This window comes from Mesoplodon bidens (assembly GCF_964165515.1).
Source record: "Mesoplodon bidens genome assembly, chromosome: 1".
In the NCBI taxonomy this organism is placed as follows: Eukaryota; Metazoa; Chordata; class Mammalia; order Artiodactyla; family Ziphiidae; genus Mesoplodon; species Mesoplodon bidens.
This window is the reverse complement of record NC_138176.1, coordinates 2,746,942-2,889,941: the sequence shown is the minus strand read 5'-3', so window position 1 is coordinate 2,889,941 and position 143,000 is coordinate 2,746,942. Positions and strand designations below refer to the sequence as shown.

General features: G+C 48.0%; 2 protein-coding genes and 1 pseudogene across 5 annotated transcripts in view; 2 read left to right on the top strand and 1 right to left on the bottom strand.

Annotated features, from left to right (window-relative positions):
- LOC308621144 (uncharacterized protein C10orf143) overlaps window positions 1-41,683 on the bottom strand; it is a 42,415-nt gene extending 732 nt beyond the window's left edge. The window contains exons 1-4 of one of the 2 annotated variants that reach the window (XM_081241348.1): window positions 41,551-41,683; window positions 12,690-12,863; window positions 12,529-12,591; window positions 132-434 (exon numbers count right to left, since the gene is read on the bottom strand). In XM_081241348.1, the coding sequence (XP_081097474.1) occupies window positions 150-434; window positions 12,529-12,591; window positions 12,690-12,863; window positions 41,551-41,619 (591 nt within the window). In that variant the 5' untranslated portion in view covers window positions 41,620-41,683 and the 3' untranslated portion in view covers window positions 132-149. The remainder of the gene's footprint in view (window positions 1-131; window positions 435-12,528; window positions 12,592-12,689; window positions 12,864-41,550) is intronic. The other variant, XM_081241349.1, reaches the window with a different exon arrangement.
- An 18,294-nt stretch (window positions 41,684-59,977) lies between these two features.
- Window positions 59,978-91,591, top strand: GLRX3 (glutaredoxin 3). Of its 2 annotated transcripts, XM_081231255.1 has the most exons (12): window positions 61,075-61,176; window positions 61,561-61,661; window positions 65,919-66,027; window positions 74,308-74,382; window positions 75,096-75,297; window positions 80,441-80,613; window positions 80,852-80,913; window positions 83,081-83,138; window positions 84,120-84,172; window positions 87,470-87,509; window positions 87,618-87,710; window positions 91,331-91,591. In XM_081231255.1, the coding sequence occupies exons 2-12, from the start codon at window positions 61,603-61,605 to the stop codon at window positions 91,379-91,381; spliced, it is 975 nt and encodes a 324-aa protein (XP_081087381.1). In that variant the 5' UTR covers window positions 61,075-61,176; window positions 61,561-61,602; the 3' UTR covers window positions 91,382-91,591. The 2 variants fall into 2 exon arrangements, with proteins under 2 accessions (XP_081087380.1, XP_081087381.1); XM_081231254.1 differs by lacking the exons at window positions 61,075-61,176; window positions 61,561-61,661 and adding an exon at window positions 59,978-60,397.
- A 12,478-nt stretch (window positions 91,592-104,069) lies between these two features.
- Window positions 104,070-105,975, top strand: LOC308615364 (small ribosomal subunit protein uS5-like; annotated as a pseudogene). The gene is made up of 2 exons: window positions 104,070-104,152; window positions 104,987-105,975. The product of its transcript is annotated as a small ribosomal subunit protein uS5-like (transcript).
- The last annotated feature ends 37,025 nt before the right edge of the window (window positions 105,976-143,000 follow it).

Here is a 143,000-nt window from a genome sequence, read left to right as displayed (position 1 = left end):
AAATATGGAATATGATTCAACACAAAAGCACTGCAGCAGGGGCCAGGGTCTGGAAGTAACCCAGCGTCGGGAGGATCCCCACCCGGGCCCCCGCCCTCCCCGCCCCTGGAGCAGACCTCCTGTCTCCTCACCTTCGCCCGCAGAAGTAACTAGGAGCACCGGATGGCTGGGGGCAGACCCGTGGCCAGACACTGTGCCACCATGAAATGAGAGGCCTTGTCCAGCATCCAGAAACCTTTATCACACTGGCCACTGTCCCGGCAAAGAGCAGTGTGGCTCCGTGGCCCCTGGGCAGAGGCTGGCAGGGCACCCCTGCTCTCCAAGGCTGCACCGTGGTGGCAGAAGGCTCGCTGGGCTGGCTGAGGCCAGGAAGGGGATGGTGGGCCAGGCGGTGGGGGGACAGAGCAGTCCGGTCCACGATGGCATCCTGTTTCCTGGAAGGCGGTGCTGCCCTGAGCCACGGGGACCCAACAAGAGAGACTGAGGACTTGCGGTCGGCAAGGGAAGCAGCACCCAAGCTCGTGAACACCCGTTTCACACGGATGGCTCACTGGGGTGACTGGAACGGGATGCTGTGGCTGATGAACCTGATGAGGGGTGGGGAAGGCTTCACACACGTGGACCATGGAGGCACAGCAGAACCTTACAAGATGAGAGATGGCACCCCAGGCAGTGAGAACAGCAGGTCAGAGTGTTCCAGAACCAGAGCAGCTGCCTGTGTGACGGAAGCCAGGGTTCATGGTGCACAGAGACAGGGATGGGAGATCTGCCTGGAAGGTCAGGGGAGGTCAGGCTGGGCCAGGCTGCAAAAGGTCCTGAAGACCACGATGAATACAGGGGCTGGATTTGTTCAATGGGCCTGTGTTTTCCAAAACAGTCTCAGAAGCACACGTATAACAGGCATCCCTTGACAAAAGGTTGTTCTAGAAATACTAGGCTGAGCAAAATCAAACTCATCTCTTCACTTGATTCTCGGGACCAACAGTCTAATGTACATCACACCTCCAAAGGTGGGGAAAGGATGCAGCATTTCCTGAACTTCTCTGGCCGGAAACTCTTGTCAGGAGCCCCTGAGCAGTGGGGCCCCCAGTGGGGAGGCGGGGAAGAGGCCAGACAGAGCGTGGAGGCTCTGTGGAGGGGCTGCGGGAGAGGGAGAGGAGGGAACAGGTCAGCAGGCAAGGCTGCAGAGAAGACGGGCCTCTCGGGAGAGAGACTGGGACTGGGGGAGGGGCGGGGAGAAGACGGGCGACGCTTTTTAATTAATTTCATCATCATCGTCGTCAACACCACCACGTGGCTCAAAAAATTTTTTTTGTTGAAAAGGTCTTCACCGAGATGTCTCATTCCTGCCCCCATCCCCACCCTCCTGGTTGGATGGGGTGTATATGAAGCCACGCTGAAGGCAGAACAGATAGGACTTAGGACAATCGGACGCGCGAGACATAGCAACAAGAGGGCCGAGATCTAGAATCTCCCACACAAAGGAACCTGTAGGAACCACTCATTTAAACCTTCCACCCAATCTCTGTTCCCTGACCCGACTTCAAGTTCCCACATCACCATGTTCCTCTCCCCACAGTCCAGTTTGTCAGTGTCCCTCTCAAAGCCCCTCTCAAAGCTCAGACCCCCAGGGGCACCCACAGAGGACCTGTCCTGTCCCTGATACAGATGTGAGGTCTGACGTCCTCAGACTCCGACACGCCTGGTGGCAGGGACCAGCCACTGGAGGCACGTCTGATGGGGGATGTCTGGGCACTGAGCCCCTGATTTGGGTTCATGCTTTAGAGGGACCCCTCTGGCCGTACCTCTCCATGGATGTTCCCACCCAAAGGCCCTGTCCCCTTCTAGAGCCTATCCCCTGTCTAGGCCAGCCTCTCCGGCAGGTGCATTCTCCTGAGATCACAGCACATCACTAGTGTGATTGCTGCAAGCCTGAAAGATGCCCACGGGGCGGGTGCTTGTTGGAGAGGGGTGTGATGTGGGAGCAGGAACGTGGACGGGGTAGACGTCTCCACGTGCACGTGCTCAAGGCCCCTTGTCATGCAGGACAGGGCCTGAGCTGAGGAGGGGGGTGGACCAGGGGCCAGCTTTCCCTCGTTCCTCCATGTCCCAGCGTGGCACTCTGAGAAATTCAAGAATTCTGTATTTGAACCTGGCCTTCCACCTTGTTAGGAGGGATTATTTGTCTGTGTAAGTCTGAAGCAGTGCTGGAGAGCAGGGCACAAACCAAGGAAAAGAAGACTTGATTCCTGCGGCCACGTTTTGCCTCTGTTCCGGATTGTTCCACAGCTCCCGTGTGCTGGAACGTGTCCTAGCCTAATCCGCTAGGGCCCTTCTAGGAGGCGGGCATGGCCGATGCGAACAAAGCTTAGTACTTATCAGCACCCAACGACAGCATCTAGTGAGCAGTTCAGAACAACAATGTGCACACGATGTCTATAATCATCTCCTACTGAATGTCTTTAAGGGGGTCAAGTTTGGGAAGCAATCCATTTAGACCAGGGAAAGGATAAGTGGGTAGCACTGAAGTCGGGGGAGGTGGACTAGCGTGAGATGACACCCCATAACCTTCTCCACTCCTCTGAGGCTGAGTCAGGCGCTCACGCTGGGAAGGAAGAGACAGGCCTGAACCCAGGCCCAGGGTTCTGCAGGGCGCAGCTCCACCAGCCATAGCAGTGCGACGGGCAGCGCTCTCACCCCAGATGTACAAGGATCAAGAGCTTTGCAGAGGAGCTGTTGTTGAGCTTGCGAGACAAACAGGCAACTTTAAAAATAGGGTATAGGGGTCCGCATGCCACAACTCCTGAGCCCACGCCCTGGAACCCACGCGCCACAACTCCTGAGCCCGCGCTCTAGAGACTACGAGCCACAACTCCTGAGCCCGCGCTCTAGAGACCATGAGCCACAACTCCTGAGCCTGCACCCTAGAGCCTACAAGCCACAACTCCTGAGCCTGTGCTCTAGAGACCGCGAGCCACTACTGAGCCTGCGCTCTAGAGCCTGCAAGCCACAACTACTGAGCCCGCGCTCTAGAGACCACGAGCCACAACTCTTGAGCCTGCGCCCTAGAGCCCACAAGCCACAACTCCTGAGCCTGCGCTCTAGAGACCACAAGCCAAAACTACTGAGCCTGCGCTCTAGAGCCCGCGAGCCACAACTACTGAGCCTGCGCTCTAGAGACTGCGAGCCACAACTGCTGAGCCTGCGCTCTAGAGACTGCGAGCCACAACTCCTGAGCCCGCGCCCTGGAGCCCACGTGCCACAACTCCTGCGCCCATGCCCTAGAGCCCGCGTGCCACAACTACTGAGCCCACGCTCTAGAGACCATGAGTCACAACTACTGAGCCTGTGCTCTAGAGCCCGCGAGCCACAACTACTGAGCCCACGTGCCACAACTACTGAGCCTGCGAGCCACAACTACTGAGCCTGCACTCTAGAGCCCATGAGCCACAACTACTGAGCCCGTGTGCCACAACTACTGAAGCCCATGCACCTGGAGCCTGTACTCCGCAACAAGAGAAGCCACTGCAATGAGAAGCCCACGCACCTCAACAAAGAGTAGCCCCACTCGCCACAACTAGAGAAACCCCGCACACAGCAACAAAGACCCAACGCAGCCAAAAATAAAGAAATAGGGTATAAGGATGAATGTATATATTCTAGGAAAAGTCTTGAGTTTAAGACAAAAAAAAATTGTAGGCACAGCTTTCCTGGACTTCAAAAGCAGGCATTAAGGACAGACTCTCCAAAATACATACAGGCTGTTCTCTTACATAAGTTTGCTTTATCTCAAATTCACTGACATGGGCTCAGGAAGGGACATCCTGGCACCCTGGAGGGGATGCTGACGTCTTAAGAGGCTGCCCTGGAAGGAGCCTCAGGAGCTTAAAGAGCCCACTTACCCAGTCCTGCTGCTGCTGCTTTTAAAAAAGATTTTTGTTGCTGTTTTCTTTTTATCTTTTGACCCCCTTCACCAATTTCTCACCCCACCACTTCTGGCAACCACCAATCTGTTCTCTGTATCTATGAGCTTGTTTTTTTTTTTTTTAAGATTCCACATCTAAGAGAGATCATACAATATTTGTCTTTTTCTGTTTGACTTATTTCACTTAGCATAATGCCCCAAAGTCCATCCATGTTGTTGTAAATGGCAGGATTTCCTTCTTTTCATGGGTGAATAATATTCCATTGTATGTACAGCACAATTTCTTTAACCACTCATCCATCCTATTTTTGCATGTTTTTCTTATATTCAACAATCTTGTTGAATATTAGTTCTGGTAGTTGATCTGTAGATTTTCCTGGATTTTCTATATAGACAATAATATCATCAGGAAATAACCATTTAGCTTTTTTCCTTCCCAATTCTTGTTGCCATTGCTTCTTTTTCCTTGTTTAATTGCCTGAGTTAGAAACCCTGGTAAGCAGAAGTGGAGACAGCAAACAAACTTGTGTTTTTCTCTTCGTCAGCAGAAATGCCCACTAAGTGTGAGGATCCTTAAACCTTACCAGGATAAACCTTCTATTTCTGGTTTTATCATGAGTGTGATTTGGAGGAACTGAACACTGTTTCTGTCTCTATTAAGATGAAAATTTGGGTTTTTTTCCTCCTCCTTTGACCAAACAATGTAGTCATTTTTCTAATGCAAGTCATCCATGTGTTCCTTCAGGTAGGATTTCTTTAAACCTAGAAAGCCATCTGGGATGGTAGCTTTTGAGAACATTCCCAAATTATTCCATTGTGATTGGTCTACATTCTCTCTTCCAGAGTCAGTTTTGGCAAGTGAATTACTACGGGGGGAAGAGAATTCCCACTGCACTGGTCATTCTAGCTCTGAGCCTAGCACAGCCACGTGTTCACACAGGACAGTCCCCTTAGCATTTCAGAGCATTATTCCAAGGTCTTTGGTATCTGTTACTAATGTGGGGGTCTGTTGTCACTCAAATCACTGTTTCCTCATGGATACCAGTCCTTTCTCTCTAGCAGCTCTCCAGAATTCTGTCTTTAATGTTCTTCAGTTTCACCATGAGGGACGTGCACATACATCACATCCAAGACTCACCAGGACTTCTCAGAAACACAAAAAAGTATAGACAGCAATATAACAAATGCCCATGATCCATGACATAGCTTAAGAGATAAAATATTACAGATATAACTGAAACACGTGCCGTATCTGAGCCCTCACTCCCTAGGTAGGAATAACCTCCTCATGCTGAACTCAGTCTATCGTTCTCAGGAATGTTTTTATTCTTTTAGTTAATATGTATCGACGTTTTTACTTGTTGAAAATTATATCTATATGGTGTCATTTTCTTCTGTAATTTCCTTTTTTGAGTTCATCCATTCTCACTGCAGTTTATTTCACTGAATAAATATGGCCAATTCATTTATCCATTCTCCTATTGGTGGACGTCTCTGTGGTTTCTGGCTTTCTGCTAAGCAAACAATGCTACAATTATTTTGTACACATTTCCCTGGGCACCTCTGAAGATGTACCTAGTACTGAAACTTCCAGGCCACAGGGACACCCACCATCACCTTTACTAGACATCTGCTCGCCAAGTCACTGTGCCAGGTTATACTGGCTCCAATAAAGTGGACAGACCCTTCAGGTCCACATCCTCATCCACATTTACATCAGCAGACATTTTTATTTTTGCCACTTTGGTGCTTTAATTGCATGCCTTTAATTATTAGAGAGGTTGAACCTCCACTTAATATTTATTGGCTGACTGGGTTTCCTCTTCTCCAAACTGCCAATTCATATACTTCACCCATTTATCTGCTACTCTCTGTTTTGTGTGTTGCAAATGTCTTCCCTGCTTTATGGTATCTTCTTAAACAGTGAAGGAGGAATTTTGATATGCAACGTCTTATGTGCGTAGTCAAATGTGTTAGTCCTTTCCCTTTTTGGTTTATTAGTTTTTATAAATCTTCCCAATGTCATAAATATATTCTCTTATATTTTCTACTGAAAGTTTTAAAGTTTTGGGTTTTTTCCCCCACATTTAGGTTCTTTACCTTTCCCCCACTTCCCAGAATTGATTTTTGTGTGGGGTAGAGATCTAATTTTATTCTTCCGCATATGTGGATAGCCAACTGTCCTAGCACAATTTATAGAGTAACTTGGTCATTCCCAGCTGACTTGTAACACATTGTCTGCAATATATCCAGCTGCCATATATGCATTGGAGCTACACTGTTTGGTTAATTGAAGCTCTCAATTTTATTCACTTGTCTATCTGTCTACCCCTAGGCCAATGACACTGTCTTAATTACTACAGCTTTGTAACATATCTTGACATCTGATTGGTGATCTCCCTCACCTTGTGCTTCTTCAAAACTACTTGGCTACAAATGCCTTTCTTCAATTTGGGGAACTTCTCAGCCATTATTCTTTTCAAATCAGATCTCTTCATTATCCTTTTCTCTCCCATATTCTAAATTCCTTCCTTCTGGATTTCCTAATGAACCTTCTCATTCTTTCCTTTGACTGCTAATCACACTTTTTATCTCTTTATCTCTCTTGCTGTATTTTGGATGATTTCTCCAGATAAATTTCCTAGTTCACTAATTCTGTCTTCAACTGTGTCTAACCTGAGAATTGTTTTTCACTTCAATGACTGTATCATTCATTTTTAGAAGTTCTTTCTTTTTTTATTTTTTAACCTCCCAATTCCTTTTTCATACCATCCTTTTCTGCATCATGGCTCTATTTCTTTTTAAGTCATTTTTTAAATTCTTAAAATATTTACCTTCATAGTGAACTTCAGGTTCTTCTATTAATTCAGATTCTTACAGGTTTGTATTCTCCTGTTTGTTAAGAGTTCCTGATGCCACTCCCCTACTCCACCCGCCAGCCCCACTGCGGTAGATTTGTTTACATAGTTTATATCATTCTATTGTGATCTCATGTACAGTGCCAGCTGTTTTACCTCTGAATCCTGTACACTCTGGATGGTGGAAGCATCCCTACAGGCGGATTCTGACTTTGCCACTAACCGAGGCTTTAAGGACTTTAATAGTCGGTGTCTATTTTTATGTTCATGGCATAACTTTTGATTTTTGTAGCACTGAGACAGAATAAACTTGGAGCCCACACCCATGTACGGCCCGGTACTTTAACTTCCAATCCCCTTTTACGGTATAGGCAGATCTTCAAGGCAGAGAACTTTAGGCAAGGGTCCAAATTCTAGCTCCCACACCTCCACTGGCCAAAGTCTCATCTATCTCTGGACATCAGCATTCTAGCCCCCATGCCCTGGGCCCATTCTAGGACCAAACCCAACAAAGGCCAAGACCTAACAACAGCCACAAAGGAATATATTTGTTTCCACTGTTCTGCTTCTCTCTTTACTTATTATATAATGAACTACGTATCTAACGTTTTTATCTGTAGCAGGAAGGGATACATTTGCATTAGCTTAGTCTAATGTGCTTGTAGGAGATCTAAACTACATTTTTCTTAAAACACTATCTTTTCTGCAAAAATCCATTTCACCGTCTCCTCATAGTATAACATTTTATTCCTAGAGAAAGAAGGTTTAGTTTTGTTCTTCTAGTCACCTGAAGGCTATCTGTTCCTTCAGAGGCTGGAAATGATCTCAACAACACAGTTAAAATTTTTTAAACTATTTTTCTGGCATCCATATTCAGAGAAAGCATTTACTATCAGAAGTTACATCCAAAGATTCTGTCAGCAGGTCTATTCAAACTCGTCTATTTTGGGATTCACGTCTGGCTACACTGACACAGCCAAGCTCCTCTCTCGACCGGCTTGTTCTTCCACCGTTTGAAGAATTCAGCCCTATGTCTCAGCCAGGAAGCTCTCACTGCGTCTGGGAACGACAGCCGCGAAGACCCACCACCTCACGCTGTGCTCCTCAGAGGGGTCAGAGCAGGTCGTCACTGTGCACAGTCCGGGAATGCTGCTGCTACACAGGCTATGAGCACAGGACCAGCCAGGAGAGCGGGAAGAGGAGAGGGCTGCGGTGTGGGTCCTGGGGCCGCCACCTCCCCATCAGCCACGGTGCATATGGTGGGCCAGTCACTTAACCCCTGTGGACCTCGTTTTCCTTATCTGCAAGGTGACAGGGTTAGACCGGTGACCTCTGGGGTCCCTGACAGACCTCGGGGAAAATGCACAGAGTGCAATTTGATTCCTACAGAATGATCAATGAAATTCCCGTTGATCCCTCTATGACTGTGTTTCCTTCTCTCAGGACGTTAAGAGTAAAGGACTCACGAGGAGTGACTGTTGCTGAAACAGGACACAAAGAGCAACCCACTGCACACAGATGTGTCTTCACCTACAGCACAGTGTTACCTTCTCATCCCCGGCCCTTGCTCCTGCCTGACACCTGGGCCCAGGAGAAAGAGAGAATCCTGTTTACACCAGCTTCCAGGTCCATTCCGTTTCAGTGCAGTATTTACAGATGCTACAGATGTAGGAAGCAGTGGCTAACAAGACAGATAGGTAAATAAAATAAGGCAAATATTTTAAAGGTCACCCATTTGGAGATAAGAAGTAGTACAAGGAAAAAAATGTATCCATTCAGAATCAGAATCATCATCCCTGGGCTCCTCCTGCCATCCTTACAGGGAAAACGGAGCCCAGACAACAGCTGGGACGTGCCGCCCCCGCCCCCCCACGTCTACTCTCACGTCCCCGCCTCTCCTCTTCCCCTCCCCAACACCACTGTCCGGCAAAGGATTTTCATGTCAAAAAGTGAGTAACACTGAAGCTTATTAAGGCTGCTCCCTTAGTATTTGCCCTCAACACTAACGAACAGGCTGTTATCCAAAATCATTCTGTTGGGGATTGGGAGAGGGGGGTGGGGGGGTTGGGGTGGTCCACAATACCCAAAACATCATATTTTGCATGTTGGCTTTTATGTGGCAATTCACTACCAGCTTGGGTTAAAAACCCAATAACCCGAGATAAATGGAAGCAAAGGAATACCAGTGATGTGCAATACAAAAGGCCTATCTTTTTCAACTTAACATCCAGGGTCGTCACTCCGTGGGCACTCCTAAATGCTGAGCCTGCTGGGCAACAAAGACCCACAGGCCTACATTTAAGCAAGGCTTTTGTTTTCAGGAGGATTTATCCACTCCTTAGATGATTAGCCCAGGTGGGGTCCAGTCAGAAAAGGGAAATCAATCTAGGTATTTCATACAGAGGGATGTGGGATTCAACTTCACAAGTGATGGAGGAGAAGAGAAGCCACACAGGGGAAGGGAGGCAAATATTCCCCCAGTAGAAGGAAGCCCCACCCTCCTGCAGGCTGAGAGGACAAAGGGAGGAGATGGTGTGACTGCAGAGCCCCGGAGCTGGCTCCACCCAGCAGGAGCTGGGACCGTGGAGGGAGGGGCTGAGAGGCTGCCTTGGGCGGGGCAGGAGGAGGGAGCCATGCCCTGGGAGATGCAGGGGAGACGAGAGCGTGGTGAACGGAGCTGAGAGAAAACAGACAAGTGACCGTCACACGGACCCAATAAAGTCTGAAGGTGGCCCCTTCCCTGAGGAGCTGTACAGCATCAGTGGCCACGTACCATTCAGAAAACGGGGTGCTGAGGACACAGCACCTCCCCCCAGCAAACATCTTAACTCTGTTCTTCCTGTAGTTTCCTGCCTGATAATGCCCACTCCCTTTCACGCATCTTCGTTTCGTTATCGTGGAGACTTCTCACAGCCTCACTAGATTTCATTTAATGGGTAGAATGTCCAAGAAGAGCGTGATTTTCATGGCACACTTGGCTGCCATGGACCCCTGTGCCAGGCGGACTAAGCTGACCGAGGAAGGAAGCTGGCTGCAAGGCGCAGCCTGGCCTTGGGACCACTCGTGGAAGGAAAGGAGCCTGCTAGAGACGGCGACCATCACCCTGCTCCCGGCCTTGCAGCCTGGATGGTGCACAGCAGCGAGGGCAGCCCGCCCCGGGGTGGGGGGTGGGCACCCCAAGTGACATAACACCACGTCCCACCACCACAATTGGGGATGGCTTCACCCCAGTTGTCCGTAACATGAGCAGGGGGACTCAGGGTGAAGAGGAGCTGTTTCTAAATAAGCACTTGTACTAGGAGTTGAACCTGAACAGTGATCACCCTAAGAAGCTGTCAGCAACGACTGAAACAGTCATCCCCGCCACAGTGAGCTGGGACAGACCAAACAGGAGACTCATGTGCCAGCCTGGAAAATGAGTTTGAGAAGGTCTACAGAAAAAGTCCTTGCATACGTGAGCAACGACTCTTGATAACAATAAGGAAAAGCTTCGCGGGAGAAAGACAACAGGAACTCAGGCAGCGGGCTTAGACAGCCACATGAGAATTCAGAGCAGAACCCATTGGATCAGCTGATACCCCGCTGAGGTCAGAAATGCACCAGAGAACTGGGATGCAAAGGAGGTTTTCAGGGATAAGCAGCAAACAGGCTGAGAAACACAGGTCTACGTTTCCCGTTAGGGATTCCACACAAACTCCCCAACATAACCTCTGCTTCTCTCTGAGCCAAGGTTGCCATCCCGGGTCAGCTATGGGAACTGTGGGCCAGGACGGGGCGGGCTTGTGTGTGAGGTGGGGGGCACACTTGTGAATGGAGCTGTGTGTTTAATAAAGTCTTCTGAAATTTGGAATTGCTGCCCGTCAGTGATTTACCGTTAAGCACTTCTCCCTGGGATCTTGCACTTCTAAAAATACTATTTGCTTTTTATTTAACACTGAGCCTTTTGATGTTCTAGAATACGAAAATAGTGTCTTATTATTTTAAAAGCTTAAGAGAGAAACTAGCCATATTATTAGAAAAAGAAGATATATGCAGCTATAGTCTGTTCAAATATCAAGAGGTGTGACTTTTCAAATTCACATTTCAATCTTTATTTACATAAGACTTCTAGAAGTAGTGGGTGTAAATATTAAATCACCCAAGCTTGGGTGAAATTTTATTGAGAATAACTACAAATAAAGGGAAACTGATTTTTTAAAGTCACTTTCTGAAATTTAGATGAAAAGAATATCGAGCATTAACGAAAAAATGATATATTTACATATCAATATAGGTTTTCTGTGTGCAGATTCATCTCCTAGGAAACATACAGAGGCAAGCTTGGGGAATTACAAAGGAAGGAAAACCCTAATCAAATAGGTACTGTTGTTCAAACAGAACATTAGCTTAAATGATCCAATCAGGTGCTTGGGCCAAATTTTTTTTTTCTTTAAGCCCTGCGTGCCAGAAGACGACCTCTCAGAGCATGAAGAATCCACATTACATTCCAACTGTTTGCCCAACAGATGGGGGATTTGAAAGATACATTCCATGGAAATGGGATAAGAACAAGGAAGGTCCTGGTTAGTCACCAGCATTAACACAATCTACCCATAATGGGGTCGTATTATTTACTCGAAAGCCAGGGCATGTTTGGCAGTTAGAGTGAATCACCCGAAATACAGTAAGTTCGAGTTGCTGGATCTTTGATGTCAGGATTACACCACAAAACGCGATATACCCTGCAGAAAGTTCCCGGAAGATAGAGGACAAAAAGTAGAGACGCACACTGGGGCAGGTCTGCCACCAACCTTTGTCTTCATATTTGTCTGATGACGTCACAGAGTCAGAGGTTCGCGTGGGCGATAACTGACACAGTTCTAGGCCTCAGTTTAAAACAGTCATTGCCTCTCACTATAAAACAAGTCGCCTGCAATGCAGCACGTGAAGACTATAGTTTACTGACTCAGTCTTCTGCTTATCAAAAACAGCAATGTGTTTCTCTAAAGATCTTTAGGGGGCAATCCTGAAAATACTCACACAGACACACACACACACAGACACTCCTGCTTTCTATGTGGAAATTAAACACAATTCTATCTTACTGCAATATGAAGACTGCAAATTTAAAATTAAAAAAAAAACAAAAAACAAAAACCAAGAATTACAGTGGTTTCAAACCTATTAGCTTGTTTTTAGGACAAGTTCAGAATTAGTAACAAGGGTATCATGATGCTAACACACACTTTACGATTTTCTGCCCAGCACAGGAGACTGAGAATCTGACCCTGGTCACGTTAAGACCGCCCTTTACTTTGAATTAATGGTGTGAATACTGTGTTTCTCCTTCTGAAATCTGTGGTTTGTGTGAAGTTTATGCAAACATGAAAGAAAAGCTTAAAGAGGGAAAAGAGAAAAAACAACGTTGATTCCTATTTGGATAAGTAAATGAGGTTAGGACTTTTCTCTAAGATGTACTCAAATAACCTCTATTTTAACCATATCCAGAGACCTGTTCCCTTCCCTGAACCCTGTGTTTTAGAAAGAATTTAAAATGTATATTCAATTTCTATTTCCAGTCTGAAGCTGGAAACAAATTAGTTTGCAGCCGGGTAGAATGCTAAGAAAAGCTTATCTGCACCTTTTTATTCACATCCCTCATTCCTTAGAAACGTAACCGCTGTTTTTATGAACTTTGTTTTATGGATCTAATATTTAAGGCCAAGTCTATCTTTTATGTCACAGCAAGAAGGTTAATGCACTTACAGACTCCCCCGCAATGCATCTTGGGCAAGGCTGGGCCCAGCTCTTTCCACCATCCTGAGGAACCTATTTAACAAATCACAGCCGCAGGTGAATCAGAACGGTGGTGATTTACACTTTTCATTAGACATTTAAAGGCTGGTTTGGTGGGAGCGGAAACCTACCCCCACGCTTGGTCGCCCCTGGCCGCCGTCTGGCCTCGGTGCAGGGAGGTAGCCTCTGGGCTGGGCATCTGGTGACACGGACTCCTTGCTGCCCCAGCACGCAGGCACGCGCACCTTCGCCTGGGGGCAGCCCCGCTCCGGCGACGCTGCTTCTAATCTCCTGCATGCCCGTTTCTGCAACAAACAAAATCTCACTTGAGATGGCCTCGTAAAGCACACAACACTCTAATTGAATTTGCTTTCTGAGAACCTCAGCTCAAAGACAGACCCCTGTGGAGCTGGGCAAGTTTATAGGACATTTGAGGAGATGACTTTAAACTTTATCTTTCGGGAATAAACACCATCAATTACACTTAACCTCATTATTTCTAGCATTGTCTGATATTTACTTAGCTTTATGGATTTAAAATAGTCATTTTAAACAATTTTTGCCTAAACTCTTGTAATAAACTACTGTGACTGGTTTATTGATATTGAAAATGTAAAAAACCTATAAATTTTGTTCAAGAAACTAGTTATACGCTTCAATACATTTTGCCTGGTATCAAGGCAAATACTTTCTTAATACAATATGAATAATTCACATGTGGATAATTCTTTGTCTTCCTGACACTGAAGAGTAAACTAATTTTATTTATTTCAAAAGTTGCACACACAGCCCATAACTGATAACCTTTGGGAAAGTCAGCATGTGGCTTTTGCTTCCCCATGAACTAAAGGTGAATTACAAAAGCAACCCTCCAATGCTAAAGGAAAGCGGTTCACTCTCTAAGTGCGAAGACTGTGTACTTTGCGGGGTAACGATGTTTTCAGTGACACAGAGCTGAGGGTCAGGAGGTCCACCCCTTGCCAGCGCCAGCATTCCGTCCTGGGTCCCTGGGCCAGCGGGCAGCCCCGCTGGTGGACAGCTCCCACCTGAGTCAGGAAACACCCTAGTACACGGGCGGCCTGCACACCCACTTCGGTCACTGGCAAACCATCGTCATGACTGGTGCCAAATCTGTTCATTATCTGTCCTATTATTTATTTATGGTTTTCTAAATTGACTTTTTTTACTTAATGGATTTATCTACTATATTGATGGAAACCTCCTAGCATGGGTTTAGAGTGCTAGTGTTAGTCTTCCCTGACATGCCTTAAAACAGATACCTGAGGATGAAAATGGAAAACGTTGACATCTGAGCCCCTTAAACCATTGAGAATAATGTCCTGGGGTAAATAAAGTGTGGAATCCAGGTGGCTGAGACAAGGGCAGAGGCAGTCACCCCCCTCCCTACAGTTCCTCCTGAACACCGGGCAATACAGAAAGGTCACAGTCACTTCCGCATTGAGCCACACCCTGGGCACAACCTGAAATCAGAGAACACTGACATCTGAGAATACGGCCAGTGAGAAAGAAAAGCCACCAAACCCCAGTGCGGTGTCCCCGCTACTCCAGCCCACACCCCCAGCGTGGCTCCATGCTGAGCAAGGGCAGAAGCAGAAGCTGTGAGCTGGACGGAGCGGGGACGCCAGTGTGGGTGTGAGTCATCGGCCTCCGGAAAGCCCACCCAGACACGGCAGCCCGGGGGGAGCCTGAGCCCCGGAGCACAGACTCCAGGCAGGACCTCCAAAGTCCACACCGTGGAAACAGATGCCATTTAAAGAGGCTCTCCTCCAAACTCACAGCTCCTGAGAGGGAAACAGGCAAATGAGTTGGGGGAGTGCCCCTTGGGTGCTGGGTGGTGAAAATGAGAAGGAGAAAGAGGGGAAGTTAGGGTCCTGCAAGCAAGGAGGACCATAATACCAGGAGCCTCACACCCTCCCCTGTCCATCACCAAAACAGACAGACAGACAGACACCTGCTACACCTGGACTCAGCCAAATTAACAGAACTGCCATTAGACCAGCAATCTTTACAAAACACCCATTAACATAAAAATCCCTCCTGAAAAACAAGCAGGAATCAAAAGAAGATTGTAATTCAAACAGTCTAAAAACATACTTAAACGCTCAAACAAGCATTTGAAGATACGAAAAACCACCTTGAATTAGAAATGTAAAATGTAAAAACAGAAAGGGACAAAAGCAGGGAGAAACCAAAAGAGACCTGAATGAGTTCAGGAAAGTAATGGAAGGAAAAAGCACAGTTATCTCAGAAATGAGGAATAAATTATAAAATGCACTAAGGAGAATAAATTCAAGTGAAAATTAATAAAAGGCACTAAAGAAGGACAGGAGCACAACCAAGAGAAGGAAAAGAACATAAAGAAAAAGAGGGTAGGAAAGGAAGCAGTGGAAATGGAAGACAAAGAAGGAACAGTGTTCATAAATCAGAGTTCCAAAAAGAGGAAAACAAAATAATGGAGCAAAGCTAATGTTTAAAACTGTAACCTAAGAAAACTTCCCCAAAACAAAAAAAATGACTGAATCTTAAAATGAAAAGGCTCACAGGGCACCTGGGAAAATTAACCCAGAATGATCAACACTGAGATATATATCCTAATAAAACTAGGAGATTTCAAAGATAAAGATAAAATCCTCAAGGCCCCTGGGCATGCAGATCAATGAAAGTGCAAAGGAACTGGACTGGCATCAGGTTTTTCAAAACCAACATACAAGTTAGACGACAATGGAGAAACATTCTTTTCAATCTCAATGAAAGAAAATATGAAATAAGAATTTTAAATCCAGCAAGCTGTCCTTCAAATATCAAGATTACAGAAAAAGAGTTTCAACATACATGAATTTAGAGAATACTACACCTATCAGCCCTTCCTGAGGATTCTACGTGAAGGTGAGCTTTATCTCACCAAGTGATGACTGGGAAAATTCCAGCATAAGGATTTTTTGTAAGCATTTGAAAGTATTTAGATGTACATCTAAGACTAAATTTAAAATAAAGGTGGGATTAGGTCGAAAGACTAATGTGCAAATATTAAATATTCTGACAATCAGAAATAATTCAACTAAAATATGAGAGGGCTTCCCTGGTGGCGCAGTGGTTGAGGGTCCACCTGCCGATGCAGGGGACACGGGTTAGCGCCCCAGTCCAGGAAGATCCCACATGCTGCGGAGTGGCTAGGCCCGTGAGCCATGGCCGCTGAGCCTGCGTGTCCGGAGCCTGTGCTCCGCAACAGGAGAGGCCACAACAGTGAGAGGCCCGCGTACTGCAAAAAAAAAAAAGAGAGAGATGAAGGGGGAGGGAAAGAGGAAAAATTCTGACTGTGTATAGGCCAATACTGTATAAGTGACAGGAGCATATTAAACGATACTGGGAAAAACTTGATAAGTCAGACAGTAAAGAGTTAAATGATAAAACCGATTACTAAGGACATTAAAATAGGGTTAAATACAAAACTAATCACTAGAAAATACAAATCCTCCTAAATCCAAAATAAAAAATCTCAATAAAAAAGCAAAGAATACAGATTGCATAAAGGAATAGCAAATATAAGAAAACATACATAATTATGGAATATTATGATAGAGTTGCATGCAAATAAATCAGTCACGTCAAATATTAATGAGCTTAACTCACCTATTTTTAAAGAAAGGTTTTAAATTTGGTTCACAAAACAAGACCCAATTATATGCTGTATACAAGAGGCACACCTAAAATAAAATGATTTTGAAAGGCTAAAAATAAAAAGAATGGACAAACATATACCGGCAAATGAAAACAGAAAGAAGGAATAGACCAAGTAGATTTCAAGCCACAAAGCATTAAATACAACAGAGGACATATTTAATGCTAAAAGCCATAGCTCACAGTGAAGACTTAATGCTCATGAACATCTATGCACCAAACAATATAACCACCACCTTTACAAAGCAAAGACTATACAGAGATACAAGGAGACAAAATCATGCTAATCATAGGAGACTTAATACACCATCCTCAGTACAAGGCAGAGCAAGGGTTCCAAAAAGTAAGAAGAAGACAGATGATCTAAGTGGTGTTCTCAATCAAGGTAGATCTTACGGATATTTACTGAACTTCATACCCTGATAACACAGAATCACATCCTTCTCAAGAACCTACAGCACATTCACAACAACTGATCATATATTAGGTCACAAAGGAAGCATCAATAATTTCCATGAGGTAGAAATATTGAAAATAACACTTTCTGATCGCAATGCAATAAATCTATACATTATTAACAGAAACAAAAAACAGAAAGGCACATCCACCTGGATATTTTAAAACCTGATTATTGACTCCCAGATGAAAGAGGAAATATAACCTGAAAGCACAGAATTAAAAAAATAATCACAAGGAAAACACTACGTATCAGAATCTATGCAATGGATTTAAAGCAGTTATCAGAGAAAAATTCATTATACTAACATGTTACCAATAAAAATGAAAGCATAAAATTAATGAATTAATAAAATCTCAGCTCATAAAAACTAGAAAAAGAACAACACAGTAACCCAAAGGAAAACACAAGGAAGGAAATAATGGAGGGAAAAGCTGATTAATGAAGTAGAGGTTTTTCCATCGAAAGATAGTAGATGTAAATCCTGGGGATTTGGGGGTGGGGAGAGAGGAATTAACAAAACAGACAATCCACTGGCTAACTTAACCAAGAAAAAAAGGGGAGAAAGCACAAATACAGAAAATAAGAAATGACACAAGGGAACTAAAATGAAACACAAGAAATTTTAAAAATCGTAAGAGACTATTTTGCAGATTTGTATGCAAATGAATTTGAAAAGGTAGACAAAATGGATAACTTCCTAAGAAAATTCAGATGACAAAACCTGACCCCATCAGAGATAGGAAACTTAAACAGATGCCTGTGGTAGAAAAAAAACCAGAAAGGGTTATGAGCAAGTACCCCACAAGAAGCACCAGGACCAGCCGGTTCCACAGGGGAATTCCACTAAACTTTCAAAGATCAGATCATTCCAGTGCACTACACAGAAATTATTCCAGAGCACCAAGAAGGGAGGAAACTTTCCAACTCCTTTTATGAAGCCTGTATAACTCTGATAAATCAGATAAACAGAACAAAGAGAGAAAACTGCAGACCAGTATCACTCATGAATTTCAATGCAAAAATATTACATAAAATATTAACAAATAGAATTAAATATCACATTAAGCAATCACATATCATGACCAAGTAGGATATTTTTCTAGAAATGAAAGTTGGGTTCAGTATTAGGAAATCCATTAATATCATTCACTGTATTAATAAAGCTAAGGAAAAATCAATATTATCTCCATAGATGCTGAAAAATCCTTTGACAAAATTAAAACCCATTTATAAAAACTAAAGAAAATAGGAATTGAGTGTTATATTCTTAACATGAAAAAATATACATAGCTTAATCCTAAAGCCAGTATCTTATTTATTGGAAAAAGACTAGCGGCATTTCCACTAAGATCAGGAACAAAGCAAGAATGCCCAGTCTCCACTTCGGTTCACCATTGTCCTCGAGGTATTATGTACCCAATAGTTACAGAATGGCCATCATCAAAAAGTCTACAAATAACAAATGCTGGAGGGGGTGTAGAGAAAAGGAAACCCTTGTACACTGTTGGTGGGAATGTAAATTGGCACAGCCGCTATGGAAAACATTATGAAGGTACCTTAAAAAAATAAAAAGAGAACTACCTATGACCCAGCAATTCCACTCATGGGTATATATCTGGAAAAAATGAAAACTCAAATTCAAAAAGATACACACACCTCAATGTTCACAGCACCACATTTACGATAGCCAAGACACGGAAAGCAACCCAAGTTCCCATCAACAGACGACTGACGTAAGAAGATGTGGTGTATATGCACAATGGAATATTACTCAGCCATAAAAAATATCGAAATATTGCCATTTGTAGGAGCACGGATAGACCTAGAGAATATTACGCTTAGTAAAGTAAGTCAGACAGAGAAAGACAGATACTGTATGACCTCACTTATATGTGGAATCTAAAAAAATATTACAAATGAATCTATATACAAAACGGAAACAGACCCATCAGATATAGAAAACAAATTACCAAGGCGGGGGGGGAGTAGGAGTACTGGACTAACAGACACACACTACTGTGCTTAACAACAAGGATTTACTGTAGAGTACAAGATATTATACCCAATATCCTGTAATAACCTACAAAAGAATACAATCTGAAAAAAAAATTTCACAAGTACACCTGAAATTAACACCTTATTGTAAATCAACTATACTTCAACGAGCAAAAGGAGGGGTAGTACTGGTGATAAACAGATACACAGACCAATGGGACAGAAGTTCAGAAAGAAACCTGAATGTGTGTGAAAATCTGGCATCTCGAGCCAGTGGGATAAAGATGGACTCTTTAATACATGGTGCTGGGACAACCGGGCAGCCATGTGGAAAAAGATGAAATACAATCTGTATCTCATACCACATACAAAAATAAACCTCAAATGGATTAGGGAGCTAAATGTAAAAAAGAAAAGAAACTATAATTCCTAGAAGAAAATGCGAATAGATGCTTCTCAGTGTAGGGAAAGACCTTCTAACTATGACTCAAAATCCAGAGCAACAAAACAAAAATTGATAAATTTGACTATATAAAAATAAAAATGTCTGCAGGGCAAAACAAAACAAAACCCTAAACAAAATAAAGAGATAACTCCAAGTTAGAGGGAAAGATTAGCAGCATACACCACAAGAGAAGAGCTAATAACCCTAATACATGAAACTCTCATAAAAATTGAGGGACAAAGCAGCAGAAACCCAAGAGGAAAATAGGAAAAAACGACGTGAACAGACAACTGATGAACAAAGTTATAAACATGGCCTCCAAACACGGGAAAAGCTCAAACTCACGTATATTCACAGAAGTGAAGGTTCAGACAGTATCAAGATCCGCTGTCATCTGTCAGGCTGGCAGAACGTTGAAGGCGCGATGCAGCCTCTGTTGGTGAGGCTGCGGGAAACAGGCGCATTGCTGATGGGAATGCAAACTCTGCAGGGAAATTCGGCGGTATGTAACAAAGCCACACGGTTTAACTCAGAAACGACACCTCTAGGAATCTGCCCTCCAGGCACAGCAACAACGGTGTGAAAAGTAAAAACTGCACAGCGTTATTCATGGCAGCACTGGTTAAAGCGCAAGGTATTGGAAACAACCTAGATGGAGAGTGGCTGGACAAACATGGTACTCTCCAGGCAGTGGAGCGCCATGCAGCGGTAAAAAGGAGGAGGGTCCCTGGCTTGCAGTGATTTCCATGATATACGGTGAAGTAAACAGACAAACTGCAAAAGAATATCTATAATCTGCTATCCTGCATGTAAGAAAGAAGGGGATATAAGACATTATACACCTCTCTGCTCATCTGTGCAAGAGAAATACTGGGAGGATATATCAGAAGCTGAAGAGAGTGGGTGGGAAAGGGCTGGCCAGAAGGGGGCTGGCACCAGGGATGAGGTGGGAGCCCCACCCTGCTGAGCTTGTTCTTGGGTAGCTCTGAGTCTTAGAACCGTAGTAACACTTCATGTGCCCAAACAATAAATTTGAAATTTAAATCAAAAAGCATGTCAGGGAGAGGGGACCCAAATGGAACACACACAATAACAAATGAACAGAACTGTATTACAAAAGAATAACATAGCCACTGAAGGACAGAATCATCCTCAGTGAGCCTTGAAAATACTATTCTGACTAGAAACTTAAAAGGCTAATGACAGACAAAAAGAGCCCATTAGAAATTATGGAAATGAAAAGTATAGTTATGGAAAAACTCAGTAGATCACTAAACAGTGAGTCACTGATGAAAAATAACTAATCAACTATGAGACAGAACGAAAAAAATTCCCTGGACCGCAGCACAGAGTCAGAGATACAAAAAACTATGAAAACCAGTGAAGGAGAATGAAGGTAGATTGAGAAGATCCAACACACATACATCCTCCAGATTTGGAGGGTTAAAATAAATAAATGATAGTGAGGCAATATTTGAACTAATGACAGAATTTTTCAGAACCAAGGCATGAAATGAACTAGATTTGAAAATCCAACCAAACGTCACACAGGATTGACAGAAAAAGAACCCATATCCAGATATATCACAATGTAACTGCAGAACTTCAAGGATAAAGAGAAAAGCAAAGAGGCCGCCTCTTTAAAAGTACCTCTTTTAAAGTAAAGAGGCTGTATGCAATTACTGACTCTAGTTAGTAAATCTGTTTCTCGCAGGGTTACCAGTTTTGAAGCTTTATTGGCATACTAGGATTGAATAAATAGGTAAATATATTGTCAATAATGAGAGCCAGCTTTCTATTAATGAAGAAAAACTACAAATAAAGAAAGGGAGAAGGCTACAATGAACCCAGGGGTGCTGGATTAGAAATGGAATTATTAGTATGAATGCACAGTTTTTAATACATATCCAGATAGAGATACAGAGATATATATACATATGTATATATATATGTAAATACAAATATATATACATTTACACACATATAAAATATGTATTTTATAATGTATACATTATAAATATGTATATAATAAATACATTTCCTAGCTATGTCTGCTGAGGACAATAGCATCCTAGCAGCAAGACTACACGTAAGCCCCTAGATACTGGTTTCTAAATATCATTCTCCCATTAAAGGAATCTGGGCTCCGTGGAAAGTGGTTTATTCAGGGATGGAGCAAGGAAAATATAAGCTGAGCCTTAAACATTTTCTGGCACCCAAAATAAGAAAATTGTTTTTTTTTTAAAGGACAAGGGCACATCAAAAAGAATTAGCACCAACCTGAAGGAGTTCCTAATGGCCAAAGCTGAAACAGCTCAAGCAATAAAATAAATAACAATAGCAGTGGATTGTAATCCACAGAATAAATACCTGTGAGGCTAACCAAAACAAAAATAATTGAATAATTGGGGGAGAAAGAATAGTTCTTCCTTGCAGATGAATTCTAATTAATAAGTATAAAACGAATAAGGGAAAGACAAAATCATCATTAAGTATATACCACAGTGAAAAATATTTCAGGCAAGATTTACTAACAGATGCTAAATCAGTAGGCAAAGGTTTAAGGAGAAGTAGGATATGGCACAGTCTCAAAGTATCTCCCCCAAGGTATGTATTAATTACAAAGAGAAAACCAGTAACTTTACAGGGGTTGAAACCACCTTCATCCAGAGATAGAATGAAGGTTAATATCACCAGTAATGAGACATCCTGACATCATGGACCCCCGATGGGATGCACTAAAAAAGTGTAACATCACCTCTGTGATATTTGTGTCCGAAAATGCACGGCCTCAACCTCGTGACAGAAAATGCTGGACAACCCAAATTGAGTGACGTTCTTCTGCAAAATAACTGACCAGTGCTCCTTAAAAGTGCCAAGGTCGGGACTTCCCTGGTGGCACAGTGGTTAAGAATCCACCTGCCAATGCAGGGGACACGGGTTCAAGCCCTGGTCCGGGAAGATCCCACATGCCGTGGTGCAACTAAGCCTGTGCACCACAACTGCTGAGGCTGAGCTCTAGAGCCCACGAGCCACAACTACTGAGCCCGCGTGCCACAACTACTGAGCCCGCGTGCCACAACCACTGAAGCCCACATGCCTAGAGCCCATGTCCCACAACAAGAGAAGCCACCGCAATGAGAAGCCCACGCACCACAAGGAAGAGTAGCCCCACTCACCGCAAGTAGAGAAAGTCCGCGCGCAGCAACGAAGACCCAACACAGCCAAAAATAAATAAATTTACTAAAAAAAAAAAAAGAAAAAAGTGCCAAGGTCAGGAAAGACTGAGGAAGCCTCATAGACTTGAAGAGTCTAAGCAAACACCAGGACTAAGTGCAATGTGGGGTCCTGGATTAGATCCAGGAACAGAAAAAGGATGTTAGTGGGAAAACAGGTGAAACTGGAATAAGGTCTGTAGTTTGGTTAATTGTCCTGCACCAATGTGAACTTCATGGTTTGCTAATTGTACTACGATTATGTACGCTGTTTAGGTGAAGGGTGTTCATGAATTCTCTATATGTGGGTTTCTGTTTTTGTTTTTTTTCCCAACCTTTCTGTAAGTCTAAAACTATCTGGAAATACAATTTTAAAAATGAAGGTAAGAAAGTCTCTCGTACCCACTGTGGCATGTATGCCACACTTCTAGAAATACGGATGCAAGCCAAATTGCCTTCCCACAGCCCGCTAATTCTAATTTTTCCCTCTTGAGCAACATAAAATAATCAGTGACAGGTGTATAAGATAAAAATCCTTTCCGATGTGTGAAGACAGCTCTCAGGTACTTTGAGGCTATTCTCTCCAGCCAAACTTACCTACTGCCTTTCACTATCCCGTTCTGAGGTTTTCCACAGTCTTCCCATCCTAGACACGCTGCCCTGGAATTCCTAAATCGTCAAGATCCCTCTTAAAACGAACCGTGCAAAACACTTGCAATGCCCTGTCGCCACCCACAGAGGAGAGCCGCGTCCCCACCTCCCCGGCTCGACCCTGAGTCTGCTGGGAAGAAACCCCTGCCAGCCGCGCGGTCCCGGCAACCACGGCATCGGGTCCACGCGAGGCCGGCGCCCCCAGCTCCGCGTCTCCTCCACAGGAAGCGCCGTCCCGTTGCTGGTGCCCACTGACCGTCCTTGTTCGTCTTTAAATTCAACTGCAGGCTCTGCTACGTCCCCTTGTTAAGTGTAACTTGATTTCCATGTTGTTTCCTAGTGTATCAAAGTACTGACAAATACTGCCGTAATCATGCGGATTGCCTTCATGATTGGAAATGACGCCGCCTTCTGTGTCCCACCTGAGCCGACCAAAGTGTTGAAGAAGAAAAGACCAAGGACCTAGATCTCCGCTTACTCAGGATCTGCTCAGTCTTTACACTGCAAAAAAAGGCATGACGTGTAAAAGGGGTTTACTGTCAAGCTCCAGTAATCTGGGCAGGGCTTCCCTGGCGGTCCGGTTGTTAAGATGCCGCGCTTGCGCTGCAGAGGCGTGGGTTCCATCCCTGGTCAGGCAACCAGGACACCGCGTGCTTTGCGGGACGGAGGAGAAAACATCGGGGCAAAGGGACGAAGTGGAGATACTAAACGCGCCCGTGCCACGTTACACACAGGCTGTGACTTTCCCGTCAGTAGCGTCACAGGCTGGTAACTGCGGTATTATTGTCTCCCTCGCTCCTTCCCAACACTGCTTGCCAAGAAGGAAAGCAAAGGGCATGGGTGGGCGACTGCGGCCGCAAGCCACACTTTCTGGATGAAGTCTACACACGTTGGAGCTACACTCTAAACTCTTCCTCTCTGGTGTCTAATAACGTCTGGCACAGTAAGGTCATCAGACCTGGGACCACAGCCGGCGACAAGCTGACACTCCTCGCGGCGCTCAGGTGGCCGGGGCTGGGTCCCCAAATCCCGGGGCAGGGGAAAGGGGGAGCCACCCTGACACTGGGGTGCTTGGCGAGGGCTGTGCTCCTCTAGGGAATGTGGGGATCACCTGCTTGGTGGCCCTCAGCCAGCTGAGTGGATTAAATTATTCATGTTTTCTGCCATTTACTGTGGATTGTTGAAAGCTGGCTGCATAAGATACTGATCCGTATCATTTACTCAGGAAATATTCCAGTTATCGTGGATTGGCCTGGACCAGAGGAAGACGAAGGCTGCAGAGGCATTTAACTCCGGGATGTTTGTGCTGCATGGCTTGCTCTCTTCCACTCCTTACTGGAGAGGCTCTGTCAGCCTTCATAAAGGCAGATGAAGATTTACCACCCAAATAAAAGACTCTTGCTCTGTATAAAGAAAATTAAAATCCTGAGTATACACAAAGACCCCATTACTTAATAATTGAAGATCTACCGAACAGCAACCTCGCCAGAGAGGAGTTGAAACAGGAACATGGTTGAGTAAGAGAAGACACTTGATAAGATGCATAAATTAAAACATAAAAGAGGTATCATGTTCCCACAATGATGGGACACACAGCTGGCAGGTCTGGGAAAGACAAGCTTCCCTCCGTGGAGAAGGCAGGTCATGCCTTTGCTGCCGGGAATCTTTCCTTTACTGGAAGCGATGGGGCCCCGGCCAGCTTGGTGAGTGGGGTGAACGGGAGGTGGGGTAAAGGTTTCACGAGCTGGCAGAAACGGAGTGCACAGCCCTGGCTCGTAGAAACCAGACAGGAGCTGTTCTCCTGATGCGCCTGGGCACACACAGGTGAGCCAGAAACAGGGAGCACACAGAGCACTGTCCAGCCCGGCTCTGTCGAGGGCCAGCTCTGCCCTGGACTGAACCCAGACATGCGGCCACCTCTGGAAACCCGTTTCTCGACTCTGTGCTCCAGAAGGATGTGGAGGATAAAGACGCCAACTTCCTGAACCCTGACAGAAACACAGAGTGTACCCTCTTCAGTCAGCACAGCAAGAAAGTGGCACGCTCTTAAAAACCTTAAGTTAAGCATATATAACACATATGCTAATATATGTCAAGCATATTTAAGTTAGAACGCCAGTGTAAATCATTAGAAGTTGGTAATGCAATTAAAGGTAATTCTCTACACACACACACACACAATAATCTCAGCTTTCATTTCAAAGGTATTTTAAGGATTTTTATTGACTAATGGAGATTATTCTAAAGATCATTTGTATTATAACTGTGTGATGCTGGTTAACTGAGTTCTAGTTATCAGAAAATTTGCTGAGTGAGTTTTTTATAGGTTACTTTTAACTCTATCATAGTAAAGAAAGTTTACTTTCTTTGGAATAGCTGACGCAGACGTCCATCAGCTCTGATACAGAACCGTTAGTGCTTATGAACAGGATTAGTAAGGCCAACAGACTGTCGTTGAGAAAGAAAGCGTGTTTCCATCAAGCAGAGATTCCCTCTCACTGACACCTGGAAACGACCTTGTGCTCTTGGGGAGGGGTTGCTTTCTGCGGCACAGAGCAAACTATAGAAAACACCAGAAGCTAGGGTCCCTACTCTCAACCCCATGTTGTCAGGGCATCCCAGGACTTCAGCCACGTGGACCATAACATCGAGATGCTGCGCTTCCCTCAGCTGCCCTTTCCAGAAGACTCCTCACCTTATCGAGCACGGGCTTGCATCCACGCCCTGGATCAAGTCTAGCTCAGCAAAGAGAATGCATCACCTCCTGATGAGGAGATGAACGAGGTTAAGCCTCGGGCAGGAGCGAGAGCTGGTTCCCTAGAGGAAGGTAGCGGAGGAGAGTGAAGAAAAACCACTCTTTACTTCCAATTAAAAGACAAATGCACACTCTAGCCTGAGGATTAATTCTGCTTGCATGGTTTACCAAGGACACTATAACACTAAATTGTAAAAATCTGCTCTCCATGGGTGGAGCCTAGAAACCATCCCTGCAATGATAAAAAACTACAGCTTGGGGGCTTCCCTGGTGGCGCAGTGGTTGAGAGTCCGCCTGCCAAGGCAGGGGACACGGGTTCGTGCCCCGGTCTGGGAAGATCCCACATGCCGCGGAGCGGCTGGGTCCGTGCGCCATGGCTGCTGAGCCTGCGCATCCGGAGGCTGTGCTCCGCAACGGGAGAGGCCACAGCAGTGAGAAGCCCGCGTACCGCAAAAAAACCCAAAAAAACTACAGCTTGGAGTGTTTCTGCATGTGTCCTTTTTGGGGGTTTTTTGGTTTTTTTGGCTGCATTTGGGTCTTTGTTGCTGCGTGTGTGCTTTCTCTAGTTGCGGCGAGTGGGTCATTGTGGTGCGCGGGCTTCTCATTGTTGTGGCTTCTCTTGTTGCGGAGCACGGGCTCTAGGCGCATGGGCTTCAGTAGTTGTGGCACACGGGCTTAGTTGCTCCACGGCAAGTGGGATAGAACCCTGGTCCGGGAAGGGTTCTATCTGCATTGGCAGGCGGATTCTTAACCACTGCGCCACCAGGGAAGTCTGTGCATTTGTTATTTCAATAACAAACGAAAATTCTGCGACGTAGGAATGATAGGGAATTTTATTTCTATGACGTCCACAAACCTCAGGTAACTTGCCTGGTGATTTGAGATGGCAGAGCTGGGGCTCAGTGTGCATTCATTCTAACTGGGGAGACAAGACTGAAACATACACTAAAGCAGCACTAAAAACTTTACAATAATGTACGAAAAATATTTCAAAACTTAATATAAAGCCATAGTAATCAAGATAGTGTGGTAATGGCACAGGGATACACATAACAGATCAATGGGATGGAATTGAGAGTCCAGAATAAACCCTTCCATTTCTGGTCAACTAACTTTTTTTTTTTTCTCGGTATGCGGGCCTCTCACTGTTGTGGCCTCTCCCGTGGCGGAGCACAGGCTCTGGACGCGCAGGCCTAGCGGCCATGGCTCACGGGCCCAGCTGCTCCGCGGCATGTGGGATCCTCCCGGACCGGGGCACGAACCCGTGTCCCCTGCATCGGCAGGCGGACTCCCAACCACTGCGCCACCAGGGAAGCCCTCAACTAACTTTTGACAAGAGTGCCGAGACAATTCAATAGAGAAAGAAGAGTCTTTATAAGAAATGGTGCTGGTGTAATTCTATATCCATATGCACAAAGAGAAACACAGGGCCCTGTCATTTACTGCACACAAAGATGAACTCACAATGGATCAGAGAGCTAAACGTCAGAACTAGAAGTACTAAATTGTTAGAGGCGAACACAGGAGAATACCTCTGTGATCTCTGCTTAGGCAAAGGTGTTCTTAGATAAGACAGCAGAAGCATGACTCGTAAGAGACACAAATTGATAAATCGGATTTGATCAGTATCGAAAGCTCTGGGGCTCCAAAAGACACCATTAAGAAAGTAAAACGACAAGCCACGCTCTTGGAGAAACTGTTTACATACCATACACACCTTAAAGGACTTGTCTCCAGAATATATAAAGAAGTCTTTCAACGCCACAAGAAGACGACACAATTTCTTAAACGGGCAAAGGATCTGAACAGTAATTCTGCCAACAAAGATATACATATGGTCAATAAGTACATGAAAAGATGTTCAACATCATTAGTCATTAGAAAAAGGCAAATCAGGGGCTTCTCTGGTGGTGCAGTGGTTGAGAGTCCGCCTGCCGATGCAGGGGACGCGGGTTCGTGCCCTGGTCCGGGAAGATCCCACATGCTGCAGAGCGGCTGGGCCCGTGAGCCATGGCCGCTGAGCCTGCGCGTCTGGAGCCTGTGCTCCGCAACAGGAGAGGCCACAGCAGTAAGAGGCCCGCGTACCACACACACACAAAAAAAAAAAAAAGAAAAAGGCAAATCAAAACCGCAATGGGATACCACTTCCCACCCACTTAGAATGGTTATAATCCAAACAAGTGTTGGCAAGGATGTGGAGAAAATGGGACACTCATTTGTTGCTAGTGGGAATTCAAATGGTGCAGCTGCTTTACAAAGCAGTTTGGTGATTCCTCAAAATGTTAAGCGCAGAGTTAGCTGACAACCCAGCAATTCCACAGCTAGGTACCCACCCAAGAGAGATGAAAACATATGTCCACACAAAAACTCGGTCATGAATGTTCACAGCATCATTACTTATAAAATCCCAAAAGTGCAAACAACCTGAATGTCCATCAACTGAGAAATGGTTAAATAAAATGTGGTATTATCTATACAATGCAATATTATTTAGAAACAAGATGGAATAAAATACTGATATATGCTTCAATATGGATGAACCTTAAAAACATTATTACGCTAAGTGAAAGAAGCCAGTCACAAGAGATCAAATATTGTGTGATTCCATGTATATGAATTGGCCGGAGCGGGCAAATCAAGAGACAGAGATGGGGGAGGGGTAGCTGCTAATGGGTACCAGGTTTCTTTGGGGGTGATGAAAACGTTCTGAAATTAGATTATGATGATGTCTACACAACCCTGTACGTACACTAAAACCACGGATCCGTGCACTTTAACAGAGTGGACTTAACGGCATATAAATTTGCAAAATTGTGATTTATAAGAAATATATATATGGTCATTCAGGTGACCAAAATGTATTTTTCAGATATATGTGGTCTTTGTCCATGGTTCCTGGATCACAGCTCCCCAAACCCTTGGAATTTGCCAAGCGATTAGAGCAATGTGAGTGTTCTCTGTCATAATATGTGGTCTCTAGTCCTCAGTTCCTGAAACCACTTCACAGCCATAAAGGTGAAGTGGGTGTCTCCTTATTCATAACAAGCCCCTTTCCACCTCGACTGGGTTTATGCTAATGAAGTGACTTTTGAAAAGCACCTGGGGGGTGGGGGGACTTGCTGCCTGAGGAACAAGGTAGAAAACTAGATGGATGGAACTTTCAGTCCCGCCCCCGGATTTCCGGGGAGGGGAGAGGGCACAGAGGCAGTGTTCAATCATGCGTACATAACAAAGCCGCCACAAAACCCAGGAGGAGGGGGTTCGGAGAGCTTCCAGGACGGGGAACCAGACGCTTCCACAACCAGTGCGCCAGGGCCCAAGCTCCAGGAAGACAGAACCTCCTTTGCTCAGGAACTCATCCTATGTGTCTCTCCATCTGGCCGTTGATTCGTATCCTTCAATGTCCTTTTACAATAAACTGGTAATCTAGTGAGTAAACGGGCTTCCTGAGTTCCGTGAGCTGTTTTAGGAAGTTAATTGAATCTAAGGAGGGGGCTGTGGGAACCTCTGATTTATAGCCAGTTGGGAACAACCTGAGCTTTCGACGGGCATCTGAAGTGCAGGGCAGCCTTGGGGGACTGAGCCCTTTACCTGTGGGATCTGATGCTGTCCCTGGGTAGTTGTCAGGATTGAGCTGAATCCTTGGACATACTACTGGTATCCAAGAACTGCTGTGGGCAAGCCTCTCCCCCAACACACACATATTGGAACTGGGTCCAGGAACCCATTTAAAATTATACATAAATAAAGCTATTTTTTTAATGGGCAAAAAACCTGAATAGACAGTCCACCAAGAAAGATATAAATGATTAATAAACACATAAAAAGATCTTCAACGTCGTTCATCGTTAGGGAAATGCAAATTTATATTGCTGTGAATACCTAACTTCACACCTACGAGGATAACTATAATCAAAACGACAGACACCATGAGGATGTGGACAAACCAGAACACTCACAGGATGCCAGTGGAGGTGCAAACAGTTTGGCAGTTTCTAGGAAGTTAAACATAAATTTACCATTGGAACCAGCCATTCCAGTGAGGGACATCTATCTAGCAGAAATGAAAAGTTATGTCCACACAATGATCTCTATGTGACCCTTCTGAGTTCTCAACACGATGCATAATAGCCAAAAAGGAAAAACAGCCCCAATGTCCATCTGCTGATGAATAAATAAACAAAATGTGGTATATCTATACAATGGAATATTATTTAGCAATAAAAAACCAATATACTAATATATGCTTCATCATGGATGAACCTCAAAAAACGAGAGTGAAAGAAGTCAGCTGCAAAACCACACACTGTATTATTCTGTTTACATGAAATGTCCAGAAAAAGCAAATCTAGAGAAACAGAAAGTAGATCAGCACTTGACTGGAACTGGGGGTGGGAACGGGAGTGACTGCAAACGGGCACAAGAGTTCTTTCTGAGGTGAAGCCGTCTAAAACTGGGTGGTGATGGTTGCACAACTAAAGTGACGAAAAGTCACTTCATTGTACACTTAATATTTTAAAAACCCTAATCAACGTGGTCTTGATGATAAGTGCAAAAGGGAAATCCAGGAAGTCATGGGCCACGGCATGGTCCTGAAGGGGAACACTGCACTCAGCTGATTTATAATTTTCCCTAAATAAATGATACTTTGAAAATATCAACAATTTTATGCATCAATGTAATCCTCCCTTCATTTCTTTTCATTTAAACATACACATACACATGCTCTTCCAGGTTAAGCAGTCACAAAGTAGGTGCTGAACACCTACTGGGTGCCTCGCTTGGTTCTGGGCACCTGGTAATTAGAGAAGCAGACGCCAGGTCACGGTCCTCCATGGGCCACTGCTGAACACAACAGACACCTAAAAGGGCCCAAACCATGGAAAACTACCTCTTGACTGACCTAACCTCATTTTGACTTTTCTGTGTCATGTACAAAGAAATCTGCTGAAAACTAGAAATGACTGAGGCTATGTGTAGATGGCAGTATGAGTATTTGTATTAGAGTTATAACTGAAGGTGAATTATGATTGATAAATTTCCTTTTTCAAGATGGGAGGATGGCTGAATACAATTAAACTGAGTAGACCAGACAATACGAAGTAGCTCAACAGATGATTTCTAAAACTAAACTAAAAGACAGGTGAGAGAAATAAATAACTTGTTTCCTGAGGAGTGGGTTACAATTATTTAGAATGAAAAGAGTGGCCACAGAAAGGCAAAACGAAAGGGCTTTGTCAGGGGTCCGCATCATCAGCTACTATACATTAGGTTTTTTTGTTTTGTTTTGCTTTTTAATTTATTTTTGGCTGGGTTGGGCCTTCGTTGCTGCACATGTGCTCTCTCTAGTTGCGGTGGGCGGGGTCTATTTTTTGCTGCAGTGCGCGGGCTTCTCATTGCAGTGGCTTTTCTTTTCTTTTCTTTTTTTTGGTGGTACACGGGCCTCCCACCGTTGTGGCCTCTCCCGTTGTGGAGCACAGGCTCCGGACGCGCAGGCCCAGCGGCTATGGCTCACAGGCCCAGCCGCTCCACGGCATGTAGGATCCTCCCGGACCGGGACATGAACCCGTGTCCCCCGCATCGGCAGGCGGACTCTCAACCACTGCGCCACCAGGGAAGCCCACAGTGGCTTTTCTTGTTGCAGAGCATGGGCTCTAGGCACGTGGGATTCAGTAGTTGTGGTACGTGGGCTCACCAGTTGTGGTTCGTGGGCTCTAGAGCACAGGCTTAGTAGTTGTGGCGCACGGGCTTAGTTGCTCCATGGCATGTGGGATCTTCCCGGACCAGGGCTCAAACACATGTCCCCTGCATTGGCAGGCAGATTCTTAACCACTGCGCCACCAGGGAAGTCCCTGTTCATTAGATTTTCACAGTGGGGATCTCATTCAGCAGATGAGCCGTAAAACCTACATCCTACAGGACGAAACAAGCAAATTTAACTCTGAATTTTCTCACTTTGTAAGTTCAACCCCATAGGATAACTTGGATGGAGTTAAAGCCATCAATATGTCTAAGTGGTTTTGCCTACAAGGACTACTAGCTTTATTGGATAACTTTTCAAGTGTTAGCAAAGGTAGATCTAAAAGTTATCCAGAGAAAGAGTGGATATAAAATATCTTCAGCCCTCTAATTTAGGGGCAGCTATTCATAATACCAAGAATTGGTGAAAATGGCAGATTGGAATTTTACAATTTACTCACATCTAAATTTCAACAGCTGCATCAAAAACATTCCAGATTGCAACTCAGAATTACCTGCCCTCTCACAAAGCTCAAGCTTGCTCATCCCTGGACTGAAGAAGTGACCTGTGTGCAGGTGTACCCAGAAGGAAAAACATGTCTGCCAATAGAATGTGCACCTGCAGAAGAACCCACACAGCACAGCTAAATAAAGTCACACCAGGGCTGACAAGCTAAATTCTGTGCAGAAAACATTCACATTGTTAGCGGTTTTAGCTAGCAGTAACTTTGCTGCTGCAGTGCACAACCTACACAAACTTTAAAATATTCTAAGTCAAAACAGATAGAAAGCATTCACAATTGACATTCTTGTACTGTTTAAGGAGTGCCTCAAACTTAACTTTACTGAGTATATGTGTGTGTGTTGCAACTTCTGTAAGCTTTGAATCAATAATGCAAGTAGCTCTTCAAGCCAAGATGGAGCAACAGGGACCAGATTCACCCTCCTGCATGAAACAACCAAAAATGGACAAAATACATGAAACAACAGATTTCAAGACACTGACCAACAAGCAGCAAAGAACAGTGACCCCTGAGAGAGGGACACCAACGGGCTGAGCCCTATACCTGCCCTCCCTCACTGCCTTGAGTTTCCAGGCTGCGGCATGGCAAGAGGCAGAGCCTGGGGGATTCCCTGAGTTCAAAACACGTTGCTGAGCATGTTGGGGGCTCACAGGACAGAGCCCTGGAGAAAAGACAGTGGCCTAGAGGGAGAAACAGCATGATCCACACACATGCAGCTGAGTGCTGATCAGCATACACGTGTAAAGAAAGTACCCAAGGGCAGGAAAAGAGCCACCCGGAAGGATTAGAAACAGTAGTGCCTGGTGCTCAGACATGGCTGGGAAGACTGTCTGACCCTGCCACCAAACCTGGAAAACCTCATGACTCATGACGCAGAGGGCAGACTACACAGATCTTACTTCAGGAGTAGGGAGTAATGAGCCCTAGACCAAGCCCTATTCTGGTCTCACCTAACAAATCTTAAAAGCATGATCCAAAGGCTCAAACTTTTTCCAAGTAGCTTATCTGTGACCCAGAACAAAGTTCAAGCATGTTTATATAGGAATCTAAAAATATCCAGCACCCCATATGGTAAAATTCACAATATCTGACCAGCAAAGAAGCAGAAAAATATGATGCATAGTGAAGAGAACAACCTATCACAGCTGGCCCCAAACTGACACAGATGTAAGAATTAGCAGAGAAGGACATTTAGAAAGTTATTTTGACTGTATTCTACATGTTTGGAATGCTACACAGAGATATGGAAGATATTTTAAATCCAAATCAAACATTATAAGTTGAAATCTACAATGTCTGAGATTAAAAAAAAAAACAGTAATGGATGTAATCAACAACAGATTAGACACTGCAGAAGAAAAGGTTAGTGAACTTGAAGGCACAGCAATAGAAACTACCTGAAAATAAAGAAAAGAGATTTTTAAAAATGAACAGAGCACCAGTGGTATGACCTCAAGAAGCTTAAATGATGTATAATTGGAGTCCCAGTAGGAGAGAAGAGAGGGGAAACAGAAAAAAATATTTGAAGATATAATGGCTGAAAATGTCCCAAGTTTAAGGAAAACTATAAACCCACAGATCCAAGAATTTCAATAACACCAAACACACAAAAACATGGAGACAATTATACCAAAGAACATCATGGGCAAATTGCTCGAAGTCACTGATAAAGAGAAAACTAAAAGCACCCAGAGACCAAAGATATTACATTCTGAGGAACAGAGATGGGATGATGGCAAATTTCTCATTAGAAACAAACCAATTAGGAAGACAGCACAGCAACATCCTTAAAGTACTGAAAGAAAAAACTACCAACTTAGAATTCCGTATGTGGTAGAAATATCTTTCAAAAATGAGGGTGAAATAAAGACATACAAAAGGTCAAAATTTTTATCACCAGTAGGTTTGTCCTATAAGAAATGTTAAAGGAATTCCTTCAGGAAGAAAACCAAAATATAAAATCAGATGGAAATACGAATCTACACAAAAGAATAAACTGCACCGGAAATGGTAACTCTGTGGGCAAACAGTAAGTTTTTGCTCTTGTTACTGAAACTTCTTTAAAAGATGACTGACTGTTTAAGCAGAAATAGTAATAATATAGTATGGTTTACAGCATATATCAAGGTAACCTGTAGGACAACAAGAGAACAAAAGCAGAGAGGAGAGGGATGGAAGTGTATATTGTAAGGTTCTTACATGTACAGTGGTATGGTACCATCTGATGACAGACTGTACAATTTGAAGATGCACATTCTAAATCATAAAGCAAAAAACAAAGTTGCAGTTAAGTCAATGAAGGAAATAACAAGAAATCATAAAAAATATCTTACTAAAGCAAAAAGAAGTAAATAAATAAAAAACAAAAAGCAAGATGATAGACTTTAATCTAATTGTATCAACAGTCACATTAAAAGTAAATAGACTAAATACTCTAATGAAAAGGCAGAGATTGTCAGACTGAATAACAAAAAACCCCAATTATAGACTGTCTACAAGAAACTCACTTTAATACAAAGATACAAATAGATTAAAAGTAAAAAGGTGAAATAAGATATACAATGCTAACACTAATCCAAAGAAAGCTAAGGTTGCTATACTAATATCAGACAAAATAGGTTTCAGAATGGAGAATGTTACCAGGGATATAAAAGGTGATTTCATAATGACAAAGGAGTCATTTAATCAAGACGACATACAACTCATAAATGTATATGCACATAAGAGTTTCACAGTACATGAAACAAAAAACTTATAGAAGTGCAAGGAGAAAAGACGAATCTACAATTATACTCAGAGGTCTCAATACCATCTCACAAAAACTGTTAGAACATTAAAAATATTATAGGACATGAAAAAAATTGTTAAGGATACAGAAGATATACACCAAAGTATCAACCAACTTGATTTAACTGACACTTATAGAACACTTCACTCAACAGCAGAATACACATTTTCCAAGACTAACCATATTTTGAGTCATAAAAGAAGTCATCTCATAGGAAAAACAGTATGGAGGTTCCTCAAAAAAATTAAAAATACCATATGATCTGGCAACCCTACTTCTGGACATTTATCAAAAAGAATTGAAATCAACATCTCAAAGAGATATTTAGCATGTCCATGTTCACTGCAGCACTATGCACAATGGCCAAGATGTAGAAACAACCTAAATGTCCATTTCAAATGAATGGATAGAGAAAATGTGGTATACTCAAACAATGAACACCATTCAGCCCTTAAAAAGAAGGAAATTTCGCAATATGCAACAACATGGAGGGGCACTGAGGACATTATGCTATGCAAAATAAGCAAGGTAACGAAAGACGAGTACTGCATGATTCCATTTATACGAGGTATCTAAAATAGTCAAATTCACAAAACGAAGACTGGAATGCTGACTACCAGGGGCTGTGGAGAGGAGGAAATGGAGAGTTATTCATCAGCAGAGACCTGCTGTACAACACTGTACCTACAGTCAACAATAACTGATTGTACACCTATGATTTGTCAGTTAAGAGGACAGATCTCATGTTAAGCATTCTTACTACAATTTTTAAATTAAATTAAATTTTAGAAAAAGAAAAAAGTGTCAGTAAACGTCAAAGGATTCAAGTCACACCAAGTGTGTTCTTGGACCACAGTGGAATTAAACTAGAAAGCAGTAACAAAGATCTCTAGAAAATCCCCAAATATTTGGATACTAAATAACACACTTCTAAATAACAAATGCATCAAAGAAAAAATCAACTGGAAAATTATAAAGCATTTTGAACTGAAAAAATAAAAAACAAAACATTACATGCACTAAAGAAGAAATGTATAGCGGTCAGTGCCTACGTTAGAAAACGTGAAAGGCCTCCACCCAGTGACCTCAGAATCCACCTTCAGTCACAAGAAACAAAAGAATGAGTGAACCCAACATGAGAAGAAAAAGGGAAATAAAGAAGATGAGAGTGAAAATTATTGACACAGTAAATAGAAAAGCAATAGAGAAAAATCAAGGAAACTTAGAAAGACATCGCATGTACATAGATCAGAGACTTAATATTGTTAAGATGGCAATATTCCTCAAATTAATCTATAGATTCAATACAATCCCTATCAGAATTCCAGCTGACTTCTTTGCAGAAATTGACAAGCTGATCCTAAAATTCCTATGGAAATTCAAGGAACCCAGAATAGCAAAAACGGTGTTGAAAAAGAACAAAGTTGGGGGACTCTCATTTCCAGGTTTCAAAACTTACTATAAAGCTACAGTAATCAAGACAGTATGGTACTGATATAAGGACAGACATACTGATCAATGGAACAGAACTGAGAATCCAGGAAAAGACCCTCACAGTTACCGTGGATTGGTTTTCAGCAAAGGTGCCAAGACAACTAAATGGGGGGAAAGAATAGTCTTTTCAACAAATGGTGCTTGGACAGCTTAATACCTACACACAAAAGAATGAAGATGTCACACCATATATAAAAATTAAATTGAAATGGAATGTAGATCTAAATGTAAAAGCTAAAACTCTGACTTTTAGGGGAAAAACTGGGGTATGAAATAGAGTAATTTTGAAAATCATGTATCCAATAAGGGACTGGTATTAAAATGTACAAAGAACTATTAGAACTTAATAATAAAAAGACAACAACCCAAGTGAAAAATGCACGAAGGATCTGAGAGACATTTCTCCAAAGATACACAAATGGCCAAAAAGCAGCACAAGAAAAGACGCTCAACATCATTAGTTATGGAGAAAATGCACACCAAAAAGAAGCACATGAAAAGATGCTCAACGTCATTAGTTATGGAGAAAACGCACACCAAAAAGAAGCACATGAAAAGATGCTCAACGTCATTAGTTATGGAGAAAATGCACACCAAAAAGAAGCACATGAAAAGATGCTCAACATCATTAGTTATGGAGAAAATGCACACCAAAAAGAAGCACAGGAAAAGATGCTCAACATCATTAGTTATGGAGAAAATGCACACCAAAAAGAAGCACAGGAAAAGATGCTCAACATCATTAGTTATGGAGAAAATGCACACCAAAAAGCAGCACAGGAAAAGATGCTCAACATCATTAGTTATGGAGAAAATGCACACCAAAAAGAAGCACATGAAAAGATGCTCAACATCATTAGTTATGGAGAAAATGCACACCAAAAAGAAGCACAGGAAAAGATGCTCAACATCATTAGTTATGGAGAAAATGCACACCAAAAAGAAGCACAGGAAAAGATGCTCAACATCATTAGTTATGGAGAAAATGCACACCAAAAAGCAGCACAGGAAAAGATGCTCAACATCATTAGTTATGGAGGAAATGCACACCAAAAAGAAGCACATGAAAAGATGCTCAACATCATTAGTTATGGAGAAAATGCACACCAAAAAGAAGCACAGGAAAAGATGCTCAACATCATTAGTTATGGAGAAAATGCACACCAAAAAGCAGCACAGGAAAAGATGCTCAACATCATTAGTTATGGAGAAAATGCACACCAAAAAGCAGCACAGGAAAAGATGCTCAACATCATTAGTTATGGAGAAAATGCACACCAAAAAGAAGCACAGGAAAAGATGCTCAACATCATTAGTTATGGAGAAAATGCACACCAAAAAGCAGCACAGGAAAAGATGCTCAACATCATTAGTTATGGAGAAAATGCACACCAAAAAGCAGCACAGGAAAAGATGCTCAACATCATTAGTTATGGAGAAAATGCACACCAAAAAGCAGCACAGGAAAAGATGCTCAACATCATTAGTTATGGAGAAAATGCACACCAAAAAGAAGCACAGGAAAAGATGCTCAACATCATTAGTTATGGAGAAAATGCACACCAAAAAGCAGCACAGGAAAAGATGCTCAACATCATTAGTTATGGAGAAAATGCACACCAAAAAGAAGCACAGGAAAAGATGCTCAACATCATTAGTTATGGAGAAAATGCACACCAAAAAGCAGCACAGGAAAAGATGCTCAACATCATTAGTTATGGAGAAAATGCACACCAAAACTAAAAAGAGGCATTACTTCACATCCACTTAGAATGGTTACAATTTAGAAAGCAGATCAAGTGTTGGTGATGATGCAGAGAAACTGAAACCCTCATACACTGCCGGTGGGAATGTAAAATGCGGCAGCCACTTTGGAAAACAATTTAGCAGTTCCTCAAATGGTTAGAGATTTACCATATGACCCAGAAATTCCACCACTAGGTATATACCCAAGAGAAATGAAAATATGTCTATACAAAAACTTGAACATGTTCATAAAAGCATTATTTATGGGCTTCCCTGGTGGCGCAGTGGTTGGGAGTCCGCCTGCCAATGCAGGGGACACGGGTTCGTGCCCCGGTCCGGGAAGATCCCACATGCCGCAGAGCGGCTGGGCCCGTGAGCCATGGCCACTGAGCCTGTGAGTCCGGAGCCTGTGCTCCGCAACGGGAGAGGCCACAACAGTGAGAGGCCCGCATACCGCAAAAAAAAAAAAAAAAAAAAAAAAAGCATTATTTATAATAGCCAAAAAGCCAAATTGTACACTTTAAATACTTGTAGTTTGTTATACCCCAATAATATTGTTAAAAAATAAAAAGAAAAAAAATGATAGGCAAAAAACCCTGTAATAGCCAATGAATTAATGTAGCCTTCTATTTTATTTCTAAAGGACATTGACAAAGAATGGAAAGAAATTACAACATAGGAAATGGCCACTTATCCCTAGGAATCAAAAGCTGGGAAAAGGGATCTTGGATCAACTCAGATGAAACCAGAAAGAAGTATCAATTCAACGTGAGCCCAGGCATCTCAGGAATGCTCTGCCTAGAGAACTTGCTCTTTACAGAGCTTTTATGGAAGGAGAGTCTTCAGGTAGATGAAAGGCTGAGTAGACATGAATCTTCAGGTGTTCTACGCAGAAACTTCTATTCTTAAAGGAATGGTGAGTGTCGTGGGCAGGGACTGAAAGGAGCCAGGCACTGGATGCCCTGAGTCACGGGGTCAACCTAAGCAAGGACCTCACGTCTCTTCTTCCAGAGCCTAGAACAGTTCCTGATACACAACAGATGCGCAAAAAACGGCTACCCGATGGAAACGATAAACACTACTGATATTTAACTGCTACAGGTGTTACCACATTAGCCAACCTTACCATGATTAGGACACTAACAAGATCACAGGAGAGGCACCTGACTCTGGTTCACGAGACTCACTCATTCCAGAGATGGGTCCTGGCGGCTGTAGCTCCTAACTCCACGGCTGGTTTTAATGCACAGGGTGTAGGGCCACTAGGCAGTCACAGAGGTAGGAAAGGAGCTGCACTTCCTGAGCGACAAAATTCTGAAGGGGGGTGTGTGTATGAGAGAGAATGGAAAACTTGGGACAAGAGCTTGGCTACTTAACTGAACTCAATCTGGATTATTAGATCAAAGACTAGGACACAATACAACATAAACAAGAACTTTATCAAATTAGGAGGCAATATACACCACAGCAATAAGATATACCACCTCATCCTTCTTTGGTCACAATCAGGAAGTGCTGTAGCCTCAACCTGGGCACTTAATTTCAGCAATTCCAATCTGAAAGATCACTCAAGGTCTCTTCCATTAAGCCTTTCCTGTTCTCCCTGATCAATAGTGACCTCCGGCTCCTCATCCCTGACAGCCCATGGCATCACACTTTTCATCATTTTATGGCCAATTTAGGACTTCGTTTTGAAGTCCCATGTTTTAGTCCCACAAGCCCCCCGTGGGAAGCTGTACAGCCCCAGCGGTTAAGAACACAGGCTCTGGAGGCAGACAGTGGGGGTTAAGACCTACTGCCACCACTTGCTAGCTGTGTACCCTTAGGCCAGTTGATTAACCTCTCTGTACCCGAGTTTCCTCATTGGTAATACAGGTATAATAACGGATTGTTGTGAAACTGATAACCTACATGGTAGCCACTCAAGGACTGGCAGCATCTGCCACATCTCTGCTAAACGTCGCTAAGACATACAGCTCAGTGTGGCCTAACAGGAATTCCTCATTTTCTCCTGCAGTCACACGTCAATCTTTCCTCAATGACTGCACCACTGCGTATCTGGGTGCTCAAGTCACAACCCTGGGAATCACCTGGACTCCTCCCTTTACATTTCCTTCCACATCCACTCCACCAGCAAGACCTGACAGTTCTTCCTCCAAAATGCACCGCCAAGTCTGTGTACTGTCACCATCTCACTCCCCTCTGTCTGAACCTCTGTTGCCTCTCACGATCTATTTATTCCCGGCCTCCCCTCTGACCACTATCCCTTTCATTTCCCACAAAGCTGCTCTGTGGAAAGAGTTAGCTCTTTAAATGTCGGTACGATCGTGTCACTCTACTATTTACTTCCCACTGTCTGGAGGACAACACCCAGGGAGTGGTGAAGCCACGGACAAAAGGAAACTGGGTCCTTGGATGTCTTTGATCTGGGTACCACCAGTCCCATACTTATATTTAGCGGCTCTGTGTTCCATGGCCCTGGGCTCACCTCCATACTGCAATGTACGGCTGTAATGTACGGGAGAATCAAACGTCCATCCGGTTTGAGCCAATGTGGTTTGAAGTCCCTCTGTTACAGAAGTTTAACCTATGCCCTGTAATATGGCACAAGGGAGTGGGGCGCCACTGTGACAGAACATAAGTGATACTGGCTCGTGGTCAGGCAGTGGGTGGTGAGGAAACATGCTGCAGAGCAGAAAGCTCGTCACTCCTGCTATGCTGTGCAAAACATTTGAGAAAAACGTTGCCTACATCAACTCAGAAGGCACACCCCGTGCTTAGGGAGCCCGTAGGTCCAGAAGCAGCAGACAAACAATTAAGAAGCTCGGTACGGTGGCAGATCCTTGCTGCTCTTAGAAGGAACTAAACGAGATGAAGTGAGAAACAGCAATTCGAAGGCAGAGGTGTTAGACAAGAGTGCAGCTCAAAGGACCTGCCCTCCTGCTCCAATCCCACAGGACTTCTTTCAGTTCCCTAAAAGCCCACGCGCTTCCTACCCACACTGTTTCCCCTTCAAGCCTCACACAGACCGGATTACCCACCCACCCCAGCCTGATCAGGCCCTGCCCCCCTTACTGATCACCTCTTACCCTGCTCTCACAGCAAAGGACTGGCGTGTCTACTCACCTGGCACCCATACCACACCCAGCCCACCGCCTGCACGTGGAGGCGTGACTTAGGAACAGCGGCGTGCAGAACGCAGGACACCCCCCTGACCTAGACATCTAGACCCTGCAGGGAGCCCCGCGCACATCTGAGGGACCCTACGTCTCCAGTGCTCCGGAGCGCCCGGGTTCGCATCTCTGCGCAGGCGCGGTCTGAGGGGCGGCCCCGCCCACTACGCTCCGCCCCAGCAGGTGCGCGTGCCCCGCTCCCGCCGGGCCTCCGCCCAGGCAGAGAGCAAGAAGACACGAGGCCCAGTGGGGGCCTGCCGAGAGCCGCCGCCTTCCCGTTCCTAAGGCCCAGGCCCCGGGGGACTCACCGCGTCCCCCGGAACCTGCAGCTCCTCTGGCCTCCGCCGTCGCCACCGGCCCAGCGCCAGGGGGTCCATGCGGGCCCAAGCCCGAGGCCGCCCAGCCTCTCATTCCCACAGGGTACAAGGTGCCGCCCCCGGCCACGCCGCCGCGACCACGCCCTCTTCGCCCACGTGCCCCGAGGGAGCCAATGAGGGGCTGGGGGCGGGGTGCCACAAGGAACCCTTGAGACCCGGCGGGCCCAGGCGACAGGCCGGAGTAGGGGAGGCCAGAGCCTTGAGGAGAGGAGGGGACGTTTGCCTCAGGTCATTGATTCGGGAAGAGGGCTGGCCGTCGCTTCTCCGATCACTGAGTCGGCCGTGGGGCTCCAAAGAACCTACTCTTAGGGTTTCGTCACGATTAGACTACAGACCCTGGACCGCCTGGAGGAGCGCCCGCCTCCTTTCTTGTGATTGGTCTCCGAGCCCAGTCTGCGGCCGTCTTCCTGTGGCTGGTTGGCTGATAGAAGGCGCAGCGGGCCTTATCAGCACGGGAGAAGCTCTGGCGTCTCTGGGAGATGTAGTCCCGGGGATGCAGCTTCAACTTCCGGGCGGGAGCGGGCCCCGGGCTGCTGCGCGGCCTCACAGTGGCCTCCTGCCGGGTTTGCTCGGTGCACGGTAGCTTCTCGTCTGGAGGCCCCGGGAGCACCCGCTTCTCTGAGGCTGCAGGTCTGAGCTGCCGGGGCCTTTGGGCTGTGCGGAAGGGGAAACCGAGGCCTTGCTGTCCGCGCCGTCGTGGGGTGGGATTCCCTCTGTGAGCAGTCCCCAAACCGTGGGCATCGCACCCCCGACCCAGCGCTGTGCGGAGCTGCACTGCCCTCATCTCAGGGAGCCGAGGGTCAGGCTCGGAGCGTGCTCAGGCTCGGCCGGCCCCCGCACCGCACTGCGGAGCCCCACCGGCTTCTGCACCAAAGCGCCGAGCCCGAGATCCTTTCTGGTTAACTAAAATTGGTATAAGCCAGTCCTTTGACAGTAAATGGCTAGTGGGTCTGTTAGGGGCATGGCTGGCTCTGGGACAGATGTTCCTTACTGTTTAAAAAAGGGGCTGGATGGTTGGGGGCTTAGCTCTTTCCTGCTGTTGTTGCCAGTGGAAGCTCCCTGGAGCTGCTGCAGCCTTCTTATCACCATGAGGGCAGCTGGTTGGAAACTTAGTGAAAAGTAGGAAGGCATCAGGCTCTAACAATGTGAGCTTCTGAGCCAACCCCAAACCAGCTGACTACCAATCTCCAGACATCTTGTCTTGTCTCTGTTATTTGAGTCACTGTAAATTTACCATTTTGCTGCAGTTGGAGACATCTTTTGTCACAAAGACTTGTCCTTACCCGTTGTGGTGAAAAGCATGAATCCCTACTCAGTTGGGCTACTTTCTGCAGGATATTCAGCAAATTAAGTAGCTAATTATGTCAGCTTTCTCATTTATAAAAGATGATAACTCTTCTGGTATTGGGAGGATTAAATATAAAGTGCTTAGAACAATGCCTGACACAAACTAAGTACTCAATCCTACTACTAGTACTTCTAGGACTACTAGTTAATCCTGTATCAAAACCCCTTGGGACCTTCCAGTTACAAGGTGATTAAGTTCTGGGCATGTAATATACAGCATGGTGATTATAGTTAGCAATCCTGTTTTCTTTATATATTTGAAAGCTGATCAGAGTAGGTTTTAAAAGTTCTCACACAACACACACACACACACACACACACACACACACACACACACACAATGTAACTATGTGAGGTGATGGATGTGTTAACTTACCTGATTGTAGTAATCATTTTGCAGTATATACATATATCAAGATCATTACATTGTACACAGTAAACTTACATGACAAATGTCAGTTATAGCTCAATAAAGATGTGGGTGGGGGACCTTGGGGCCAGATGTTTTGGAATTCAGAATTTTTTGGATTCTGTGTTAAAGGGCAGTATGCATACTGCATGAAACACCTTCAGCGGGGTCTGGAACAGCATATAATCAAAGACAATATTTCTGAGCAAAAATGCGTGAATATTCACAAATAACCCGAAGTGGGATATATAAAGGCTATAGTCTTATGTTAGTTCCAATGAGTTTGCTCCAAACTTAGGGTGAAACTTCTAAGTTTTAGAACTTTTTGCATTTCAGAATTGAAAATAAAGTACTACTGTGGACCTGTATTACTACCTCTACTTTAAAAACTTTGCATGTATGTGTCTTGCAGTTGAGATTAAATGACCTGCTTTGTCGTCCAGTTTCAATTTCACTGTTCTTTGCACCTAGGGCTGCTTTTTCAGATGCTTGAGCCAACCATTGGGTAATGGGGGTACAAACGCTTAGTCCCTGAAGTAGTGACAGATGGTCTCCTTGACCAAACTCTATTCAGGTTCCTCTGAAATCTCTTATCAACTAGGCTCTGACCTTTGGGCTCCCGTGTTCATCCCTGCATTTTCCAGTTTCAGCAAGAACCTTGCTAAGGCAACTTAGCCAGAAGCCCCCAGCCTTGGTGTCTGATTGGGCTCCTCATCCTCCAGCATCCCCCAGGGGTTGTCTGGTCATGGTCGCCTGCTTTCAGCAAGAATGCTGCTAGGTTAGTTTAGCTAGAATCTCCCCTTACCCCTGATGTTTCCTCGTAGAAATTTTCCATCCACTGACCCCACTCCCCCACCCCACCATGCTCCTTGGCTATAAATTACCACTTTCCCTTGTATTTAGATTTGAGCCCAATCTCTCTCCACTCCTGCAAAAGCCCATTTCAGTAGAGTCCCTATACTTGTCACAGTGGTCCCCCTGCATAAAGTCTGCCTTATCATTCTTTAACAAGTGTCATGATTACTTTTTTCTTTAATACAATTGGTATATTTAGAAGGATGCAGTTTAGCTTATCACACTATTTACCAAACATCAGTCATTTGGGTACCAACCAAAAGATGTATACTAAACCTCTCCTATTAGTTACCTAGTATATTTAAATTCTTAACATCTTAAAATTTAAGACTTAAAAATAATACAAAATATAAAGTGATAATTTAAAGGACTTGTTATTCTAATATGTTACATACATTACAAGAAAGCAGGAGAAAGCTTCATGACATTGGATTCTTGCATATGATGCCAAAAACACAGTCAACAAAAGAAAAATTAGATAAACTGAACTGTATAAAAATGTAAAACCTTTGTGCATCAAAGGACACTACTAACACAGTGAAAGGCAACCCAAGAAATGGAGTAAATATCTGCAAAATTATATATCTGATAAGGAGTTAACGTCCAAACACATAACACCTACAGGGGCTTCCCTGGTGGCACAGTGGTTGAGAAACTGCCTGCCAATGCAGGGGACACGGGTTTGATCCCTGGTCTAGGAAGATCCCACATGCCACGGAGCAACTAAGCCCGTGCACCACAACTACTGACACCCACGCGCCTAGAGCTTGTGCTCTGCAACAAAAGAAGCCACCGCAATGAGAAGCCCACACACTGCAACGAAGAGTACCCCCCGCTCGCCACAGCTAGAGAAAGCCCGTGTGCAGCAACGAAGACCCAGCACAGCCAAAAATAGATAAATAAAATTTTAAATAAAAATTTTTTAAAAAGAACACCTACAGGGCTTCCCTGGTGGCGCAGGGGTTGAGAGTCCGCCTGCCGATGCAGGGGACACGGGTTTGTGCCCCGGTCCGGGAGGATCCCACATTCTGCAGAGCGGCTGGGCCCGTGAGCCATGGCCGCTGAGCCTGCACGTCCGGAGCCTGTGCTCCGCAACGGGAGAGGCCACAGCAGTGAGAGGCCCGTGTACTGCAAAAAAAAAAAAAAAACACCTACAACTCAACAACAAAAAACAAGCAACTTGTTTAAAAAACAAAGGACTGGAATAGACGTTTCTCCAAAGATGACATACAAATGGCCATGAAAAGATGCCCAACATCACTAATCATTAGGGAAATGCAAATCAGAACAAAATGAGAGAGACTTCTCTGGTGGTGCAGTGGTTAAGAATCTGCCTGCCAATTCAGGAGACACAGGTTCAAGCCCTGGTCTGGGAAGATCCCACATGCTGCAGAGCAACTAAGCCCGCAAGCCACAACTACTGAAGCCTGCGTGCCTAGAGCCTGTGCTCTGCAACAAGAGAAAGCAACGAGAGAAGCCATCGAAATGAGAAGCCTGTGCACCGCAACGAAGAGTAGCCCCTGCTCACTGCAACTAGAGAAAGCCTGTGTGCAGCAACAAAGACCCAATGCAGCCAAAACTAAAAATAAACAAATTAATTAATTTTAAAAAATTCTTTAAAAACCAAATGAAATGCCTCTTCATATCCATTAGGACAGTGGTCCCCAACTTTTTTGGCACCAGGGACCAGTTTCGTGGGAGACAATTTTTCCATGGACCAGGGAGGTGGGGGATGGTTTGGGGATGATTCAAGCACATTACATTTATTGTGCACTTTATTTCTATTATTATTACATTGTAATATATAATGAAATAATTGTACAACTCACCATAATGCAGAGTCACTGGGAACCCTTAGTTTGTTGTCCTGCAATTAGATGGTCCCATCTGGGGGTGATGGGAGACAGTGACACCAGAAGTGTGTTGGTTATATCCAGTCTACTCCGTAAGATGCAGCTTAATTGTCACTTGCCACTCACTGATAGGTTTTTGTTTGTTTGTTTGTTTGTTGGGGTTTTTTGCGGTATGCGGGCCTCTCACTGTTGTGGCCTCTCCCGTTGCGGAGCACAGGCTCCGGACGCACAGGCTCAGTGGCCATGGCTCACGGTCCCAGCCGCTCCGTGGCATGTGGGATCCTCCCAGACCGGGGCACGAACCCGTGTCCCCTGCATCGGCAGGCGGACTCTCAGCCACTGCGCCACCAGGGAAGCCCACTGATAGGGTTTTGATATGTCTGCAAGCGGTTGATTTATTATGGTGTCTGTGCGGTCAAACCTCCCAGCTAATGACGATCTGTATTTGCAGCCGCTTCCCGGCGCTAGCACCACTGTCTCAGCTCCACCTCAGATCATCAGGCGTTAGATTCTCATGAGGAGCGCGCAGCCTAGATCCCTCGCATGCGCAGTTCACAGTAGGGGTCGAGCTCCTGCTCCTATGAGAATCTAATACTGCCGCTGATCTGACAAAAGGTGGAGCTCAGGAGGTGATGCAAGTGATGGGGAGCGGCTGTAAATACAGATGGAGCTTCGCTCACTCGCCCGCCACTCACCTCCTGCTGTGCGGCCCGGTTCCTAACAGGCCATGGACCAGCACCGGTCCATGACCTGGGGATTGGGGACTCGTGAATTAGGAGGGCTATTATAACACAAACAAACAAACAAGTGTTGGCTAGGATGTGGGGGAACTGGGACCCCTGTTCGAGGGGAGAAGGTGAGAAGGTAAAATGGTGCAGCCACTGTTAAAAACTGTATGGTATTTCCTCAAAAAATTAAACATAAAATTATCATACGATCCTGCAATTCCACTTTTGAGTATACACACTACATAATGGAAAGAAGGGATTTGGACACCTATGTTCATAGCAATACTATTCACAACGGCCAAAAGGTGGAAACAACCCAAGTGACCATAGATGGGTGAATGGAGAAGCAAAATGCGGCCCATCCATACAATGGAATATTATTCAGTCTTTAAAAGAAAGGAAATTCTGACACAGGTTACAACATGGATGAACCCTGAGGACATTATGCGAAATGAAATAAGCGGGTCACAAAAGGACAAGTACAATAAAATTCCACTTCTATGAAATAGCAGAGTAGTCAGACTCACAGAGACAGACAGCAGCAGGGTGGTTCCTGGGGGCTGGGGGAGGGGAATGAAGAGCTGGTGTTTAATGGGGGCAGAGTTTCAGTTAGGAAGATGAAAAGAGTTCTGGACACTGGTGGTGGTGATGGTTGCACAGCAATGTGACTGTGCTTAATGCCACTGAACTGTACAGTTAAAAATGATTAAAATGGTCATCTTATGTGTATTTTAACACAATAAAAATAAATAAAAGTTAACTGTTAAAAGAAAAGTTGTTTCTCTGTGCACCACTTCCAGTCACCTTGCACACCACCTACAGGGAAAGCGGCTCTCAGAGGAAGGTACCTGAGTTCCAATTCCACCTGGCCAATTTCCAGCACCTGGGCAAGCTGCTTTGATTTCTCAGCTTTAAATATATATATAAACGGTGCCTCCTACAGTGGAGTGCTCTGAGTTTACAGTGAGACACTGTCTGTACAGTGCCCAGCGTGATGCGTGGTACTTGGCAAGGTCGCAGTTCACTGTAGATGGAATGAGGAATCTCTAGTCTTTCCCAGCCGAGCACTGGACCGACTATTCGGAGTCCAGGAAGTTTGTGGAGAGGTTTTGTTTGCTTAACTAGTGAGGTGTGCTGGGGGGGGAGTGTTCATTCCTGAGCCTCAGTTTCCTCATCTGTAAAATAGGAATAAAGCCTTCCAGGGAAGTCAGAGCTTCACGGAGTAGCTGGGGGTTGTCTTTAATAACATGCTCAGCTCAGCTTCCCTAAGATGGGTTGTGCGCATGCGCATGTGTCTTGCGCATCTGTGTATGTGTTGTGAGGAGGGGGCCAGAAACAGTTTTGATTCAACTGTTGCAAAGTCATTACTACTCTTCCATTGACTTAACCTTCCTCCTTTAAATCTTTAATGACCTCTCTAAAAGATGACTACCTCTGCTTATCTTGTTGTGATGTACCAGAGAATATATATAGTGTATCTATATACACTCATATCTCCAGAAACACATAGCCTGGCACATAGTAAGTGCTTAATAAATGCGCTTTCCCTTCCTTCTTGCCCTCTTATTTTAAAAAAATTCCCAGAACTACTTTGGGCACTAGAATAGGTTATTTTTTTCCTTTGAAATTCACAGTTTCTTTAGACATTATATGACAATGTCGGTTATCGTCTTTGCCTGGAAACACTTCTCCCTAAACTGCAACAGCTCTCCTTGTTTTTCAGAGGCCGACCGTCCCTCGAGAGAGAAGCCGAGCCCACCCCGCCCCCACCCCATCTGCCTGATTCCGGTCCCTCAGGGCACTCATGCCTGGATGGTGGGAAGCTTTCTTTTTTTATCCACTGATGTTCCATATCCCCTCCAGGAGGACTGTTCTCCACTGGGCAGATCCAGGCCTGCAGTTGGCACTCAGGAAATAACCATACACTGGGCATTAGCAGACTTTAGTGGTCAATTTTGCAACATTGATTTCACTTCATCCTCCCAGCAGCACAGCAGGGTTCGGGCTGTCTTCTTGTTCAGATAAAGGAACAGAGAAACGTCAGGCTCAGAGATGTTGCCTACCGTGCCCAGGGCTGCAAAAGGCTGAAGGGCGGACCTGAAGTCAGACACAGCTCTGTCTGGATTTCTTACCCTTCTGCTGGCCTTGCCTTTGGTTCTGCTGGAAAGCCTCCTTGTTAAGCTGCAAACCCATGAGTCTGATCAAACAAACAAACAACAACAGTTCAACAAACCAAACGGCTCTGCTAGTTACCCCAAGGGCCTTAATTTCACCACACAACTTTCCGGACGCTGCTGGCAGGTACAGAGTCCCAGTGGGCTTCCTCAAGGTGAGCCTCTGCTGCTCCCGGACATGAATAATCTTTATTCTGATCATCCACCTTTGCATTCGAAGTGGTTCAGGAATGGGAGTGTGTGGCCAAGGGCTTCTCCTCTTAAGAATCTGTGTCCCCAGCGCCCAGCACATGCGGGACCCAGCTGAGTACTCAGAGCTAGGCCGGTGAATGAATGAGTTCAGCCGAGGTAGCTGTGTGGTGTCAGCTCCAGCCACAGCCCAGGGAGGCCTCAAGACAGGTGCCCCTGCCCTCCTGGCCCCTCTGGGCTGTTTTTAGCTAAAGACATCTAACATCTCTGGAATGTTAAATGGGACAAGGAAAAGCAGAGTGCACAAACCGTCCACTAGTCCACCTCTTGTCTCGGGGATCACATCTTATGCTTCTGGGCCACAATCAAAGTGTTACTAAACAGTGGCTGGTCAGGACTGCCTACAGGTCCCGACGCTCTGCCTGCATCTTCTGCCTTGGTCTTCAGCTCAACAGTACACAGGTGACTTGAGGGCCCACGTGCCGTGGACAGCTGCTCCATCCCAGGAGGGGTGATCTGAAGGATGCCTGTCTCTAGAAAGTCAGCACATGTTCATCGTCCTAAGGGTCATGGTTTTGTTCCCACGTCATTTTAGCTCAGGTTATTATTTTTTTTATGGCAAGACTCAGTATAAGATTTTTCTAAATGTAATCCTTATAATGATCCAGGAATATTTCATTAAGGCAAATAAGAATAACAATAATAATAACCCATCATTTTCAACTTTCAAACTAATATCTCTACATGGAGACCTTTGTGATCTGAGCCATTTCCCTACATTATTTCCTGACATTGTAAATATGCTCTTCAGGGATGATCAAAAATAGATAATTGAGGGCTTCCCTGGTGGCGCAGTGGTTGAGAGTCCGCCTGCTGATGCAGGGGACACGGGTTCGTGCCCCGGTCCGGGAAGATCCCACATGCCGTGGAGCGGCTGGACCCCTGAACCATGGCCACAGGGCCTGCGCGTCCAGAGCCTGTGCTCCGCAGTGGGAGAGGCCACAACAGTGAGAGGCCCACGTACCTCAAAAAAAAAAAAAAGATAATTATTTGAAAGACTTTATGACCGGTGCAAGTTAGAGATTTGTATGATACTGTATAACATATGTACCCCCATCCATCCCATAATGCAACTGTAAACACTTGCTTTATACCATAGGCAAGAATTTTGTAGTCTGCCATTTTGCATTTTCTAAATAGGTGCTGTAGAAAAATTGAAATATTAATAAACCACAAATGTGCCTTTAAAAGCAATAGCTTTAGGTTTGAACAGAAAGTCTTAATTGTATTTCATTTTAACTTACCCCTGCTTCTAATCGCTGGGTAATGCTTGTTAAATGCCAGGCACCAGTGTACTTTCTATGATACACTACGTTTCAACAATAGATTAAAATTGTAGCGTGATGTTTTATATTTCATCCTAAGATTTTTTTATCTGCAAGTATATGAAGTCACACTGGCTATGTTTGAGAATCCATTTTTGGCATGTATTTTCATATAAATTATAGGGTGTTTTTGCCTCTCAGCTCTCACAACATAGTAAGGAGAAACCCCCAGGATGTGGAAATATGACTGAGGCCGCGTTAGTATGTGGGTTGGAAATAATGATTATAAATGACTGGGTAGGTAGAGAAAATAAGGGGAGAAGACTTACTGGGGAGAAGTAAAAAAGCTTGCTCTCTTTATGCACAGCTGGAAGAAGGCAGCATGAAAGATACATTACTAGTCACCTTCTTTTTATTTCTAAGGGGTTTTTATTAACCCCTTTTCATCTATCAAAATAAATTGATTGCCAGCAGATGCCATATTTTCTGACTATTTGAAATTATAAAACAAAAGCAAAGGCACACAAACTTACATACTATATCTTCCGGTAAATAAGAGACAAACCCCTGCAAAGAGATTGCTAAATAGTGTTAAAGATTTTTATAGCCATCCCTTAAAAGAGAACATTTCATTTAAGGCCTTGGGATTCTTCAGAATTTGGCTCTCCCCTGCTGTGTTAGTGGACAGGAATTCCAGAACACTGTTATTAATATTTATGTCCCATCATAAAAGGACATATATCTGTAGGGTAAATACAGTTATGCCTGATAATAACTCTGTCCTGGGTAAGGAATGCTATAATAACCTGATTCAATGGGAGAAAAAAAACCAGGGCCCAGAATCCATGTGAAGTGTATCCAGTCATTTCTAGCTGTGAGGCAGTGACAGAGAACATGCGGAAACCAGAGAAGCAACATTTCATCCAAATGGGTGAGAGCATCTTCCTGGTCCTCACCCGTTGGGGAGAAAGGCCTGAGAGTTTGGGACAACAGTAATAAACACAGCAGTTTAGGAGCTGGGGCCTCCTGTGTAGAGGGGCTGGGGGTGTGAGGGTAGCAGGCTGCGACTGAAGACCTACCTGACGCCCCGGGAGCTTTGCCTCTTCCATCTCAGCCCTCAGGGCAGCCGCAGCCTGACTTCTGACGTCTCAGTGCCTGGCAGAGCTGGTGTGCCGTGTCCGTGCAGAATCGGCCAGACGTGCTGCTTTCTCCTTCAGGTCTACGCCATAAAGGGTTACCCAGTTTAAGGTCCGCCACTTCTGCCTCTTATCATAGGAAGGAGACTTTCCCCCCTGTATCTCCTGTTATTTATTTCTTAGTTCAACAGATATGAACTGAGAAAAGAATGTATGTCATAGCTGGAAGGTCTAAAGGTCATGTTGGCATCGACATTTTTTTTTTTTTTTTTTTGCGGTATGCGGGCCTCTCACTGCTGTGGCCTCTCCCGTTGCGGAGCACAGGCTCCGGATGCGCAGGCTCAGCGGCCATGGCTCACGGGCCCAGCCGCTCCGCGGCATATGGGATCCTCCCGGACCGGGGCACGAACCCGTATCCCCTGCATCGGCAGGCGGACTCTCAACCACTGCGCCACCAGGGAGGCCCGGCATCGACATTTTTACATGAGATATTTGTTCTGATTAAAATAGTGAAGTGTATTTCATACAAATGAGCAAATAATAGATACTAACTTAAACTTAGGCTAATAATGGAGTCACCACCAAGTTTTTGCTTTACTCTGGTGAAGAGACACAACCATGGAGGTTTAGCTACTTTATCAAGAGAACATGAAAGACTGACCCATTTATTTTATATACGTACTACAGGGCAATAGCGCCTACGCATCTTTTAAAAATCAGTGGTTTGCTTTTTTCCTTCCTTGTTTGTTTGGTTCTAGAGGAAAGAATTTAGAGTTGGCAATTTTTTTAAAAGAAAAATCATCCCAGCCATTGAAATCCGGGCTGGGCAAGCCAGTTTGGAGACCATGGGAACTGGGAATGCTTTTGGAATTTGAAGTAAATCCAAACCTGTTCACATCACCCAGTGTTACTTTATTATTTCACCACCTTCCTGGACTTGCCCCTGAGCTTCACTGAGAGCAGCTGCTGCCACGCTGTGGGGTGGGGGGCTTGCACAACTGCCTGAGTGGGAGAGCACCAGCATCCCTGCCCCGTCCTGCCCGCTGGACTCCAGCGGGGGCCACTGTGCCGGCCAAGGCTCACACAGCCCAGGCTGGACAGCTCTGGAAGGGGTCCAAGAATATAGACTTTAGGTGATTAAAAAAAAAAAACAACTTGGTGTTCCTTTGCCCCACACCTGGGAAAATGTCACCACTACCTTTTAGATGCTAGAGAGGCCGGGAAGGAAGCTGTTATAGGTGTGGCCGACTTTTGAGGCATTTTATCAAACATAAGAGTATGGTGGTCATAGATTTAACTAAAATTAAACCAATTAGCTCTCCAGGTTGGGATGGCTTCTGCCTCATGTGAGAGAATCACTGATTGGGTATGGCTTGCCCCCCAGAAATATTAGGGTGTATTCTTTAAGGGGTGTGTGTTCTCAGCATACCCTGAATTCCTTCCACAGGTAGGAAGGGCCAGCTCTGCTCACGGTGCTCGCTGGGCACTCCAGACACCCAGTCTGTGAGGTGACATCTCCAGGCAAAAGCAGCCTATGAGAGAGCCAAGGTAAGCGGGACGGAGGACCTGTGAACTCAAGCGTAGGTGGAAGGATTCTCTTTGAGCCGTGACATCTTGGAGCCACACGGCCCAAAGGAGCTTGCCTGGTTAGAACTTCTTAGTTCTCTTAAGAATTACCTCTCATTTTACAAGTGATCTTGTTTGTGACACCAAGGCAAACTCATTTGTATCCTTAGTTTCTCAAATTTGAAACAAGAATTACAAATAGGAGCAGAAAATTGACCTGGAGAATAAATACATAGACACACATGCACACACACACACACACACCACTGTTTATATGTAAAACGTTTGACTCAAGACAACACACAGCTGCATGCAAACATACACAGTGACTATGTACACTCATGATCAACAAAGTGCCATGGAATCTTCATCTGGGTGATCACATGGAAAACTGAAACTTCAGGTAGGCAAAGATGTGTGTGGCAGTGTATATGTAAGTTTTTTCTTCTCTCTCTCTGCACATGACCCTTCCCTCCAACCCCATACTAGCGGCTTTCATATGTGCAGCACAGACTTGGTACATCTTATAGGATCTCAAGTACACTGCCAATCGAACTGAGAAGGCAGGAGGTGTTAAAAATTGGCAAGTCAGGGTAAAGCACGTTTTCGGTGGATCAGCAGAACCTCTATAGATAGAGCATCAGTTTGTGTTAATTCTGAATTGTGACGTCTCCAGGTTGAATAAAGAAACCACTCAACAAAGGATGCTCCTTCCCCAGCCTGAAGAAGCGGCTGGTGCCACCTACAGCCTGGAAACTGGCTCTACAATCCTCACCTGCCGCCCTGGCTGGTCTTCCGTGGAAGAGAGATTAGAATTGATGCAGGGGATGGAAAATGGGTAGTCAACTCTCAAGATGAATTTTCCCTGATAAATTGTCAACAACTAGAAACGTGTGTAAAATTATTTTGACTGAAGAGCTTTTGAAGATTGTAGCAATTAGATCGAGATTTGTGAACTACATTTCCTGTAAATATATTTCTTCTAGAGAGCGCCTTATGGGATGTGGTCACATTTTTTGGGGGGGACCTATAGCAACCCCAAAACGTTCAACTCAGTGCTAGATTAGGTTAGTGGGTACACGCTTATCCACATTGTCTTATTTTAGGAGAAAAGAGATTACTGTGAAACCATCAGATAACACACACTTCTGAAAAGAAATGAAATGTATTTTTATCAGTGGAGCCAAGATGAAGTATGTCTTGAAATCTGTTTGACAAATAAGCTTGCTCATAAATTGTCCATTCACTGCTTCGAAATCTTTTTTCACATTTGAGGAGCTGTCAGAGGTCCCTAACAAACATGAGTCTTATTTAGTTTATTGGATATGTAATTCTTCTTTTCTTTGAAATTAATTACTTTTCAAGCAAGTGCAGCAAAAATGCAACCAATAAAAATCTCGCTATGGCAGCATAAACAACCTTTATAGCCAGCATATACATAGAGTTCTTCCAATAATAGCAGTTTCTGGTAAAGAAGGGAACAAAAAATTGGCCAGACTTTGCCAAGATCAAGTGCAGGGCTCCTAAGGGTTGACAGAGGAAACATCACAGCCCATTCCCACTTCCCTATCCCAGACTAGTTCTTGGTTATCAGGGTGACATTTGTAGCATCTCAGTTGCCAGGGAGGCCCTTGGGCCAAGGAGAACAGGGCTGGTCACTTGGTTGGACCCAGTGTCCATTTTACCTCAACGTGGTTTGTGAGACAACCTTCCCAAGGCCCATTCTTGGGGCCGCCAAAGCTGATGGACAGCGGGGTGAAATTCCCTGGAGGGCTCCCGAGGGGCAGAACACAGACTGTCCACTTCTTAGTTACCCGACTCCTGGTCCAGGCCGGTAGTCCCTCAGCAGCACTGTGCCAGGGTGGGTGGCCGGGCTAGGGCGGGCCGATGGGGATCGACTTCCGAGAATCTGGTCCAGGGATTCTTCTCTGGGGTTCTGGTCAACCCGTTGGGGCTCCCGGGAGGGGCGTTTGTTTCGGCCCTTCCAGACCTGCGCCCAGCCGTGGTCACGTGACCACGACCCCTGCTCCGGGCCCCCCGCGTGGATGGAGCCCGCAGCATTGGGACCCGGGGCACCCCAGCTCCGCCAGGACCCCGCTCCAGGAGCTCCGAGTCGGCAGGTTCTCAGCAGACGTGCGGGTGCTCATTTATGCCATTTATAGCAGCTCGAGAAGATGTTATCGCAGCTTGAGAACGGAAATTAAAATATGTATCCTTCAGGTGCAAATCTACTGTACTTACAGTTTTACTGTTTCTCAGCAGGGGGCTCCATTAATCTTGTAACCGTGAAATTCCTAAGGAAATTAATTCCCCTCAGTTGGGGTTATTCTCAACCGGCCTTTGGAGGCGGAGTGATTGGGATTTAGGAGTCTCTCTTAAAAGAAAGGAAGCATTGGCCATTTTCCTTGAGTAACAACTCTTCTTAATGCCATGTTTGCCCATTAAAAACCCTGTGTGTCTCTCGGCTCCTCGAGGGAGTGTTTACAACAACCCAGCCAGGTGGGAATTCAGTTCCAAGTCCTCCCCTATAACGACCAGGCGTTTTTCTCCACTTGGGTTATCTGTGCCCACCTAGTACTCAGCACTGTGCCCCGTTGGGGAGTAACACTGGGGTCCATGAGGGAATGATGTGTCACCAAACGTGGGATGGCTAAAATATTTCCTCACCCATTCAGGAGCGGTGAAATGCTAGCTGTCGTTAAAAATAATTACACCTCAACCACACAAACACATCCCTTTTGAACTGGGGTCCATTCACAGACACAGGGTTCAGCACCTCTGCTGCCAGGAAGGCCCCCTGCAGCCCTCTCTGAAGCTTGTGCTCTGCCAGGCCAGGACTTCAGCCACCGGGACCCAGAGCCTCAGCTTCCTGGTCCCCATGGTCCCAGCCCCTGAAGTGCCACACAGCCTTCTCAGCAAAACCTAATTGTCCCATCCTTTTCAGGGCTGTGCTGCTTGGAGAGCTGTCCCTGGTTCCTGACCAAGTGGGCCGGAGAGCCCGGAGAGGCCCCTGCCCAGAGGCCACGAAGTGTCACTGGGTTCCCTAGGGGGAGCCCTCGGCCCCAGGAGGGTATAGGATGTAGCTACATGATGCTTCCATATGGGTCAGCAGACTGTCAGTGTCTGGGATTAACCCACACTGGGGACAAAGGCCAAAGTCAGCCCCCGCATCTTGCTTTCCTGTGGCTTTGAGTCTTCATGCACTAAGTTCTGTGTGATAATGATGAGTTTTTCCCTCTCTGCCTGAACACGCTCAGAGAAACAGAGGACTGGGCTCTCCAGAGTACGAGCAGCATGCAGGATGGGGTGCAGTGGGGGGCGGGAGGAGAGCTTGGGGTGGTACAGGGAAGGCCATGGAATGAGTCCCGGCACCGCCCCTTCCCTGCTGTGGCTTTGGGCAATTTCCTTAGCTACAAAGTGGGGCAGGTGTAACTGAGCACGACCCTATGGGGGCTTCTCAGGACAGAGCTGCACCCCACCCCCCATGTCCTCTGCCTGATTCTTTGCGGAAAAACTTTAGCCTCCTAGGCCTTGCCTGAGTTCCAAAGAATAAATCTAATCAGAGAAGTGAGAAAATGCAGAGAGAAAGGAAAATGGTCAAGCAAGACAAAATAATAGTTTAAACAAAGTCCAGGGCCTTTAGTTCCTCCTCAAAGGCTATAGATAATATTCTGAGCCATGTCCTTGGAGCTGTTTTGCAGATACTGAAGCCCCTACCAGGTGGAAGAAGTTAACTGCATGCTGCCCACAAGCACGCAGACCCCAGACCAGCTGGAACCAGAAGGTTGATGATGTTGACTCTGGATGACCTCACCACCAGCCAATCAGAAGTATGTCCACCAGCTGATCACACCCCCACAACCCTCCTCCCTTACCCTGTCTTTAAAAACCTTTTCCTAAAAGCCTTCGGGGAGTTTGGGCCCTTTAAGCACTAGCTGCCCGGACTCCTTGCTTGGCTCCTGCAATAAATGCTGCACTTTTCTTCACCACAACCTGGGGTCAGTAGATTGGCTTTACTGTGGATGGGTGAGAGGACCCGAGTTTGGTTTGGTAACATAGGCAGTGATGTTTTACATCATGATCTGGACTTTGGAAAGCTGAAAAGCACTATATAGCTGTGTACACCCTTATCTACCTGTAACTCAGACGTGACAGCCCCCCAAAATGTGGCTTGGGCTCAGGGCTGAGTGGAATGGTCTTTGTTGTGAAATCAGAGCATTTTAAAGCTCAGAGATTCACTTGCTGAACGTTAGGCCTGTTGATATCAATAGTGATAACAGCAAAAAGGGCAGGAGGCAGAATTGGAAAGGTTTTTAGGGAGTTTTCCCAACTTTTTTTTTAAGGTAGGGAGCATGCTCTCTAGTTGGTATATCCTGCTTTCAGGAAATTCCATTTAAAGAAGGAAAAATCAGGATTTTTAACAGTTACATTAGATGGGTGATTCTTGCATTTTTTGAAAAAGATCCACTATTGCACATTTCCCTAGTGCATTACAATTTCATTATTTTAAAATTACAAAGCCCATCCATGTTCTTTGAAAAAAGTGCAAGTGAAATGTTTTTAGTATTGATGTGTAAGTTTTCTTCAAATTAGAGATATAATTCTTTTTTTTTTTTTGCGGTATGCGGGCCTCTCACTTCTGTGGCCTCTCCCGTTGCGGAGCACAGACTCCGGACGCGCAGGCTCAGCGGCCATGGCTCATGGGCCCAGCCACTCCATGGCATGTGGGATCCTCCCAGACCGGGGCACGAACCCGTGTCCCCTGCATCGGCAGGCGGACTCTCAACCACTGTGCCACTAGGGAAGCCCCAGAGATATAATTCTTGTACAACATTTGTTGCAGATGTGTTTCCAAACACACTAACATTTCAATGAATGACTCCAAAGAAGTTTAAAAAACAAAAAAAGAAAAAGAAAAAATGCAGGTGACACTAGGAAGCATATAATGTAAAAGGTGTAGGTCCTCCTTTTAAAACTTCCCTATTTTTACTCTCTGGGCACAAGTTCTTCTAACACTTTTGGAGAACATCCTTCTGAAGACCTATGCTACATGTAGCTATGTAGCTATGCTACATTAAGCTATACGGAGTTATGTGTTTTATTTACATATAATTCTGTTTAAAAATGGTCATCAGAGCATACATCTTGTTTCGCAACATGCTGTTTTCTCCCCTCCTGGTGCATTTTTTCATAGTAATCTCTAGATTTTATTTACTTTAAAAAAAAATTATGTTTTTATTTTAAAATGATTGTAGGGTCACATGCAGTCATAAGAAATAACACAGAGAGATTCTGCCTATGCTTTTCCCCAAAGATAGCATCTTGAAACACTGTAGTACAATATCACAACTAGGATGATGATATTCATACAACCTGTCCATCTTCTTCCATTTCTCCAGTTTTACTTGTACTCTTTGTGTGTATTTCATGCTATGCAATTTTGATCACGTTTAGGTTTGTGTACCTACCACCAAAGTCAGGATACAAAACAGTTCCTCACCACCCTCTTATTGCATTTTAGATAATGGAATTTACCATATTCAGGAACACCCACTTCTCAGGATGAGGCACATATGTAACTAAAGACCACTTTCCATCACTGGTGCAGAGCTGCCCAAGAGAAAATACAAAGTGAGCCACAAATGAAAGTCACCCATGTAATTAAAAAATTCTAGTAACCACATTTAAAAGGTAGAAAGAGGTAAATTTAATTTTAATAATATATTTCACAAAACCCAGTATATCAGAAGTAGTATTTCAACATGCAATCAATGTAAACATTATTAATGAAATATATTACATATATATATATATATATATATATATATATATATATAGGTAATAAGTCTTTGAAGCTCCACAAGCCCACTTCTCCACCAGCTGCAGGTAGAGAGCATGTACTGAGCTCCTGCCACGTTCTTGGCTCTAACTTAGGCACTGGGACAGAGACACAGTTCCCACCCTTGATGAGAACCGGGGCTGGTGGAGACCACAGGTGCAGTTCTAACCCGGTGAGATGTGCACGTGGTAGAAGGCGCACAGGCGCCCTGAAGACCCACGGGAGGATCCATGGGGCCTGCCCTCAAACTCGGTGCAGAGCCCGAGGACCCCCAGGAGCCTCACGTGTCTCGGTGGAAGGGATGGCGTTAGTAAGATGGGAGCTCCAGGAGTGGCTCTTTGGAGAGCAGGCGGGGTGCAGTTTGGGGAGAACCAAAAAGACTCCCCCGGCCCCAGGGCAGATGGATGCCGGGCTCCGGAGGCAGGGGAGGGCGCTTGGCTGGCGGCTGAGGTTTCCCTGGTAATTGAGGATACTAGGACCATGGACAATTCTACCCAGGCTGGAGAGTGCGTGGGAGTTATGGGCAGGGGAGGGGAAAGGTGGTGAGCGGACACTACCGGGGCGTCAACATTAGGCGATGCCAAGGAGAGCCAGGGAAGACCCGAGGTTAGAGGACCGTGGGGCCTGCAGGCCTGAGTGAGGGGGTCCTGGGGCTGGGCCCGTGGTGCCGGAGGCGGCCTAGCTGCCCAGGCCGTGCTGCTCGGAGGTCACAGTGGGTGATGGGCTGTGCCCTGGCTGCGCCCAGGGATGGCCCCGCCGGGAGGTAGGTGGGGGGCCACGCGGTGGCGCGGGTCCGGGTTCTTCAGGACCGAGTTGGAAGCCCCTTGTCATGTTGAGGTTCGGAGAGGGCGCAACCTCCCTTCCCCTAACCTCCCATCCCATCCCCACCTTTATGTAATTTCCTTTTAGCTTAAAATTTCACTTTGTTAAACATACACTCACATCACACACACCATTCTCCCAGCTGCCGTAGGAGTTGCAAGGAACGTACGGCGCCCCGACATCCAGGAACCCCGGAGGTCAGGATTCCTGACAGTCCGGAGCCCCGGGGGTCAGGAGACTGGGGCTCTCACTTGGCCCGCCGGTAAGGCCCAACCTCCCGCGTTTCACCGGATCCCGGTTTCCGCGCGGGCCTGGAGGGCGGGGCGGGCCTGGAGGGCGGGGCTTCCGCGCGGGCCGGAGGCGGGGCGGGGCTTCCGAGAGCAGCCGCCCGAGCCCCTCCCCCATCGACCGCCCGCGCTCGATTGCTCTTGTCTGGCGGCGGCAGCATGGCGGCGGGGGCGGTTGAGGCGGCGGCTGCTGTTGTGGAGGTCGGCTCAGCCGGGCAGTTTGAGGACCTGCTGCGCCTCAGAGCCAAGTGAGCGGGGCGGCGGGCGGCGGGCGGCGGGGATGAGGGGACGCGGCGGGGACCGACCGCGAGGGCTGCCTGGCTCCCTCGCACCCGGCCCGGCCTGGGCGGAGCGGCCGGCGCGGCCCGGACCCCGAGGCCAGGTCCCCGCCCCGGAAGGGGAGCGGGGTCCACCGCAGACCCCCGGCCCCGCCCCGCCGGGCGCCCCAAGGCCCGGGTCCCGCCCTGCCGCCCGGCCCGGCCTCCCGGGGCGCGGCGACGCGGGGACTCAGCCGCGGGTCGGGGGTGGGCGCGGAGACCCCGGCCCCCGCCCGCTTCGTCACGGGCGGGCGGCGGAGGAAGGCCTAGCTGGGTCGGCGGTCCTGCCTCCTTTCCGAGGGGCGTTTAAGGGTGTTGTTGATGGGGCAGAGTGCACTGTGTGGCGCTGTCCGGGCCGAGGACGCGGGTCTTCTGTTTCCTGGACGGGCTCAGCCGTGGTCCGTTCTGGCTTGGCCCACGTGCCTCTCGCCCTTGGGACGGCGTCTGAAGGAGACCCACCGGGATGTAGAGGCCGGGCCTGTGGGAACACATGGAAACCCCGAGCTTGCGAGTCGGCGCCGACGGGCGGGCACGGGGCCTCCGCAGCGGTCTCGCAGCTTCCGCTGGCCGACCTCTCGGGGGCTGGGCGGTGTCTCGGGGCATGACCGGTGGGGGCGGCGGAGCGCCAGCCGATTGCCAGGGAGCCAGCCTCAGAGCCGCTGCGCACGTTCCATAACCAGGCCTCAGGAGTGTCCTCTGCGGTGAGAGGGGTAGGACAGTGCCCACCCGGGGGTGTGGGAGCGGACACGCGTGCTGCCTGGCCGGCGGGAGCACTCGCGGCGCCTTCGCGCCCGGGCTCTTCTGCGTGCGGCGGCGCGGCTGCGCGGGCTCGCTGGCAGTGGAAGCGTATCGGCGCGAATGCAGGAGCGGATCGTGGTTGGAAGCGGGTAGTGAGTACGCTGGCGAGCGGCTCAGCTGCGGAGTGCGGGTGCGATGGGAGAGTTCCCGTCTGGCTTCGCCGCCGTGCTGAAGTTAAAGGTGTTCACCAGAGCCACTCTTGCGGCATTTCCGGTCTTGCTGGGAAACTGCCAGAAACGGGCGGGGCGGGGCGCGGGGGGGGCGCGAAGGGAGTGACGTGGACTCATTGATGAAAGGTGATTCATCCAGCGCTCCCCCCATCTTACGGCGGCCCACTTATGGAGTGCCCCAGAGGCGGCGTCTTGAAAGGAGCAGGGCTCGTGTGGACCTGCCCTTCGTAAGTGTTCAGTTCACGGTCACCTGGAGGACTATTTTGCTTTTTGTGTGTCTCACATTTTTGTTTTTATGTATCGTTTTTTAAAGAAAAAAGTCATTAAGACATCACAGTTGGAAAAAGTTTAAATGTTAATTCTTGCCACGGGCCCGTACTTGAAATGATCCGGAAACCAATATACCTTTTTCGTGGTGATGAGTTTAAATGGGCACATGGGAAGGAAGAGATGCTTGGCCTCTGCGGAAGGAACAAATCTCTGCTACTTTTGGTGAAAATGGCAGCATTTCAGAATATTAAATAGTACTTGTTAATGTAGTTACTTAACGTCTACTTTACAAATCTTCACTTCCCAATTTTAAAATTTCATGTGAATTGAAAACTTTTTTTGCTTAAGTCAAATAGTCAGACGTTTATATGTTACTGAAACCTCAGTTGATCTATACAGTGGGGATATTAATACCCATTTACAGAGTAATTAAGGTTTTTACCCATTTGTAAAATATTTAACAGACTCTAATATTATATGATCTTAATAAATGGTAGCTGGTGTTACCTGCAGAGGAATAACTATAAGAGCAGAACACCTGTAATAACAGAGAAACAACCATTTATGAGTCACTAATTATCTTACTGAAAAAGAACCAGGTTCATTACATTGTTTAACATCACAGTAGTTAGGATTTGAATCTCGTCTTTCTCTAAAGGTTTTCCTTAAACAATGCACCCTGCATGTTGGGCTGTCCATGAAGGTGGAAAGAATACTTACAGATTATTATTAACAAGAGAGGGTGACAGCGTTTATGTTTGTTTCAGGTTTATGTCCTTATGATATTAGGCATCGTGTACCTAATTGGAAAGTGGAAGTTAAGCATCTAAACATGGGAATATTGTGGATAATGTAAAATAACATCAATATCGTTCTTTAATGTTTCCAAAGTGCTTGTATATTTTCGTTTGATCTTCCCAACCTCCCAGGGTGTTATTGCTATTTTACAGATGTGGAAGTTAAGTTAAATTACTCTTCCAAGCCACATTAGTAGTAATGGAATTTAAGTTGTGTACGTGTCCTTTTTTCTTTTCTTTTTTACTTACGTTGGCACATACTGTTAAAAAGTTTGGTAACTTGTTTTAATTTTTAAAAATGTACTTACTGTGAGCATTTTCCCATGTCAGTAAACATTCTTTGACACTCGATTTTTAATGGCTTTATGATATTTTATTGTATGACCATTAAGAAAACTGTCTTGTTGAACAATAGATTTTTACAGTTATTTGCTATGTAAAATACTGGGAAAATATTCATATACGTACATTTTTGTCTCTTTAATGACTTCTGTAGGATAGATACTTGAAAGTGTTTGAGTATCTTGAAATTTCAGGAAGGTTCCAATTTAATTTTTACCTGTAGGATATGAAAGTGCCATCTCACTTTATCCTTTTTGTCATTGAATATTTTAAAAATCTTTTTTTCAGTTTGGTAAAAAGTGGTATCTAACTTTTAAAAGGTTGAGGTATTAACTTATATACTGTAGTAAAATGCACAGATCTTAATTGCTGGGTGTGATGAACTTTGACATTTGTATTAACACAAGTAACCATCATTCAGGACAAGAATATAGGGCCCCAGAATGCTCTTTAGGCTCTTTCCAGTAATCCCCCACCAGGGATCTGCTTTCTGTCACTGGATGAGTTGTGCCTCTTCTTGGACTTTATGTAAATGGAGTCGCAGAACTCCTGGTCTTTCATGTCTGGGTTGTTGTGCTCAGTGTGTTTTTGGGATTCATCCATGCTGCCGTGTATCTGTAGCTGGTTCCTTTTTTACTGCTGAGTGGTATTCCGTTGTGTTAATATACAGCAGTTTCTCCAGTTTGTAGACATTGGGTTACTTACAGGTTTCGGCTGTTATGTGCCAGGCTGCTGTGAACATTCCTGTGCAGTCGTTTGGTGGGCCTGTCTTCCTTCCCACCATCCCTTAGGCCCCAGAGGCCCCCCCGCCACGCTGTGCAGAAGCTCTGCGAGAGGAGGCTAGAGTAGGCCGAGGCTCACGCGGGAGGCTTTGCAGGGCCACGTAGCTCACGTCTGCCCCGCATCCCACTGGCCACAGCTCAGTTCCAGGGCCCCAGCCCGGGACACAAGCGAGACTGCGAGGTGTAGTCTAGCTGCATGCCCGAGAGGCACAGGCAGCAGGAATTGGTGGAATGCTTCCTCCGTAGTCTCTGCCCACCTGCCCACACGCTGCAGCTCCTGCCTTCGGCTGCTTCACTGGAACCCATGGAGTAGGGGCCCTGCCATGTGTCCTTTCCCACCTTAGGTGGCTCTGCCTGTAGAGCCTCCTGCTTTACTCTGGTGTGCCCCTGGGCAGCCCTCCCGTCTTCCTCGGTCCTGTCTGTGACCCCTGTCCTCCATTTTCCTTCGTTTCAGCACATGACTTTGCTTCCTACCTGGAAAACAGGACTTCCAGAAGCATTTTCCAGAGCTCTTCTTCGACTTGTCCCTCCCCCGACACCTACACATTTACTTGTAGGTTCACCCATTCTTGATTCCTTTGCTCCTGACTCAGAGGAGATTGTCCCTCTTCTCCAGGCGAATTCTTCTCTGCTCTCAGTTTCCCTCTCCTGCCACCTTTGAGACCTTGAATCCTTAGCTGTCTCTCGTGTCTTCAGCCTCTCCCTCCCCATTTGCACTGTCCCCTCACAAAATAAACGATGAAAATTCTCTTGTATTGAAAAAAGCCCATTCCTTGATCCTGTCTTGATCCTTGCTCTCTCTCTGTTTACAGCCCAGTCTCTTACAGAGTAGGTTTTTAGCCATCTCTGCTTCCTCATCCTCAGTCCAGTGGTCCACACGCTGCTTCTGTCATCCTCTGGACTTAACTCTCACTATTGCTGGTTGCCCTTCCTGCTGCGTTTGACGATTGTCTCTCCTTCCTTCTTGACTTCTGGGAGCCCCTTGAACCTTGCTGTGTGCCTTTTAGGTCCCTTCTCTGGCCTACCACCAGGGCTCCTTTACTGCCTTCTGTCCTAACTTAGTGTTGCTGAGCCCCAGAGGCTCTGCCCTCGGCCTCCTCTTCATCCTCCTGCATGGATGAGCTTGCTGCCGGCGCTCCTTCTTGCTTCCCACATCTGCAGATCAGGATGGACTTCCTTCCGGAGCTCCAGACTATCACAGCCCACTAGACTTCCTTTCCTCGCAGGCTGGCAGCTTCTGTACAGTGACTCGTGGCTAGTGCTGTCACTAGCCATCAGTCACTAAGCCAGGACCTCGGAGGTACTGAAATTTAGACTGTGCTCCAGTGCCACCAAGTCCTGCCCCCAGCTCTCTGAAGCCCCCAGTGCTTCCCTCGGCTTCCGGCCCCCAGCACTGCGTGGTAGGCTCCTCCTTCTCTCAGTACTTCTTAGCTCACATGAGCCAAGTATTCTGTTCCTTTCCTTTTGCCCAAGGTTAGTTGTCCTTGTTTCCTTTCTCCGTGTAACATATTTTTCAATGTATTTTCTTCCTGGGTTTTCGGATTTTTTTGTAGTCAAGGGGGATTATATTTGAATTTGGAATTCTGTAAAACTGAAGGGTTTTTCAGCTGGATATGAGGATAGAATTAAATATATCTTTGCCAAGATAATTTTATATGAAAATAGTTGATAGATACATACTGAGATTCCTGAGAATTTCATTGACAATTTATTAATCGCTATTCTGTCTGTTCATACTATCAATTTTTAGAAAATCTTCTGTAGCATAATAAAAAAAGTATGTGAAAAGCAGCTCTCTTTTTTCCTCTTTGTTTTCTGCTTATATACCTTCATTTGCAACATCTTATTTCTATTCCTATGGTCACTTCATCACAGTACCATGTCTAAAAAGTAAATACTAACATGAATAGTAGTAACGCATATACAGTCATTTTTCACAAACGTTGTGCCTTGACTACCGAAATCTAGTTTCCATCTTTCTTTCCTAAGGGTCTCAAAATAGTTAATTTACGAGCCTAGTAGTTGAGGTGGATGAATATTCAGAACCACTTCATGTGAGCTAAGTATTGACTCAAGAAATATCATTAACTTGAAAATTCATCCAAAAGATTCTCAAGGCCTTGCAAGTTATTATATTTCTGTCTGTGTTTAATATAACAAGATTCTAGCAGTACAAAAACAATTCAGGCGGTCTTTGTACAGGTTTCTTTGCTAATAGAATTTGATCTGCATCAGTATTTGCTTATTTCTAAAGCTACTATATTTTTAAAAACTGCATTTTATGGATTTACAGGTCCCTCCTTGTAGTCCATTTCTGGGCACCATGGGCTCCACAGTGTGCTCAGATGAACGACGTGATGGCAGAGCTAGCCAGAGAACACCCCCAGGTTTCATTTGTGAAGGTACTGTATTTTCAGTGTCATGTCTTTTAAGAATTTAATTCTGATTTATGGGTTAGACTACATTTTATTAACATATAAGGGAGGACTGGTGTGGGATTCCTCATGTTCACAGATGGTGTTGGGATCACAGTAGATTATTCTTAAACATCTTAAAATGGTTTTGCATTTTTCAAGTACCGAGTGGTGTAAAACTCACCACACTTCCCTGACACATGCTTGGTTGGGAGGACAGGATGGCAGTCGGGGGAGTGTCGACGTGGGCAAAAAGCAGATGAGATCATTCATTTTGGGGAATTGTGGTTTTAATATAGTAAAGATAGTAACAAGACTTACTTCATTGAAAAGCTAGGTGTGACATGGAAAGTGATTCAAGAAAGGGTGTGTGAAGGCTGCTGTAGGGACTGGGGCAGTAGGAGGAGGTTGCTGTCGGGGCCGGGGAGGTGCAGACCTGCAGGAGAAACTGAGTTCTTCTGACCTGCCAGGAAGCAGAGGAAAAGGAAGCCAATCTCTCCCTTGCTGCCTTTTTTTTTTTTTACCCTGTTGTGCATGCTCTGCATTCCTAGCATCTTTCTTGGGTAGGTAGTACTAGGAAAGTGAGAGTTGTGACTGGATTAGCTCACTTGGTTTAAGCATATTTAACGTTATCAGTCGGGACTTAATACTCATTTAAGCAGCAGGGCCAAAATAGGAGCTGAATATCTTAGAAATGAAATTTTGGGAAGAGAGAAAGCTGAATCCTTAGTATTTAAAAAAAGCAGACAGGAAACCAAAGCTTTATTTTTATTTTTATTTTTTAAAAATAAATTTATTTATTTTTGGCTGCATTGGGTCTTTGCTGCTACGGGCGGTCTTTCCTCTAGTTGTGGCGAGCAGGGGCTACTCTTCGTTGCGGCGCGTGGGCTTCTCATTGCGGTGGCTTCTCTTGTTGCGGAGCACGGGCTCTAGGCGTGTGGGCTTCGGTAGGTATGGCATGCGGGGCTCAGTAGTTGTGGCTCGCGGGCTCTAGAGCGCAGGCTCAGTAGTTGTGGCACGTGGGCTTAGTTGCTCCGCAGCATGTGGGATCTTCCCGGACCAGGGCTGGAACCCGTGTGCCCTGCATTGGCAGGCGGATTCTTAACCACTGTGCCACCAGGGAAGCCCAAAGCCTTATTTTTTAAAACCAGGGTTTGTGAGTTCAGAGGATATGTTGGCAAGTATACCTGTATATGGGGTTAAAAGTGACATCAACTGTATTGCTTGTATGCCGCTTTTTATGTAAACTGAAGACCCAGAATTCTGACATACTAATCCATTTGTATAGTGAGTGATATAATTTTCAGACAGTTTCTATATAAATAAGTGTGCTTTGAATAGGTGTTGCACTTAGATGGTTCAGAAATCAAAACAGTATAAAAAGATGTACTTTGAGAAGGTCCGCCCTCCTTCCCCTGTCAGCCCTGTTGTCCCATCCCGTAAGTAGCTGCTTGTATTAATTTTGCATGAATCCTTCCAGTGTTTCTTTATGCAGATAGAGCAAGTATGAATATAATGGTTAGCTTTTTAAAATTTAAGGACTTATTTAAAATTCCAATGAAATGTGTAATGAAACCTTAGAATATAACCCTAAAATGTCCAATATAAATAATGGAAGGGAACATTAAAGCTGCATGTTTGGTCAGTGATAAAAGGTAATGATTACAAGTGAAATGAATGATTAAACATTCAATCCTAAGATTAATCAAGATGATGGTAATTGTTGTAAGTCTGCTTTTGTGTGTATAGTGTTACTGGTTTAAGTAGCACATTGTTCTTAGCTGCCATTTGAATGATTTATTTAAAGTGACTATAGAATTACTTCTCACATTGGTACCAAACTTGGCAGTGAGATTTTAAGTTGTTCAAGTGCTTAAGTGTCTCAGCAAGCCAAGGGTTGGGAAGCCCTTATCTGTTGGGGATACCTGAACCCAACTGCACCTGCCATTCACGGAGAGGGTGACAGGGCTAGGTGGGTAGTTTGCCCAGGTTGTTACTTTCTGCAAATTCACTCTGTGGCTTAGTTTTTCTTGCTTAGACATCCTGAAAGGTAAAGATCATTTGCATGGAATTTGGAAGGTAGGTACTTTTAAAGGCCACAGTGCTGAACAATAGTCAGCCCAGGAGAGGTAAAATATTTGAGAGATCTCTTGGCATTTCCCAGTAAGAGAGGCATGTGGTTCATTTCAAAACAGCTTTCTCAGTGAGAGCTTTGTGAAACTTCTAGGGCATAGAATTGATGTTCTACTGCCCTGTGGTTCTTTTGATTTCTTGGTCTTTTTTTTTTTTTTAATGACTGCCATCGTTCGGCATTTTTGACTTGACGTATAAGAGGTTAGTTCATTCTGTGACTTAGATTTACAGAATCATTATATAGATGGTTTTAATCACAGTTTGTGATCATCAACAATTCCTTATTTTGTAGAAGATGGTAAAATAATACCGGAGAAAAGGTAGCAGACATTTTTGGTCCCAGTAGTTTGTGCTCATTGGAATAGGTTGCTGAAAGGCAAGATTTTCACATATATTGCATCTGAATCCCCTCACTTCCTGGACTGATGATATGGTAATAAAGTACCTGTGCTCCTTCCTGGTGCCATGTTTAGGCCGCGTGCTGGTTGCACTCACCTGCATCGGCTGCCATGTCCAGTCAGGTCCTGGGGCTGTGTCCCACCCTGATGTTCTCACACCTCCAGGGGCATGGAGGAGATCCATGAGTTATTTCTGTTGCTGGAAGTGTCACAGAAACCTTCGTTTGTTCAGAATAAAATTAGCCAGCTAATTAAAATATCAAGTGCCTTTGCTTTTCAAATTATGTAAAGTCAGTTTGTTAGCACTTTAAAATGGGAATACATGTTTATCATTAAATCAAATTGTTTGGTAGATAGACTATTTCAGGATAGTTTCTGGTAGGGGGTGAGAAGGAGGAAGACTAGTATTGGGTCATGAAATTGGGTACCACTAGTCATATTCATGGTCCAAGTCAAATCCATCTTTTAACAGGAGTGGCAATTTATTTTAAAAATTTTGTAGTTGATTTTATTTTTTTATTTTTTAAGTAAAGATTTTTTTTTTTTAATTGGGTGCTGTCTCAATTATCTTTTATTTATAGTTTACCTTGAATTACTCTGGTAACCTATTGAGGTTTTTTTTTTTTTTTTTCCTCCAATTCGCGCTGTCTCGGCGCACGTACGTGTCACCAGCTTTTTTATTTTATTTTATTTTTTTTAATTCATGGCTGTGTTGGGTCTTCGTTTCTGTGCGAGGGCTTTCTCTAGTTGTGGCAAGTGGGGGCCACTCCTCATCGCTGTGCGCGGGCCTCTCACTGTCGCGGCCTCTCTTGTTGCGGAGCACAGGCTCCAGACGCGCAGGCTCAGTAATTGTGGCTCACGGGGCCAGCTGCTCCGTGGCATGTGGGATCTTCCCAGACCAGGGCTCGAACCCGTGTGTCCGGCATTGGCAGGCGGACGCTCAACCACTGCGCCACCAGGGAAGCCCCGAAGTAAAGATTTTGTGTATTTAAGGTGTACAACATGATGATTTAAATCATCATTTTGTGTGAAGTCTTTCTTGTATACCTCCGTGGCTTCCCCCCGACCCTTTCCTCTCTCTCCGAACTTAGTCTGTGCCATTGTTTGGACTGTTAGTTGGGGAATATCTTGTATCTTCATCTACTCTGTCATTTTGTTCCCGTTTTGTTGGCTTCTTGACTAGATGGTGGGATACTTGAGGTAGGCACCTTTACCTTACCATGTTTTTTTGTTGTTGTTTGTTCGTTTTTGTTTTTGTTTTTGTTTTAAATTGCTTTCCTTTGTGCAGGTGGGAGCAGGGAATATTGATCAGTTTATTTGGCATCTTAGAGGGCATGTGTAGGATTCCATTTTTTAGGAACTCTAAGATGTCTCTTAGATAATTCTAGTAAAATTGTTAAATCTTAAAAATATCCTAGTTTTAATCGATGCTGTCTTGGTAATAAAATAATACCACAATTAACATAGTTTATTAGCTGTTACTGGGCTAAGTTTGGCAAAGTCTTTAAAAAAAGTTATCAGAAATGTTAATTCAAATACTATTTTAAAAATTATATTTGACTATCTGACAAAGAATTTGATTTTGAAAATTTTTCCTTTTGTGTCTTGTCACAGGGCAGAAAGAAGCCCTGTAGGAGGTATGACAGAATGTCCCGGAATGTCAGGTGGTTTTGTTTGTTTGATTGTTTTATTGAAATATAGCTGATTTATACTGGAATGTCGAGTTTCATCATTCTGGCCTTAACCTTGGAGGCTCATTACCACCACTGGCAAGTAGTCATTCCCATTTTGGCTTAGGAATAGTGACCACTGTTAGTTCAATATTCTGTTCAAAATTTATTTCTTGAACACTTAATTATATGCCACACAGTATGCTAGTTACTGGGAATGTGGAACAGTAAAGGTACAGACAGTAAATGGGTAACACATAGTACCAAGGTAATTTCAGGTGGTAGTAAGTTCAGCAAAAGAAATGAATAGGCAGGTTATGAAAGATGGAGACTTGGGTGGGTGGGTGGGGTGCTTGTTTAGGTTGGGCTGACAAGGTGTATCTAATAAGTGAGAGTTAAAAAATGAGAAGGTGGCAGTCATCGGAAGAGCTGGGAGAGAGCTTTTTAGGTAGAGGCTTAGCAAGTGCAGACTCTAGAGGATCAGCAGTTGGCCAGTGGGGCTGGAGGGTAGTGAAGGAGGAGAGGCTTTGACATGAAGTTGCAGAGGTAGGCAAGGGCCGAGTGGCCTTGTGGGCAGTGGTCAAGTTTTGGTTTTATTCCAAGTGCAGTAGAAGTGACATAGTCTGATTCCTAAGTCGATTACTGTGGCTACCATGTGGAGAATGGTTTGAAGGGGGTAAGGGTGCAGCCTAGAAGCAAGTATACTAGTTAAGGAGGCTATTTCACTGGGCCAGGTGAGAGATGCCTTGGACACTAGTGGGGAGAATGTTGAAGTAAGGTCGTGGTCTGAGTCGGCTTATATTTTGGAGGGGGGGCACCCAGGAGACCTGTTGATGGATTGGATGTCAGGGGTGAAGGAAATAAGATTCGTCAAGGCTGTCTCCTTTTTGATTCGAGCAAGTAGATGGCTTAAATGAGATAGGGATGCCTGGGGAGGAACAAGTTTAGTGGGAGATATCCAGTAGGGATCTGAGCGCAGATGTCGAGGGTGTGGCTTGGAGGCGAGAGGAGCGGTCTGGCCTGGAGAGCACTTGGGTGGTAGCACCATATTGGTGCCCCTGAGAGCAGGGGGTTGTATGCGACCGCTCTAGGAACATGAGCGCAGGTGAGAGAAGCGGACTCAGAACCAGGTCCTGGGATGTGCAGCCATGTAGTGGTTGGCCAGAGGTGAAGGAAGAAGCCAGAGACTCAGTCTGAGAGTTGGAGGAAAAGAAACCACGAAAGCCAAGGGAAGGGTATCAGAGAAAGTGGGTGTGGTCATCCTTACTGAATGATACTGAAAGGTCAGTAAAAGGCGTAACCATTGGATCTGGTGAAGTGTCAGCAGGGCCGCGGAGAGTGGAGTGAGACTCTGGAGCCAGACTGCGTTGCTCCACCGCCCAACGGTGTTGTGCTCTCCACCACGGTACCTATAGCCTCTTGAAGTTCCGGTTTCTTCCGTAGGACAGCACCTACTGTGACGATTAAGTGAACGCAGTGCCTGAACGTACTTAGAACTGTGTTAGCCATTATCATCACGATGGTCGGTGGTGACCCTGGTAAACTGAAGGAGATGATGCAGAATTCCCTTCCTCTGGAAGGGAGTAGTGTCTTCCTCTGGACTCATCTTGCTTTAGTAACACCTCCCTGCCCTCCTCCCCCTTCTCCACAGACACAAAGCACGCTGCGTGGGGAGGGTCCAAGTTTGAGATTCACGGTATAGGAAGCACGTGGTTCCCCCAAAGGCCTTCTGGCTGGGAATCCGTTCTGGAAATATTCGTGTCTGTTTTATCCTGAAGTCATGTGTAAGTCCTATCTTTGAAATTTGATTATTTCTTGTTTGATTGTTGTAGTAGAAAAGTTAACCATAGTATAGTGAAAAAAGCACAGGCTTTGTAGTCAAACAAACATGGCTTTGTTTCTCGGCCCTGCTGCTTATTAACTGTGTCTGGAGTGACCTCTTTACCTGGCCCCCTGTGAAGCTGAGATGATTACATGCCCCATACTTCCCAGGCTGTGACAGGTCTAGGTGCTCTCATGTAAAGGCATGTCATGGTTTATGGCACAGAGCAGGCCTCCAAAGAAGGTATTAGCTCTTATTGGCCATCTTTGGTCTGTTCGGAATGCAGAAGAAAATTAAAATTAAAAATTTTTAGCATTTATACATTTATCTTCTACTTCCATTGTTATTAGCGGTTATGTTGTCTTACATCCAACGGAAGTATTTCCAAAGAGTTTTAGTGTTGTCAAGGTTTCGGACTTCAGGTGCCCTTGATATTCTGGGAAACGGCTTTGCCTTTAATGGTGCTCCTGGCCCAGGCTCAGGAGGATTTGCCTGTCACCGTTGCTTTGTCTTATTAAGATCTCGTCTTCTGGGAGCTCATTTAAGGGAGGCACGTGTAGCGATCCTCCTGGCTTCAGCAGGAATTTCAAGAGCATCATTTGCTTCCCAGAAGAGTTGTCAGTAAGGGACCCTACTGGAAACCAGCGGGAATATGAGAAGAGATCAAGTTTCAAAAGCATATAGGAATTTGATTTTATGAGTCAGGATGCTGCTTGTTTTGTTCTGGTTTAAAACTCTGTTATCTTGTTTCTACTTAGTGTTGTCTGGTTTTTGATTTGTATTACTTTTCTGTTAGAATCCAGGAGTGCCAGCGATGGGGATCTTCACTGAGCCTGGCCCAGTCAGTGCCCAGTGTGTGGTGGGCACTCACCAGGTGTTAGCCGAAAGACAGATCGTGATGCGCTGCCTTTGTCATCATCACCTTTGTGCTCTTCTTTGGTCTGAGTGTGGAACTGTATGAAGGAATATGGCACAGAAGTTTCTTAGACTTTAGAGTCTCCTCTAAATAGCTGTCTCCGAATGCTTTACCTTCTCTTTGTTCTTTTTTTAGTTTTATTGTACATTTGACATTGACTTTAAAATGTATATAATTTTTCACATTGGAGATTGAAAATAATTTAAAATATTGTTTCAAAGGGGTGTTGTAAAGAAACAAGAATTAAGGTGGTAAGAGAGCACCCAAGGGCGTATGGGCTGGAGACACACGCCAAAGACAGACGGCTGCTTCCCGCTTTGTCACTGCCGCCCGTTTGATGGGCTAGGGCTCCAGACAAAAATAGTGTCTCCAGCCCGGTGGGGGTCTTTCACTCCTGGAAGAATGCAGTGTATATAGTTTAAACTCTTTAACAGTAGAATTTATCAATAAATTTTATTTCCTACAGGTGTAGTGTGAATTTAGATTTTTATTAGTTTTCAGAGTTTATATTACATTGACAGTCCCGTGAGGAAAAGATACAATGTATCTCAGTTTTTCTCAAAGTATACAGTTCAGAAAGTCCGGGTAAAAAGCTTGAGGTAATTGTGTTCTAGTTATTTAGAAAGGGCGTTACTAAATAATGTTTAAGTTTATGTATCAGATACCACATCAGATCTTGTTGGAGGGCTTCAAGGAAATTATCGAATAGAATGTGGTCATCTTATTTAAAATGCATTTAAATGTATGAATAGACCCAGAAGCAAGTAACCTAGTAAGATATCTGCTTTGGGTCCAGCAGCCTTGCAGGAGTTAAAAGTAAAATTTATCAGACATCAATAGTTTATTGAAGAAATACTCCTTTTTGCTTCATAATTTGCAGAAGGCTGCAACTGTCAGTCATGATGTACTGCCTCTTGAAATTAGTCAATAGAGCAAACAGCAAGAATTGCTGTGGGCAGAAAATAAGCACTGTAATCATGACATAACTGGGGTCAGTGATTTATGGATTTCAATATAGTCGTAGCTGCATATGATTGAAAATTTACTAGGTCACAAGTGCACCAAAAATTTTATTCACAGCCTCCAGGCATATTTTGAAATGTGCAACAAAATAAAAACCTCTGAACCTGTTTTGATACTGCAGACTCAGTGGATGACATGCCAGCCCAGTGAGTCTCATTTAAATGTAAATGTGTCATAAACTTTTGTACCATACTCTTTAAAAAACATCAACTACTTGAAGGGATAATGCATGTGAAACTGATTTACATATTGAAGTAGTAAAAAAGGATCTTTTTATAATCACGCTTAAATTCTTTTATTTTAAAGTTGGAAGCTGAAGCTGTTCCTGAAGTATCTGAAAAATATGAAATTAGTTCTGTTCCCACCTTTCTGTTTTTCAAGGTAAGGATAAAGATGGCAGAAGAGATCGTCTATCTGCAGTGGGCCACGGGGCTATCTGTGTTGGTTCCTTTGCCCTCTCCCCTGCTCCCTGAACATTAGGCACTTGCTTGCTCCTGGCTCTGCCCTTTCTTCTTGTAGTCTCATCGTTTGCTTGCCCTTAGGGGTCCTGGAAAAGGGGCATGGACTGTGGAGGTCCAGCCACCAGGATTGGAGAAAATTCTAGATACGTGGTTGTAAACCCAGAATGTTCCCTGAGTTGGGTCAGAAGTTGGTTGTTTGGGGCATGTGCCTGGACGTAATGAAACATCCGGCTGGTTCTGGTTTGATTAATGACTCCTTTAGGAAGTGGGTGCAAATTAGTGCTTCAGGGTACCCCTGGGTGTTAGCATGGTCCCCCAAGTACCTCATTTATACTTGAGTAGATTTGATCCCAGCGAGGGTGGGGAAATCCTTTCTGACCTGGTTTGAGAAGCAGTGCCACTTTCCTAGTATGTTCCCAAAAAGGAAAAAAGAAAACAATTATTTATTTCTAAAATTGAGATGCACAGCAGGTAATCTGTAATCAGAGTTTTAAAAAACTTTTCCGGTGATAATGTTGATCTCTTTAAAAACTGGCCAGAACTATGGATTTGTGCTCGTTGTAATTTTAGAGCCTAAAATATAGAGATGATGAAGAAATGCACACATACTCTAAATGACTTTTTTAACTTTAGAATTCTCAGAAAATGGACCGATTAGATGGTGCCCACGCCCCAGAGTTGACTAAAAAGGTTCAGCGACATGCGTCTAGCGGCTCTTTCCCACCCAGTGGTAATGAGCACCCGAAGGAAGACCTCACCCTCCGCCTGAAGAAGTTAATTCACGCTGCCCCCTGCATGTTGTTCATGAAGGGAACTCCTCAGGAGCCGCGCTGCGGTAAGGGGCTGCTCTGAGGATACTCACCGGGAGGGGCGCAGTTGAGGCGACGCGCTCTGTGCAGGCTGCGCCGTATATGATACTTGTGTTCAGACACCCTGAGAAGAGCGGGAAACGTTATAACTCCCAGGGGATGCTATAATTCGGTGTGAGAACTCGTTTGCAGTGTAGACTCGGAGAATGGTGGAACCAAAAGGCATCTTGGAAATCACCTGATTGAAAATCTTTGTTGTCTCCTACCTACGTCCCAGGGAAGGTGACTCGCTCGGGTCGCTGGGTAGCAGAGTTGGGATTAGGTTCCGGCTGCCAGACTGCTGTCTCCCGCCGCTAGTGGGCTTTTGGGGTGTTCGGTTAATTTTGCTCTTAACACTTACCTCTCTTTCTTGGCAGCCTCCTTATTCACATAGTCCAGATTCAGCAGTTTGAAAATGTACAGAACTGCAGTAGTGTTCCTATGTCTACCTAGTGTGCTTCTGTCTTCCTTGTTGTCGCTCAACGTCTCGTGACTGTATTATTCACCCACTGATGTCAATTCCAATTTGTAGCTGCTCATAATTTAAAGATTTCCAATTCTGTGGCTTATAGGCACTCTTATTGTCTTACCACAGGTATGCTTGGAATTTTGTCCTTGAGTAAGTCTCAGAGTTATTTGGCCCCTCTGGTATTGGGGTTACATTGTTTTCTTTTTACTGTGCCTTGTACAACATGATTATGCTGCATAATGGAGCATTTAATGCCTTTTGGTGATGCTTGCTTATTTCAACTGCACAGGAGGGATTTATTAAGATAGGTGGCAGGAAAGTTGAGTGTGTTATTGATATGATTACTGCGTGTCCAGTGTGACTTTATCATATAGCCAAGCTTCCAATATAAAGTTGATTATAAATTCTTCCCTGTATAGTTAGCAAATTACATATTAAAGTATGAAACAGTCTAGTTTTAAACGTAAAGTTTCATGATGAATTCTATCTTAGGAGGATAAAGAAATGGTTCCTTTTTCTCTCAGTTATGCTTGAACATTTTCCTTGCCAGTATTTCCATGTCAGATGCCTGCTGTTTGTGTGTTGAAAGGCTAACTTAGTCTATACTAGAGTTAACCAAAGATAGCAACAGATAGTCTCTGTGTTTTGGTTGTTTTTTTTTTTTTTTTTTTTTTTTTGCGGTACGCGGGCCTCTCACTGTTGTGGCCTCTCCCACTGCGGAGCACAGGCTCCGGATGCGAAGGCTCAGCGGCCGTGGCTCACGGGGCCAGCCGCTCCGCGGCATGTGGGATCTTCCCGGACCGGGGCACGAACCCGTGTCCCCTGCATCGGCAGGCGGACTCTCAACCACTGCGCCACCAGGGAAGCCCCTGGTTGTTTGTTTTTAATGGATGTTGCAGCTGGTTCGGTTTCTCCCATCAGGCATGAAAATCACTTCTGGTACTTTATGTGGTGACCTAATAACAGGGACTTAAATCAGTCCAGTGGATTTTATTTAATACCTTCATTGAAGCCTGAAGTGCTGTAGAACTGGTTGTAAGATGTGGAGGAACCGGTGGGACAGGTTCTACACAGGAAACCTACAGTAAAACCAGTAGAATATTATTTCCTTTGGGAATGAACAGTAGTGTTCTCTTAATTGTTTCTGAATGATAACCTAATGAAATTGGCAGGTGGTAGAAACTGAAGCTTAGGGAAGGTATTCTGAGGCAGCAGAGGGGAAGGTGCTAGATACCCTGGAAAGCCTCACAGACTAGATGTCACGACAGGTGAGCTGCAGTCCTAACTGCCCCTGTGCCTGCCACCTGCCTTGATAACTTGAGGTACAAATCAGTTACCTTCCGTGTGACTTCACTGATTCCTTGGGGGTGTTGGGGGTTGGAGCCAGTCTTGGAGAGCCTTTTCAATTCAGCTGTTGTATGATTATTCAAATAAATTAGAATTATACTTAGAAATAATCATTTTTCTGCTTACCTTTTACTTCATTAGACTGGATTTATGGTGTATTTCTAGCCATTTTTATATTAACCATCTGAGTGGCATTTGGCAGTCTGTACAAATAAGGAGGTAGAATAAAAAAGAAACTGAAACATTTCAGAACAGTAGGAAAAAACGCTGTATTGTAGACATTTATAAAAACGCTGTATTATAGACATTTAGATAAATACTTGGGGAATTAAAAAAAGATTTTTAGATACATATTATAAACAGTTTCATTCCGTACAAGTACTTATTTTATTGTTTATAATTTTTATAACTACACTTTAATAGGCTTTTCTGTTTCCCAGTATTTTGGTTTCTGTTACATCATGTCTTTCTATCACATAGAGTAAATAGATTATTTTAGAGTTTTGGTATTCTTTGAAAAAACATCTACTTAAGGATTAATTGGGAGTCTTTTATTGTGACTGTGCCCTGCTGCTTCCTTCACTGATGCTGCTCTGATTCTGTTTGTCCTTTTCTGTGTGCACTGCTACACAAACTGTCTTTATCTCCAAACTGTTCTTTTACAGGAATGTACATGACTTTCACCCTCTTCCTTTCTGAGCCTGTTTAGTGGACAATTGTTTTTGCTTTTCTGGTGGTATGGTAGAGATGAGGCGTAGGCAAAGCCTCCTTTATAAAAGAATGGCCATCAGTGCTCATGAGCTCAAGTGGCTGGTATTTCCGTATTTTGCACAGAATTCGCTTTGAAAGCACTACTGTCAGTAACACGCGTCGCTCCCTTTGGATGCCCTTTGTGGAGTACAGCTGCACTTGAGTTTTCATTACCGGGCCCCCACCTTGCTTTCAGTTAGTCAGGAAAACATGAATGAATAACATTTAGAGTTTACATCAAGGAGACCCTAAAAGCCGTTTCAGGGTCTGCCCTGGAATCTACTTGGACTCAGCCCAGCCCTTGCACATTGCACATCTCTGTCTTCTCAACCTTCACTTTTGGGCTCTACCTAGAGAATGGTATGTGGTGTGTTAGGAGCCTGACATGTTGATAGGGTCTCATTCGTCAAAGAATTATATTATCCTTATTCTGTGCTGCTCAGGAGGACAGGAAAGAGAGGGCTGTCGTGTTTTAGGATGATTTTCAAGAAGAGCTGAGATGTACATCTTTTTAAACAGAATGACAAATCCTTCAACATGCAGGTTAATCAAGTTATTTGGGAATTCTTGTATCTATTTCTGCTAACAAAGCTTTTAGCAAAGCAAAAGGTATTTGAACCACAGTGCAAAAATTTCTCCTGCAGTGAGAGTCATCTAACTGTGTTTTACTTTCTAAATCAGACACAAAAACACTGCAGGTTCCGCAGTGTTCTTTAGGGTCTCGTTGTTATGTAGTGGGACAGTTATGCTCCTTATTCATGTATTCTGTCATGAGCAGAAATGATTGTGGGTAGAAATGGTGGTTCTGGGACAGTTAAACGTGGTTTTTCTACTTCTAAGTATTTTTATTGCATGCATGCATTTTTCCTAAAAAAAGTGGGTGTAAACATTTTGTTATTAGAATAAAGGCTTCTCACTATTTTGTCCTTAAGCATAACATTCCAGTCTGCCTCTTTAACCCTTAAAAATGAAACTCTACCAATCAATCTTTCTAGTCTGCATGTAATTGCCTAAAGCAAAAATAAAGCTTTTTCTCAGCCAGTTACAGTAGAAATGAGTTAATATATTGGCAACAGAATAACTATCAGCAATCAGCCGTTAGCTGTTTACTAATGAACTCCCAGATGAATGAAAAATTTCAGAATCAGTGTTTTACTTCAGGCTATACATGAACTTAACACTTCAGTTGTAGGAAAAGCAACTTATGTGCTATGCAAATAAATACTGGTACTTCATCTCAATGAACGGCAGATCTAAAAATGTCTGGAGCCAGTAATAATAGATCCATGTTTTAATAGTAAAAGTGCTTTTTGCGTGACATCAGGTAAAGCCTATTTGTACAATTAATTTTATACTGAATTTCATGGTTTGATTTTATTTAAAAATAATTGCAGATGCTGTTAAATCTTCCAGGAATTTTGAATCTGAAGAATAGATTATTTTCCAGCAGATTACGACTGTGTTTGAAAAGAAGAATGATGGAATGTGAAAGAGTAGAGTACAGAGTATTGAAAAACAGTCGGGAAGAATTAGCTTCTAGAAAGAAAAATACACTCTTTTCAGACAAGACTAACAGGTTTATAAAAGACTGATATTCGCACTCTTACTCTTCAGTACCAGTGTCATAATAAGAAAATGATGTCAAAAAAGTACAGAACAAAAAAAAAGCATAATCATGGAACATAAGATTATCACTACAGTGAGGTAAAAAAAAAATCACATTACATACTTTTGGGAATATAAATAGTTTTAGAAAAGAAACTGTCAAGTTATGACACCAGATGAGAAAGAATACCAGCAGTCTACTGACAGTTCATATATAACAACAGAGAAGATAGCTTTGAAATTCAATGTGCTATGTCCATTTTAGACTAAAAGAGAACACATTGCTTCTTGATTTTTAATTTATTCTGTTTAGGGATGATAAAAATTGAGAACTATTGAAATGGGTACACAGGAAGTAGTAAAAGGGCAGTAGAAAACAAACAGAATTGGGTTTCCAAGTATGGTCAAGTACTAGTTAAAAATAACAATTGTAGAGTTTTTTCCTCCACCTGGTGTTGATTCTTATAGATTCACAGAACAGCAGAGTTGGGAGGGACTGTCTGGGCGTCCACGTCAGTGACCCTGATTGATGGGAAAGTGCAGGGAGGCAGAGGTGGCTGTCCAGGCCTGAACTGTGCCTCCCCTTGGTGAATGGAGCCGGTGCTGGGGCTTGAGGTCTCTGCTTTTTGGCCAGTACTGTTTTTCCTACAACAAAAATACCTAATATTGAAGAGGAACTTCGATAAATAAACATACTTTTTGTTTGTTTGTTTGTTTAAACTCACGAGAACTTTAAAAAGTTAAGCCATACCTGAACATGTGTTGTGGTTCAAGGTCAGAGAAGGGGTTCTTGGAGTTTGCTTCCTCCTTACATACTATTCAGCCATGCTAATTAAATCATTGGTAAAATAGAGGCAGACATCTGTGTTCAGTAGATAATATGTAATCTGAATTAATTTAAAATTGTGTGTATTTGAGAGAGAGAAATTAAGTTCTTGATTTTCTTTTTCTGTATGCAGGTTTCAGCAAGCAGATGGTGGAAATTCTTAACAAACATAATATTCAGTTTAGCAGCTTCGATATCTTCTCAGATGAAGAAGTTCGTCAGGGCCTCAAAACCTATTCCAATTGGCCCACCTATCCCCAGCTCTATGTTTCTGGAGAGCTCATAGGAGGACTTGATATAATTAAGGTTAGACTTGAGAAGACTGGACCTTATAAAGAATTTTCATATTTAAGCATACTTTTGTAAGTGCTGTATTAAATCTAAAGTATAAATTTCTTAAGGCTCTACCTTTATGAATATGAATCTGAAATAAATACAAAGTATTTCTGATAACGTGATTCATTAATATTTTATACTGTGGCATGACCAAGGAGACAGATGTTATATTAAATGTTTCTTAAACTTACATGTATGTTTATTTTAGGAGCTAGAAGCATCTAACGAACTAGATACAATTTGCCCCAAAGCCCCCAAGTTAGAGGAAAGGTAAGCGTTTTAAAAGTTTCAGTCTGCTATTGTTTTAAAAACATTTTTAAATTTTCAGTTTTTGCATTACTCTTTCTATGTAGAAATCAGAGATTTGCTTTTGTATGCCAAAGTCATAATTGTGTCGTTTGCAAACTCGTCATGCAGACTTGGGAAGGTCTGATTTGGATGGGAGAAAATTCTGTACCAATTTAATGATTATGTGGAGGAGAGTCTTTGTTTTATAGAAATGTCATTGTCACCATGGTACGACCAAATTTTAGTTCTCTCCATTTCGGAGCTGGGATCCAGTTGTCTTGGTTCAGGTTTTAGTAGCGGGTCCTGCTCACAGCCTAAAGCTGGCTTACTTGTGTTTTCTTCTGTTGCTGTCACTGTCCTGGTAGAACACTGTGAAAAGTGGTTGAGTGTGGAAAGCAGATGCTGTGCATGGAGTTTGCGTGTAAACACTTGGGGGATTTCTCACTGCCTTTCGAAGAACTGTGGTAATTTAAAAATTCGAGGAGATTTTAGAGCTGTAAAATCTCTTAGTTTTATGAAGGATCTCAATCTGCTTTCAGAGACTTTATCTTACAGAAAGTTCGGGCTTTGGCCAGTAGGAAGACTTAAAGTTAGGATTTTAAATGTAATAAATATTAATTAATGTAGAGGATTAGAAAGCAGTTTATTTTGGAATACAGCATATCAGCCATTCATAGTCGGTGCTTGACTTTGTAAGGTAAAACTTCCTGTTGTAATTTTCTTATCATTTAACATTTTGAGATTTTCTAAAAGTGTTTAATAATAAACACCTCGTTTATCTGTTTTTGATTCATGAGGTAGTCCTCATAGTTTGCATATATGTCGAGCTGACCTTTAAGTGCCACATTTTCTCACATGATTTACGCCTTTACTGCCTTTTAGGTAGAAAGTGCTGCTCCTGGTTCCTTTGGTGCTCTGGTGTCTTCAGTTGGGTTTCTGCTGTACGGCCTGGGCGGCCATGGAGGCTGTGTGGCCTCAGAAGACTGCTGTGCTTTTCCTAATTTCTTTTTACAGATACACTTTTATTTGCTTTCCGTTTATTTTCCTCTGTGTTGAATACACTTTTGCTGTTGTTTTTGTCCCTGTCTTCATCAGACCTTCTCTCTTTTCCTGATGTGCTGCATTTGTATCTCCCGTGGTTTCAGACACCAGAAGATAACTGGCTAGAATTCCATAGAAAGTAATATCCAGTATATTTTGAGTAAAAATTTAAAGGGCCCCTGGAAAGCAGAGTGCAGGAGCCTGAGTTCCTGGGCTTGGCCATGTCTCTGTGGGTGGGACACAGGGACTTGTTTGGTGCCCTGGATCCCGGTACTTGGGTCTCCAGGTGTGTGATTGGGGTCTTTCTGAGAATTAGCTGATTGTACCACATGAAAGTGTATGTGACGTAGCTTTGTGCATGATTGGTGTGTCTCGTTTGTGATACCTTTTTTCTCTGAGGAGATTTGGAGCCATGAATGATCCAGAGCACGTGGAAGGAGGAGAACACGGTGCTGTGACCACCATTGTCCCATTGTCCATTGGGGCTTAGAGGCCCTTCAGCAGCCCGTTGTCCTGCTGTGGGCTGTTCCTGAGAGTCGTTACTGGGCTCTAGGCTGCATGCAGATGGTTAGCATTCCTGACAGCAGTTAGATCATGAGGTTTGAAAGATGGTATAAAGTACCAAACATAAAGTCAAGACGAGAGCATTTGATTTTAGCAGCTGGTGTTGGTGCTCCAAGATTTAGCGCTTCTTCCTCCAGGTGGGACCTTGTGGGCGTGAAGAGTGTAGAGCCATGCGGGCCTCGTGATGGGAAAGGGACACACACGTCTAGTTCTGGGAATTCTGGGTGGGCTCAGTCTATAGGTCCTTACTGAACAATTCCTTGTTGAGTTGCTTATTATTATTTTTTTAGTTCTGTGAGTTGATGGGCTTAAATTGCAACTTGAAGGCACATTCATTGCCTTAAAAAGCAATATTGTGTTTTATAGTGGCTCAGGGAGACAGTGAAATAAAGGAAAATGTCAGTGCGTTTGCTTGTTTAATGCCACTCGAAGCTGTGGACTCTCATCCTTCTATCCCTCAAAGATGTACGCTGCTCATGAAGCGGAGTGAAAGTGCTGTTTAATAATTTAGCTGAGCTGTTTTATATCAATTTTCTCTCTTCAGGCTCAAAGCACTGACAAATAAAGCTTCTGTGATGCTCTTTATGAAAGGAAACAAACAGGTAAAGAACTCAAGAATGGTTTTATTTGTAATTTCTTTTGATGTTGACGTCTGTAGCAAGGGGACGCTTCCGTCTTACTTTCCTGGCTTTAGCTAATGAAGCCGTAGTGGCAGCAGGGAGTTTCCCAGGCCTCAGTTGGTGCTTGTGGAGATCAGACAGGGTGATCTGCATGGTGCTGGACTTCAGCATCCAACCTCAGTGGGGCGCATTTCTTCCTGCTGCCAAACTTTGTCAGCTAATGCGGTCGGCCCTGCGCACACTGGACTGGTTCTGTTAGCTGCTGTCCGCCCCTGGAGTGTGCAGTGGGGTTCTCTGCTTCCTGAGTTACACCTGTTTTTGTTTTCTTCTTGGTGATTATTTAAAGCAGATTTTTATCCTTTTTTTCCTGGAAGTCCAGGAAGTATGCATAAATTCTGGGAACAGGATCATTAGTGCAGTTAAGGTGTTTATGTGGTGCCAGGTCTTTCCCACAGGATTGGGAGTTGGAATCCTGGGGCGTGAAAAAAACTGTAAGATGTTTCCATAACCTCAGAAAAGTTCGGTGCTCTATAGTGTAAATGTAGATTTGAAAAGTGGGAGTAGAAGTCCAGGTGGGAGTAGGAGAACAATGCCCCTAATCATTGCAGCAAGGTGGGAGGGAGGTGAGGCCGTCTGAGTGACATAGAGAAGGGGCAGCAGAAGCCTCAGGGTTTAACTCAGGACCTGTCTGACCACAAAGGTTACAATGTTAGAGCACGGGTCATCTCCGGTGGTTACAAACTGAGGTAAGTCTAGGGGCCGTGCGTCTGGGACGACGTCGGGATGGGTCAGTCCCGAAGGTGCAGGTGTCATTCCTCTGACGGCTCTTGATGTGAAGAGGCCCTGGGGGGTGGCTGCCTTCTGCAGGTGCTATCCCCCTTGACAGAGCATTAGATACAACCATGCTAGTGGGCTGTGTGGGAAATGCAGTGCATCCTAAAATTTGTTTTTTTCTAAATTTAGGAAGCTAAATGTGGCTTCAGCAGACAGATTCTGGAAATACTAAATAGTACTGGGTAAGTAAATCTTGTTTTCAAATGGTATATTTTAAGAAATTCTAACTTTTCAGTTCTGCCACTGATGCTTTTCAGTTGTTATATCTGTTCATATATTTTTATCTATTTATTTTTGCTATAACGTTTTCCGAATGCTTTAGCTTAGACCACAGTAGAATTTTCTGGCCAGTGTCCAACCTATTGGTAACATAAAGGAGGTATTCTAGCAATCATCAGAATAACTCTGTCTACTTTCCCAGAGGAAAGTTAATAACTGAGTTCTTACCATGCATAAAGATATTTTAGGGAAAGTGTATCATAGGTTTTTAATTTTCTTTAAAAAAAATTCTAGTTTCCAAATTGTTCATGAAACTGATAGGATACATATTAAGATCCATTGTCTGGATCTGACAAATACGGTAAATTAAATTGCAGAGCTCATGCTTTTGCTCTCCTTAGTGATGGAGCTGCCAGGTAAGAAAATTATAATTGAGTTTTGTGGTTAAAAACCAAACCACTTGGGACTTCCCTGGTGGCGCAGTGGTTAAGAATCCGCCTGCCAGTGCAGGGGACACGGGTTCGAGCCCTGGTCCAGGAAGGTCCCACAGGCTGCGGAGCAGCTAAGCCCGTGAGCCACAACTACTGAGCCTGTGCTGTAGAGCCTGTGTGCCACAACTACTGAGCCCACGTGCCACAACTACTGAAGCCCACACACACGCCTAGAGCCCGTGCTCTGCAACAAGAGAAGCCACTGCAATGAGAAGCCCGCGCACCGCAACGAAGAGTAGCCCCTGCTCGCTGCAGCTAGAGAAAACCCGTGTGCAGCAACGAAGACCCAACGCAGCCAGAAATAAATAAATAAAATAAATAAATTTATTTAAAAAAAAGCGAAAACGCCAAACCACTTGTTTGGAGATACTTAACACATGTTCTATGGGGTTGTCAAATGTTTCTGCTTATTTCTTCCTTATTATTTCTCAACTGCTTCTTTTCAATATTGTAAGGATTCTAACCGTAGCTTTAAATAGACAAGCTGACCCTGTGAAGTGACACGGTAAGTCATCTCTGAAGCATTTGGGCATTCTTGGGCAGGGTGGAGTAGCACAGGTTCAAATACAACTTTAGGGACCAAAGAAGAAACACAGTTGTTCTCTTCAAATGATTGTGACATTTCACAGAGGAGAGTCTAGTCGCTTTTGTCCTGTGGCCTCCAGCTGCCTCATTTTCACCCCGCCCCAGGATGTAGGGGAGGCCGGCTTGGCTTTGGTCGTTTTGTTTACGCCCCCTTTCTCTGTCTTCCCTCTGCCACAGCTCCCAGTGAGTCGCCCTCAGGCCACCTCTCCCTAGTGCCAGTGTGTCCCCTCAGGTCCTGAGGCCAGGGTAGGACAACCCTAGGCCCATCACCACTCAAGTATTTGGTGGAAAGTCTCCATAACTCTGTCCCATGTCTGTCTAATCCTGATTGGATTGGAAGCACCAGGTAACCCCCAGTGGAGCGCCTTCTTTGGGAGAGAGTGCCCTCCTGGCTCGAGACTGGCTAAACACCTCCCAGGGTCTGTTAACTTGAGTGGACCGTGGTCTTGCTGAGAGCCATTAGAATGTGGAGGAAGCTCCTGGCACTTTATTCCTTTCCTCCATTCTTGCACTTGTCTGTTCCTTCCCTAGCCAAAGTACGCATGCCTTGAGGGGCTGAGTACCTAGTGTGTATTGGGTGTGAAAAGCACCCTTTACAGTGAACTTCTAGGAGATGTATTGGCTGCTGTGATTCTATATACCTATGAGCATTTAGGCCCAGCACTTCTTAAATCCTTTATAGATAGTTCCAGAACTCATTATTTGTATCGTACTGTGTCAATTAGGAGATCTGCAGGGAGACTTAAATTGGGTGATTCTTTTTTTTTAATCTTTTTTGCTCTTCTTTGAAACATTCCTTTTTTGGTACTTGCTGCTGATTATCCTGTCAGGTTATTTTTTTAACTGTTTCCTGCATCATGGACAGTCTTCTTTGGAACGTGTTTACTCAGTAAACAAGATTTCCCTATGAAGATGGTTTTGGTTTTATGGAAAACAAAATTTGTTTCTTTATATGTGGCATTTTCTTTGGCCAGTTTTTGGAATCGCATGTGTACCCACAGTCTCCCTGCAGGGATTCATTCAGTCTTATATTCTTACTAATTCTTTGACCACCTTGTAATGAAATCCTCCCCGAGTAGATGTGGTTGAATTTTCATTAATTTATACAATTAGTGTTCATTACACGGCGTAATGCCACAACACTTTCACTGGTTTTGTGCATATTGAAAATAGCACGTGGGACTGCCCTGGTGACGCAGTGGTTAGGAATCTGCCTGCCAGTGCAGGGGACACGGGTTTGATCCCTGGTCGGGGAAGATCCCATGTGCCACGGAGCAACTAAGCCCGTGTGCCACAACTACTGAGCCTGTGCTCTAGAGCCCGTGAGCCACAACTGCTGAGCCCATGAGTCAACAACTACTGAAGCTCGCGCGCCTAGAGCCTGTGCTCCGCAACAAGAGAAGCCACCGCAGTGAGAAGCCTGTGCACCGCAACTAAGAGTAGCCCCCGCTTGCCGCAACTAGAGAAAGCCTGCACGCAGCAGCGAAGACCCAACGTAGCCAAAAATAAATAATAAGAAAAAGAAAGTATAGCATGTGTGTTCTGTGATAAGTTTACTGCTGTGTGGAAAGCACATCTGCAGAGTGTAGAGTTGGTTGGCAATTTTTTTCCCAGCTGGTGAGCCCCCAGCCTCCATTCATGGGCACCAGCAGGGCTGCTCCCTCCTGCACCCTAAGCAGCTGCCAGTAGGTTAGGAAGCAGCAGTGCCGAGGGGGCTGGAAATGGAGCGAGGGTGCTAACGACAGGCCTGCATGAACGCCTGAACTTGGCAAACTGCAACTGGCCGGCTACTTACGTAAATCAAGTTTTATTGAAACACTGTCCTTTCATCTCTGCCTTTTCTGGCTGCTTCTGTGCTTCACAGCGGAGGTGAGTGGTTGGAGCAGAGGCTGTATGGCTCGCAGGGCCGAGATGGTTACCGCCTCACCCTTTACAGAAAGGTCGCTGACCCCTGTCTGACCTGATACTGTGTAGAGAAAACTCCAGATAAATTCTTGTCTTGGGATAACGTATTCTGTGTAGTACCTGACAGATTAAGTAGAATCATTTCTATTTTTCCACAGTAAATTTTGTTAGCAACAAAATAGTTTTACTTTTCTTGACTGTTTTTGAAACACCAAATAGTTCTTATAATTTTTGTCTAAAACTGTATTTCTTGTTAAAATGTTTTCTCCTTTTTTGTAGTGTTGAATATGAGACATTTGATATCTTGGAGGATGAAGAAGTAAGTTCTGTGTTTTATGTTTTGTCCTTTGTCTTATTTTTAATCATTAGGATTATCATTTAATCCTAACCTGACGGGAAGGTTTCAGGGTCCCTTTTGTTTCCGTAGGTTCGGCAAGGATTAAAAACGTACTCCAATTGGCCGACATACCCTCAGCTGTATGTGAAAGGGGAGCTTGTTGGAGGACTGGACATCGTTAAGGTGAGGTTGGGATTCGTTCGTCTGGGAGCCCAGAGAACTGAAAACCCGGGCGCGTTTGAAAACTGTTTCATTGGGGTTGTTCTCGATGTTCTTTCCTGGCCTCATATTGAATCACTTCTAGACCAGCATTACCATCTTTACAACCATAATATCTGCCGTTCTCTCAGCTCTCACCTGATGCGGGCAGATCAGCTCCCTTACTGTGCGGCCTTTCCTGCCACGCTGGGTCCTTTCACAGCCTCCTCCAGCTCTTGAGGGACTGCTGGCCAGGGTCCGAAGTGTGCCTGGGCATTCAGAGCGGCTCCGGGTGTGGCCGAGCTCAGAACTTGATTGATTCACACTGTACTGAGTTCTTCATGTTTTCAGCTTTCCTTCACCCTGTCTCTGCTTTGGATTTCCTTGCATGTCTCATACTGAAGTATGCTTTCTGCGCCCTTCAGGGCCTTTCTCTGTGAGTCACTCACAGAGTCTTTCTGGCCAGAAGTGGTCGCTCTGCCCCTGCTCCGGAAGTGCTCCTGTCCTTTTCTGTTTCTATTATCGTCATTACGTTGTTTTCTGGTGGCATTTTATTTTGCTTTACTCACGCGCACTTGGGTGATGGAGTGAAGAGCACCATGCGGAGGGACCGGGGGCCTGAGACCTAGTGCCGGCCTGGCCCTGCTCGCTGTGTCACCGAGGCCTGAGGTCACCTCCAAGTCCCCCTTTGATTCTCAGGTGCTAGAACTCTGGACAGCTCTGTCAGACCGTAAGCGTGTTTCAAGGACGCTGTTTCTTACCTGTCTTTGATGATGAATTTCCTTCTTTGGTTTGCTTTAAGTAAATTCTAACTGAATTTTAAACGAACATGACTTTTCTCATAGAATTTCAAGTCCAGAACTTAGGGCACCCCTACCTGGTAGCACCTGTGTGCTCCGGTGCTCTCCTGATTAGCCCAGGACCCCAGAGGGCAGCTGCAGCTTTCACGTCCTCACACCCTGCCTCCGACCCAGGCTCGCCCTGGGCGTCATGGTGTGGGAGGAGGGTGGCAGTGGGTCGGCACAGGAGGGCCTGGGCAGGAACGCAGGGCTCTGCTCCGGAAGCGCCAGCCTCCACGAAAGGCGGGTGGTGGGGCTGCCGGGGCTCAGGCCCGCCTCGGCCTCGCCGGTTAGAGGATTTTCCCTGAGGTCAGATCCCTGGTATTTTAAGTGGAAAGCAAGTGGTAAGTACCGCTGTCTCTAGTTATAAAATGAAAGTTTTTTAACTCATGCTTTCGTACCGTGAAAGCACTCTGGCCCAGCCCTGAGTGCCGGTAGGTTTTCTGAACACAGGGCCACGGTTTCATCCGCCCAGATTTTGTCTCCTGCCCAGTCAGTTCAGGTTTGACATCACAAACCTTGAGCAAGCCAGTGAGGCATTTCCCCAGTAAAGTGTCTCATTCCTGGAGGGAAAAAAAAGGTTTAACACAGTGGCTTTTGAATAGCCCTGAGGCAACAAAAATAGATCTGCATTCATTATCTTATATCTATTTTTTATTTTTGTAAGACACAAACTGTCTTCCGACCGGAATACCCTTGAGCCTATTCTTGTCTGAATGTTTGATGGCCTGTACCTCAGCCACTGGTAGCTCTTGGGGAAATACAATCAATAAATCTCATTTAATTCTAAAGCTGAGCTGCACGGGCAACTTCTTAGGTATATAACAGGGTGTCCGTTACATGACTTTCTGTGTTCGCCTGCTAAGAACTTGCATGTTTGGAAACGTGTGATGGTGCTAACACTTTTCTTTGAGAAGATAACTGGGAAGAGCTGTTAGGGTGCCGTTTTGGTCTGTTTCTGGCAGAGGGCAGTTCTTCACCTTTAGGTCACTTAAAGCAGCGGTCCCAACCTTTCTGGCACCAGGGGCTGGTTTCGTGGAAGACAGTTTTTCCACGGACCGGGGGTGGGGCAGGGTGGCTCGGGCGGTGACACGAGCCACGGGGAGCGGCAGGTGAGGCTTCGCTCGCTCGTCCGCTGCTCACCTCCTGCTCTGCGGCCCGGGTCCCAACAGGCCTTGGACCGGTACCGGTCTGTGGCCCAGGGGATGGAGACCCCTGACTTCAAGCCTCAGCCGTGTTGCCGACGGGTTAATCCTGACTTCGCTCCCCAGGAGCCGTGAACGCTGCTTTGGTCGAGTGGGTGACTGGACGAGTGAGTCACTTGGAGACTCAGTGACTCCATCAGGCCGATGTCCTGAGAAAAATATCTGCTGGTTAATACGCACACGGTGTGTCCCTGTTACCTCTAAAGAGCGAACGGTTCCTCACCGCAGACTGTGGATGCGGAAACAGTTGAGAGGCAGAATATTTAGATCCGTTGCTGTTTAACCCACTGGCTCGCAGTCACAGCGGCGTCTGAAGGCCTGTGCCACGCCAGGCAGGCCCCTCTGGCTCTTCGTGTAGGCCGCCACGTCTCATCCTCCAGCGGGGTAGGAAAGGGACAGAAGTTCGGGGAGCTGTGTGCCCTGTCGCAGCCAGGGAGCCGTGGCCAGATTCCACCCGAGGGCCGCCCGGCCCACCCACCTTGCCGCGTGGCCTGCTGCTTCTGAGTTGTGTGCTCTGAGAGGCCCTGCTTGGCCTCTTGGCGTAGCTGGACGTCTGCTTGTTAAATGGGTAGAAGATCCCAAGACCTTGCTGTCTGAGTTTGTGTGATAGGATCATGCCTGTTTGGGTTCAATCCAGAGAGCAGTGCGAGTGGATTTTAGTGGTTTTATTCATTGATGTTCATGCAGCTTAGGAAGAACCTGAAATGTTCTACCAAATTAAGTGTTTACCTTAAACTAGAAAATCTTATTTATCCTCCATGGTCATGTTTTAAACTTGATGGCTGTATTCCATATTTTAGATCTGAAAGATAGGCACAAAAAATTTTCTGAATTACTTCATCTCTTTAATGGTTTCTGGCCTTTACATTTACGTACTAGTACCATGGCTTTTCCAAGTTTGGTTTGAAATAGTGAAGCCTGTTTACCACCTGTAGGGCCGCAGGTGTCATGTGCATTGTATCTGAGTGGACCTTAATATCACAGTGTTTCTTTTTTCAGTCACTCAAAGTTCATTTTCCCTGTTTATTGCTGTTGTTTAAATAGGAAGCTTCGTCGTGTTGCTCTCATTGCTGTATTCGCTAATGCTAAAAAATCTGTTGGTGTTCGTTTCAGAATGCCTTTTAACTTGAATTTTGTACTGTGATAGTGTACCCGGTTTTTTTTTTTTTTTTTTTTTTTTTTTTTTTTTTTTGCGGTATGCAGGCCTCTCACTGTTGTGGCCTCTCCCGTTGCGGAGCACAGGCTCCGGACGCGCAGGCTCAGCGGCCATGGCTCACGGGCCCAGCCGCTCCGCGGCATATGGGATCCTCCCAGACCGGGGCACGAACCCGTATCCCCTGCATCGGCAGGCGGACTCTCAACCACTGCGCCACCAGGGAGGCCCCTGTACCCAGTTTTTATGGCATGATCCTTTGTTCAAGTGTGTTGGTGGACTGGAGTTTTCATCCAGTAAGGTGTTTCTTTGGGTTCTCTGATATAGATGCAATCTTTCTTTGTTTAGATGTTTCCATTTTTTATATATATGTATGCATGATATTATTGTTTCCTTTTTTATTTTTAGGAACTGAAAGAAAATGGTGAGTTGCTGCCTATACTGAAAGGAGAGAATTAATAAACGTTAGACTTGGTGCCCAGCTACTGCAAGAAGGCCTTCACTCCGGTGGAGCAGTTCATGATTTCGTCCTCAGCAGGGGACTAGGAGTGGAAGGTGCTCGGCCCCAGGCACGCTGTGTGTGTTTCACAAGGTTGTGCTAAATAAACGTATGTGACGTTTTTCCACCAAAAATAGAATGCAATAAACACCTTCACGTTCAGTTAAAAATAGTTGTGTAAAAAAGTGTGTCTTTACAGTGGTGTTAGACATGTAGTTACTGTAATTAACCCACTTTTCATCTCTTTTTCATCATATGTGGGCATCTTGAAGCAGTTAAGAAATAGACAGTCTTCAGAGAGTGGAGAGCTGTGAGAGTCTGAACCACAGCAGTATTTAGAGCCACTCATAGACCAGACCAGTGGCTCCCCTCACTGGCCGGAGATCTCTTTACAGCTCAGAAAATTCCGCTGCAGACCTTGTTCTGGCAGCATCACTGAGCTGGGCCCTGGTGAAGTCGCAGGGGCAGCGTCAGGCGTCTGCAGATGGAGGACCCGTCTCAGAAGCCCCAGCAGCGTAGTACCAAGAAACGTTTGAGAGGAAGGTGACTTCTCAGTGGGTGTGTCAGCAAGGCTTCTTTCGTAACTTGTACAAGGATGGTAGCCTGGCAGAGAGCAGAATGGTGTTGTCGAGTTGTGCGTTACACATCACAACTTACTTTAATCATTGTATTGAAAGTATTGATTTAGCCCTTAAGTATGTGGAGAACATCGAGAATTCCATGAAAATTTCAGTAGTATTTTTGATCCTGAATCCAACGTATTGGAAAAACAGTTGCTCCAGTAGGCCTGAGCTGCGCATGCCTTAAACAGACAGTTGAATCCACTGTCATGGTTCTTAGACTTTTCTGGTACCCGTGGCACATGTTAGCCTCGTTGAGTTTTCCCAGCCTGTCCATCTGAAAACTGTCTGGTGGTTGTAAGGAAAGGGGTGCAGAGGCCAGCAATTTAGGTAAGAGAAACGGGAGGAAATGCAGGTTAGCCCTTCACTAGGGCGCTGGCTTTTCCTGTCTCTTGAGCGACAGGCCATTTCTCTGCTTTTTGGTTGTGTGGAGAGGAGGGAGCTGATACCCTGGTGTGTGTTACAGAGACATCTGCACGAGATCATAAAGGTGGACGTGGCCTTGCTTCCTGCCGGGAGGAGGACACCCATCATGGTGGATATTCCTGCCACTGTGTGTAATCAGGTGGGTCTCTTCTGGGCATTAGTCTATGAACTACGTTTTTCCACTTAAAATGAAAACTGTATAAGCAAACCTTTAAAATGCAGATGGAAATGGAATTTTGACTGAAATTTTATTAAGCCCTTGGCTTCAGGGATGTGTGTGGCTCACAGAGGGGTCCCTAATTTCCTTGTGTGCTTTTATCCTAAACCTAAACCGTCTGCACGCCGCTTTCGTGATCTCTGCTCTCTCCACGAGTGCTACCTGCCCTGGTATATTTTCTCCTAAGTCACATTTTAACCTCACCTTATCCCAAGCAACAGTGTCTTTGCTATCACAACAGTATCTTTACTAGGTTTTGTTTTTTTTTTTCCCTCTTGCACATTCAGATAAACAAAATATATAACTTTTAAGAAACACACCGACCTCCAATTTGGGAACCACCCTTCTGGCCAAAGGTGTTGCTCTGATAATGTAAGATGCTACGTGCATTTTAGGACAGCCTTCTCTTCCTTCAGGTGACTCTTGCATGATGAAGAACTTTGACGGTATCATGCTTGGTTGAGCATCACGGTTTGAGTTGGGATGAGTGTTCAGAGTTTTTGGGGAGTTGTCCCTGTGTTGAACGTGAGGTTGTCCTCTTGAATTCTGTTAGTTTTTGGCTCTAGGTATGTTGGAGTGACAGTGGTGCAGATTTCTGTTTTGCAGGTGTTTCCAGCTAGATGTTGGGAAGGCCAAGAGGCCTCCATGCAAACTGATAGCCATTCCTCATTGACTTTTCTGGGTATATTGTAGGAGTAAGGCAGGTGATTCTCGTGCCTGGTGGAATTTCACATTCCACAGGTAATCCCCGATCAGATTTCCTAACCAGCAAGCCTGTCCTAGTCATAACATTCTGTCAAAACTGTAATCTTCTCTGGGATCCACAAATCCTGGAGACAGAGTAGTTCTCAGCACCCGAGAGACCGTTGGCAGGGAAGGTGACAGGGTGTCATTTGGATGCTGCAGGTTTGAGCTTTGTTGGGAGCAGACGGGGCCGGGGCTGTGTGAGGGTGTCATCGGGTTTGTGTGGTTTGGGGGAGGAGGGGCGTGTGTGTGGCTAGAAGGGCTGGGAAGCGCTGTTGTCTGCTGGGGAGCTGGGGGCCTCTGCACAGCCCAGCCCTGCCAGCTCCTCGCCTACGTGGTTCCCTGTGCTTGAGTTCGCTTGTGACATGGGGCTCATGGTGGGCCTGGGGCTGGGGAGCGGCAGGTCACCGTGCGGGGTGCTGGGGATGCTGGCACTGGCTGCCATTACGACTTCGTCTTTTAACCTCCAGGTCGCCCTTCAAGAAGGTGATTGTTCCATAGGAACCGGGAGGGCTCACTGAGGAAGCAGGCAGCTCCCCGACTCGTGTGTCGAGCCTGGAGGCAACTTCCTTGCGAGGGAAGGGTTTTTCGGGAATTGGTATCCACTTGGGGAAATAGCTTGCAGGAAGGGACTAAAAAAGGCAAAACAAAAAACCCAAAAAACTCTGATTTTGCTTTGTAACCAGAAGTGGAAAAAAAAAAATAAAACCAATGAAAGAAGTTGGGAATTTGGATGAGGAACTTAGGGAGATAAGTGAGTTTTAGCGCAAAGGCTCAGCTGCAGGCTTGGGCTGAGATTTCCGTCCGGGATTATATGACTCCCTAGACCTGAGGCTCGCCTCCTCCACGCAGCCACCCCGTCACGGTGTATGGAATTAAGTTGCCTTTGTACCTGTAATGGGAAATGCCGGGTGACTGGCTGGGACTCTGGGCTCTGGCTGAAGTCTGTCCCTCTCCTGAGCACTGGGGAGGGCAGTTCATCCTTCCTCTTTCTTACCACCTGTTACTTTGTAGTCCAAGGATTGATTTGAAGAAGGCCTAGGAGGTAAGTGTGTTGAGACTTGCTAAAACAATGTAAATGGCCCTTGGAACATAAAAGGATGGGGGGGTTGGCCTTGCCCTGGTGATGACGGGGACCTTGTGTCATGCTGTGGGACAGCTGAGCCTTGCAGGGCAGCCGTGCTGTTCTTGGCCTCGGTCAGGAACTTCAGGCTGTCCATCTTGACTGATCATTAACGTGCTCAAGAAGGAAGAAAAAAATGATTTTCCATTTGCAAACTTCACAAAAAACCTCCTCATGAGTTTGAGATAGAGACAAATTTTTTAAAATAGGAAGCATATGTTTATAATTAGAAAATCTCATTGTATTAACTTACTTTTAAAGAAAGCTACGTTTCTAATCATGCTAAGAAGTTTAATTGACCTCTGAAACAGCTGTAATACATTTGAATGACTTGATGCAGGTGATCATTACCTGCCTCATTGGAGGGAATTACAAAAATAAGACCTATCCCGTGGCCAAATCAGAAGTTCAAGGCTTAAGACTGAAATATGAAGCATGATTTTCGATTTAGGTTTTAATTAAAGTCAGTTTTCTTAACGTGACAATAGGTACTTGTTACCACAATTCACACATTTTTTTCCGAAGTAAAAGTAATTTGGTTCTTTGCAGATAAATTCATTTTTTTGTACCCCATTTCAGACGTTGAGTTGTAGGAATGGATAGAAGTTGGTGCCTCATTCACCAAAATGGGTAATTTCAAAGACAGGGTTTTATAGTTAGTAACCCCATTCTGGTTTCAGAATGCTTAGGGGCTTTGTCTGATGTTCACAGGCATTCAGATCCGGAAGACGTGAGTTCGGCCGGCTTCGGGGCATTCGGGCCCAACGGGGAGGGCGTGTGTCGGGTGTGTGCCCGGGCTCCCCATGCGCCGCCTCGCTGAGGCCGCGGCATCCCTCGAGGAAGACTCCGGTGCATCTAAGTTACTTCGCAGGGGGCTAGCCGCGGGGGCCTGAGCCAGGAGGGGCACCAACTCCAGCCCTGGGCACTGTGCTTTGGGCATCGTGGCACGACGGCTGCAGCCAGAGGTCTTGGGCTTCCGAAATCCGTCAGGAGTACCGTGGCTGTGTAAAAATGAGGTGCCAGGACTCAGCCCTTACGATCAAAAAGGCCTTTCATGTGCTCCCCCACCTTCATCTAGATGGTTATCATTTGTAGATAATTTTTAACCATCTCCTAAAACAACGCGTTTTTTTTTTTAAGTTATAAGTTTTTCCCGTATGAACCTCTAGAGGGAGAGCCTGACCCTTTGTGGGGTCGCCCGGGGGATGCCTGCCACGTGGCCTGGAGTTAGGGGGTTAGGGTTCCTGTCTCCAGGAACCAAGTACAGCCAGCCTTCAAACCCAGGCCTGGAACCTGGATATGGAGTCTATTCAGGAAGAAGAGAAGCTTGGTATTTTGACGGGCGTTTACATAGTTTTTTATGCTATTGCTCTGTGTTTTGTGTTTTAAAAAAGGACCATGATGACAGATAGGAGCTTGGATGCCCTCAGAGAGCCCCTCCCTCCCTCCCTCCTCCCTCTAGAGGAAGGTTCCAGGCCATCTGGCCGCTGGTGCAGGCAGGGAAGAGGCCCCAGCTGTTTCTGGGCCCACAGTGGAGATCTGGCCAGGACTGACACAGTCCGGGGCACTTGTCCCTCGTGTGTCCTGAGGGTCTCACTCCAGCGTCATCGCGTCCTGCTGGGCAGGGTGTGTGGGTCTGGCTGTCAGGCTCTGGAGGGGGAGCAGCCGAGCAGGCGGCTCACGGGCACAGCGCCGGGCTCTGTGCCGGGCTCGGTGTCGGCCGTCCCCTCCCTCTGTTCCCTACGTGTGCCCTGTTCCGGAAGAGTGCTCCTCAGGGCACTTCCCTCTCCTGGGAAGCAGCCTCCTGCATCACCTCGGTGGGGCCTGAGTGCTGGGCCCAGTGCAAAATGAAAACTCTGGCCCTTTGTTCATAGAGCAGCAAAAAAGTGCCCTGAGAGGTGCTAAAACATAAAGCTTTTTTCTTCCACATTCTCTATGTCATGGTTTTAACGTTTTGCTGTTTAATGCCCTAGTAAAGAAAAATTAAAAATTTAAATTATTAGCAGGAGTCCGCCTTTCTTTGTATTGTGCGATGACAACTTTAACTGCACATACAAGAGCATTTACCTGTACACGGGGGATGTGGAATGACAGTTTTACAGTTTGGGCGTGCGCGCGTATTGTGTTAACAGACGCTGGAAATGCTGCACAAAACTCTGCCTTTCCTTCATTCCCCTTCTTGGTGGGCGCGCATTCTCTCAACACTGCCCTGGCTGATGCAGGAGGAAGGGCCCGGGGTGGGGGGGGTGGGGGGGGCTGGGTACCATCTTTGCCTCCCGTCAGTTCACCGTGAGTGGTTGGCCAGCACGAGGGATACCGGCCAGAGGGACAGACAGGGTTCCTGGCCACGCGTGGCTCTTGGAACGCTGTTGCCTTCTTTCTGTGTACGAAGGAAGTTGTGGTTTGAAGGGAAAGCATGGCCTCTCAGGGCTGCGGGCTCCCTGCTGCGGGCTCATAGGTGTAACAGGCTCACCTGGACTTGCCCTGAGGCTCAGGGACCTCCCATGCACAGGGGCACTGGGACTCCGTGCTGTGTGTGAGCGGGTGGCGGGGGACAGGTGGGCACGCACGTTGTCCCCTTAGACTTCACCTAGCAAACACAAGTCCAAAGATACAGTGATGCATTTCAAGGTGACAGCGGAATGTTGAACGGCGTGGGTTCCCTGAGTGAGGGCCCTGCCAGCGGCACTGTGCAGGCCTATGAAGCCTTGGGGGTGTGGTCTGAGGGGGGACGGTGGGGGTGGGGAGGTCCAGCCCTGACCCCGTTCTTTCCTAGAGGTCCTGTTGAAGAGCCACTTAGTGTAACTGCTGTCCCGTAATGAGTCTTCTCTTTGAACTTGACTAGAACTGTTCACTAGGGAAACGTGCACATTACCCTCAACACAGTCAGTGTCCTGAGTCCTTGCTCTTCATGCATTCCTGTGTTAGTCATGTGGTATAACAACAGCAACACCTACCTACCTGGTGCTGATGACGTGTCAAGTACTGTCCTATATATTTGACACAGTGAATCGCTTACTTCTCACAACAACCTATAAGGTGGGCATTATTGACCCCATTTTATAGATGGGGAAACTGAGCACAGAGAGGTCTAAGCCACCTGCTCCAGGTCACACAGTACCAGGTGGAGCTGGGATTTGGCCCTGGGTCACCTGGCTCCAGAGCTCCTTCCCTGGTGATTTGGAGGGAGGCCATTCAAGTTCCCGGTGGTCAGAGGGCACTGAGCACAGGGTGGAGGGCTGGCTGGTGGATGGGGCCCCAGCTGGCCCTAATGGGGCAGAGGGCTGGTGCAGGAGGTGGGGCGGGGAGAAGACTGACGATCTCGGGAGCTGCCCTCTGCTGAAGGCCAGGCTCTGCTGGCAGCCCAGTGCTTGTTAGGTAGAAACTGCCAAGGACCCAAGCACAGTGGGTGTCACAGGTGCCGTTTTTGGCGTGGGGGGAACAGGTTCAGAAATTTTCCGACGTCACTCGCCTAAGGGGGTGGTTGAGCTCCCAATCCCTGCACCTTCTGGACGCGGCGAATGGTCATTCTCAGCAAGCGCTGTTCTCTGGCTGCGGTGGAGGACAGCAGCCACTCGGTGCGGTCGGCAGGGCAGCCCCTCTGCTCGGGGCGAGCCCCTTCCCGCCCCGTGGGTCCCGGGTGGTTGCTGTCACCCCGGGGCATCCTGGGGGACAGCCCGGAGCTCACGGAGCAAGCCTCTCACCCTCTGTGCAAACAATGAAGTTCTAAAGCGAACGAAACGTTAGAATGTGAGCTGTCCTCTTAGCATGACAAATACACCCTGCTAATGACCCAGAGGACTGCATTTGAATTGAGCGGGGTCAGCCCTTGGAGGGCTGTTCTGGGTGGCTGCAGATCGCCCGCCCGGCCGGCCCCTCTCTCCCCACCCTCGGTTTCCCTCGCCCTCCGCGAGGGCCCGGGTGCCAGGCAGGACGTGCGCAGGCCCGGCCGGCGCCACCCCGGGAGCAGGTGTGCGGCCTCGGGGCCGGGCTGGGGGAGGGGCGCGCCGGGCACGTGCGGGGAGGGGCTGCGCAGGCTCCGCGTCCTCCCCTCCTGCCCTGCGCGCAACTTTCTGGAGGGGTCGACCCCAGTGCACCCCGCTTCTGTAGAGGTAAGTCCCGGTGCGCCCCCGCTTCTGGAGGGGTGGGTCCCGGTGCGCCCCCTTTCGGGAAGGGCCGGCCTGGGCGCGTCTACGCTGGCGCGGGGTCGCCTCGCCCCGGGAGACGTGCAGCCCCTGAGCCTTGGCCGGAGGCCGCACTGCTGTGGAGGACGCGCCCAGATACCAGCCCCGGAACCAGAGGTCGGAGCCGGTGGCCAGCCCTACCTGGCTGGGTCCCCCCGTTTGCCGCGGTCGTGGGACCTGCAGGGCCGCCCCTCTGCCCCCAGCCACAGGGCCAGGTGACGGCAGGCGACGCCCAGGGCCACGCGTGATGCTGAGCTTTCCACCCCCCACGGCTGTCATAAACGGAAAGAGGTCCCCCAGGGGTTCTCAAGCGTCAGTTCTGTCGAATGCAGAACGGCCCAGGCCGGTGCGCTCGTTCTCCGGCCCCTGCTGGATTGTAGAGGTCCGCTCGGACTTAGCGCGCGGCCAGCCACGGAGTGGCCTCCACGCGGGCCGCGGGCCTCCGAGCGGGCGGAGACGGCGCGTGTCCACGCGAGGGCGCCGCTCACCGCGCTGGCGGCCGGCCCGTACCGCCTGCAGGGGCGGCCGCCGGGCGCCAGGGGGCGCGCGAGGACCGGGGAGCGCGCGGGGGCCGGCCCGCGGATCCCGGAGTGCGCGTCCTGCCGTGTGCGCGCGCGGGGGGAGGAAGCAGAAGGCGGAAACTTGCCTGGAGCGTGCCCGGCGCACCTATGCAGGTGCCTCTTGGCCCCGTTACCCGCGTTCAGGTTCCGCCCTCGGCCCGACCGTGGGCCTCATTTTCCCGCCCGGGACACGGAGGCCCCGGTGCCGAGGGAGTCGGGACTGGGACCCAGAGCCTGGCTCGGGGCGCTCCCCACCCCCGCTGTCCCCGTGGCAAGGCGGCCCTTCGGGGCCCCTCCGGGCATCTGGGCCCTCGGAGGCCGCTGTGGCCCTTGCGGCAGTATCTGGGGAGCAGGGGACCCCAGCGGGGCGGGCACCCCGAGACCTCCGCCCTGCCCGGTCCTTGAGGGGCCCGGATGTGGTGCGGAGCCCGCGCCCCGGTGTCTGCGGTTCTGCGAGGGGGGACTCCTGCGACCCCTCATGGCCTCGCTGCCAGCGGGGAGCAGCAGCCGTCACCCCCATCGCGCTTGCGTGCATCTCGCAGCCCACCCGGGTGATCCTGTCGACTCCCGGGGGTGAGGATCGAGCCCCGCTCTTCCTGAGCGGGTGTCCCCGCGCGCCCCTCCCCGTGCGCAGAAGGGACCGTGCCTGGTGCTCCGGACGCAAAGACAGGTCCGCCCTGGCCTCAGCACACACAGGCCTCTGGCCTCTTTGGGGCCAGCTTCCCCTCCTGAGTCTTTTGTTTTTTAGCCCCAGTAAACCTTCAGTGTCCTCCAGAGGAGGAGCTGAGGGACCTTGGGGGACAGTGGGGACAATCAGGGGTTAGTTTTTTAAAAAAACTAATAGACTTGAGTTTTTAGACTAGTTTTAGATTTACAGAAAAATGGGGTACAAAGTCCAGAGGGTTCCATATCCCCCTCAACGCCCTGTTTCCCATATTATTAACAACTTATGCCAGTATGGCTGATTTGCTATAATTAATGAACCAATATCGGTACATTATCCTGAGCTAAAGTCCATACTTCATTGAGATTTCCGTGGTTTTTGCCTGATGTCCTTTTTCTGTCCCAGGGTCCTACCCAGGACCCCACATGACACTTAGGGGTAGTGTCTCCCGAGGCTCCTCCCAGCTGGGGCAGCTTCTCAGACTCTCCTTGTGTTCTGTACACTTGGCAGTTTGAAGAGTACCGGTCAGGCGTTTTGTAAGATGTGTCTCTGTTGGGATTCAGCTGAGGTTTTTGTCGTGATTAGACAGGGGCACAGTGGTTTTCGGGGAAGAAACCCACAGAGGAAAGCGCCCTTCTCATCACGTCCTACCCAGGGTATGGGCCACACTTGCCACATGACTTATGACTGCTGATGGTGACCTTGACCACCTGCCTGGGGTCTCTCTGTTAGGTGCTTCCCCTGTCAGGTCGTTGTTTTCCCCCTGTTCATGGTGTCCTCTGGGAGGAAGTCACTCTGCACGGCCCACACTTAAGGGACATCGTTAGGGAGAGTATCTTAACTACTTGGGGTTCTTCTACATGGAACTTTTGGGAGATTTGTCTCTTTTTCCCATTTATTTATTTTTTCCAATAACATATTCATATCAGCATGGAGTCACGATACCGGTATTTATTTTATACTTAAAGGGTAGGAGGGGGTATGGTTTCACATTGGGTAACGCCGGTGGTCTGTACATGGCTTTTGTTATATGGGTCCCTATTCTTGTCTGTTTGGAATGTTTCAAATGAAGTGAAAAGAAAATGAATTTAGGGCTGATATCCAGGGCCTGAACCAGGCTGGTGGACAGTCACTGTCCCCGTGGTGCCCCCGTGGCAGGGTGGCCGTACCTGCCCCTTCTCCCTGTGGTCACAGCCAGGGCTCCTGGGGCGCAGGCCAGACATGCCTTGGCATCCAGAACCTGTCTGGTTAGATGTGATTTCTGCCCCAGATGGGACCCCTACCCTGGGTTTGGGCCATGCCCACAGCCCAGTGAGGCGGGTCTATGGTGGCCTGGCCCCTCTCCTGAGTCCACCCCGCCTGCTTGGACGGCTGCCCACCTGGGCAGAAGGATGTGGGCTCATTATCTTGTCTGTCTTGGGGGAAGGTATTAGTTTGGCAGTTAATAAAGGATTTTAATTAAAGAGGGAAGAATCATTTTGGCAAACTAGCCTCGTTCCCAAACTCAAACGACCTGTCAGAGTTATAAGTTTGGTTCCTTTCCATCTGAGCCTCTGCTGTCTGTTTGGGGGGCACCTGGGGGAACTGGTTCCTCTCTTTCTTCCCTTTGAAGCCCCAGCAGCCATCCCACCCTCGCTTCTCCAGGTCACCCCCTCCTGCGGCCCCCGACCCCCAGCAGGTCCCGATGTGCCCCCATCTGCTCATCCCTCATGGGGTCCCGCCTCCTTCTAGCCTCTTCTCCGAGTGCCAGCCAGCGGGACTTTGACAAAACTTGAGATAATTGTAGGCTCACATGCAGTTGTAAGAAATAACAGAGGAGTCCTGGCTACCCTCACCTGGTTTCCCCCAGGGAGCGCCGTGCAGGGTATTGACAGCAGCGACACTGTCCCCGACCTCCATCAGATCCCACCAGTCTGTGTGCCCTCGTGTGCGTCCTCGCGCGTGCCCCCTGTGCATGCATGTGTGTGCGTGTGGGCACATGTGTGTCTAGTTCTCTGCAGCTTTACCACACGTGTAAACTCATGTACCCAGCTCCACTGTCAGGACACAGAACAGCCCATCCACCACAAGCCTCCCCCCTGCTGCTCTTCTGTGGCCCCAGCTGCCTCCGTCCCCCCACCTGGCCAGTGAGAACTTTTCTAACCAGATCCCTGCCACTCCCCGGTTCTCCGCTCGTCTCCTGACCCTCCACCTCCATGGCTCAGCCAATGGGCTCTTGGTGATGGTGCCGGATGCGGCTCCTGACTCCAAGCTGCCCGGCGGGCTGGGGCTCTCTCTGGCCCTCCTTTGCCCCTGCTCTTGCCCACAGGATGGGACAGGAAGGAGACGGGGGTCCCGGAGTCAGCCCCCTGCCCCTGTACCTTTGCTGGAGTGGCGCCCACTCCCCCCACCAGCGTCCTCCCCCTTCTCTCCCCGGGCTTCCCTTCCTCCACGGAGGCACGAGGCTCGTCCTGCTTGTCTGCATCTGGCATCCACGTGGGTCCCTCGGCTGCTCGGGGAGTCAGCGCAGCGGCTGAAGGCTCCCCTGTCGTAAGTGTGGGGCCGGACCTCGACCCGCAGCGGGACAGGGAGCCCCAGCAGGCCCCCGGGCGGTGGTGATGGGAACAAACACTCTGCTCGACGAAGCCTGGCCTGGGAGGGGAGGCAGGGGGAACCGTGCCGGGGAGGCTGGCCTCGAGGAGGCTGCGGCGGGAGTCCAGGTGCAGGCGGGCCGGACGCGGCTGTGGACGGGGTGACGGAAGAGGTAAAGGCCATGTTTAGGTGTGAGCCCAGGTCACAGGGGAGGCCCCAGGCGGCGGTCCTCACAGCCACCCTGGGCCAAGGGTGTGTCGTGCATCAGAGTCAGGACCCCTGCCGGCTGCCTCCCTGCCGGGAGGGGGCGTCGGAGGGGGAGGAGTGTTGCAGGGCCTCCTTAGCCGTGTGATCCTCAGCAGGCCCGTGTGTGGTCTCCTCGGCCCTCCTGTTGCAAAGCGGCACCTGGACGGGCGGCCCTGACCTGATCATCGCACCGGGGCTCTGGTTTGCAGGGCGGGGGAGCCGGGCGGCGCGGCCTCCCGGTGGGGCTCCTCCTTGCTGGGCGCGCTCGCTGCTCTCACCTCCCGCCGGCGCTGTGGCCGCCCTAGCTGCAGCGCACCCCTCCCCGCCCCCGCACTCAGTGCCTCTGGGCCCTTGGGTGCCTCTGCGGTGGGGGGGGGGTGTCGGGGGCTCTCCCACAGGCGGGGTGCGCCTTCCCGGCTCAGCTGACCCCCAGCGGGCCCCTCATCTCCCCCCCACCCCCCGGCCGGCCTGGGCCTGTCCTCGCAGCGGTCACAGGGTCCAAGACAGTGGGTGGACACGTGCAGAGCTCAGGCTGGCGCTGGTGCCCTGTCCTTTCCTCTGCAGCTGCAAAGCCAGCCCGGGTTCCAGGGGCAGGGGGAGACTCTGCGTCTTAGTGGGGGCTGCAGAGGTGCGCTGGGAGGGGCTGGGCTGCAGGGACGGAGCAGAGCTGGGGTCCACGCCCCCGACCCCGGGCGGCTGAGCTGCAGGCGACGACGGGCCTGCTGTCCCAGGCAGCGCCTGGGGAGAGAGGCCTGTGTGTGCGTGTGCGCACGTGTGCAGGCGTGTGCGGGTGTGCGTTGTGCACACGTGCATGTCCACATGCCCGTGCATGTACAAGTGCACGTGTGTGGGAAGATTCATCCCATTCTCGACACGTCTCTTTAGCATGCCCGCCTACAACCCCGGGGCGTGTCTTGCGGAGTCAGCACCTGCGTCCAGATGTGGGCCCGGGCAGGCGCTCCAGCCTGGGGCCCGCAGCCCCGGACAGCGCGTGGTCCAGCTCTGCTGCCCACAGGAGCCCCGAGGATGCTCGCACACCCCCTCAGCTGCAGAGTGTTACTGGGAGCACGATCTCCATGACAGGATCCTATGAGGCCCCGTGGACACAGCAGGCCGCAGGGGGGCACCAAGCGCCAACTTGTCTGACTTGGGCCAGGGCAGCATCAGGCCGGCCCGTCCATCCCACTGGAGGCTCAGGGCATCTGGGCTCTGCCTTCCCGACAGTGGTGGCCTGGTGTGGGCTGGGCTCCAGCCAACGCTGACCAAGCCTCCCCTTCCCAAATGGAGGGGCCCATGGGCCCTGATGTCGGGGGAGGCCCCCGGGCCCCTACAACCCCGTCCGCCCCGAATCCTCTGTGTCGGCTGGAATCAGTCGGGTTTGATGGAGCTTCCTTCTCCCAGCACAGAGAAGTGGTGTGAGCTGGGAGAATCTTTTTTTTATTAGGAAATAAGAACTGGGAACTGATTCCTTTTAGTGCTTATGGCTGAGACCCTCGACATAAAACAGGGAAAGGGATAACGACGCTACCAGCTTCTCCACAAACCCCAGCAATGGGGAGAGACCTTCTAAGTGTTGTGTGTTACTGAGCCGAGTGGAAGCCGGGAAGCATCACCTGCGAAGGTGCCAGGTGCTCACTCCCTCTTTTAAGCCCCGCGCAGCAGGCATCCTTGTCCCTCAGCACCAGGGTCAACACAGTGACCGAGGCAAACGGCTATTGACAAGTTGCTGGGGACATGTTTGGCTGCCTGTGCAGGAATGTGAATAATTGATTTCAAATATAGCTCCAAACAGAAAATGTAATAAAGTTTTGGCTAATAGGAGTTTGTCTGTTGTTTTCTTGCTAGAAGCAGCCCTTGGAGCTCTCTGAGAACTGTGTTCTCTCTTATCCTCCATCTGGAGGTGGGGAAGGAAATTCCATCTGGGGTCGCAGGGCACACCTGGGTGCACTGTGACAAATCTCTCCCACAGAGATGCCTGCCAAGGTCAAGTTCCTATAAACACCTCACGGTTCTCACTGAGGTCCGAGTTGTAGAACATTGTGAGAGCATTTCGGTGTCATCACTTTGATGTAGACGATGCATCACAGGTTTAGGTAGAAACAAGATACACTGGGTGCGTGCTTTTTCCCAGTTAGGGACACGTTCTGCACGCTCTTTTCATAAACAACGTAAAAGCCTAATTCCGCCGCTTCTCCGTCGAAACACCGAAGGGCGGATGACACCGGTGCTGCGGGAGAGCCCGGAGGCCCCGGGGGCCCCTGGAGTGAGAGGCTGTGGTGGCTTCCTCGGAGGCTTTGGCAGCGGCAACTGGGGCCGGGCTCAGGGCCGGGGCTGACGCCTCGGAGCTCGAGGAGGCAAGGCTGAGGACAAGGAGTGGCTCCCTGTCACCAAGCCGGGCCGCCTGGTCAAGGGCGTGAAGATCGGGTCCCTGGAGGAGATCTGTCCCCTCCTTCTGCCCATCAAGGAATTTGAGATCATTGACTTTTTCCCAGGGGCATCCCTCAAGGACGAGGTTTTGAAGATTATGCCTTGTCAAAAGCAGACCCGTGCTGGCCAGTGGATCAGGTTCAAGGCATTCGCTTCCATCGGGGATTACAAGGGACATGTCGGTTTGGGTGTCACGTGCTCTAAGGAGGTAGCCACTGCCCTCCATGGGGCCCTAATTCTGGCCAAGCTCCCCATCGTGCCCGTGTGGCGAGGCTCCTGGGGGGAATGAGATTGGCAGACCCCATACCGTCCCTTCCCAGGTGACTGGCCGCTGAGGCTCTGTGCTGGTGCGCCTCGTCTCTGCCCCTGGGGCACTGGCGTCTACTCAGCCCTTGTGCCCAGGAAGCTACTGCTGATGGCCGGAATTGACGACTGCTACATCCCGCCAGGGGCTGCACCACCACCCTGGGCGACGTTGCCAAGGCCACCTTTGATGCCATTTCCAAGACCTACAGGTGTCTCACCCATGATCTCTGGAAAGAGTCGGTACTCATCAAGTCTCCGTTATCAGGAATTCACTGACCGTCTTGTAAAGGCACATGGAAAGCAGAGTTTTCGTGCAGAGGACCCAGGCTACAGCTGGAGCCACCACATTGTTTTATATGAGAAAAATAAATGAAGCCGGTTAAAAAAATAAAGAAAAGCTGAATTCCTCCTAAAACACCCTTTAACTTGCACTTGCTGTTTTGCACTTGCACGTGAGGCGACACTGCCCCAGGACCGGCTTCCAGGTGGGGCCCTGGGTCGTGTGGTCTGGGTGACCCTGGCCACCCGCTCCCATCTCTGACTGCTGGACTGTGGCTCAGGTGGCCCTGAAGGCCCACCCTCCTCCTGACGGCTGCTTCCAGAGCTCTGGTGGCTTCGTTGTTGCTGCTTGCTTTGTAAAACGCTCTGCTCTGCGGTTTGGATGTCACTTAGAAGTGAGACTTCAGGGGTTTGTAACAGTCACACGTGCCCTCAGAAGGGTTTACCAGTCCCTGGAAGGTGGAAATCAGTGACACTTGGCGCTAATCGCGTTTTAGTTGCATTGTGCCCAGAGGTGCCCAGAGGGATGTCACATTTCGAGGTATTTGCATGTCGGTGTGGCTGGCTGTTCTGAGCTGCTGATTCTGGTGTTTATGCTCTCAGTGTCTCCCGGCGCCATCCAGCAGGTGTCTGTCTTTAGTGGCCTCCGAGAATGTCTGTGTTTCTTGGACTCTCACCCTCTTTTAAGGATGGATCGGGGAGTCCGGGGTGCGTGGATGAGAAAGGGGACAGGGAAGGGGAGGGGAGGAGACCTCCCCCTAAACGGGATCCTCCCTGGCTGGGGGAGCTGAAAGAACCTGGGACGTCTCCTGGGACGGTGGTGGGACCCCAAGGAGGGGATGGAGGGAGGTGGGAGCAGCTGGGCCCTGGACATGAGGCTCTCCTGGGGCGGGGCGGGGCGGGGCGGGCGGGAGGCCCCCAGTGGGGCTGTGACCCTGGAGGCTCCTTCCCTGACATCTGGGCTTCATGCCACAGGGAGGCCCCAGGAGTGACAGAGGAGCTGTCCTGCCTCTGAACCAACGTTCCTACGATTCAAAGCAAAGACAAGCAGTGTTGTTTCTAGAATCTGGGAGACTTGCCCCCCATTCCCTCTGGCTGTGGCAGCCCCACGCCACCCCCCATCTCCAGCTACCCTCTGCACAGGTGAGTCCTTACCTGTGCCACCCTGGTCATCACTGATGGCCTTCTGCCTAGGTTTGCTCATCTGTAAATGGGGCTGGCTGGAAGGGGTGTGGTGGAGGCCCCACACAAGGGCTTGGGGTGCTGAGATGGGCCTCTCAGGATCCAGTCCCCCGGTGTCATGTGCAGGGTGGCAGCGTGCTGGGCACCGAGCAAGGGATGCGGGTGGAGAGGTGTAGGCTGGAAGGGAGGAGGGTCCCAGGGGGGCGCTTGGGGCAGGCGGGGGCCTCCCGGGGAGAGCAAACAGCAGCAAAGCCATAATGGGGGCTCTGGGGTTGAGGGTGGAGGGACCCAGGTCCCGGAGAGCAGCTGCCAAAGGGTTTTGTCGGGTGGGGTAAGAGCTGCCTTTCACCGAGAGGGCAGCCTGCAGGGGTCCCACCTGGAGGAGCAGGTGCCACCACGCGGGTGAGGTGTCCGAGGGTCCCTGGGCGGGCAGGTGCCGGCTGGGCAGAGCACAGGCCGCTCGCTCCCTGGTGGCTGCCGTGTGTGCCGAGCCTCGGGGGGCCAGCTCTGCAGGGAGACTTGGGCAGCCCAGGTGGAGGGGCCCCTCCAAATTGCTCGGGGTTTGAGCCGAAAGTGCAGGGGTTCTGAGCAGGTGGTGCGCGGGGTAGGACGCTCTCGGCTGCAGAGGACGGTGTCCCTGGGGGGATGATTCTCAGCCTGGGATGTGAGGGCGGCCATGCTCCTGCCTCTGAGGGGCTCGCTGCATCTCTGGGGACCCTGCCCAGAGCCGCTGTCGTCATCCTTCCCTGGGCAGGAAGAGGGGGTGGAGAAGCCCCTGTGTCCTTTCATTAGGGGAAACCTCTCTCCTGTGCACAGCAGCCTCCCTGTACATTGGCCAGACTGGAGCCGTGGCCCCAGAGTCCACCTCTGGCCGAGGGGAAGGGGTCCAGCGAAGGCGGTGGCCCGTCCTGACTCAGCCCTGGAGGGGGGCCACCTTCCTGGTCAGACTCACCGCCCAGTGGCCTGAGCTGGCCTGAGGGAAGGGGAGCGTCTGTGCACGGGGCTGCTCAGAGGAGAGGGTCTTGGGTGTGACAGGGTCCGTAGGGGGAAACTGAGCCCAGGGGAGGAGAGCGGCCGGTCCAGGGCCTTCCGGGGAGCTGGTGGCAGAGCTGGGCAGGAACTGGACACCCTGCCCTGCGCTGCAGGATGGCCTGGAGGTTGGGGGACGGGGATTATTGGTTCCAGCATGTCCACGTGGATTGGTGGAGTGAGGACGGGGTGCGCAGGCCTGCCCTCAGAACGCTCCGTCTCCTTGTAGCCGAGAGCTTTGTCTACACAAATGATGAGCCGGAAAGGCAGCTAGCTTGAACATCAGGGGTTTGATGCAGGGGAGTCACCCAGACCCCGTCCTGAACCCTCAGCCATTTTCACTAACGGTGCGCATAGGGTCGGGGCAGCATCTGTGTGGGGTTGGGATTCTGAGTTAGCTGTGCAGTTCAGGGTCAGTGTATGTGTATGGATAGTTCTAGTCAAGGGTTTCACACTTAGTGTGCCACAGGGGTCATGGGGTCCTGGTTTATGGGGCTTTTTGAAATGTGAAAAACGCCAGGAATGGACAGTCCTCCCCGCATCCCCCAGGCTGCCTCTAGGCTGCATCCCTCGTTACCCCTTGTGTGCCTGCCTGGGTTGTGAGCAGTGGCCTTCTGTTTGAGTGGGTGTCTTGCAGCCTTCTGCATCTGGGCAGCTCACCCCCGGAGGAAGTCCCAGGCCCTGGCAGTGGGCAGAAGGGCCAGCCATTGAGAGCCAAGTGCCTACAGCCCCCCACCCATCAGCAGTGCCAGCTGGGGCCCCAGAGCCGCTCCATTCCCCTTGAAAGGATAACAGGAGATGACCACCATCTTTCAGAATTAACTTCTCCTCCAGTGAGCATCAGAAGCCCCATAACTTCATTAGGAGCAATCAGAAGCTCCATTTGCTTTTATTAGTTTGAACACTGCTCTCAGGGCCACATTTGGAGTGGCCCCAGAGGACAGGGCAGCTCACAACCCAGGAAGAGGAGAATCCAGCTGAAGGTCGCAGCTGCCATGGCCTGTGGCCTGGCCCACAGACCGGCCTCTCCCATCAGACGCTTCTGGCCTTGAGGCAACCTTGGCGGCTGAGGACAGCTTTCTGGGTTTTTTTTTTTAATCTACATGCTTAAATGCAATGGAATATTATTTAGTATTAAAAGGAAGGACGTTCTGACACCTGCTACCACGTGGACGAACCTTGAGGACATTGTTCTGAGTGAAGTGAGCCAGTCACGAGAGGACAAATACGAGATGATTCTGTTTCTGTGAAGTGTCTAAAATAGTCAAATGCATAGAGACAGGAAGTAGATGGTGGGTACCGGGGCCTGGGGGAGGGGAATGGGGAGTTAGTGTTTAACGGGGGCAGAGTTTCAGGTTTGCAGGATGGGAAAGTTCTGGAGCTGGATGGTAGTGATGTTACCGAGTCCAAGCTTGTACTACTCTGCACGGCAGGCCAGTGAATCGAGGGATGAGGGTTGGTGCAAGTGTTAGTGACTTTATTCAGAAGCCAGAAGACCAAGGAGCTGGTGGACTCTTGTCCCAAAGAACCATCTTCCCCAAGTTAGAATTCAGGCTTCTTTTATGCTAAAGAGGGGGAGGGGAGGCCTGGTTCTGGTCAGACTGCAGAGGGGATGGGTTCATTCCTTCCTTCCTGCAGGCTTCGCAGGTGGGCCTAGTCAGGATGTTTCCCGTGAGTTAAAGGTATTTTAGCTTAATGATCCTAACCTGGGAGGCAGGGTCCCCAGAGATGGGCCATTATGTATAATTTAAGCTTACAGGCAACATCCCTTTAGTGATGAACTTGTAATAGGATACGAAGGTCTTTCCCTATTACAGTGTGGTTACACAGCACTGTTAAGTGTACTTCATACTGAACTGTGCACTTAAAAATGGTAAATTTTATGTTCTGTGTATTTTACCACAATTAAAAAAATAGGAAATAATAAATTCTCTTTAGCATTGACCCTTGAGACCTCAGTCAACCTGGAAACACATCAGCGTACATGATAAACCAGCATTAGATCTCAGGTCAAGCTGCAGTGTGTGGGCACGGAGAGCTTTTACCGCCAGCATCTGGGTCTGCGGGTGTGCCGTGGACTGGGGCATGTCACCCTACCCTTAGCCTCTGATCTCCTCTGTGGTGGGGAGAAGCCGAGGATGAGGACGGGCGCTAGGGAAAGGCCTGAGTAGTGAGTGTGTTTGCATCAGATGAGCGTTTGTTCTAGGTCCCCAGATACCAGGGTGGGACTGTAACTAGGGACCGCATGTCCCAGCTTGGCTGGCCCAGTTCACGCCTGCAGAATGATTGGTGGGACCCTCTGGCCATCCTCCAAAGCCTCTCCTCGTGTGGGTGATGTTATAGGGCCGTCCTAATAGAAGATGCAGGGATGTGCCCCAGCTCCTCTTGGGGTGCAAAGGTTTATACCCCTGGCTGCTGGGAGGCTGTGGTCGGGTCAGCCCTCTCTGGGAGTTGCCCTCTGCCAGCCCGAGGTCATGGCAAGAGGGACCCAGGTCTCCCTCACAAAGGGCTGCTCGCCCCATGTGACCTCGAGACCCTCCTAGATGAGCTGGAGAGTTTACAAAACCACCTCTTGGATGCTGGCGGAGACCTAATAGCCACTGGCGAGCTGGCTCTGTCCAGCAGAAGGGCACTTGGAGTCCCAGGGAGCAGGCAGGCCCCGTGGCCAGGGACCAAGTTTGTCCTCTCTTAGCTGGGGACACCCATTCCAGGGTGGGGCAGAAGATGATTGAAGCACCAGTGTCCCACCCGGGTGCTTGGACATTAGCCCGCAGGCAGTGGCCCAGGAAAGTACTGTGTCAGCTAGGGTGAATTACCACCTGCCAGTGAGGGAGACGGCGGACCTCAGGAGGTGAGGGGGACAGTGAGGCAGTGACAAGGGTCAGCTTGACCTCTGCCTGCCCCAAATCTTTTGAAAAAATTGGTTTATCATTTAAATCATGGTAACATGCACACAGCATAAATTTTATCTTCTTAAACCATTTTAAGTGTATAGTTCAGAAGTATTAAGTATGTTAATATTGTTGTGCATCCTTTGCCCCCAAATCTTCAAGTTCCTGAGGTTCTTGAAGAGCCCCGAAGCCTCATTTTTCATAACCAATTGTTCCGCTTTGCTGGTGGCTCAGGCCCGTCCCTGATGGTTGCAGAGAAAGCACCTAGCCTCCTTCCGGTTTCTCCAAGTCTCCATGATTGACCTCTTTGCAACTGAGACTGAGAATGACCATTGTTCCTAGGTCTTAATTGGATTTTAATGCATGAAAGAATCTTACTGTGACCCTCCCCTGAGGAAGTCCTCAGCTTTTTAGAGGGTTTCCTGAAAGTCAAAATAATTCCCACTGATTGTTTTTAATGCTCGTTATAGGAATCGCACAAGGAATAGTCAGCAGTTGGACGTCGTTTTTCTCCTTTAAGCTCCGAGGTTGTGTTAGCCTGGAGAGCCCTGCCCACCCACCACTCCCTCCCCTCCTCCTCTCCCTCCCGCCTGCTCTTCCCTGTCTGGGGGCTCAGGGGGCTTGCAGATGGCAGCCTGATACACACGGCTCTTCACGTGCCTCCCTGTGTCTCCTGCCTGGTGCTCTGAACAGCAGAGGTCATTCAGTGCCCGCTAGGTCTGAGTGTTGGTTGGTGGGTGCCCACCACGAGGCCCAGGGGCAGACCCATGCTTGGGTGCAGCTCTCAGCTGCTGTGACTGGTTTGGACCTGCCAGGCGGTATCAGAGTTGGCGTCTGGTAAAGGATGTCTGTCCAGCCTCAGTGTCCTAGGTCCAGCCCTGGGTTCAGGTGGTTTTCTGGACCGTTGCCTCATTCATGGAAGCAGGGTCCTCCATGCCTCTGGCCACAGTGGGTGATGGCCAGGGCAGGAGGTGTCCTCACTGTTATGGACACAGCCTGTTGACAGTCCTGGGCTCCCGGCCATGTTCGGGGTCCCTGCAGACCCCTAACTGGGCATGCATGGGGTCCTGACCCAGCCTGCCCTCAGATGAAGATGCTCGGGTGTGGGGCTCCTGGCTGCCCGTCTTTCTGACCTTGGTGGCCAACGTTACAAAAACCCACTGAGTCTCTAATAGTACAGATTCCTTAAATACTGTTTTTTCATGTCGAAAATGCTGGCCAGGAGATTTAACCAGTCTTGAAGGTCACAAAGGTTTTATGAAGCCAATTTGGAAAGTCGCTTGTGGTGAACACAAACTTATGGACATTTTTCTGTTTCTTGTGGGTTTTCACTATTCAACAGGCAATGAGATTTATCTCATACTTTTGTTCTTATTTTCCTCCAAAGATAATTACGTGTGATACGCTCTGGCGTGCTGAGTTCCTCTTTCTGTGTTCCTTGACTTTGAAAATGTGAAGGTGTTATAAATTGTGCAATAAAAAGCTGATTCTGTATCAAATGAAACAAAAAGACTCTATTTCTAATTGCATCTGTTAATCTCGTACACGTCTTCATTAGGGGTTTCAGTATATTGGAAAGATGCATCAAAGTTGGCAATTAAGGAAGTGTCCTCATCAAATATGGGTTAATACATTTTCTTTGTCAACAGCCAAGGGTTAGGGATGCGTCTAGGGCATGGCTCAAGTCTGCATGTGGGATGTGGCCTCTTCCACACCCTCGGCCGAGATGAGTGTCCGCTTCTCGGGGTGCACAGACTTGATAGTGATGCCGAATCTGGCCTCTGTATCCCAGCACCAAACTGAATCTCAGAGACAGTTTTGGGTGCAGTAGAAAAGAATAACTTTATTGCTTTGCCAGGCAGAGGGGACCATGGTGGGCTAATGCCCTCAAAACTGTGTGTCCCATCCCGGGAGCGGTGTGTGAAGAGTCAGAATCAAGGGATGGGGTTGCTGGTAAGAATCGGGGTACCTGCAGGGCCCACAGGCCTTCAATCCAGAGATCCTCTGGCTTCAGGTGGTGGTGGGTGAACTGTGACCTTCTCTGGAATGAAGAGCGCTTCATCAAGTAGTTAACATCTTCCATTTGGTGGGCGTCTCAGTTCTGCAAAAGAGCTTAGAGATACTGTTCTGTGCATCCCTTGAGGGAGAACCAGGACCCTGCCCCGAGGCTTCACTGTTGCTTCTTGGCTGCTCCTACCTGGTCTCCACATCCCCTCCCTTCCCTGATTAGCAACTGTTTGAACCTGCCCTTTGGAACTAGGGAAGGGGACACAGAAAGGCTTTTGTCCCCAGGAGCCCCCCTGGGTCCTGCTTGGCTTCAGGAGGGGCTCGGAGCCACAGGTATGTTACATGCACTTCTCCTGGCAAAACTGAGTGCTAAGCGTGACTTCTGCAGACAGGGAACAGGTTCAGAGAGGTTAGGAGAGGCTCAGGGCAGAGGGCGGGGGTCTGAGCCCAACCCCAGCTCTTTCCCTTCAACCACAGGCCTCCCTGAGCCTGAGGGGCACGTGAGCCCCAGGAACAATCTGGAGACAAGGGGTCCTGGGTATTTGTTTGTCCTACTTTCCCCGTTAGGGGCTCACAGCCCACGGCTGCCTGGGGTCCCCCAGCTGGTCAGGGGAGGAGCTTGGCTGCACACCAGACACTCTTCTGTCAGTTCCCCGCCAGCACCACGGACAGCGGAGGGAGGGTGGGAAGGGGGACCCATGGGAGAGGGCGTGGAAAAGGAAAAGGACAAAGAATTTAGAACCTCGTCCGTCTCTGTCTAGTCAAGCTGCTGAAGGTGGACATTTGGTTTCCAGAGCTGAGTGTGAGGCATTAGGAGAACTTTTAAGGGGAAAACACGTAAGTAACACTTTATTTGTCTAGTTGAGGAGAGAATGATGGGAATTTATTTCCCCAAGGAGCTGGGTATTTAATCAGATGCTGATAAACAGGCCCTCTCAAGTCTGACTCAGAATTGTTTCTTTTTCTGAACATCTTTATTGGAGTGTAATCGCTTTACAGTTGTGTTAGTTTCTGCTGTCTGACAAAGTGAATCAGCTATACATATACATATATCCCCATATCGCCTCCCTCTTGGATCTCCCTCCCACCCTCCCTGTCCCACCCCTCTAGGTGGTCACAAAGCACCAACCCGATCTCCCAGTGCTATGCGGCTGCTTCCCACTAGCTATCTGTTTTACATTTGGTAGTGGATATATGTCAACGTTACTCTATCACTTTGTCCCAGCTTACCCTTCCCCATCCCTGTGTCCTCAAGTTTATTCTCTATGTCTGTGTCTTTATTCCTGTCCTGCCCCTAGGTTCTTCATGGCCATCAAAAAAAAAATCCATATATATGTGTTAGCATATGGTATTTGTTTTTCTCTTTCTGACTTACTTCACTCTGTATGACAGACTCTAGGTCCATCCACCTCACTACAAATAACTCAATTTCGTTTCTTTTTATGGCTGAGTAATATTCCATTGTATATATGTGCCACATCTTTATCCATTCATCTGTCGATGGACGCTTAGGTTGCTTCCATGTCCTGGCTATTGTAAACAGTGCAGCAATGAACATTGTGGTACGTGACTCTTTTTGAATTGTGGTTTTCTCAGGGTATATGCCCAGTAGTGGGATTGCTGGCTCATGTGGTATTTCTATTTGTAGTTTTTTAAGGAACCTCCATACTGTTCTCCATAGTGGCTGTATCAATTTACATTCCCACCAACAGTGCAAGAGGGTTCCCTTTCCTCCAAACCCCCTCCAGCATTTATTTGTAGATTTTTTGATGATGGCCATTCTGACCGGCATGAGGTGATACCTCACTGTAGTTTTGATTTGCATTTCTCTAATGATTAGTGATGTTGAGCATCTTTTCATGTGTTTGTTGGCAGTCTGTATATCTTCTTTGGAGAAATGTCTATTTAGGTCTTCTGCCCATTTTGGGATTGGGTTGTTTGTTTTTTTGATATTGAGCTGCATGAGCTGCTTATATATTTTGGAGATTAATCCTTTGTCAATTGCTTCATGTGCAAATATTTTCTCCCATTCTGAGGGTTGTATTTTCGTCTTGTTTATGGTTTCTTTTGCTGTGCAAAAGCTTTTAAGTTTCATTAGGTTCCATTTGTTTATTTTTGTTTTTAATTTCCATTTCTCTAGGAGGTGGGTCAGAAAGGATCTTGCTGTGATTTATCTGACTCAGAATTTTGAGGGGCTTTATTTTCCTCTTGCCACTGCCATGGTGAGTGGCTTAGCTCATTTTGTCCTTCCCATTATTTTCATTCTGTTAATTAACTCAGCTAGCCAGATGCAACATTTATAAAAGGCATCGGGAATATTCTGTGCAGAAGCCACGTTCACCTGAGAAGGCACTTTGCTGTGAGTGGGAATGTCGAATTTTCATGGAGAGGTTTTTATGAAGGTCCCACACACTCGCCCCCGCCTGGCAGGGGTTCTGAGCCCGGTGGGTGGAAGCCAGGGTTTCCAGGCAGGGTCCCCCTCATCTTGCATCAGGGTGGGCAGCGCAGATGTGATAGATGTTTGCAGCAGGAGGAAGCTTCTAGAGGGAACATCACTGGGCCTGAGAAGTTCTGGTGTATCAGCACAGATGGGCGACGTGATCGGCCCTGCCCTTGTGCGGCCAGGGCTGCTCTGGGGGAGAGGAGCTTCAGGTCCTGATATGTCACTAAATGGCAGTGATTCTTCCTGAGGTACCGACACCTCCCACCCCAATCCAGGCCATAGAGCTGTAACTGTAGTAAATACATAAATACCTAGGCTGAGTATTCAGATGCTTCTGTGTGGCCAGCACTGTGCTCAGTCTTCTATACATTTAATTCTCATTCAATCCTCAGAACAACCCTGTGAGGTATTGTTTTTATTTGAAAGATGAGAAAACTGACACTTAAAGAATTTAGAATCTTGATCCAAGCCATATACCTAATAAACCGAAAATTCGGGAGCCACAGACATTCTAAATACTGGGCTTAACATATAATGCATATCAGTGAATACATGGAATGCATTTTAGAACATTCTAGAATGTGAGTTTGTTGAATGTTTTCTACTGTTAGGCACCGTGGTGGTCTCAGGGGCAAAGGTGAATGAGGCACGGTCATCCTGGCCCTCAGGCCCCTGTAGGACCAGGGTAGACGTGTGCCAGCTGGGGCATTAGGGACGGCCCACGAGGGAGGGTAGCTGCTCTGGACACTTGACATCCCCTTTGCTCCCAAAAGTCGTCAGCACAAGTTCAGGCTGCAGAAGCCCTCGTCAGGGCAGGGGTTGGGTGAGCAGGCTCTGGGCTGGACCTGGATGGGCATTTTGGCCCAGCACTATTCTTGCTGTGTGGCCTGCACAAATTACTTGACCTCTCTGTGCTTCTGCCTTCCCATCTGTTACAGGAGGTGGTGACAGTGGCTGCTTTGAGGCTCAGTTAGTGCAGGCTCATGGCCTCTTAGCAGGCAGCAAACAGTCATTTGGGCTGCTAGAACCCTTATTCACCTGCACGTGCTTTTGGAGAATGTGTTTTTCTTTTCCTTTATAAATTACAAAAGTAATACGTACTCACTTAGAAGTTCCAACAATGTGGAAGTGATTAGTTATAACGCAAAGTGCAAATCTGCTTCATGCTTTGTCTGCACCTTCCGGAGGGGGAACCACTGTCAGCCGTTGGCAGGTAGCTTCCTAGATCTTTTTTCTAGGTGTTTACAAGTATGGATCCGTCATATGCGTTTATATCATTGAAATCCCTCAACATTCATTACACTGCATATATAGCAGCATATCCTGGACATGCTTGCGTCATTTGACATACGATGTCAACATTCACAAATTTTGTCTTTTCCATGGCATAAGCTTCCTCAATTTTTAAATCACTCCCTTACTTGATGGACATTTAGGTGTCTGGCCTGCATCCTCCCCACCCCCATATATTTCATTTAGAAAGAATGTTGCATCAGATGTCCCTGTACATTTATCTTTCATTTGGAGGAAGATTGGGATTCAGTGAAAGAAACACCAACACATGCAGTGTCTGCTCAGTGGTCCAAGAGTCTGCCCTGGTGATTTGGTGCTCCATCTCTGAGATATTCCAATGGGGCAGGCTGGCCATCTGTTAGTGACGTCCTAGAGGGGATTGCTGGGCTGTGGGTGCATACCTCTTTGCTCTTGGAAGAATTTTGGCAGTGAAATTAGGAGTCTAAATAGACTTGTTAATGGCAAAACAAAATGGTGAGAATTATATTAAGAAAATTATATTGAGAACTAAATATTAATTGACCAATGGGAGTGCATCCAGGGAAGGGTTTCCAGGCTGGCAAAGGATTTAAAAACTGTGTTTTAGGCAGCAGGAATTTTCAGCCTGAAAAGCATGGGGACCACCATCAAGGGGCCACCATCAGGACCACCATCAGAGACCATCAGAGACCACATCAGGGGCCACCATCAGGAGCCGTCAGGGGCCACCTTCAGCGACCATCATCAGGGACCACTGTCAGGGGCCACCATCAGAGACCATCATCAGGACAACCGTTAGAGACCATCATCAGGGACCACCATCCGGGACCACCTATTGGAAGGACATCACGCAGAAGGAAGAATGAACCTTTTCTAAGTGGCTCCAGAGGGTGGAGATAAGACTAACTAATACAACTTAGAGGAGGCTGATTTAGACTCAAAATGCAGAAGGACCTTTGAACATGCAGATTTGTCTACAGAAGAACTGGGCTGGACTTCCAAGCCAAGATGGGGCAGTGTGGATCCAGGCATAATCCTCTCTTCTCTGTTCCTGACGCAAATGCGTGATAAGTAAACTGTTGAAAAAATGAACAAAAGGAGACATGTTCAAAACGAAGAGGAAAGCACCCAGGCCCAGGAGTGGAGAGGAGGCCCAGGATGAGCAGAGGCTGGAGCAGCATATTCAGGGGAGGTGGGGACCAGATGGAGCAGCGGGCCCAAGGCGTTTCAGGCCCTGAATGCTTATTGTAAGATCTGCTTTTAACCACACAACCTGCAGGCCAGGCTGAGGCAACTGCAAAATCAGGTAAGAGGGAAAATATCCACAGCACAAGTTGCAAACAAAATGATAAATCACAGGAGGAGACTCAAGGAACAATCAGAAGATAACACATGGGAGAATGCATACCCAGGGAAATAGAAACAATAACCGTCTGAAAAGAACTTTAAGGTGAGTAGGTTCAGAATTCTCAGGGAGACTGAGGAGGGAACACCATCCTTAAAATGGGAACAGGAGGGTATTGAGCCAGGTCTGGTCCAGTTCCCGGGAATCAGACTCTGAGATGAAGACTTTTGTGTAGGACGTTTATCTTGGGGGCTCTCAGAGTGATGCCTGTAAGGGCGCGAGGGAAGACAGGGCAGAGGGAGGAGTTGGACACTGATGGAGCCACAACAGAGGCCACAGACAAGCCCACAGGAGCTCTGGAGCCTGATGGCTCTCAGAACTGTCCCCTGGGAGGCAGGGGACATCTGTACCCCTGGGCAGGGCAACTGTGTTCAGCCAAGCTTGGGGCTCAGGGCCTGGTTCTGGCAGTGATTTTAGTGCAAGGACGCTGCCTCTTCATTGTGTGGACACTTTTGTGGCTTCAGGTAGGTGTCCAGGGCCCAGATGCCTCATTTCTTTGTTGATTAATACAATGCTTTTCCTGGTCCAGACATGGAGATCAGATTTGTGCTTTCTGCAAATGTTGTTTCTCTTGTGTTATAACCTAATCAAATGGCTCCCAGCTCTACAACCCTTTGAAGCAGTTATTCTAACTACGAGGAAATTTTTCTAGCTACAAAGCCGTGCACGATAACGTTCATGTATATTTCATCATTGCTGTTGCTTGAAATCATTCACAATTTACAAAAAAACAATAGAAATTTGTTGCTGTGAAAAGGTACCAGAGCCTGAAATCAGTGGAATCACGGAAGACTGTGTGTGTTTCATGGAGAGAGCTGCAGGGGGAGGTGTGTGCCTGGCTGTTGCTGATGTTGAGCTGGCCCTGTGTCTCTGGCGACGGGAGACACAGCAGGGGGCAGGACCAACACACAGAGTAACCCCTGCCCCTCCTCCCCTTGCTGGTTCCGGATTCCAGAGAACCAGGCTCTGTGCACATCTTGTGATTTCAGGCTATTTTAAATGCTTGCTGGGCTGCAGTTCAGTGGCTGTGATAGGCCTGTCCCGTGGATATGGAAATCCTTCCCTAGAATAAGCGATTCTGCATGTTCATTGTCCGCTTTGAGAAGGCACTCTCCCATTTTACCCACAGAGGTCTTGTTACCAAACCAAACTCGGGTCCTCTCGCCCATCCGCAGTAAAGCCAATCTACTGACCCTGGGTGGTGGGGGAGGAAAGTGCAGTGTTTATCGCAGGAGCCAAGCAAGGAGCCCAGGCAGCTAGTGCTCAAAAGGCCTGAGCTCCCCGAAGGCTTTCGGGAAAAGGTTTTTCAAGACAACGGGGCGTTGTGGGGTGTGTGATCAGCTTGGGCACATTCTTCTGATTGGCTGGTGGTGAGGTCATCGGGAGTCACCATCATCCACCTTCTGGTTCCAGTGGGTCTGGGGTCTGCGTGCTTGTGGGCAGCATCCAGTTAACTTCTTCCGCCCGGAGGGGGCTTCAGTATCTGCAAAACAGCTCAAGGACGTAGCTCAGAATAAGATCTATAGCCCTTGAGGAGGAACTAAAGGCCCTTGACATTGTTTAATGGCTAAACTAGTATTTTGTCTTGCCTGACTGTTTTCCTTTCTCTCTGCATTTTCTCACTTCTCTGATTAAATTTCTTCTTTGGAACTCAGGGAAGGCCTAAGAGGCTAAAGTTTTTCTAAAGACAAGAGGCAGGTGGAGGACATGGACGGGGTGTGTGTCCCGGGAAGGCGCCCCAGGGTCCTGCTCGGTTACAGTGTGAGTTTCAGGCCCCTCTGCTTTGGCCAGGACTCCTTCCTTTCCCCCACCTGCTCGAGTGTTCCTCCAGGACCAGTAATATTTCCCCCGGTGGCTCAGTAGACACAGGTTTTTATCCTCTGCTCTTGTGTAGTCCTTTTCCCAGGTGTGCTGTCAGGACAGGAACATAACAACTGCTATTTGTCTCCCTGCTGGCCACACCCGATGTTTGTCAGCTGTGTGAGTTTCCTGGGCTGCTGTAACAAATGACCACAGACTGGGAGGCTTAAAGCACCAGGAGTTCATTCTCTCACAGTCTGGAGGCCAGAAGTCTGAAATCAAGGTGTCGGCAGGGCCGTGCTCCCTCCAGAGGCCCTGGGGGGTCGGCAGCTTTTCTTGCCGCTTCCGAGTCTGGTGGCTCCAGGTGCTCCCTGGTTTGTGGCCATGTTGCTCCCATCTCTGCTTCCGTCTTCACATGGCCGTCTTCCCTCTGTCTTTCTTCTTCGGTCTCTTAAAAGGACACTTGCCATTGGATTTAGGGCCCGCCAGCATAATCCAGGATGGTCTCTTCTCGAGTTCCTTGATTCAATTACATCTACAAAGATTCTATTTCCATATAAGGTTGAATCCACAGGTGCTGGGGGTTAGGACGTGACCACATCTTTTGAGGCCACTCTGTTGCCACTGCATCACCCAAGATGCACGCAAACTTATGGACCCAAGGGCACCCCCGGAGCCTGGGCGCTGTCAGTAGTTTCATGGTTGAAGGACGAGAAGGAGATGGGCTTTCTTAGGCTGGGAGCGTCGCTGGGCTGAGCGTGGGAAAGTGAGGACGCCGAGGGGGCTTGCTGCACAGGCCGGGGAAGCCCGTGGAGGCGTTTGAGGGAAAGGGGTGGTCAGGGCCGGGGACCCGGACGTCCACCACGGCTGTGTTGCTCCTGTGGCTCTGTCCTTTAGTCCATTCGATGGCCTCAGCCGGGCGAGCTGGGGGGCCCTGCGGCAATGGGGGGCGGGCCCTGCCTTCCAGAGCTTGGTCTGGGTCGGGCTGGCTCTAACCCTGCCCCCGCATGGGCTTGGCTGGGCTTTAGGTTGACGTGGGGTAATACAAGAGTATTCGTGTGGACGGTTCCCTCCCTTTACTTCCAGCCTGTGGCCTTGAGTGGCCGAGCTGGGGGAGCTTTGCTATGGCTCCTGGGGGGCTGCTGAACCGACATGGGGGTCTGGTGGCATGAGGATGGGGGCTGTGGGTGGTGATGGTGGGGTCCGTGCTCTTGCTGTGTCAGGGGTCCCTGGAGACCCAGGGCGAGCTGGTGGGAGGATGCTCTCACCTCCAAGCCCCCCCAGGGTGGCTACGCTGACTGCCCCCCACCCTCCCCGGGAGCCAGCCCTCCAGCCCCGGGGGGCGGGGTCTCATTCCCTCTCACCCTCTGCCTCCTGCCACCCTAGGGACGCATCTGGTCGGGGTGCACTCCTCCCCCCTCCTGCCGCACCGGGGCCCCTCCCCTGCCCTCACAGGTTCGGTTCTGTCTCTTCCGCAAGGGCTGCATTAGGACTTCCCTGGGTCCCGGGCACCTTGGCCTCTGCGGGCCCTTCCTCCATGAAAACGTACTACAATTATGCTTCATGACTACGTTGGTATAAAGACGAACAGAATGCAGAAGTTACGAATCTTGCTTATTGGGAGAAATGAAATGTTTCTGTGGGCCCCGGCCTGAGCCTGCTGTGGCCGGCGGTCGGGTGGGCCGCCTCCCCTCCTGCCCAGGGGCCTGCACCCCTGCTCGGATCTCCTTCAGGGAGAGTACGGCACCCACATTCACCGTCCCCCGCCTGCTCTGCGCCCCAGCACGGGCGGGACCCGGCAAAAACACGGCCCTTTTTTTTTTTTTTTTTTTTTTTTTTGCGGTACGCGGGCCTCTCACTGCTGTGGCCTCTCCCGTTGCGGAGCACAGGCTCTGGACGCGCAGGCTCAGCGGCCATGGCTCACGGGCCCAGCCGCTCCGCGGCATGTGGGATCCTCCCGGACCGGGGCACAAACCCACGTCTCCTGCATCGGCAGGCGGACTCTCAACCACTGTGCCACCAGGGAAGCCCTGCACTTTTTTTTTAGACTGAAGTGTAGTTGATTTACAACATTGTGTTAGTTTCAGGTGTACAGCAAGGTGATTCCGTTTTATATATATATATGTGTATATATATATATATATACACATTGCAAATTATTTTCCATTATAGGTTATTACAAGATATTGAATGTAGCTCCCTGTGTATACAGTAAATCCTTGTTGAATATCTATTTTATGTATAGTAGTATGTATGTGCTAATCCCATACTCCTGATTTATCCTCCCCTGCTTCCTTTCCCCTTTGGTAACCATGAATTTGTTTTCTATGTCTGTGAGTCTGTTTCTGTTTTGTATATAGATTTATTTGTTTTATTTTTTAGATTCCACGTATAAGTGATATCATAAAATATTTGTCTTTCTCTGTCTGACTTAGTATGATAATCTCTAGGTCCATCCATGTTGCTGCAGATGGCATTATTTCATTCTTTTTTTTATGGCTAACATCCCATTGTACATATGTACCACATCTTCTTTAACCATTCATCTGTCGATGGACATTAAGTTTGCTTCCATATCTTGGCTCTTTTAAACAGTGCTGCTCTGAACATTGGGCTGCATGTACCTTTTCGAATTAGAGTTTTCTCCAGGTATATGCCCAGGAGTGAGATTGCTGGGTCATACGGTAGTTCTATTTTTAGTTTTTTAAGGAACCTCCATACTGTTCTCCATAGTGGCTGTACCAATTTACATTCCCACCCACAGTGTAGGCGGGTTCCTTTTTCTCCACACCCTCTCCAGCATTTATTATCTGTAGGCTTTTTAATGATGGCCATTCTGACTGGTGTGAGGTGATACCTCATTGTGCATTTCTCTGATAATTAGTGATGTTGAGCATCTTTTCACGTGCCTGTTGGCCATCTGTATGTCTTCTTTGGAGAAATGTCTGTTTGGGTCTTAAGCCCGTTTTTTATTGCTTTTCTTTTATAGTGAGTTGTATGAGCTGTTTGTATATTTTGGATATTAACTCCTCATCAGTCACATTGTTTGCAAATATTTTCTCCCATTCTGTAGGTTGTCTTTTCATTTTATTGACCGTTTCCTTTGCTGTGCAAAAGCTTTTAAGTTTGATTGGGTCCCATTTGTTTATTTTTGCTTTTATTTCTTTTGCCTCGGGAGACTGATCTAAGAACACACTGCACTTTTGAATAAACAGATGTCAGAATGACTCCTAACCCCAGTGGTTCAGGCACCCACTGGGGTTTCACAGAGCTCATAAGTCTAATGATTTTTATTACTCCAGGATTTTACATCGCCCATTACCATAGCAGTTGGGAAGTTAATTGGCAAAATTAAGGACACATACTTAAGAATGTACAGTAAATATTCACTGATGGATTAATATGGGCCAGTCCTGCTGGGGCATCTGGCACAGTCACAGCTTTCCTGCTTGAAAATGTATCCCAACGTTGGAGGAAGACGCAGGGAGCCGCTTTCCTGGACTGGACTTTCTTTGGTGCTGTGAGGGCTGGTGACTCTCGGGAAAGGGTGGTCAGGGTGAGTGGAATTTGGATCTGTGAAAGCAGGAAAGGGGGAAGGGAACTAAATAGAGCGGCTGTCTGTCACCTGGGCATTGGTGTGACAGCCTAGGTTTGGAAAAACGAAACCTACCATCACTGACATCCTGGTGAGGATATAAATGAGGGGTGATGGCTAAGGGAAACCGATGGGGTCTCCCGCTAACACACCCTTAGCACCTGCCATGCCACGGGCTGTGTGCCAGCAGCTGCAGAGAGCAGAGACAGGTGCACAGGGGTGGCCTCCCCAGCACGCGGAGCCTTGTAGGGACGGTTGTTGCCCTGGATGGCAGGTGGGATTACGGGGTGCTCTCAGGGGTCCCTGCAAAGTTTGTAGGTCCATGTCCCCTTGAGAATTCTGAATTGACCCCAAGTGGAAGGAGTACCATGAGGGTTTAAAAAAAAAATCAAACAAAAGCACAAGGATCTATCCACCGTCATCTTTTTGGTTCACACTCTGAGCGCTCAGAGACCCTCGCACTAGACAGAGCACCTGATGTGCTCTCGCCCGCAGGATCCTTGTGGGGTCCAGTGATGCGGGCCCAGCTGGGTGTCCGGTCCCTCCAAAGTCAGCTGTTTTCCCCAGGGACCTGCAGAGGGAATGCCCTGTTTCATGTTGTTGATCCTTCTGTTTGGGGTTTTCCTGTGTTTGGTGAGGAGACAAGTAGGTGAACAAGACTGAAGCTGCGGCTCACCAGGCAGCCCACCTGGGCCCTGGACCTTCACCTTCAAAGTTATTTTCCTGGGCGGGTCAGGAAGGGTCTGGGAGGCAGTGTGCAGTAATGAGCCCTGTCACCTGATCCTCAGGACCGGGTCCTGCCCGACTGGAGCCTGACCTCAGGGCCAGGTGGAGGGAGGAGGCCGTTCTCAGGGGAAAACTGCATGGTCAGCCTTGCCCTGTGGATTCTGAGATGATACCATCGCTGCATTTAGAGTCCTAAGGCCTGGATGTGCTGAGCTGGCCCTTGGGAGCCATGTTTTATGAATTTTTATTTCAACATGTTTTCCTTCTAAACCCAGTTTGTCATATCAGTGGATCAGTTCCCAAACGGGCCAAGCATCAGAATCACTGGAAGAGCTTAAAAATGCACATCTCCAGGCCCGCCCCAGAGGCTCTGAGGGGTCTGGGAATCTGCCATTTAACAGTCCTGCCACCGCTGGCCCCTCATGTCCATATATCTAAAAAATTAGGGCCATATTTTAGCCAGCTGAATTTAAAAAAAGAAGAAGAAAGGAAAAGAGAAGCAGCGGAGACACCAGCAGCTTCCCTCTTTGAGTGATGAGGTTGCCCAGCTCAGTGGTCACCTGACCCACCTGAGCGCTTGTTGAAAATGCAGGTTCCAGGGCCCCACCCTAGAACTACTGATCTGGCCTGGTGTGGGGTGAGGCCTGGAATATGCATCTTAGACATGTGCCCAGGGATTCTGGAGCCAGTGGCCCGTCGATGGCTCTCACATCGGGCCGCAGTAGCTACGAAGGGCCCAGGCGGGGCAGGCCCTAAGCGTTTTCCCTAAGCATACAGATATAGCTGCCAGGACCCTGACGAGGACCACAGGATGCCCTGTTAGCGTGGGCAGGATGGGGCTAAGAGCCCCAGGTTTAGCCTACCTCCCCTACCTCCTGGGTCCTGCCGGGCTCCTGGTCCTCTGCCCTGCAGCCCACGAGATGCTTACTGCCCTGCGGGGGCTGGGAACAGACATTAATAATGCAGTCCAGGGGTCAGCTTCAAGTCCTTCAGTTAAAACAGAATCCTGCTAACTTCTGACACAAGATCAACGCCATGAACATTAGCAGGAGCTGCCTGGGGGGGTCTTTGATGTGCCCCTGAGGGCTGGGCCACGGGGCCTGCCCTGCTCATCGCAGCTCTGTGCGGCCCAGCTCCAGCTCCCCTGTGGGCCCAGAGGGCCCGGGAGGGGCTGTGCCCTGCCTGTCCTCTCTGGCGTGGCCCGGGCTGGGCTGAGGGTATCTCTGCAGATGGGGAGGCACCTCCCGGAAGCTTGGCTCCCTGGTCTGGGGCAGCATGTCTGTACTGAACATCGGCTCTGTGTTTACAGCAAAGCCAATCAGCTCTTGGGTGGACAGTCTCAGAATCCCTGAAGGTCCCGAGATGTCACATCCCATCGGAGTTGCTTTCGTTTTGTGCCCTTGTTTCATGTGCATTTGTTTAGCAAATTTAATTGAGTCCAAGGTGATTTCCTTTTAGATGTCACACACCTGGTGGAGTGTAAATTGGGGTGGCTTTTCTGGAAAAAAGCATGCCCCAAGCAGTACGTGCACACCCTTCGCCCGAGTTATTCCTCAGTTGGGACGCTCAAGACGCAGCCTTCAGGATACATGTCTCTGCCATGCTCGTGACGGTAAAAGCATGCAGGCAGCCTACATGTTCTCCATTATGAGTTAGTTCAAATGAAATGTGGTCGAGCCATATAATGGCGTGTTATACAGTCATTAAAATACAACATTCAAAAAGGAGAGTTAATCATATGTGAACTATTGTAATAGGTAACATTTTAAAAGGCATTAAAAGAGTAGGGGAAGTAAATCTTATCTTGGTTGAAGATGAGAAATAAAAACAATATACTTGAATGTGTGTCTATGGTGTGTGTGTGTGTGTGTGTGTGTGTGTGTGTGTGTGTGTGTGTGTGTGTGTGTGTGTGTGTGTGTGTGTGTGTGTGTGTGTGTGTGTGTGTGTGTGTGTGTGTGTGTGTGTGTGTGTGTGTGTGTGTGTGTGTGTGTGTGTGTGTGTCTTGTACGAGAGGAAGAATTCTCCTCTACCCTCTTTGTATGTTTCAGTGTGCCAAAGCGGCATATCGTGAGGTGACACAGTCTGCTTACCTTCAGTCTGGACGTACATATCGTATATGCCAGAACGTGAGAGGGCTCATTTCTGGGTGGCAGGGTTACTAATAACTTCGATTTTCTTTTGTGTTTTAAAATTTAGATGATAAAAAATGCAGGTTTTAAAAATCGTAATACAAAAATAACCCATAATATGTGGGTTAATCTCTTTTGTTCTGGAGGGGCGTGATGCTCAGGGGTGCAGGGGAGACACACTGATGCTGATGGAGGGAGGGGGCCAGAGACTCCGGCCTGGAATCAGCGTCCCGCGCCCACAGCGCGGTGGGCTTGGCGGAGGGATGACGCTCTTGCTGGGCCCAGGTGGTCGCACCTGGCGTTGAGCTTTCTTTGTGCGGCTGTTGTCCCGTGCCAGCCCTTCTCCGGAGGGCGCCTTTGGGGTTCTCCCGAGCCCCACGTCGCCGAGGTCTCTCTTTTACTCCCCAGCCCCCATCTGAATCTGCTGCTTCTCTCTGCGTGTCTCCCGTCGTCCCCTTCTCTCCTTCCCCCTCTTATTCTCCTGTCTCCCCACCTGTGTTTTCTTTTTCTTTCTTTTTAAAAAATTGTGGCAGCGTCAGCCATGGCCGCTGAGCCTGCGCGTCCAGAGCCTGTGCTCCGCAACGGGAGAGGCCACAACAGTGAGAGGCCCGCGTACCGCAAAAAAAAAAATTGTGGCAGGATACGTATAACATAAAATTTTAACCCTTTTTAAGTGTGCCATTGAGTGGCATTAAGTGCATCCGCATTACTGTGCAGCCGTCACCACCCTCCTCTCCAGACGCTTTTCATCTCTGCAGACAGACCCTCTGCCCCCATTAAACACCAGCTCCCCTGCCCCCGCTCTCTGCCCCTGGCACCCACCACCCACCTTCTGTCTCTGTGAATCTGCATCTCCCATACACCTTGTACGGAATCATACAGTGCTTGTCCTTTTGTGACTGGCTTATATCACTGAGCATCATGACCTCAAGGCTCTTCCGTGTTGTAGCAGGTGCCAGAATTTCATTGCTTTCTGAGGCTGACTAATATCCCGTTGTACGGATGGACCCCGTTCTGTTTATCTGTTCATCTGCTGGTGGACATTTGGGTTGCCTCTACCTTTTGGCTGTTGTGAATCCTGCTGTTATAAACATGGGTGCAAATATCTGTTTGAGTCCCCACTTTCAGTCCTTTTGGGTGTGTACCCAGGAGTGGAATTGCTGGATCACATGGTAATTTCGTGTTTGATTTTTTGAGGAGCTGCCGTACCATTTTCCACATTTTCCACGCCCCCCAGTGGTGCATGATGATCTGGGGGAGGAAGGACTTGTCTTCCCTAGCTCAGCTAGTCTGAAACAAGTCTGCCCCAACGTGTCAAAATTATTGCACATTTTTTTTTTTTTTTTTTTTTTGCGGTACGTGGGCCTCTCACTGCCGTGGCCTCTCCCGTTGCGGAGCACAGGCTCTGAACGCGCAGGCTCAGCGGCCATGGCTCATGGGCCCAGCCGCTCCGCGGCATGTGGGATCTTCCCGGACCGGGGCATGAACCCGCGTCGCCTGCATCGGCAGGTGGACTCTCAACCACTGCGCCACCAGGGAAGCCCTATTGCACATTTTTATGTTTTGTTTGGCCTGTGAGACTTACAGAGCAGAGCTCCGCTCAGGCCTGAGCTAGGACGTGGCCCAGGGACAGATAGGATTCAGGGTCTCTTTGACCCCAAGCACCAGAAACCAAGCAGAAAGCTGCAGTGGCCTTTCTGTGCTCCCCTGGGGGGCTGCTGCACTGACCACCACGGAGTGTCATTACTGAATCAGGATTGGCTCCTTAGGTGATGGGCTAGTGCAAAAGGAGAATGTGGAGCCCCCTTTCCAAACATTGTTAACAGTTTCAAGATTGAGCTAAACCCAGTGGAGGGGGGGCCCTTCTGGTTGTGGGTCCCGCGTGACTGCACAGGTCGCAGGCCCGTGACCTGCCCTGATTGCCATAGATCGTGCTTTGATACACAGCAGACTCTGCTGGGTGCTTTGTAAAGGATGCCCGCAGGCCACTTAGTAGGTCTGACTGTGCTCCCAGCCTCACCAGCTGGTGGGCGCCAGGGGGTGGGTGCAGGTAGTCCCCACCCATGCCTGACCCTCATTCATTTGCTTAGAAAGCAGTGACTTAGTATTTCTCACGCTTCTGTGGCTTGGCTGAACAGTCCTGCTGGAATCTCCTGGGGTCACTCATTGGCTGCATTTACCTGCTGGGTCCCCTGCAGGCTGGTCTGGTCTGCGTGATCCGCGCAACCTCATCTCTTGTGTTTGGGACCTTAGATGAAGCGGCTGGAACAGGGTGGGGGGATGGCTGGCCACTGTCTCACTGTGGCCTCTTTCTTTACGACATCTCTTGTCCTCCAGGAAGCTGCCCCAGGCTTCGACAGGGCGTGGTTGTGTGTCCCTAGAGAGCAAAGGTGGAAGGTCTCTGAGGCGCGTGTTCCAGAACTCACCCATCACGTTCTCCCTGGTGTTAATCCAAGCAAGCCCCGAGCCAGTCCATATCCAAGGGGGTGGGAGATGGAGTCCACCTCTTCATGAGGGGGCTGCAGAATAGTGCGGCTCTTTTCTTTTTTTCTTTTTTTTTTGCGGTACGCGGGCCTCTCACTGTTGTGGCCTCTCCCGCTGCGGACCACAGGCTCCGGACGCACAGGCTCAGCGGCCATGGCTCACGGGCCCAGCCGCTCCGCGGCATGTGGGATCTCCCCAGACCGGGGCACGAACCCGCAGCCCCTGTATCGGCAGGCGGACTCTCAACCACTGCGCCACCAGGGAAGCCCAGGGAAGCGGTTTTAAAGGCCACGTGAGGATAAGAGTCTCGGGGTGCATGCTCAGCTCAAGCACAGTGCTCTGGTCGGTTGATGGCGAGGTAACGGGGGTTCACGTTGTCGATCCTGGGGCTCCACTAGGTCTGGGAGCTCCGCGCTCACGGTCACCACGCAGTCAGCGCCTGCCCTCCAGCGGCAGTTATAGTATCGGTGAGACAGCTCCGGAACGTGCATCACACACCGGAAGATTCTGGGATGCTAGCGTCCTAATCATTAACTGCTTGAGCCTGCTGCTGTGTGACTCAGGGAGGCCCAGGAGACTCCAGGTTTTCTACAAACAAGAGGCAGGGGACAGGGAGGGGCCTTTGCACCTGGGGGTGCCCCCGCAGAGTTCTGCTCGGTTGTATTACAAAACATAGGAACAGAGGCAGGTAGGAGAACGCCTGGAGGGCAGAGGAGGTGGTAAGGAAGCTGAACTGGCCGAGTGTATGGGTGCGCGTGTACATGTGTGCACGCGGGTGTGCGTGTATGAGCGTGCCTGTCTGTAAATTTGCTCACGTTACCATCTCTCACAGCAAGCTTTCTGTCCTGGACACAACAGTGATTCCTTCTCCTGTCTCCATACTCGAAACAGGATGGACCTATAGCCCAGGGACATAAAAGCGTAGGATGTGGTTTTAAAAATCCCCAGCCACGTGAAGCCACTGTAAGGCAATTCCTTGCACTGTACCTGTTTGCTGGTTGCAGCTGAACTTTAGTGCATCTCAAAAACATTATTGGTGACATTTTCCCTTAAAAAAGGTAATTTTCCTCAAGGATTTACAACCACCCTTAGGCTTCTTCCTTATCTTTTGAAGGAACAGAAAATCTGATTTCTTAATTATTTACAGCTGGAGCCTCCTAACGGGCAAACCCTGGTTGTGGAGTGGAAATTTCCCCCTCTGCCCTTCTTGAGTTCTTGTAGCTGCACTAGTAATAAAATTGACCCAAGACAGATTAACAGGAGAAAAAGAAACAAGTTTTAATTGTGCGCACGGAGGTCTCATAGGAATGGGACCTTAGAAGTAGCCAAAGCAGGCAGCTTTTATACTCTTTAGGCAAAACAGCAATAAATTTATGAGGACCTGAGGCGACAAAGAAACTTCAGTTTTGGGTGCTCATTTAGTGAACCTGAACAGAGTCTGGGCTTGGGTGGGGGCAGTTATCCCCTGTCTCCGGCGATGAGGGTGTCCTACGCCCAGGCGCAGGGAGAGGGAGCACCTTTCATGCGAGAGATCCATTTCCCGCTCAGGGAGGTGGAGAGGAGGGTCAGGATGTCCCTCGTGCATTGACCATTTCTGAAGTAATCAAAATGCCTTGGGGGCGGTCCACCCTGACCCCCAACACCCTCCAGTTTCTGAGACTCAAGAAGCTGTCACCTTCTCAGATCCGGCATTTCCCAGCCAGCACGAATCCCATGGAAGAGCCTGGAGCCCTGGGTGGGGCGGCAGGTAGGCCCGTGTGCCCTCTGCAGGGGAGCAGCGCAGGGCACGGCTTCGATGCCCGGTTGGCCCCTGAGGCCACAGCCGCGTCCCCCAGGAAGGAACCTGCTCAGGCCCCCGAGGTGGGGGCCGCAGAGCCGGCTCCCAGGTGCCCCCGAGGCTCTGCTGCCCCGCCTCTGCGTGATACTGTTACATAACAAGGTGTGTGTGTGCTTGGCCTCCTCTGCGTCCCATTCCTGGCTCTAAACCCCAGTAATCCCCTTAGTGATTAGGGCCACAGGGGCATCTTTGTTATGATATTTGGTTTTTATCCCTGGTTCCTGAAATAGCTCTGGAGCCGCAGAGCAATAAAGGTGAGATTGGTGTCTTGTTATCATAACAGACCTTCAGCCACACCTGGGTTTCTGTTAATGAGCTGACTTTTGGAAAGTCCTCCCACCCCCTCCCCCAGATAACCGCAGGCTGGGGGCTGGTTGCTAGGGGAACCAACCCTGTGATTAGAGGGAAATTTCAGCCTCCCCCTTTCCACCTCCAGGGGGAGGGGAAAGGGCTGGGAGTTGGATTAAGCACCGATGGGCTGTGTTTTAATCAATCCTGCTGATGTGATGAAGCCTCTAAAAACCCAAAAGGATGGGTTCAAAGAGCTTCCAGGTTGGTGAGCACGTGGAGGTGCTGGGAGGGTGGTGGCCTGGAGGGGCCTGGACGACCCCCACCCCTGCCCGCTACCTCGCCCTGTGCACCTCTTTCATCTGGCTGTTCCCAGGTTGTACCTTTGTAATAAACCGGTGATCTAGTGCTGTTTTCCTGAGCTCTGTGAGTTATTCTGGAAAATTACGGAGCCCGAGGAGGGGGCCGGGGAAGCTCTGATTTATAGCTGGGTGGTCAGACGCACAGGTGACGACCTGGACTTTCTCCTGGAGTCCGTAGTGGCTGGGAGCAGTCTCGCGGGTCTGGACCTTGAACGCGTGGGTCCTGACACCATCCCCAGGTGGACCGTGTCAGAACTGAGTTAAATTGCAGGACACCCAGCGGATGTCCGAGAGTTGCTTGGTGTGGGAAACACACACACATCTGGTGTCAGGATTGTTTGTTGTTGAACGCAAGTTCGTGTGCGTGATACACAGGCCAAACAAATCGAAACGACGGAGTTTGGAGCAGATAAAGGCTTCTTGCAGGGCCGTGCGAGGAGAATAGACGTCCCGTGCTCACAAGACCCGAGCTCCCTGATGGTTTTCAGGGAAGGGTTTTTAAAGGCAACATTTGAGGGGAGGGCTGTGGGGTATGTGACTTTCTTCTGATTGGTTGATGGGGAGGTAATAGGGCGGGGCTACAGGAACCCCATTGGTCAGCCTTCTGCTTCCGACCATTCTGGGGTCTCAGCTGTAGTCACCATCCTCCAGCTGGGTGGTGTCCTAATTCCTATAGCACAACTCAGAGATTTGTGTCAGATTGTTACGTCTATCCCTTGAGGGGGAACCGGGACGTTTCATCTCTGCACTACTGTTTCTTCTTTCTTTCTTTTTAAAAAAATTTTTTTAATTGGAGTTTAGTTGATTTATGATGTTGTGTTAGTTTCAGGTGTACAGCAAAGCAAATCCATTATACGTATACATATATCCACTCTGTTAGATTCCTTTCCCATATAGGTCATTACAGAGTATTGAGTAGAGTTCCCTGTGCTATACAGCAGGTCCTCATTAGTTATCTATTTCATATACAGTAGTGTGTATATGTCCATCCCAGTCTCCCAGTTTATTGTTTTTGACTGCTTTTCCTTGGTTTCCGAGTTCCCTCACCCTCCTGATTAGTAACTGCTTGAATCTGCCCTTTGGAAGTCAGGGAAGGCCTAGGAGGCTGAAGCCTTTTTCCTACAAACAGGAAACGGGGGACACGGAAAGGCTTTTTGTCCCCGCAGGGCCCTGCTCCCTTTCCTGTGCAGCGTGAGCAAGTGTAGAGGAAAACGGGGACTTTTCCTGCTGCTCACTGCGGACTCCCCGTGCTGACGGCAGGCACTTTGTCCCACCAGGAACAGTGGGCATGTCTGCCCTCTGGTCAGGCCCCTAAGGTGCTGCCCCATGCTCATCTAGCACCAGAGCCTAGGAGGGCACCTGGGTTACCAGGGCACTTGGGTCACAGGGAAGGGCTCCTCTGCTGGGTACAGCCGTTTCAGATAACTTGGAGCCACTGGCTCCACAGTCAGCTCCTTCCCCACCTTCCCAGGACCCCTGGCCTCTGCAAGAGGGCGTCCTGAGGCTGGCCGCCCTGATGTCCACCGCTGCTGCTCTGAGCTCCGCAGGGCCGCGGCTCTCCTTGCTGGCTCCTTCTGTGGCCTTGCTGAGACCTGGCAGGACCCGCCCACTCCCTGTGCTGGGGGGCTGCTGCCCGGCGGCCCCCTCCCTGTGCTCCTGTCTGCTGGACGCTTGGTCAGGGTCAAATGGCCAAGAGGACAGTCTCAGACTTGGGGTTCCTTTGCTCCGGATGCTTCTTTGGAGGGTCTTCCTCGGGTGAGCATTGCTGAGGCGTTCTGTAGGACGTGGCTGAAACCGTGCTACCCAGGAAGGCCACACTAGGACTCTTGTGTGACCCGTGGCCCCTCCCTGGCCCAGGAAGCTGTGGCCAGCTCTGGCCCCCTGGTGTCTTCTGAACCTGGGCCCTCGACTGACTGCCAGATGAATTGTGGTATCTGGATTTTGCCCATTTTTGCATAAAGTAGTTTTGTTTTTTCTTCATCGAAATGGATGTAGAGACAAAAACAGAATACCCTTTGAGATCTGACTAGCAGAAATGTGAAAGCTGAGGGGAGCCTCAGAAACAGTGGCCCCCAGGCCTCCTATTTTACTGATGGCCCATATAGGATAGCTGACTTGTCTGGGTTCACAGAGCAGCTGTTAACAGGCCAGGGCAGCTTACACAGAGGCCTTAGCACCCCAGGCATCGGCCTGCCTTGCCCCGGTGAGCTCATGCAGCTCCTGCCCTGAGGGAGTGACAGGGAGTGACAGAGATGACTGGGCACTTTTCTAAGGCTGTGAGGTGGGCACTGGTATGAACCACTTTTTACAGCTGAGGGCACAGAGGCACAGAGAGGTGCAGTCACTTGCCGGGGGTCACACAGCTGGGAAGTGATCAGTCTGTTCTGGTCGATGGGCTCTAGACTCCAAAATAAAGTTGACTGCTTGAAACACGCCGCATGAGCCACCTTGGGGCCCTCACGTTGTTGTGCATCCTTAAGAGCATGCTTGCAGAGGACGGATGTGTCACGGCTAAGCTTGGAGGGGTGTAGAGAACAGCATCCCGTCAGTGAGGAGAGCCCAAACTGGAGGGGCAGGTGTCTGTCGGAAACGCTCTCGGCTGTTGGCCCTGCTGGCCTGTGGCCCAGAGGGCCATGAGTGGCACTTCAGTGTCCAGTGAGACGGGCGTGAGTCTCCTCCAAGTGTCGTTAGTTCAGAGCTGACCACACGCAGGAAGACAAAGTGCTTTCAGCAGTGGTGGGGATTGGTGGGCATCATGGGCTCAGGGGGCAAGGTCAGGGTCTTTGAGAGCCTGTCTGGTGGGCCGGGGCTGGGGCCGGGGCCGGGGCCGGGGCTGGAGTGGATGGGCGGGCTGCGTTGAGGGCTTTGATTTCAGATCTCCCTTTGGGGGCCTGCCAGCGACATGGTCATCCATCACCTCTGCGGAGAACCTTCTGCAGTAAGTATCTATCTTCAAGAAGAGCAACTCCGGGCTCCCTGACAGTGTGTACCAGGGAGACGTTTGTTCAGGGCTTAGAAGGTATTTGTGCTATAACGACCTGCAAAATCATGGGCATGTTATAAACTGACCGTCACAAGTTATATCTTTATAATAATGTGATGTTTTCAGTGATCCTCTGACTTGCTGCCGGCCCTCGTCCATGGTGCCTGCCTGGGTGGGAGGTGGGCTCCTCTAAGGCCCAGAGCTCAGAGAGCCCAGGGCTTCCTACCTGTGGCCCCAACCTGCAGCCCAGGCGGCTGACATTGGTGCCAGCAAGATGCGCGTTTGGGCAGAACACTGACCTTTGGCCAGTGATCACAGGGGAAGCAAAACACATTTCCACCGAAGAGGAGGAGGACAGTTTTGCTTAGGTTTCATTTCATGTGTCATCAGAGATGTTGAAACGTGGAAGAAGGTAATGAGCCGGGTCAGTGATGTGGAGTCCAGGCTTCGTACTTCACCTCTGGGCGCTGGCGGTTGGCAGGATGGCTGGCACATCTTAGTCATCAGAGGCACATCTGTAGCAGCACCAGTTATCCTAGCTCTCTTCCCAAGCCACAGACACCAGTTGGCGTTCGCTGTTTAGTAGGCTTGATTTCAGAGTGCTTGAGATGCATGTGGGTCTAATGTGTGTTTGTATGTGCATGTGTGTACGTGTATATTTGTGTATGTGTGCCTGTGTGTGTGTGTTAAGTTGAACAGACGTTCAACCATGTTGACCTGCAGAAACAGCGGTTTCACGTGGTTCAGTCTAATATATCTTTGTGAATGTGTGTGTATTTTATATTACATTTCAGAAACATTTGTCTTCTCTGACTATAAAATATGAGAAAACTATTGTGAGAATGTGGAAAGCAAAGAAAGGTTTAAAGAAGCAAATAAAGGTTCCCCGAGCCCTCGGCACATTGTGACGGTCCCCTCTTACATTTTGACGTATGTGTTTTGTACTCACTCATTCATATAATATTGCGGTGGGATCCTACACTAACTACAGCTTTTAAGTCCCTGGCCGTTCATGTTTCTTCCTGCCCCCAGTGCACGCTTTGGTTGTTCTCCACCCCTGCATCTTCTTCCCCCTCCATTCCCTCTCCTCCTTTCTCTGCCCTCCTTGGTGCCCTGGCAGGCCTACCTTTAGGGGGTGGCATCTCCTGGGCCCCCTTTCCTTACTGGCTGGTTTCCAGTTGGGTTCAGCCTATGAGAGGCCAGCAGGAGACTGGAGGGCGGGAGGAGAGAGTGGTCCCGTATCTCTTCCTGCTTTCTCCTTGCTTTGGGGCCAGTTCTCAGGGCTCTCCCCCTGAGCAGCCCGCCCTTCTCATGTCTAGATTTCCCTTGCCCTACGGGTGATAATTCAAGCTGAGCCGTGGCAATGACTCACCTCTGGGCGCCTCACCATCCTCTACTTGACCCTCTAAGTAGTAGTTACATCAAAGACTCTTCATCTGGAACTTCTGGGGTGAATTCTCTTTCCCGATTGTTATAGCCCTGATTGGGTACAGCCCTGATTGGTACAGCCCTGATTAGGAGATACTAGCCCATTCAGCTATCATCACCACTCAGGGACACAGCGTCGTGGAACTTCTTCTGTTGATTGTGCTGTGTTCACATGTTGTTCACACCTGACAAGCCACTCGGTTCAAGGGTAGGTCGTGTGTGCAGGTGGTCTGTTCAGGTTGAAAGCCAAAACCACAGCATGGGGTACAGAGACCTGGAAGAGTTTGCCTGGGCTGTTGACCTCTGAGAGGCCGAGATGCTCAGGTGGCTGACAACCATGTGTCGTCTGGGAGGGCTGTGTACACAGCAGGGGCGCACCCCACCCAAGGGGGCTGATCCCGGCCACTCTGTGTAAACCCAGCGTGACCTGCCTGCTGCCCGGTGTTGATGCCCTCATTTCATAAATGAGGAAACGGATGCTCAGAGAGTTAAAGTGACTTGCTCAAAGTCACGCATTTTACAAATAGTCAGAATGTGATTTGCAACCAGGCAGTTTACATTTTATGTCTTTAAAAAAATACTCTAGAGTGCTGGTTGTCTTCAGCTTGCTATCATTCTGCCTGTCACCTGGGTCCCATATCCTATGTGACTGCAGGATCTCACTGTGTAACAGTGAAGTGTCTTGAGAGGGCTGCTTTACCTGCCCCAGTGTGTGGTCTGGACGCTTGTGTCCCACCAAATTCCCACCTCCAAGGTGGTGGTGTTAGGAGGTGGGGCCTTTGGGAGGTGATTAGGTTATTGGATGAGGTCAGCGCTCTTATAAAAGAGGCTCCAGAGAGTGGCTCTTCCCTTCCATGCAGCGAGGACACGGGGAGTGGGTGCTGTCTGCAGCCGGAAGAGTGTGTTTGCCCAGACCTGACCGTGCTGCCTCCCTGACCTTGGACTTCAGCCTCCAGATCTGTCAGAAATAACCGCCTGTCATTCATAAGCCAGCCCGCCTGTGACATTTGGTTATCGTCGCTGGAGTGGACGGACACCCATCGTCCCAGGGAACCAGGCCTTGGCCATCCGTCTGGGAAGGTCCAGAGGAGAGGGTTAGTCCAACAGGCTGTCAGAACCTACCCGTCTTTACTAGTGGATTTAATGATTTGAATACATATCTTTTTTTTCCCTGTATTTATTAATTTATTTAACATACATTTATGGGGTCCTTTCTTTGTGCAGGTCAAATTTTATGGTGATGATCAAGATAAAAAAGTCCCCATTCATGAGTATAATTACATTCAAGTAGGAGAAATAGACAATAATTAGCACTGAAGTCAACACAAATACAATGGAGAAATATAAAGATAGTGAACTAAAGAGTTATAAAAGTGAATGGATGAAATGAAGTTAAACTTCCACTTCACATCCTAATGCAAAATAAATTCCAGGTGGATTATGGAATAGCAATTTTAGAAGTAAACCTTGGAGGCTACATGTAAAAGCTAAGGGTTGGGGGAGACTTCTCAAAGAAGAATGGAAATGCATAAGCTATGAATACATATCTTTTAAGAAAGTTCTGCCTGGTTGCTTAATTGGATTATGGCAGAGCCCCAGCCCCGTGTGAACACTGCTGAGTAAATGACACAGAATACCTGGAGGAGGGGCGGGAGGAGGGGAAGGGGCTACGTGGGGAACCTGTGAAATATCCTCTGGTTATTGTGGGGGACGGGAGGGGGAATGGTTCTCAACAAAACTAGCCTTGGAAGAAAGTCCCACACCCTGTGCTTTGTTTTTTGTTTTTTTTTTTTTGCGGTACGCGGGCCTCTCAGTGTCGTGGCCTCTCCCGTTGCGGAGCACAGGCTCCGGACGCGCAGGCTCAGCGGCCATGGCTCACCAGTCCAGCCGCTCCGCGGCATGTGGGATCCTCCCGGACCGGGGCACGAACCCGTGTCCCCTGCATCGGCAGGCGGACCCTCAACCACTGCGCCACCAGGGAAGCCCTGTGCTTTTTTTTTTAAATAAAATTTTCCTTTGGGAATAATTTTAGATTTACAGAAAAGTTGCAAACATGGTACAGAGTGTTGCCATATACCCCTTGACCAGTTTCCCCTCATGTCAACACCTTATAGTACATGGCTTTTTATCACAGCTAAGAAACCAGCACATTACTAATAACTAGACCCCAGGGTTCCTCCGGAGTTCTCTAGTCCCCCTGCCAGTTCTCTGTCTCTTCCAGAATCCAGTTCAGGGGGCAAGACGACGCTGCAGGTGGCTGTCATGTCTCCTTAGGCTCCTCTGGCATATGCTTTCTCATACTTCACCTCGCTTTTAGTGACCTCAACAGCTCTGAGGATATCGGCCATGTAGTCTACAGTTTTTCACGAGGCATTATGGCTTCTTGGGATGAACGCTGCACACGTGAAGTGTCCGTCTCACCACGTTGCGTCAGAGGGTACGGACTTTATTTTTATTTATTTATTTATTTATTTATTTATTTTTTGTGCTACGCGGGCCTCTCACTGTTGTGGCCCCTCCCATTGCGGATCACAGGCTCCGGACGCGCAGGCTCAGCGGCCATGGCTCACGGGCCCAGCCACTCCGCAGCATGTGGGATCTTCCCGCACCGGGGCACGAACCCGTGTCCCCTGCATCGGCAGGCGGACTCTCAACCACTGCGCCACCAGGGAAGCCCTATTTATTTATTTTTTTTGCGGTACGCGGGCCTCTCACTGCTGTGGCCTCTCCCGTTGCGGAGCACAGGCTCCGGACGCGCAGGCTCAGCGGCCATGGCTCACGGGCCCAGCCGCTCCGCGGCACGTGGGATCCTCCCGGACCGGGGCACGAACCCGTGTCCCCTGCATCGGCAGGCGGACTCTCAACCACTGCGCCACCAGGGAAGCCCAGGGTACGGGCTTTAAACAGGGCTTCCCACTGGTGACGTTAACCTAGATACTTGTTTACAGTTGGTTGTGTTTGCCAGGTCTCCCCACTGCCAAGTCACTTTCCCCCCGTCCAGACTCTATTCTGTGGAAGCATGCAGCAAAGTGCAGCCTTGCTCAGAATTAAGCCCTACTTTCTGGAGGCGGAAATAGCCACATAAATTATTTGAACTTCTTCTGTAAGGAAGACTTACCTCTTCTCCTCGTTTATTCACTTATTTGTATCAACAGGGACTCACGCATATTCGTCTTATAGTTTGGGTTATGGATCCATTTTACATTATTTAATTTTTTGCTCAAATTGTTCTAGCTGGGGCCATGGGGAGTGTTTTGACATGTTCCCATCCTTTTGTTTTCTGAGCACTTCCTTACTTTCTGGCACTGTAAGGCACCCCACGCTCATCTTGTGTTTTCCCTGCCCTGCCCCTAGAATGAGACGTTTCTCCAAGCAGCCCTGGCTCCTTTTACTGGGGGATGGCATTTAGAAACCCAGATCTGGCCCCGAGTGTGCGTGCGCTGTTGGTCTGCTGTTGCTCTAGCTAGGAAGTACGTGTTTGTACTGACCTGTGATTGCTCAGACACGCATGATTGTGTCTCGATGGTCCTAGACGCGAGCCTGTGCCGACGTTTCAGACTCGAATCCAGGAGCACGTGGCCCATCCTGCCCCCTCTGCTTGCTGACCTGTGACTCCTCCTGTCCGCCGGTGAGGGCCCCGCTGCCTCCATCCCCCACCCCCCTACCTGTGTCACTCCCGTGTACATGAAGAGCCCTTTCGGGACCCTTAGCCCAACTTCTGTAGGAAACAAGGTTGCCGAGTAGAGCCCAGTGTGTCTGTGTAAGTTTCTTTGTCTTGAGCGTCATAGTTTCCAGCCAAAGCGCTGTTTTCCAAGCTCCGAGGTCAGCTCCATCCTCCCCTGCGGTCAGCATGGCGTGTATTTGTCACAGTTTGGTACTCTTGTCAGTTTCCGTTCCATCCTGGAGCCTCCATCCTCTTGGTTGATTTTTGAAAATTTGCACTTGTGAAAGTTCACTGTCCATCCAGCCGAGTTCCATCCCCTGACAGCCCCCCACCTTACTGCATTCCCTCTGCAGTAACCACTCCCTCCTTTCCCAGCGCCTGGCAACGCCCAGCTGCTTGCTGTCCCCAACATGGCCTTTTCCAGGTGCCACATGAAGGAGCCCTGCATACAGTGCCTTCTGGTCTGGCTTCTTTCACTTGGGTTGGTGCCTGTGGCTGCATGAATCGATAGCTTGTTCCTTTTCACCCGCGAGTGGTGTCCCACGGTGCGCATGTACCAAAGTTTGTTTACTGGTCATCTGTGCAAGGACCAAGTGGTTGCTACCAGTTTTTGGTGACTATGAGTCAAGCTGCTGTAAGCACTCTGCAAGGTTTCTGCATGAAAATAAGTCTTCAGTTCTCTGGGATAAACGCCCAGGAATCCAGTTCTGGGCTGTGCCTTGTGGGGGCCAAGGCGGCCTCCGTGGCAGTCGGGCAAGTTCTGAGGCAGAAAAGGGGAAGTTCGCTGTGGGCCGGGGGGACACTGCGCATCCCTGACCTGCTCAGTCCCGAAGTCTGAGGTGAGTGGAGACCTGAAGGGCGTGGCGGTCACTCCTCCTGGGGCGCCTGGAAGTTCCTCCCAGGGAGGATGGTCCCAGGACCATCCTTGAAGGAGGAGTGGGAATGGCACAGGAGGGGCTGTCGGGGTGACTGAGGGGTGCGACATGATGGGCGTCATGGAATCGCCTGGCACTGAGGTGGGTACGACCAGCCTCATTTCCTGCTGGGGAAACTGAGGTACAAAGTTTGCTCACTTACACCAGGTCTTGCTGGTGGTGGGGCTGGGACTGAGCCAGACGGCTTGGTGCCAGGGTTCAAACCCTCCCCAGCACATCCTGCCACCTCTGGTGGCCTTGGTGCTGGACCTGGCGCTCTGGAGGTTTCCCAGAGGCAGTGGGGAGACGTTTTCATCACAGGAGGAACGTGGTTGTCCTTGCAGAAGGCCACGTTGGCTGCTGGGCGGATTGGAGGAGGTTCAGGTGAGGGGCCAGTGCAGGGCTGCCACGGTTGTCCATGTCGGCATCAGGGCTGTGGCCGCGGGGGTGTGAGGGGTGGACAGGGCTCAGAGGCAGTGCGGGCGGGGTCCCTCGGGACTGGGAGGTGACTGGGTCTGTGGGGGTGAGCAGGGGTCACTATGAATGCCTCTGGACTTCTGGCTAAGAGCCGTGCCCACTTTCTAAGATCACAGGTGTGAGGAGTTGAGTTTGACTTGGTGTATCGGCTGCCGTAACAAAACCAGAGACTGGGGGGTGTGGCTTAAGCCATGGAAATGGATTTTCTCACGATCCTGGAGGCTGGAGCTTGGAGGTCAAGGTGTGGGCAGGGCCGGTTCCTCCTGAGGCCTCTCTGCTGGGCTCGCAGACAGCCGCCTCCTCCCCGTGTCCTCCCTTGGTCCTCCCACTGCGTGTGTCTGTGTCCTAATCTCCTCTTATAAGGGCTCCAGTCATACGGATTTGGGCCACCCTAACGACCTTGGTTTACTTTGACCTCTTTAAAGACCATGTCTCCAAATGCGGTCACACTGTGAGGTTCTGGGGGTAAGGGCTTCAACGTGTGAATTTGGGGAACACTGTTCAGCCCCGGACACTTAGGAATGGGGTTCGAGTGGCCTGTGGGACACACACGAGATGGAGTGACGGTGGCTTTTCAGGCCTGACGTTGAGGACAGAGGTAGGGGCTGGCGACTTGGGAGTGGGCGGCTTACAGTCAGAGGGGATAGAACCTTCCAGCAGATCCTGTTTTCCAACTTGACCACACACCCTTCCATGCCCCATGATACAAGGTGCCGCTGGGTTCTCTCTGCTCCACCCTGGATGGGACCGTGATCCAGAGGAAGTGACACCCGTGACTTGTGAGGCTGTGTCATCCACAGCGGCACCCCGAGAGTGCACCGGGCTCTCCTGGGAAGATGCTCTCAGCACCCTGACATCCTGCCGCTGGGCCAGAAAGAGCGCGTGGGGAGCTGCTCCTCCAGCTGCGTGAGAGCCGCGCAGCTCTCCCGGACCTCGGGACGGATGATGAGTCCTTGCTGCTGTCGTTGAGCCCCTACATTTGGGGGCTGATGTGTTACGCAGCAGTGCTAACTGGAACCACTGTTTTCTCTCCAGCTTCAAGGAATGAAGTAAGATTTATCATACGGTGCTTTTAAGCTTAGTTCGGCTGAGACACAGAAGAAGTGACATATGGTCGCTTGTGCGTGGTTTGCGCTTTTCATTCTCCTGTCAATTTACGGACAGAGTGGAGCGTGGAGCCAACACTAACCCGAGTTTAGAAATGGCAGATTTTTAAAAAGTAGCGCTCATTAATCAAACCTAATGGTCTCTGATGTTTTTATGTGAGTCTCAGAATTCAGTTTTGCTAACTGTCTTTTTATTTTTTATTTTTTTGGCGGTCGGTACGCAGGCCTCTCACTGTTGTGGCCTCTCCCGTGGCGGAGCACAGGCTCCGGACGCGCAGGCTCAGCGGCCATGGCTCACGGGCCCAGCCGCTCCGTGGCATGTGGGATCTTCCTGGACCGGGACACGAACCCGTGTCCCCTGCATCGGCAGGCGGACTCTCAACCACTGCGCCACCAGGGAAGCCCTGTCTTCTTTTTAATTTGTGATTCTTCTATGGAAGTTAGTCAAATGATCTCACCATCTACAGTTGGAATGAGACCTTCAGTGTATAGATTTCTAAGTGTCATAAAAAAAAAAAAGCACATGGAGGGAAGTTTGATTAAATAGACTTTTATAGCCTTGGTTTTCTAAACCACGAAAGTGAATTACAGTGGGGTGTTGGCACTTGCACGGAACTCTTTATCCACGGAATTCTGAGCAACTTACTAAAACTTGAAATGTTAGTCTGGTATTTATTCAGTATGCAAATAAAGCATGCAAAATATCCCATCAAGCATTTTAAATAGTCAGCCAAACATATCTTTTTTTATTATTAGGTCAGGAAACTCAAATACATTTACTCTTTATTGGTTTAACTAGCATATTGAATATACAGTTTGGTGCAAACCTATTCTTTTCTCATCAAAGCTTGAAACACCAGCAACTGTTTTGTGGGATTTGAAATTTTATTCTTTAAGGTAAATAGCTGTGTTTCCTATTAATGCCCTCGTTATTTATTTAGATCCAGACAGGAAGGCAGCCATGGGATGAAAACATTCATTTAAAGGCTGGTGGTGATTTTCTGTTTGTTTGATGCTGAACTAATATTGGCCCACTCAGAAGTTAATTTCATTCTTTCTGTTTTGATAGAAACCTCCAAAGCAAATTACTGTTGGCCGTTTCTGTTCTTGAAGGCCGTGATAATACTCTCAAGTCCTTGGCTGTGGGAATCCCGCACTTGGGCTGCCTTTCCTGGCATGTCAGCCCACAC

What these genes read in the sequence shown, in the direction of transcription:
- GLRX3 (XM_081231254.1), top strand. Translation starts at nt 60,309, where the DNA reads ATGGCGGCGGGGGCGGTTGAGGCGGCGGCTGCTGTTGTGGAGGTCGGC. An exon ending in ATATCTTGGAGGATGAAGAA is followed by an intron (nt 87,510 to 87,617) that starts GTAAGTTCTGTG and finishes TTGTTTCCGTAG; the next exon opens with GTTCGGCAAGGATTAAAAAC. An exon ending in GAGGACTGGACATCGTTAAG is followed by an intron (nt 87,711 to 91,330) that starts GTGAGGTTGGGA and finishes TTTTATTTTTAG; the next exon opens with GAACTGAAAGAAAATGGTGA.